Below are 121,896 nucleotides of genomic sequence, written 5' to 3'. Positions count from 1 at the left end.
AAAAGAAAAGGAAAGAAAGAAAGAGAAAGGAGGGAGGAAGGAAAGAAAGAGAGAGAGGAAGGAAGGAAAGAAAAGAAAAAGAGAGAAAAAAAGGCAAGGAAGCATCTTGTGGCTCATTTTTAATGTTGATAGTGCGGAGGGAGCCTGTTTTGACCCCTATTTCCATTCTTGGGCCACCAGCAGAGCAGAGCAAAGCTCTGAGGTCACATAGACCCAGCTCAGACCCTAGTCCTACTCCCCAGCCGCTTCAGGCCCGGGCAACCGTCTCTGTCTCCCCAGCAGTCTCCTCACAGGTAAAATAACGGCAGAGTTGATGCCGGAATCAAATCAATACAGTGAGGAGCCCAGCGCTGCAGGGCCCCGTGCTGGGGCCAAAATAATGCCCAGCATACCTCAGCTTCCTCTCGGATTTTTTGCCAAGGCCAAACTTCTTGTGTCCCCAAGAAAACCCTTGGCCACTTGACCTCTGCCCCGTCTCAGCCATGTGACTAGGATGACTGAGAAGTGAATCAAAGGAAAATCACTCAGTCTACTCTTCTCCACAGCAGGTGAGCAGAAGGAAGGAGGAGAAAGGGAGGAAGGGAAGAAGGGAGGGAGAGCTCAGTTCCCTTTCTTCGTCGTTCACGTGGTGGGCCTCCACACCAGGAGACCTAAGCGGTCTGACAAAGGCCAGTTACCATGGCAGGAACACTCCTCAGGGCCTGTTTCAGCACCCCATTTACGTGGCACACGAAAAATTCAGGATGACCGCCCTGGCTGAAAGCTCTTCCTGGGTTTGGGACATCAGATCTTCCGATGTCTCTGGAGTAGCTATGACCTGGGCATAAACCTGTTTTCTACACTGTAAAATGGGCATAACCACCATTCCCACCCCGCCTTCCTCGGGAGTCCTAATGGGAGCAGTGATGGAATGAAGGTGACCACAGTGGAACCCGAAGCGCTGTTCCCTGCGTGGCTTCACACTGATCTTCACACTAGAATGCAGTGTCTGCCGTTCAAGTTCAAACTACCGTGGTCGGGGAAGGGCCACAGAGGTCTTGCTTGGGACACATAGTGGTTTACGTTATCTCTTGGGTTCAGTTTCCTCATCTGTACATGGGGCTCGTATCTCCCTCATAAAGTGATTTTTGGGGATGATAAAGTTTGTAAAAGCGCTTTGCCCCAGGGTTTGGTACATAATACTCGCCACGTTAACAATGTCGCCTACACGCAGGAACCGGAGGAATCCCATTCCAGGCTCCTTCTGGAACCGAATTCACCTCTGAGGCTTTGGAGCTTCTTAGCCGGAGCCGCTGGGGCGAAGCGAGCAGAAGAGCGAGAGGCAAGCTTTCGGTAACCGGCTGGTCCGGCCCTGCCCTGAGCATTTCTACAGAGACCCCGGTCCCGCTTCTTCCAGCCTCGGGTAGATCTCTCTCTCTGACCCTGCTGGGACTTAGGCCTTTTGGCTCTGCGTTGCAATTGGCCGCGGTGAGGGTTCGGTTCCTGCGCTGGAGCCGGGGTGCTCTCTTGTGGAGGGAGCAAGTAGGCGGCTCCTGGGTGTGGGCCCCCTCAACATCGGGGAAGCACTTTCCTGTCGACCTGGGATCTTTCTCCGCTAAAGAGCCCGGGGCTCTAGGACTCGGGACTGGGCTATGGGGAGCAGGGTTTTCCACTCTGTGCGTCCTAATCTCCAATTCCAGGCTAATTCGTTAGGAAGAACCTTCCCGAGAGCGCTTTCTCCAACAGGACCTCCAAACCAGGCACGCTGGCCTTGCCCTCTCCTGGGGAATCTCCACCTGCCCTATAACTACCCTCTTCAGATATGGGGGAATGAAGGAGATATTCCCACCACCTACACTTTCTACGGCCCCTTCTGGTGAATGGTATTTTCCTTTGGGGTCCCTAGAAGTGCGAGGAGGAAGCCTGCAAATGAAAAGGTTAAGAAAGAAAAGACAAAAAAGAACCGGTGAATTGCCTCTGAGTCCAATAAACGATTCCTCTTTCCTTCTCCAGTCCTTCTCTCACTTCCAACAGAGCAGTTGAGAAATCATTTCAATAATCAGCAAATCTGCCGGGAAGTGGAGAACCAGAAGGCAACGTCCTATCCAACAGCTGGTTTTTCTTCTCTCAACAGAAGCCCAGTCTTTCCTTTAGATATGAATATAGCTACTGTGCATTTATGCATTAATAAATATAAATTTCCCAACTAGGTGGTGAGGGACATGAATTTTCACAGGAACATTGGGCCCTAGAGACACCAAGGAGCTTCAGGTCATAAGGGGGTCTATTCAGGCTATGTCCAAGCACAACCCAATTATGGCATCAAAAACAAGAGGTCTTGACTCAGATCTTTCACGTTTTAATAAGGGAGGGGGATGCTGCTGATACAGCAAAATGATTGAAAAATATTCATAAACATATACTTGTCACTGGACCTCCATTCGTGTTTGTGGGTGTGATAGACAGAATCAAGTATGTCAATTAGCTGTTTCTTGGTTTAAAAACAAAAAATATCCCCAGCCCCACCCCTGCTCTGGAGTCTCTGCTTCTCAACTATGAAGTGGAAAAAAAGAACTCAAGTCCCGTTTAGACTGTGGGAGCTCAACCCATGAAGGGACTTTGGGAATTGACATGGGAGAGTTTGGGGTGGAGGGTGGAAGGGTGGAGGAAATGAGATCGGCAGCAGACACTGAGTCAGAAGCCTGAGACTAAGGCCTGGCTCTGTGTCCTTGATGTCCCCAAGCCTCAGTGTTCACATCTATAAGATGAGGATAATATTGTTCTCACAGAACTGCCGTGAATAATCAACAATATAATAAACGTGACAGTGCTTTTTCATTATCAGCCTTTCCTTGGCCTGGACCAAATTGAAAGGACACAGTGGGCCAGGCGAGGCGGCTCGGATCACGCCTGTAATCCCAGCACTTTAGGAGGCCGAGGCAGGAAGATCTCTTGAGCCCAGGAGCTTGAGACCAGCCTCAGCAACATAGTGAGACTCTATATCTAACAATAACAACAACAAATTAGCCAGGCATGGTGGTGGAGGCCTGTAGTCCCAGCTCCTTAGGGGGAGAGTTGGAAGGATCGCTGAGCCAGGAGGGCAACACTGCAGTGAATCATGATCTAGCCACTGCACTCTAGCCGGGGTGACAAACCAAGACCTTGTAAAATAAAAAGAAAAGAAAAAAGGAAAAAGAAAGAAAAATGAAGGAAGAAAGGAAAAGAAAAGAGACCATGCAAGGAAGGCAAGGGTCCAGCTTGGGCCCCAGCCCAGGGATGGGTATGAGCATCCCCATGGCTACTTGATGCCCTGTCATGTGGGCTCAGCTGGCTTAGTCTTACCCTCTGTCAGATCCAGGGGAAAGTGAGAATCCATTACAGTAGGCCTGTCTCAGCTCCTGTTTGCTTTGGCCACAGTGTGATGGTGTCTTTCTGGCTTTGCCAACAGGATTTAGGTGTTTGCTCTCCCGCCTGGCATGGCTGCTGGGGCAGCTGGCATTCTGCTCCTGCTTATCATGCTGACTGAGACTTCCTGCTGCTGCTGCTTCCCCTTTCTCAGATGGATGGAATTCTATTTTATTATAATTGGCACAAGACTCCTATGCTTGAGAAAGCAGGGTTGTAGAAGGAGGCCACAGACTATCCCTTTCAAATGGCTCCGCAAGAAGTGCATACTCAAGGACTAAGCTGAATCAGGCAGTAGGCCAGGAAAAGAAATGAAACAGAGAGCCAGAAAAAACAGGCACAGGCACCAACCCTAGATCTTTAAAAGACTTGCTTTGCTTTCCACCATTCTTTCCTCATGTTTTCTGGGGACAGCAGTAGATAGCGGGGAGTAAAGGGGAAGGGAGCCCCTTGCTGAAGGTCACCCCAGACCAGCCAGAGCCCACGGCTGGAGAGTCTTGGAGGAAGCATGATTATCAGGTGCCTGATGGGAAGAACATGTGTTCAGAACAATCATGTCCCCCCCCCCATACCCAAAGCAATTCCCAGAGCCTTCAGCCACCTCCCCAGCACACAGTGCGCATTCAGGAGACATGAAATACCCTCCACATGACATGCTGCCTGCTTGGCTTTCCAGGCTGCTGGTGAATAGCTTAGAGTCACGGCTGGAGAGTGCAAAATAATTGAAAACAATGCTTAGTAAATTGCAGTTTCAAGGTCTTCATTGCCTTCCTAACAATTTGAAAAACTCATTTTATTGCTTTTCTAGATTCCGAGAGTTGAAAATACCACTGCGTGCTATAATTAAGCTAAGTGACATGCCAGCTGTAAAGACAAGGGTTGTGAATGATTACATTTAGTTCATGTAATCATCCAGGATGAGTGTGGGGAGGGAGCCTGCAACAGCTGCCACTCTGCCTTGCTTACACTCTCTGCCAGGGTGGAAGGAAAGCTGGAGTCTGAAATTACTTTTTTTTTTCTTCTTCTTAAGAAACAGGATCTCCCTCTGTCAGCCAGGCTGGAGTACAGTGGCACAATTATAGCTCACTGTAGCCTTGTCCTCCTTAGCTCAAGCAATCCTCCCACCTCAGTCTCCCGAGTAGCTGGGACTACAGGTGTGCCCCACCATGCCTGGCAAATTGTTGTTCTTGTTTGGTAGAGACAAGTTCTCTCCATGTTGCCCAGGCTAGTCTCAAACTCCTAGGTTCAAGTGATCCTCCCACCTCAGCCTCCCAAAGTGCTGGAATTACAGGTGTGAGCCACCACGCCCAGCCAAAACCTTCTTTATTGATTGTTTTCCCTCTGTCAGGCAGTTAGCTGCTAAGTCCCAGTTCTATGATACTTTTCTCAGTTGTCTCTCCTTTTTCTTCCAGCTTATTGAGGTATGTCTGCCTCCTTTCCTTTCCCCTAGCCAGCCATCCTGATAGACGCTGCAAGGGCTTGAATCCTGGACCACTGTATGAGACTCCCAAGCCCTCACTCACCTTTGGGTCCCTCCCCTTGCCAAGCCATTCTACCTTCTACTACCAGACTCATTTTCCTAATGCTAAATAAAATCCCCCACTCACAAACCTTCAGCAGTTTCCCACTGCCTGCTGAATTAGGTAAACACTACCCAGGATAACAGTATAGCCCCTCTGCAATATTTATTCGTTCAGCAAATATTTACTGAATTCCTATTATGTCCTAGGTACTAAACTAAAAGCAGAGAATATAGAGATGTAGAGACGCGGTACATTCCAGAGGACAGACAGCTGCACAAATTCATCACCATGAGGAGTGAGTCCAATAATGGCAATATAAACCAAGAATCCTTGGGTTTCCAATATGGTCTCTTAATCATCTCCCAATTTCCTTTCTGATCCAGCCAAACTAGACTAGACCTTATCTCTTTTTTTTTTTTTTTTTTTTCTCCAATATGGAGTTTAGCTCATGTTGCCCAGGCCGGAGTGCAGTGGCGTGATCTTGGCTCACTGCAACCTCTGCCTCCCAGGTTCAAGCAGTTATCCTGCCTCAGCCTCCTGAGAAGCTGGGATTACAGGTGCATGCCACCACAGCTAATTTTTGTATTTTTAGTAGAGACTGGGTTTTGCCGTGTTGGCCAAGCTGGTCTCAAACTCCTCACCTCAGGTGATCTGCCAGCCTCAGCCTCCCAAAGTGCTGGGATCACAGGCGTGAGCCACTGTGCCCGGCCTAGACCTTACCTCTTGATCACATTCAGGGTTTTAAGTTTCTTCCAGGGCTCCATACCTCACTCCACATATTATATCCACATTTTAAAATCTTATTTATCTTTTTCTACCACCTCAAATATTACCTCCTCCAGTGAAGTGGACTTGGTCCTCTTGGCCAGGTGTGAGGGTGTTTCCTTCTCATCTACTGACACTCTTTGTTAGTGGCCCTTAACTCAGGCTAATTATCTATGGACCTGCCTTCTTCCACTGCACACTCCTCAGAAGCAGGAACTGCCACAGCATTTTTCTGTCTCGCAGGAGCCACTCAGTAGACAGTTGTTCTGCACAGCCATATGAGTGAACAGGCAGGAGGTGGGTAGGGCCGGGAAGGCAGCCTAACATCGCGCCTTCTCATTGGACAACGCTGAGCTGTTAAAGCCTCTAGACAGGATGTGCTACATAATTTGGCAGGCCCAGTGCAAAATGAAAATGCAGAGTTCCTTGTTCAGAAATTATTCAGAATTTCAAGATAGTGCCAACAAGGCATTAAACCAGGGCCCCGTGTGACTGCGCAGATTGCATGCCCTGTCTCTAGGAGCAAAGATGCTGGCACCACAGTGTCCCATAGAAAGCCAAATAATTCTGGCATCATCTTATTAAGGGACTTCTTTTTTTTTTTAGACAGAGTCTTGCTTTGTCACCTAGGCTGGAGTGCAGTGGCACGATTTTGGCTCACTGCAACCTCTGCCTCCCAGGTTCAAGCGATTCTCCTGCCTCAGCCTCCTGAGTAGCTGGGATTACAGGCACACACCACCATGTCTGGCTAATTTTTGTTTCTTTAGTAGAGACAGGGTTTCACCATATTGGTCAGGCTGGTCTCAAACTCCTGACCTCATGATCTGCCAACCTCAGCCTCCCAAAGTGCTAGGATTGCAGGCATGAGCCACCATGACCAACGAGACTTCCTTTTCATCAGCTCAGGAACCTTGACTGGGTGAAACTGGTGACTAGGGAGAAAAGGGGAGAGATGTAGAGATTCCAGGATGCCCCTTTTCAGCAAGTCTTACATTTTTTGCTTGGGCCAGGCTATGATCTGTGGCAACCTGATGAGAACAATGGGAAAAGTGGCCACACATCAGTCTGTTTTGAGCCTTTTGAATGGCATCAGGAATGGGCTAGTGAAGTGGTGGTTGGGGTGACAATTATGCTTTTACTTGTCTGCTCAGATAACCAGGCCTTGGCTTCTTTTGCCATCCAGGTGGGCCTTGACTATTTACTAAAAAGAACGCTATACCAGGATCCTTGAAAACCAGGCCCACATGCAGATGACGTGTACATGTGTGTTTCAGAGCTGGACACAAATGACTTGAGTCTAACATCTCCAGCCTTAGATAATTTCGTTCTTTTGCCTGAAAGGTACTGTAGGCTTCAAGCATCCCAGCTTCCCCTGACATTCTTGAGGCCAGAAATTCATTCTATTGGAAATCCACAAGGCAAAGTCGGGTCAACACTGTGAAGCAAGTGCTTGTCTTCAGAACTTGCTTCTTCCACCCCTGCCCCATACACCTCCTTGAAAGGTCTCACCAAGGATCGGACTCAGGAAGAGCAAGTAAGGCAAAAATTGATGACATTACAGGCGCAAGCCACTATGCCCGGCTAATTTTTCATGCCCGTTCCTGGAAAGGGCAGAAAGTGAGCTGGCAGACAAGGAAAGATGTTATGCCTAGGGTATAGTCAGGCCCTGTGCTGGGCAGAGTTGGTGGAGTCAGGGTGCCCCTGAAGGGGCAACATCAGGCTCTGGGCTCCCAGCAAGGAGGGGAGGGCTTACTGTAGACCATTTGTCCAAAGAAAATCTTCAAAGCTTCCTGACATATATTCAATATATTTGGAGCTTTTTTTTTTTTTAGACGGAGTCTCACTCTGTCACCCAGGCTGAAGTGCAGTGGCATGACCTTGGCTCACTGCAACCTCCACCTCCTGGGTTCAAGCGATTCTCCTGCCTCAGCTTCCTGAGTAGCTGGGATTACAGGTACCTACCACCATGCCCAAGTAATTTTTATATTTTTAGTAGTGACGGGGTTTCACCATGTTTGCCAGGCTGGTCTTGAACTCCTGACCTCAGGTGGTCTGCCCGCCTCGGCCTCCCAAAGTGCTAGGATTACAGGTGTGAGCCACTGCACCTGGCCTGGAACCTTCTTAGTGAGATGTACTCAGGATAACTGTCTCCCTGCCACCTTCCCTTCCTATTATCCCTCCAGATCAGGCTCCTCCTCCTGGCAGTAAGCATGACAATTTTTTTTTATTAATGGATGCCTGAGGGGAAAGTGTATCATTTCTGCAGGTTGATGGAAGAAGCATCTTCAGGCTGGGTACTCTCACCTCACCTCTGTTTTCACTGATGAGATTAAGTTGGGCTGGTTAGGAAGGTCACCAGAAGATGCTCGGGCACTGAGGTGGCAAGTCTTTGGGCTGGGGATGGGGGGAGGTCAGGTCTTGACTTTGCAAAGTTGTAGCTGCCTCAATTCTCTCACTCAGGATTCAGTTATGGACCTTGCCCGTCTCTGACCTTGTCTTTTATCCTGGAGGTGAAGATCAACTGGCACAGTTCTACTGGTGGACTGAGGGCTTTTGACTCCTGGAAATCATGAGTCCTTCTGTGAAACACTACTCACCAAGTTGCTTTATCTGGGGGAGTGTTCCGGATGATGGTGCCATGTGAGGAACCCAGAGAAGTGTCACTGGTAGGGCAACTGAGGTGTGTCCTGGGGCAGCACCAATCAACCCCCAGGAATCATGGTCCTGTAGCACTGTAAGCTACCTGGGAGGGCACAAAGGCAGGGCTTCTGGCTGCTAATGGGAGCTAATGAAAGACCAGGACATCTAGATGAGGAAACAAAACTTCAGTTGATTCTCTGGACACTGGAGACACTGTGGGAAGAGACATACCATTTGCTGCAAGTTAAGAGGTAGGAAGGGGAAAACGGCAGAGATCCAGTCTGATTCTGGAGAAAAAAAAGAAAAGATTTTTAAAAAAAGATATTCCTTTAAAATGCCCTCCAGAATATTAAAGTCAATTAGCTCATCATCACCATTTCCATCTAGTGGATCAAGAGACACTTAAGTGACTCATATCCGTAGTCACTAGAAACTCATTCTACCTACACAGCATTCATCTTCTTGCAGGCTTCTTGTCTGAAATATTGGATATGGGTCATTTAAGAGCAGCCAAGATGGCTGGCTGGAGAGAATGTTCTGGTGGTTAAGAAGCTGTATGCCCTTGGACAATTACTTCACCTCTCTCAGCCTTGGTTTCCCGATTTGAAAAAGGACAGCAACGCCTTGAGGACTGAGATAATATATGCAAAGATTTTAGTACACCAATGGGAAGTGTGTCTTGGGCCAGTTCACACTGGGCTCATCACCATCTGCACAATATCATCAGCAGCAGCCACAGCATCACCATCACTGCAGGTACCATTGATTCAGTAAGTTGTCAGGCTTCCCACTCTGTCAAGCCATGAGTCATCCTTAAAATCCTACAAAATGAGGCCAGGCACAGTGGCTCATGCCTGTAATCCCAGCTCTTTGGGAGGCTGAGGCAGGTAGATCACTTGAGGTCAAGAATTTGAGACCAACCAGGCTAACATGGAGAAACCCCATCTCTACTAAAACTACATTCAAAAAGTAGCCAGGCATGGTAGCACACCTGTAGTCTTAACTACTCAGGAGGCTGAGGCAAGAGAATCACTTAAACCTGGGCAGTGGAGGTTGCAGTGAGCCAAGATTCCACCACTGTACTCCAGCCTGCGCAACAGAGTGAGCCTCTGTCTCAGGGGAAAAAAAAAAAAAAAGGCAGAAAGAAAAAGTTAGCCAGGCATGGTGACAAGCACCTGTTGTCCCAGCTACTTAGGAAGCAGAAGTGGGAAAATCACCTGAGCCTGGGAAGTTGAGGCTGCAGTGAGTCATGAGTGCCACTGCACTCCAGCCTCGATGACACAGTGAGACCCTGCCTCAAAAAAAATCCTACCAAATAAGTTGTTTATTCCCTAGAATTCAACTGTTATACAGAACTGCATCCTGGACTCAGTGACCAACCCATTGTGAGAGCAGGTCCGGAGGAAGAAGAATGAGATTACAGCCACTAAAGCAGAGAAATAGAGGAATCTGTCAGGGCTCCATTCCTCACATGGGTCAGGATGGGTGCCAAGTTCATGGCCAAGTGGTAAAGAGGAAGAAACATAGAGCTATTTGTTCAGAGTCCATCACTTGTGTGAGGTTGGGCAAGTCATTTAACATCCTCAACCTTGAGTTTCTTCACTTGCAAACTGGGCATAAGGTAATAATAACATCTGCCTTGCCAACCTCACATTGTCAGCATGAGGATTCCATGAGATATGATCGGTAAACCTGATGTGTGGAAGGTGTTATTATTATTATGCTTTCGAAGGAAACTCCTGATCCTCAATTGGAGCCTCTGCTTGCTCTTCCTTCTTTCCTTCAACCTTTATTTATTTATTTATTTAGAGACAGAGTCTTGCTCTGTCGCCTAGGCTGGAGTGCAGTGGTGCAATCTCTGCTCACTGCAACCTCTGCCTCCCTGGTTTAAGCGATTCTCCTGCCTCAGCCTCCTGAGTAGCTGAGACTACAGGTGTGTGCCACTACACCTGGCTAAGTTTTTGCATTTTTAGTAGAGACAAGGTTTCACCATTTTAGTCAGGATGGTCTCCAACTCCTGACCTCGTGATCCGCCCACCTTGATCTCCCAAAGTGCTGGGAATACAGGAATGAGCCACCGAGCCCGGCCTCAATTATTATTTATTATGCGGGAGCCCTCTTTTCACACCACATTCTGCTCCATCTGTAAATCAATGCATTAATAGATGGACATTCTGCTGTATATAATTAGTCTTTTGTGAGTTTGCTTTCTTATATGTAAGTCCTTTATGGTCTGATTAGTTTGGAGAGAACTTTTAGAAGCCATCATTTGACCTAAACGCAGAGGGCCAGCTCTGAGATCTGGTGACCCCATACAGTATTCTAGGAGGCTCTGCTTGGTCTTTGTCATCTCTACTTGCAGAAATGCCTCCACTGAAGAGCCACTTATTGTCACCTCAGCTCTAACTAAAGACTAATATGAAAAGTATCATTTGAAAGACAGACAGTATGGCTTCAAGAGCTTGGGGTTTGGGAATCAGAAGTATCTGGCTCAAATCCTTGCTGTGCCAATTAAAAACTGGGGGACCTTCTGAATGTTAGGCCTTATGCTCTTTGAACATCCGTTTTTTTTCTTTCTTTCTTTTCTAAAGTTCAAGGCTGAGTGCAGTGGCTCATGCCTGTAATAGCTTTGGGAGGCCAAAGCAAGAAAATTGGTTGAGGCCAGGAGTTCAAGACCAGCCTGGGCAACATGGGAGACCCTGTGTCTACAAAAATAATTTTTAAATTAGCTGGGCATCATGATGTGCACCTGTAGTCTTAGCTACACGGGAGGCTGAGGCAGGAGGATTGCTTGAACCCTGGAGTTTGAGATTATGGTGAGCCATGATCCTGTCACTGCACTCCAGCCTGGGCAGTGGAATGAGATTGCCTCCAAAGAAAATAAAAATAAAGTGGCTGAGTGTGGTGGCTCATGCCTATAATCCCAGCACTTTGGGAGACCGAGGTGGGTGGATCATGAGGTCAGGAGATTGAGACCATCCTGGCTAACATGGTGAAACCCTGTCTCTACTAAAATACAAAAATACAAAAAATTAGCCTGGCATGGTGGCATGTGCCTGTAGTCCCAGCTACTCAGGAGGCTGAGGCAGAAGAATTGCTTGAACCTGGGAAGCAGAGATTGCAGTGAGCCAAGATTGCAGCACTGCACTCCAGCCTGAATGATAGAGTGAGATTCTGTCTCAATTATTCATCTAGGAGAAACTTTGAAATCATATCTGCCTACAAAATACCAGAGCTTCTTAGGGTAGCTAAAGAAACCCACTTTGCTAAAAAGTGACATGAAGAATCAGCACCTGATGTCAGAGGTATTCTCCAAGGTTCACCTGATGGGGAAGCTCTCCTTGTTCCCAGCTCACTGCAACTCCAAGCAGACAAGAGCCGGTGTATACAGGGGTGTCCTGGAGCTTGGGGGTGGGAGAGAAACCAACAGAACTAGTGCCAATCTTTGAGGAGCTCCCAGTCTTGAGGGGGAAGAATAAAGTTCCTGTCCTCAGGGAGACCCCCATCTGATGGCAGAGATGTGGTCCATACCACTAGGGATTCTCTGGTATGATTGGACAAAAAAGGGACCAAAACAGAATGCTATGTCTGGCCTTTTCTGTTAAGAGGTTCAGAGAGCACTTTATTACACCCTCTTAGTATAATAATCTCTTCCCTTTCTTTGCGTGGCTTCTGATTATTATTATTTTATTTTAACAGTCCTATTGAATACAAGTTTTCACTGTAATCTGCTACATCAGCTTCGCTGAGGCGGGTGGATCACGAGGTCAAGAGATCGAGACCACCCTGGTCAACATGGTGAAACCCCGTCTCTACTAAAAATACAAAAAATTAGCTGGGCACGGTGGCGCATGCCTGTAATCCCAGCTACTCAGGAGGCTGAGGCAGGAGAATTGCCTGAACCCAGGAGGCGGAGGTTGCTGTGAGCCAACATCGCACCATTGCACGCCAGCCTGGGTAACAAGAGCAAAACTCAGTCTCAAAAAAAAAAAAAAGTAGAAACAGGCTGCGTGTGGTGGCTCACATCTGCAATTTCAGCACTTTGGGAAACTGAGGTTCATGAATAGCTTGAGGCCAGGAGTTCGAAACCAACCTGGCAAAACCCCGTATCTACTAAAAATACAGAAACTGGCCAGGCATGGAGATGCATGCCTCTAGTCCCAGCTACTCAAGAGACTGAGGCACGAGAATTGCTTGAACCCAGGAAGTGAAGGTTGCAGTGAGCTGAGATCCCGCCACTGCACTCGCCTAGGAGACAGAGTGAGACTCTGCCTCAAAAAATAAATAAATAGTAGGAACATAAATAGCAATATATAAGTAACTATCTTTATTTAAAATTCCAGTACCAGAAAATCATGAACCATATGCTGAAGATAGTGGGAGTGGGCTGGAGCTCCTTAAGGATCAGACAGTTTTGCTCCAATGACAGCCCACAGGTCAGGGTTGGCTGTAACAGGCTCCTCTGCCCAGGCCTGGATCTACATGTAAGACAAGTACTTATAGCCGGGCACGGTGGCTCACGCCCATAATCCCAGCACTTTGGGAGGCCAAGGTGGGTGGATAACAAGGTCAGGAGTTCCAGACCAGCCTGACCAACATGGTGAAACCCCATCTCTACTAAAAATACAAAAATTAGCTGGGCATGGTAGGAGGTGCCTGTAATCGCAGCTACTTGGGAGGCTGAGGTAGTAGAATCCCTTGAACTTGGGGGCAGAGGTTGCAGTGAGCTGAGATAGAACCACTGTACTCCAGCCTGGGCAACAAAGTGAGATGCCATCTCAAAAAATAAAAAAAGACAAGTACTTATTACTCATATTTAAAAGACTTGTTCAAAAGACAAATTCCCAGGGCCCCTTCCCAGCCTGCTTATGCCTGAATTCCCAGGGGGTCGGACCTGAGAAACTACAGGCTTAAACCAGGGCCCTCACATGATTGCCATCATCAGGGAAATGGGCAAACATCAGGTCCAGCTCTTCTCTGAGCATGGTGAAAGGGCTATCAGAATCAACTAGAGGAACTTCATAAAATGCAGATTCCTGAGCTCTCCACCCAGGACCCACTGAATCAGAATTTCTGGGAGGAGGCCCTCGAATATGCATTTTTTACAGGCACTCAAGGTGCCATCTATGGGTTGGATATTTCCTTGCAGACCCTCCTGCAGTGTGATCTACTGGTCACAAAGGGCCAGGTGAGAGTATCTGCTCACAGTAAGCTTTGAGCGGCAGGGTGGAGGGAGGTGATTCAAATCTCTAGCCTTCTTCTTTAGGCAGCCAAGCAGCACAGATCCCTTAATTCCACAGCTCTGTGTTGTAGAGTTCTCCCAAGTTTTTACATACGACCTTCCCTCAGAAGCACTGAAGTTCAGACAGAGGGCATCTTACCACCTCCTGGGCCTTTTGCACGGTAAAACCAAAGCCTCTCAAAGGAAGAAGTTTAGGTTCCACATCCCAGTCTCCACTGTCCTGTTGCTCTGTCCCCGCGGCACACTGCATCACAGGGCCAGCCTTTGGAGCAAGTAATCTAAGCCTAGACCAGGCTGCGCAGCTTGAAGGGTGTGAAAATCACGGCGGACAAGGTTCTTCTTCTGGGATCTGCATATACGACTGTCTCAATTTTAGCCATAAGTGGAAGACAAGGCAAAGCGCCTAGTGGGGGCAGATCAGTTCTATCAGAAATATATTAATACATAGCAAGGGGTCACTTTTTTTTTTAAGACAGGGTGTTGCTCTGTTACCCAGGCTGAAGTGCAGTGGTGACATCTTGGCTCCTGCAACCTTGTGTGTGGGCTCAATCAATCCTCCTACCTTGGCCTCCCAAGTAGCTGAGACCACAGTTGTGCTCCACCACACCCAGCTAATTTTTTAATTTTTTGTAAACATGGACTTGCTATGTTGCCCAGGCTGGTCTTGAAGCCCTTGCATCAAGTAATCCTCTCACCTCAGCCTCTCAAGTAGCTGGGACCACAGACGTGTGCCACCACCAAGCTAATTTTAAAATTTTTTATAGATATGGCGGTCTCCCTTATGTTGCCCAGGCTGGTCTCAAACTCCTGGGCTCAGGGATCCTCCTGCTTTGGCCTCCCAAAGTGTTGAAATTATAGGCATGAGCCACTACATCCACTCAGGATCACATTTTGATTGAGGTAAGTCTTCATTGTCTACTTACCTGTATGTCTTTATCAATCCATTCATCCTCCTACCTATCCAACATTCCAGAAAAATATAGAGCATCTGCCAATGCACCAAACACGTTAAGAGAATATGAGTAGGCTTACCTAGCTCCTCTCACATCCTTTTTGACGAGAGATCGGACAATGGCCAAATGCTTCTTGATCCTGTACACATGAGCCCTTCATAGCACTTGTGTGGCTTCTGCCAGGCCTCGGATCCAGTTGGGCGGGAGTGGTGATCACCAGCAGGTCCCTCAGAGTAATGTTATAGCTTTGAGGACTCTGCAGGAGGAGGGAGGGCGCATCCAGCTCCCTCTTCTCGCCAGAGCTGTCACGGCGGGAGTAGCACTCCCCAGGCAGGGAGGGGTTTCCTTGAAAGGCAAAGTCACAGGCATCAGTGATTTGTGCTGTTGGATTCAGGACAAATTCCTGCTGAGGGCCACCTCCCAGCAGGGTCCCATGGTCTGTAACTGGCTGAAGCTCTTTGAGCCAGAATCAGCTATCGCTCCTTTCCTCCAAATAGTTTTTCTTCCCCATTTTTTCATACTTAAAAATCAGTAACTGGTGCAGCCTCAGCTGAATGAGACTCATGTGAATAAGAGCCAGAAAATGCTGAAGAAGGGACTTGGACAGCATTCTGTTTTTATCTTTTTTGCCTTCCCAGTCAGACTAGAGACTTCTTAATGGCATGGACTGTGTCTCCACCATCAGACTGGAGTTTCCCTGAGGAGAGTGGCTGTCCCCCACCAAAAGACTGGGAGCTCCCCAGAGATTAGGACTAGTTCTATCGATCCCTCTCCCCGTTAAGCTCCTGGTATACCCCTGTCCACACTGGTACTCACGTGACAGGTTAGTCATCCCCAGCCGGGGGTTGTAGTGAACTGGGAAGAAGGAGAGCTTCTCCCTCATTTGAACCTTGGTGAGTAGCTCAGACATCAAATGCGGCTTCTTCATGTTACTCTTTAGCAAAGTCCAGCTTATGTTCCGACTGCCCAGAAAGCTCTGGGACTTTGTAGGCAGAAAAGGTTTTAACATTTTCTCCTGGATGAACTGTGGAGGGGTCTGCTGCTTCTTGCATTTAAAGGATGCCACCCTGTCCGTCTCTGGGCCACTGCACTCAGAGCTGGTGGTCATGTCCAGGGTTGGTGGAGACTCTGGGGAGATTGAGACTTTGGTGGTGGATTCTGGGGTAGTTTCTACTGAGGTTAGGTGCTGGAAGAAAAGACAGTTCAAAATGAGACTGTGGAAAGCAAAGGGTTCCTTCCTATGCTCTTTTTTGAGACAAGGTCTTGCTACGCTGCCCAGGCTGGTCCCAAACTGGGCTCAAGTGATCCTCCTGCCTCAGCCTCCTGAGTATTTGGGACTACATATATACGAGTGCCACCATGCTCAGCTCCCATGCTATTCTTGATTAAAATAAACAGATTAAGAGCTGGGTTCAGCATCAAGAAAGATTAGGTTAAAATAGTTTCCTCACCATGAATTGGTTAAACACTAAGGCAAGAAGATGGTAGACAACTCTACAGCCTCCTCTAAAAGTCTCTGAACATGAGAGAGATTGTAAACAATAAAGATTGGCAATCAGAACAATAGGTATTATTATTGTTATTGTTATTATTATTATTATTACTATTTGAGACAGGGTCTCACCCTGTCACCCTGGCTGGAGTGCAGTGGTGCAATCTCTACCTCCTGGACTCAAGCAATCCTTTCACCTCAGTCTCCCAAGTAGCTGGGACCACAGGCATTCACCACCGCATCCAGCTAATTTTTGTATTTTTTGTAGAGATGGGGTTTTGCCATATTGGTTGGTCTCAAACTCTTGGGTTCAAGTGATCTGCACACCTCAGCCTCCCAAAGTGCTGGGATTACAGGCATAAGCCACCACTCCTGGCCTAGGTATTATTTTACAGCCATCAGACTGGCAAAAATTAGAATGCTAGATAAAGCCTGTCCTGTTCCTGTGCAGAGGAGCAGGAACCCATGGCTGCTGACAATCTAGGCTGCTATAGCCATTCTGAACCATCTAGAAATACTTGGCAAAGTAAAATTACAAACACTCTTTGGCCTAGCAATTCTTCTGCTAGGTAGATATACTTAATACGTTATTAGACAGCTCTTCAAAAATACATACACTGTGGCTGGTCATGGTGGCTCATATGTGTAATCCCAGCACTTTGGGAGGCTGAGGCAGGTAGATCACTTGACCTTAGGAGTTTGAGACCAGCCTGGAAAACATGGTAAAACCCTGTCTCTACCAAAAATTAGCCAGGCATGGTGGTGTGCACCTGTGGTCCCAGCTACTTGGGAGGCTGAGGTGAGAGGATCGCTTGAGCCTGGGAGATGGAGGTTACAGTGAACCAAGATGGTGCCACTGCACTCCAACCTGGGTGACAGAGTGAGACTCTGTCTGAAAAAAGAAAAAAAAAATACACCAATCTTCACAGCAGCATTATTCACAATATCTAAAAAGTAGAAACTACTAAATGTTCACCAACAGATGAATGGATAAACAAAATGGTATAAACAACATATATATATGGTATAAACTATATATATGTATGTATATGTATATATGTATATATACATGTACATGGTATTATTTTACAGCCATCAGACTGGTATATATGTATATATTATATACATGTTGTGTATATATACATCTATAATTTATATATGTATATATACATGGGGTGTATATATACATAATATGAATATTCCATGGTGTGTGTATGTATATGTGTCTATATATATGTGTATGTATATGTGTCTATATATAGGTACATATATGTATATGTACATACATATAGACACATATATGTATATGTACATACATATAGACACATATACATATATACACACATATACATACACACACCATGGAATATTATTCAGTCTTCAAAAGGAAGAAGATTCTGACACATGCTGTAACATGAATGAACCTTGAAAACATTATGCTAAGTGAAACAAGCCAGACACAAAAGTAAAAATATTATATGATTCCACTTATATGAGATGCCTAGAGTAGTCAAATTAATAGAGGCAGAAAGTATAATAGGGGTTTCCAGGGGCTGAGGGAAGGGGAGAATGAAGAGTTATGTTTAATGGGCACAGATTTTCTGTTTAGGGTGATAGAAAAGTTCTGGAAATGGATCGTGGCTATAGCTGCATAAATGTGTATCCATCCTTAATAACAGTGAAATGTATACTTGAAAATAATTAAAATGGTAAGGTTTATGTTATGTATATTTTTTGATAATAAAAAACGTTTAGAGGGATGTTCTCTGCTGCATTATTTATAGTGTGGGAGAAGCAAAGGCAACCTGTATGTCCCAACTTTGGAGAACTGATAAGGTAAAATGGGTAGTTGAAACCCAGTCTTGAGGCCAGGCAAGGTGGTTCAGGCCTGTAATCCCAGGATTTTGGGAGGCTGAGGCAGGTGGATCCCTGAGGTCAGAAGTTCGAGACCAGCCTGGCCAACATGGTGAAACTCCATCTCTACTAAAAACACAAAAATTAGCCAGGCATAGTGGCAGATGCCTGTAATGCCAGCTACTTGGGAGGCTGAGGCAGGAGAATCACTTGAACCTGGGAGGCAGAGGTTGCAGTGAGTCGAAATCGCACCATTTGATCCGGGCGCGGTGGCTCACGCCTGTAATCCTAGCACTTTGGGAGGCTGAGGTGGGTGGATCACCTGAGGTCAGGAGTTCAAGACCAGCCTGTCCATTGTGGTGAAACCCCATCTTAAAAAAAAATAAAAATAAATAAATAAATAAATAAAAGAAATCGCACCATTGCACTCCACCCTGGACAACAAGAATAAAACTGTGTCTAAAAAACCAAAAAACAGCAACAACAAAAAACCCTAATCTTGGGGAAAAAAAAACTGCACTTGATGAGATCTGCAGCATTGCAGCTTTTTGTCCAAGGACACCCACAATCCACAAGGCATGAGCAACAGAAAGCCACAGCCTTACTGGCTAGAGGTAAAGTTTGAAGCAGTCAGAGAAACCAGAGAGACAGAGCGTAAATTGTGAAAGTGTGGAATCCTTTTATGTGCAGTTTGGCATGACAAATAAACATTCCTCTCTCAGCAATTGATAGTACTGGTACACAAAGAATTAACAAGGATATAGGAGAACTGAACACCATCAACCAAATGAATCTAATTGATCCTACCACCCAGCAATAGCAAGACACATTATTTTCCTTAAAAAAAAAAAAAAAAAAAAAAAAGCTTTTGCCCAGGTTTGGTGGCTCATGCCTATAATCCCAGACATTAAAATGAAAATAGGGACTTTTGTAAATAATTCTTCATGTATAAAGCCACCTTAGATGAAATGAACCAATATCTCAAAAACCATAAACTGTCAAAACTCACTCAAAATAAAACAGGAAATTTGGATAGTTTTATATCTGCTTTTTAAAAAATTGAACTTTTAGTTTAAAATACTCTAAAAAAGAAATCTCTAGGCCCAGATAATTTATCCCTTTCTATCCAAATATTTAGATAAGAAATAATGACAAATCACCAGGCACTGTGGCTCACACCTCTAATCCCAGCACTTTGGAAGGCTGAGGCGGGTGGATCACTTGAGGTCAGGAGTTCAAGACCAGCCTGGCCAATATGGTGAAACCCCATCTCTACTAAAAATACAAAAATTAGCCAGGTGTGGTAGTGGACATCTGTAATCCCAGCTACTTGGGAGTCTGGGGCAGGAGAAATGATTGAACTCAGGAGGCAGGTGTTGCAGTGAGCCAAGATTATGCCACTGCACTCTAACGTGGGCAACAGAGTAAGACTCCATCAAAAAAAAAAAAAAAAAAAAAAACAGAAAAGAAAAGAAATAATGACACAAACATAATCTCTTGCAGAAAACAAAAAAGAAAGGGATACTTCCCAACTCACTTTATGGGGCCAGAATTACCCTGATATCAAAGATATACAAAGAAAGTAGAAGGGAAAAAACTATAAACCAATACTTTTTATGAACTTAGACATAAAATTTTAGCAAATTAAATTCAGCAATGCATTAAAAAATATATACCATGACCAAGTGAGGTTTATCCTGGGATTGCAAGGTAGATATAATATTCAAAAATCGATCAATATAATCCACCATATTAGCAGTCTAAAGAAAAAAAATCCATATGATTATATCACTTCATGCCAATGAAGCTCCTGACAAGGTTAAACATCCATCCATTATTTTTAAAAACTCTCAGCAAACTAGGAATAGAAGTAACCTTTTTTAATCTGATAAAGGGCATCTATAAATAACTGACAGTTAATATCACACTTAATAGTAAAAGATTGAATGTTACCCTGATAAGATTGGAAACAAGACAAAGATGTTTGCTGTCTCCACCCCTATTCAACATTGTACTAGAAGTTCTAGCTACTGCAATAAAGCAAGAAAAATAAAAAGCCTAATGATTGGAAAGAAGTAAAACTGACTTTATTTGAAAATGACATGTGATGAAAATCCTAAAGAATCAACAAAAAAAGGCCAGGCGCGGTGGCTCACACCTGTAATCCCAGCGCTCTAGTAGGCCAAGGTGGGTGGATCACCTGAGGTTCGGAGTTTGAGACCAACCTGACCAATATGGTGAAACTCTGTCTCTAAAAAAAAAAAAAAAAAAAAAAAAAAAAGCAAGGAAGAGCCCCCCTCGAGAGCCCTGAGGTGGAGCATGGTGCTGCCAGCACCGTGGTTTCAGACTTCTAGCCTCAAGAACTGTGAGAGAATAAATGGTGTTGTTTTAAGCCACCCAGTTGGAAGTAATAAGCCACAGTAGCTCTAGGAACCCACTCCAGGGGAAAACCTGCCTCAGAAGAGGGGATGCACAAGAGCGCCTTCCTAAATGTCAGTCCAGACCCATCCTCCCAGCAGCTACACCATTCCACAGCGTGGGCTTCTCCAGAGGAGACACCGAGGCCCAGGGAGGCTCAGTGGCTTACTCAAAGGGTCACAGCAAGTTGTGGGTAAAGAAAGGGCCAGCAAGCAAGACTCCCACCACTCCCTCCCAGAGCTCAGCTCACTACTTACCGCAGTGCCAGCGAATATGTTCATTGCAGAGGCAGACTTGGCCTCCTTGATTCTGAAGTTGGGTTTACTGGGCTCCAGCCCAGAGCTTCTGAGATTGAGTTTTCTCAGGTCAGGTACAGAACTGAAGGGTCTTGCAGACATAGGCTTGGGGGAAATGGAGTCAGCCTCCTTTGTGGGGGCCTCCTGGTTGAAGCTGCTGTCTGTTTCATCTCTGACACTCAAGAGCAAGTCAGGTACACAGGACACTAATGTCAATGGTTGGATGTCCTGGGGAGGAGGAAATAAAACACACAGCCCATGGGAACCCAGGTCTAGCCACTTCCAGATTCATCTGCACCCAGAGGTAGGTGCAAAGGTGATGAGGAGAAGAAAAGCAGTCGATATTAACGTCTCTCTAACGTGGGGTCTCAACCTGGAATTCTCAGACCCTTAGAGGGCTCATGGATAGCTTCACAGGGTCTTTGAGCCACTTGAAATTGCAATTTAAAAACTGCATTGTGCCAACAGAAAGGACAACCACTAAAAAAAAAGAAAAAGAAAGAAGAAAGAAGGAAAGAAAGAAAGAAAGAAAGAAAGAAAGAAAGAAAGAAAGAAAGAAAGAAAGAAAGAAAGAAAGAAAGAAAGAAAGAAAGAAAGAAAGAAAGAAAACTGCATTGTGCACTTTATGGCAAGAGATTTTATGGCTTTTTATCAGATTCTTAAAGGGTCTGTGACCCTAACAAAGTTAAAGAATACAAAACAAAAACCCTTGCTCTAATCCAGGTGAGTCTTTGAGATAAAGGAGATGGACTGAAGAATCAGCTGAATCTTCCCACTGAGCTAGAAGACAGTGCTAAGCAGAGAAGGCAAAGACAGACCACAGGCCAACTGGACAGCTGATGCACAGCCAGGACTGCTCCACATTTTGCACAGAGGAGGAAGGACCCAGCCAGGATCAACATCCCATGTAATGCTTTGAGAGTCCTACTCCCAGAAGCTCTTCCCAGGGGCCTGCTCTCTCAACTGTGCCCTGGCCTGATGGAGGGAGCGTTCCAACCCAAGCTGCAATTGAGGACCATGAGTACAAGCAGTTCTGACATCCACTCCATAAATGAAGCTTGTGTGCAGCCTCCCAGCATGGCCTGGCTACTCTTACTCCTACTGGAGGAGGCGAGAAGGGCAGACCAGTGAGAGTCCTCTGCTGCCTGGATGGAGGGATCCTCCGAAAGATGCCGGGTCCTATGTGCCCTCAGGGCTCCCCACCCTGCCCCGCTGTTGCCCAGCCCTCTGCGCAGCCCTTCAGTGTGTCTGGGCTCTGAGCCCTCTATGGATTGGCCCCAGGCAGGGAAGGGTGCTGGCTACGTGTGCTCCCCCCACATCCAGGTTTACTTGTTTGGAGGCTCGGCTCTCGGACTTGTCTCTCTGCTGTTGTTTCTGTTGCCAGCCCCTCACGCCCTTCTTTCTCACTTGCTCGCCTGCCGACTCCCCCTGCAGTTCTACCTTCTTCTTCACTTGGAAGGGCTTTTTCTCCCCTTTTAGTCTCAGCTCCTGGATCAGTTGCCTGCCCATGAAGAAGAAGTGAGTGTCATGGGGGTTAGGGATGCGCCACGCAGGCAGGCGTTCTCCTTGGGGGATGGACATGACTTGGCAAAGAGGTAGCGAGTCCCACGTGCCCTCCTCCAACATATCTAGTCTGCACAAGTGATTGAAGATCAAGGAGCCGGCTGTGGAGAAAAGCATCCTTCCACCACCCATGCCATCCCCCATGTGGGAATAGCATCCAAGGAGAGATGTGCAGTAAGGGGGCTACACCCTAGTCCACCATACTGCTATCTGTCCCCACTTCCCAGCAGGCCAGTCCCCAACCATGGTAGGTGCTGGGGAGATGGTCTGGGTAGGAAGCTAAAGCCAGAGGCTCCCATATTGGGCCATGTCATGTGCTGGGCCTCTCTAGCTAATGGATCCTGAGAGTGGACAAAAGGTGATATCATATAGCAGAAATCACTCAGTCTCATGAGTCAGGACACAGGGGAGTTCTGGTCCCTCTTCTGTCATTGACTTTCTATGTGACCCCTTCTCTGCTCTGACCTCTCTCTCCATAAAATGAGCTGGTAGGAGAGGATTGGACTCAGTGGATGAGTGCCCCCAGCTCCTGGAGTTTATGCCTGTGTGAATCCATGAGGCAGCTTTGAGGGGTGGCCATCATCGGGAGTGAGTTTCTAGAAACAGCTACCCCTAGGCCAGGCGTGGTGGCTCATGCCTGTAATCCCAGCACTTTGGGAGGCCAAGGCAGGCGGATCACGAGGTCAAGAGATCTAGACCATCCTGGCCAACATGGTGAAACCTTGTCTCTACAAAAAATAAAAATTAAAAAAAAAATTTTTTTTAAGACATTAAAAAAAAAAAGAAACAACTACCCCTCTCCACTTCACATAGGGAATCTTCCAATTCCTTGTGAGACCAGGGCAGATGTTCATCTGGCGACTTTCTTTTTTTGCTTTTATTTGAGACAAGGTCTGACTCTGACGCCCAGGCTGCAGTGCAGTGGTGCAATCGCAGCTCACTGCAGCTTCCCCCGCCCCAGGCTCAGGTGATTCTCCTGACTCAGCCTCCAGAGTAGCTGGGAGTATAGGCACATGCAACCGTGTCTGGCTAATTTTCCTTCTTGTTGTTTTGTAGAGAAGGGGTTTCGCCACGTTGCCCAGGCTGGTCTTGAACTCCTGGGCTCATGCCATCCACCTGCCTTGGCCTCCTAACGTGCTGGGACTACAGGCATGAGCCACAGCACCTGGCTGCTCTGGCAACTTTCATGGCTGGGGACTCTCCCTGCCATTCCAGGCCACTCAGCCGACAGATCACACACAATCCCCAGAACCCCCCACCGACCTCACCCCGGAAGCCTTCCTACCGGGCATACACCTCCCGAGCCCTGGAAGCAACAGTGTTCTGGAAGAGGGAGTTGTTGTCCTGGAAAAACTTCTCATACTTCTCTGAATTCAGTCTGGGATAAATCAGCCGGAACCCTCCACAGTTATCCTTCTCATACTTTTCAGTTTTCTTCAACTGCACAGCCCGGAAACCCTTGGCTTCCTCAATCCTGTTGGGAAGCAGAACATGGCGCTGCTGTTAAGTTTTCTTGGGACAAAGCCTGCAAGGGACATGTCCAAGCTGGAGGTCATCTAGGGCCAGATGGAAGCCTTGCCTGTAATGGCAGTCAATCAGGATTTGCTAATAAATGCAGGACTGTTTTCCCTGAAAGGAGATTCTAGCCCTCCCGGGGCAGCCAGCGTCATAATACACTAAGAGCTGGCGAGCACAGTCTTTCTGAAAGCTCACCAAATTCTGTCCTGTTACAAGTAAAACCCATTTTCCCCTCGGCTTAGTTCTGACTAAGCAGACTGTTGCCACCTTCCCATTCCCTGCCCTGATTACCCTCCTCTAGAGAATGGCAGCTTGTACTTCTGCTGAATTTGAGGGCTTCCTGAATGAGCTTGATGACCCTTTATGAGCTGCAATGATCTCATTCTTCCTCACACCCCCCTAGGGAAGTGGAGGGTCAGGTAGGGAGAAATGATAAGCCCCCTTTTATAGCAGGGAAACCCAGAGCCACAGAATATCCAGGGCCAAGTAATGAGGAGACTGATTCAGAGAAGGCCCTTAACTTGACAGCTGCTCCTCAATAGGACGCTGCCTCCTTCTCGAGGAGTTTAGAGATGGCGGGGCATGGCGGAAGGCATCCTGGAATCCCAGGCTGCAGACCCACTGGGTTCTGGGTCCAGAGCTGTCATTTGTCAGCAGTAAATGACCTTCCCAGTCTGCCTAGTCAGAACTAGGCCGAGGGGAAAATGGGTTTTCCTTGGACCTTGCGCAAGTCAATTTCCCTCCTGGAGTCTTGGTTTCCTTGGCTTCCAGAACAAGGCCACACAGCATCCCACCCTACCTACCTGCCCACTCCTCACAGAGAAGACAGTGCAAGTGCCTGAGAAACATGGTGCCATCCAGACATAAATGCCATTTATGGCATCAGTTCTAGAAGCTCAAGCCCCAAGGATTAGACTAGCTCTGCTCATGAGGAGTGCAGCGGGCTGTAGCAGGCTCTGAAAAGCAACACGGGGTCCCCTGGACTAGGCTCAGAGTCTTCTGACACTAGAATTACTCTGCAGAATGGAAGCCCCAGTTACAAGGCAAGTGCTGCTGACAGGAAGCAAGGGGCATTAGCTCCTGGCAAAACATGGAGAAGGACAGACACATCTTTCTTTACAGTAAAAATAAATGAATCGTCTTATTTTTATATTGGTAATTCCTAAAGCTTCACATACTGTTAATTTCTGTCCATTATACACAGCTATATATCTGTAAATTAATCTCCTATTTCTAGGAACAAAGAAATATTCAGAGTAAAACTATTCGAACTGCTACATTCTGCCAATACAAACTCATTTTCCAAGTGGGATTATCATTTGTTACAATGACCCCCTCCAGCTCTAGGCCAGATTCTAATAGCCTTCAATATACATTACAGTGCCAGGCACTATGCTAAGCCTTTCGTGTGCATTATCTCATTTAATTCGCCCAACAACCTTATGTAGTACAGCTCCATTTCACAGAAAGATTACTGAGGCTCAGAGAAGTGACAGAAAGGCCACATAACCAGTAGGCTGACGAATCATGATTTGGACCAGGACAGACCATTCTTACTGGGAGTGGGGGAGTGGGAGAGAGCGGTGCCCACGGCCGGGGAGTGCTACTGCACCTCATCTCCCGAGAATAACACTGCTGCAGGAACTGCCCTCGTTGTCTCTCCGCCTCCAAGACTTTCTTCTTGTCACAGCTTTCCAGGTTGATCAGGACCAAGGTGTCATATAGCAGACCGTCTTTCACTTCTTTATCCAGCCGAGAGTCAGTGGAGAAGCTTGGAGAGTGGTTGACCTGTGAGAGCAAGATTGGCAGCTGGGGACAGGGCCGTCCAGAGTGAAGGCAGAGCGTGAGGCCGAGATGCCTCCTCCAGCGTGCCCACCACAGGGTCCTGACTACCAAGATGAGAGGAAGCGGGTGGGAGAGAGCATCTGGACTGGAGCCACAGTGAAAAAAGGAGGAAGTGGAACTCCCTCTAGTTAAACCAGCTTTTATCTCGGTCCTTTCTTCTTTGGGAGCATCAGGATTACCCCCTTTGGCATGTGTGTTCCACTCCATCTGGGGTGCATGTGTTCTCTCATGTGCACTGGGCAACCAGAGAGCAGGATGGAAGGGGTTCTGTTCAAAGGGACAGGCTCAGATGCAGGAGGTAGAGAGGAAAGCTATTCAGGAGCCCAGCCAGGGTGGAGGGGAGACAGGTGGGAGGAGGGAGAGGACTCATTCCTGTCCACTGAAAAGTCTGTATTGTTTGGAGGCACCATGTGACATCTGTAGATTTCTAGAAGTTTCTGAAGGACTTGCTCCTGGTGGCTCATTCTGCTCTTTGGGTAAGAGCTGCAAACAGGTACATCCCTCTTCCCACCATACCTGGAAACAAGGGCTGGGACTGGAAGAAGGGCAAAGCTGCGGAACCTAACCTGTCTTCTCGGGTTCTCCACCCTAAAGTCAGACTGTGTCACTGCACCTGGCACAACGCTCCCTGAAGGGCCATGTGAAAGGGTTCCTGGGGACGATTCAGTCAGGAAGAGAGGCAGCCACCAGGAAAGCTCCTCCCCTCCTCGCACCGCCCCATGGGTCTGGGGGGGACAGGAAAGTCACTGCATGCCCCCCATTTCTGTGGCAGGAGGCCCCAGGCCACTCTCTGCCGGTGCGTGTGAACTGAGGAGTCCGGGCCCCGAAGAGTGGGGCACGACTGCTCCTGTCTGATACTGAACGTTGCCAACCCAGCTTTGATGAAGAACACTCCCTCTCTGGGAGACAACTCTGTTACAAAAGGTCAAGAATCACTTTAGAATCACGTCTTTAGTATCACTGTGTGTCTAAGATCAACATTTCCAGGTCTGAGTGGACCTCAAGAAGGCACAAGGAATGCTCTAATTCCCAGCTGTCTACCCCCCTCTGGTGGCCACTTCTCACCTACGAGAGAAGTCCCAGGCAGCAGGCACCATGGGAGGAAGTGGCCGGGGAAGTTGAAACAATTCAGGTGAGCTGGGAGGGCAGATCCTTGAAGCTGGCTGGCCCCAAGAACAGGAGTCCATTTTCGCCCCTCGCCCAAACTTCCCTACCTCCAGCAGCCAGGGTTTGAGTTTGCGGTCCAGCAAAATGTCGAAGCCCAGAATCTCAAAGCAGGCGCTGTTGAGTGTGTGGTTGGGGAAGCAGGTGTGGTAGTTATGCCTGATGATGGGGTGGGCCGAGATGAGGGTCTTGATGATGATGTCCTCAATATCCCTCCATATCTGCTCCATATTGTAGCTGTGGTCCTCCATGTATGCATTGAAGGTGGAGAGCTTTCTGGAAGGAAACCACAGGCCAGGAGGCAGTGCAGTTGGCCTCTGGTCATCTGAGGCTATGGCACACTGGAAACCAGGAACTCCTGGCAGAGACAAGGCTCTAGAGCCAGCGGGGATGAACGCCCAGGAGCCAAGGTGACACCTGGGCTGTGTCATTGCCAGAGAAGAACCCCAGGAATCCCAGGGCCACACCCTGCAAGCCTCCAGAGCCCCAGGGTGGATGTAGATGCAGTCCCATAAGACATGGTCATTTTCACTGTGACCCAGAAAACGTTTGTCAGCAGGGGAAGAGATGAAGAAAGCAAACCCCCCGACACCATGGTTTTACTGTGACAGCAATGATTATTATTAGCAATGTTTATTAGAAGCATGTGGGGAGCCTTTCAAGAATGCTGATACCTGGGTCCCACTTCAGCTGAGGGGATTCTAGGGACACTAACTACACAGAAATCTTGTTTTAGGGCTGCCCACGAGGAAAAGGTATCCCAGGGCATGTCCACAGATAAGGTTACCAACTATGCCAGGCAAACTGGGCTGTCCCAATTTTAGCACTGATAGTCCTGAATTCCAGGAAACCCCTCAGTCGTGGGCAAACAGACACAGCTGGACACCTGATCACAGGGGAACTCAGAGATTTCTGCCTCATGTGGAACAGTTCGTGAGGAAATACCTGAGTGGGTGCTCAGCCAGCTCTGAACTGGGCATCACAGAGAGAGGACGGATCTCACAAATCCAAGAGGCAATGGTGGGGACAGACATTCCCAACTCACATCTACACACGTGCACAGAGAGCCAAAGTGGAAGTGGGATTGTGGAAGGAGGAGGTGCAGCGGAATGAAAAGAAGAAAGAATGAAGAAGACAAGAGACATGGCTCATCCAGGCAGTTCCAAAAGCCCGACTAGACCCCAGTCCAATGGGTCAAGAAGGAGGAAGCAAGGTCGGCCAGACTGAGCATTTGATACAGGCCTGCGGTGCACGCAAAGCTTCATACAAGAGGGGGACACTAGAAACCATCACTTCTGTCATGGAAAGCCTCAGGACCATTCAGGGAGTCAACAAACATGTGAAACAACCATGGATGCATTTATATAGAGACAGATAAGCAAAGGCTACTCAATACAGAGGACACCTCCTCCACCTGCCATTGTCAGAAAACAGTGTTACACATACATGGATTTTCCAGATCACTTTAAGCCAATGTTTTCAAGTGGAAAAAATGCACTTAATATGCCTAATTGGGAAATAAATTTTCCTGAAATAGATTATACACTTCCCTGACAACATATAACACAACGTTTTCTTGATGACTCAGGGCTCATCACAATGAATATACTTTATTGTGTAATTTCATAATGCCCAGTGGTGAGTCAATTCAATTTAATGCCAGCCATGTGCTGAGCACACTGAAAGATGAAAATGGCATGGTGTCTGCCCCAGAGTCCTGCCAGGTTTTCAGGTTTTCTGTCTTCTCCTTCACTGTGACCGCAGCACTGCTCCTTCTGAGTTTGTCCCCAAGTGGGGTATTGACAGGGAGTGCAGTTGACCTCAACTGCCAACTCTGGGGCAGATGAGACAGTCAGTATGAGAAGCAGATTGTTTCAAAAGATGGAGAGTAGGAAGAAAAAAGGAGAAAGAAAAAGGGAAGGAGAGGAGGAAAGAAGATCTCTGCCCAGCAATGTGGGAAGAACCCCAAAGGCCAGAGCACCATTGTAACGCTCAAGGAGCAAAGTACAACTAGGAACAAAAGACAAACGTGCGCTGGGCAAAGAACAGCCATGGGCAATGACTGGTGTTGACCGTATTGTAAAAATACAAAGATTAGCCAGGCATGGTGGCAGGCACCTGTAATTCCAGCTACTCAGGAGGCTGAAGCAGGAGAATCACTTGACCCGGGAGTGGGAGGTTGCAGTGAACTGAGATCGTGCCATTGCACCAGACTGGGTGTCAAGAGCAAGACTCCATCTCAAGAAAACAAAAGACAGTGTCCTGCCCATGAAGTGGATGACATGGGCAGCATGGCTTAGTGGGTAAGGGCACCAACTTAGGGGCCAGGCTGCCCTGGTTTCAATCCCAGCTTCCTAGCTGTGCCACCTATGGTAAGTAACAACTTTTTCACACCTCAGTTTCCTAATATGCAGAATAGAGATGATGATAATGCTGACTTCATAGTGTTGCTGTGAGGAGGATTAAGTGGTTTCAAGTATGTAAATTATCGCTAGGAAAAGAAATGTGCAAGCTCTCCAGCCCTGGAGATAAGAAGGTAGAGATGGAGAAGTTGGACAGGGAGACCAATTTGGAGTGCTGGGATGGAGGCAAGGAGAGAGAATACACCCTCACACACTGGGAAATGCTGAGTTGAAGATGTCCAGGTGGAAATGAGGAGAGATGGGCCCAGATCCCAAGGGAAAGAGGCTGACTGAACCCAGCGAGGGCAGGCAGAGGCCACAGGGGCAGAAGGTTGCTCGAGGAGAGAGTGGATGGAGAAGCACAGCGGGGTGAGACGGAGATGAACAGAGCAAGTGGGAAATGGAAGAGGCAGAACAACAGTTGAAGACTTTGCAACCTCCCTCACCTTAGTTCAGCTACCCCGAGACACCACTCCATCACTCCAAGGGCTCAGAGCCTGCTGGGTGTCAGTTCTCATCGGATGAGGGAGATGAGAACCCTTCCATTTTGTGCCCTTAGACTAAGGAAAAATGACGGTCACCGTGAACACTATCCGCACGGCCATCACAAGTCACTTGAGCCGCACAGAGACCCTGTCAAGTGGCAGGGCAGGGAGTCTCGTCACATTCATCCTCCAGACCAAGAAATGCAGGCTCAGAGAGATGAAGTAACTTGTCCAAGCTTAGTTGGCAAGTGTCGGAGCTGGGACTACAAGCTAGGCCTCCCAGAGTGCCGACGCTCAGAACGCAGCAATGCAAGAGGCTCAGCTGGTGCCCACAGTCCAGGTGGGGAGGAGAGGAGGAAGTGGCAGAGCTTCAGGCAGCACAGGTGGCTGACATCTTCCGAAAAGGTGGCGACTGCCTCTGACCAGCCTCACACATCCCCTTTAAGTGGGTTTAACTGAGTGATTTTCTGTGTGCTTTTTGGAATGCTGCCACTGAGGAGGTCATGAAATGTCGCATGCCTCTCTGATGGTCTAAAGCAAACTGATTGCCTGTTCAGCAGTCCTTTGAAGCCTGGTGCAGTAGGAAGAGAGTGAGCCCTGGGGTCAACAGACCTGGCTTCTCCACCCATCTAGCAGTCACAGCTGTGGGACCTGGGGCAACTCATGCAACCTTTGAGACTCAGTTTCCTCATCTGTAAGATGGAGATGGCACCTAACTCACAGTTCTCCACCAACAAAGGGTAGATAATAATACCTTTGCCATAGCGTTGCCGTGAAAAATTCAACAATAAAAAATGCACATTGCCGGGCGCGGTGGCTCACGCCTGTAATCCCAGCACTTTGGGAGGCCGAGGCAGGTGGATCACAAGGTCAAGAGATCGAGACCATCCTGGTCAACATGGCGAAACCCCGTCTCTACTAAAAATACAAAAATTAGCTGGGCATGGTGGCGCGTGCCTGTAGTCCCAGCCACTCGGGAGGCTGAGGCAGGAGAATTGCTTGAACCCAGGAGGCAGAGGTTGCGGTGAGCCAAGATCGCGCCATTGCACTCCAGCCTGGGTAACAAGAGCGAAACTCCGTCTCAAAAAAAAAAAAAAAAATGCACATAAAGCACCGAGCACAGGCCCACACACACCTGAAGCCCTCAGAAATACTTGCTCCTTTTCCCCCTCCCCTTTTGCCTGGTCAAGTTCACATTCCTCAGTCCCCCATTTTCTTAAAACTCAAATGAGACCCGATTAGACAATAAAAGGAATGGAAAAGCCTCTCGTGAAGATACTTTTATAAACTGCTCTCAATATCCCCCCTTCTGAGGAATCTTCAAGCCAGCTAGCCACATGTCAGGGCACTGTGACACATCATTTGAGAATCTCTAGTGGAGCAACATCTCGGGGAACACAAGCCAAGCCATGACTGCCTGGCAAGTCCTTCTCACCTGGCAGACTAGCAACCAATAAATAATCTGTTGATTTGGAAATATCAGAAGGGTCAACTATAATAAGGGTATGTTTTGGTGTGTGTATATATTCTGCTGGGGAAACAGTTCATGTTTATCTCTCCTCCTCCCAGCCTCCCAGGATTTACGACGGGGCCTTCTTTTAATGATTAACAGCCAAGAGGGCAGAGATGAAGGAATCTGTTCTGGGTTGCGAAGCAAAGAAGTACTTTCTGAGACCATGTGACCCAAGATGGAAACACTGATGGGGACTGACAGGGTTTGGGTGGAATCCCAGAAAGCAGCTCAGAGGGAAAGGAAAGGAAAGAAAAATGAAGCCACTTCCTTACCTCTTGCTGCCGGAGTGAGCATCTCGACTGAAGTTGGAACTGTGCTTATTAATGGAATAATTAGTCAGGTGCATGCAGATATTATCCTGGGAAAAGAGACAAACATTGGTGGGGTCAGCTTGGAAGGGCAGGCCCCCTGCTTCCTCTCTGTGCCCTCCTAAGACCCCTGGGGCTTAAAAGGATGGAAAGAAAGGGAAGTTTTAGGGCTTATTTAGTGTGGCAAAATAGAGGAAGTAAGAAGGGGTGTCCTGCTGCCTCCAGCCTAAGAAACTCCAATTTTTCCTGAGATTGAATGGTGCCCTGCTTGAGAAAAACTTCAGGAGTCCTGGGGGTCCAGGAAAGTGGGGGATGGCAGGGTAGCTTGCCCATGCCTTTTCTCTTTGAGTACCCCTGAACTGTGGTTCTGGCTTTGGAGTCAGGCAGACCTGGCCACAAGCCCCAGACTCACCTCTTCCTAGCTATGTAACCTTGGACAAGTCCCTTATGCTCCGGGTTTTAATCCCATCATCTGTAAAATGGGGATAAAAATCCCTCTCTGTGAGGGTTCCTGTGAGTGCAAAGTGAAACCGAGCACATAGCAAGTGCTCAACAAATGACACTCACAATGTCTTGAGAATGTGGATTTAACTAGAATTTTTTTTTAAATCATGCTATTGGGGTAGGGTGAGGCGGGCGAGGTGGGATGTCCCCTTAGCTCACCAAGTTGTCTGTGCAAGGGCGGGAATATGAGGTCGTCGCAAAGCGGGCCAGTCCTTCATTGTACACAAAAATCCTGAGAGGGTCACAGGATGTCACCAGTACATAAATCCGTAGGTCAAACTTAAACCCATCAATGATAAAGGGCTGGAAGGAGAGAACCGAAGTCAGACATGCATCAGAGGAGAAATTTACACTTGAAAATCACTAGCTCCCGCCTTCTTTCCATGGAGTTGGCTTCAACATTGCCTAATGTTGTAGAGGGCAGGCTTGGCCAGGATCAGGCAGGGGAACAAGGAGACTTGGGCTCTGTGTCCCAACATGTGACCCTGTGGAGGTCACTAAACCACACTGTGCCTTGGTTTCCTGATCTGTCAAGTGACACAAGTAACCATCTCTAAGAGGCATCTTGGCAACTAAACAAAGTGACATTAAAAACTTCTCTGAGGCCAGGTGCGGTGGCTCATGCCTGTAATCCTAGCACTTTGGGAGGCTGAGGTGGGTGGATCACCTGAGGTCAGGAGCTCGAGACCAGCCTGGCCAACATGGCAAAACTCTCTCTACTAAAAATACAAAATTATCCAGGCACGGTGGTGAGTACCTATAATCTCAGCTACTCAGGATCCTGAAATAGGAGACTCACTTGAACCCCATGGGGCGGAGGATGCAATGAGCTGCGATGGCACCATTTCACTCCAGCCTGGATGAAAAAGTGAAACTCCATCTCAAAAAAAAAAAAAGTCCTCTGATGGGCCAGGTGCAGTGGTTCGTGTCTGTAATCCCAACACTTTGGGAGGCCAAGGCGGGAGGACTGCAACATAGTGAGACCTTGTCTTTACTAAAATTCAAAAAAAATTATCCAAGTATGGTGGTGCATGCCTGTAGTCATAGCTACTTAGGAGGCTGAAGTGGAAGAATTGCTCGAGCCTGGGAGGTTGAGGCTGCAGTGAGCCCTGATCACATCACTGCACTCCAGCCTGGGTGACAAAGCAAGACCCTGTGTCAAAAATACATATATATTTGATAGGCCAGGCACAGTAGTTCACACTGGAAATCTCAGCACTTTGTGAGGCTGAGTCAAGAGGATCTCTGAGCCTAGGAGTTTAAGACCAGCCTTGGCAACATAGAGACCCTATCTCTACAAAGAAATTCTTTTTGGCCAGGCATGGTGGCTCAGACCTGTAATCCCAGCACTTTGGGAGGCCAAGGCAGGTGAATCACCTGAGGTCAGGAGTTTGATACCAGCCTGACCAATACGATGAAACCCCATCTTAAAAAAAAAAATATATATATATATATATATATATATAATAAACATTAAAAATTAAATAAAAAGAAATTTTTAAAATTAAAAATTAGTCTGGACACCATGGTTCACACCTGTAATCCCAGTACTTTGGGAGGCCAAGGCAGGCAGATAACTTGAGGTCAGGATTTTGAGACCAGCTTGGTCAACATGGTGAAACCCTGTCTCTACTAAAAACAAAAAAAATCAGCTGGGTGTGCTGGTGGGTGCCTGCAATCCCAGCTACTTGGGAGACTAAGGCAGGAGAATCACTTGAACCTGGGAGGCGGAGATTGCAGTGAGCCGAGATTGTACCACTGCACTCCAGCCTGGGCAACAGAGTAAGGCTCTGTCTCAAAAAAATTAAAGTTACAAATTAGCCAGATGTGGTGATGTGTGCCTGTAATCCTAGCTCTACTCAGGAGGCTGAGGTGGGAGGATTGCGTGAACTCAAGAATTTGAGGTTGCAATGAGCTATGATTGTGCCACTGCACTCTAGCCAGAATGACAGAGCAAGACCCTATCTCTAGAGAAATAAAAATAATCTCTGTGTCTTAAGTCAAAACAAACAAACAAAAAAATAAATAAAAATAAAATAAATTATTTTGATGAATGGACACATTGTCACCATTCAGGGCTACATATAGTTGCACTTCTTCTTTTTTTTTTTTTTTTTTTTTTTGAGACAGGGTCCAGGTTCTCACCCTGTTGCTGGAGTGCAGAGGCACAATCTTGGCTCATTGCAACCTCCGCATCCCAGGCTCAAGTGATTCTCCAGCCTCAGCCTCTAGAGTACCTGGGACTACAGGCATGTGCCACCACATCTGGCTAATTTTTGTATTTTTTGTAGAGAAAGGGTTTCGCCATGTTGCCCAGGCTGGTCTGAAACTTCTGTGGTCAAAGCAATCCACTTGCCTCAGCCTCCCAAAGTGCTGGGATTACAGGCGTGAGCCACTTTGCTCGGCCAATACATAGTTGCAGTTCTGTAAGAGTTCTCCCCGCAATGCTGTCTCTTGGCCATTTCTTCCCAGGGAGGTCAGTGTGTCCTGCTCTGTCCACACTCCTAGAGGGCTCCCTCCCCGCAATAGGCTGTGACCTACGACTTCCAGTCAAAGAGGAAAGCTGCTTGCTCTCCAGCACCATGCACCTCCCACATCAGGGCTTCCTCAAACCAAAGGTACTCTCCCAGCCCTAATGTGTTACAGGAAAAGGGTCAGCCTGGTAGGCCCAGACCAAGTGACAAGGGTAAAAGGATAAGGGACATTCTGGCCCGGGCACATGTCAGCACTCCTGATCAGAAGGTTTGGCCTGACAAAGTGCAAGGCAGAAGCCAGGTCAGCTCCACCTTCACCCTCCATCCCCTCATTTCACATTCTGTCCATGGAGCTTGAGCCCGCGGTTGCTGTGGGTGGAAAATAAATAATGGCAATGAGGAAGTACCTTTGAAATATAGAGCTGACAGATCATATCCTCCCCTGGTTTGATTTCTTTCACTGTCCGGGTGATGAATATGCCTTTCCCTTGGCAGCCCGAATCCGGCTTACAAATGTATGTCTTATTTTTTCTTGACCTGCTGTAGGTCTGCAAATCTCCCCAGCTACCAGAGCAGAGAGGGAACAAGATACATCTTTAGCTGCGGAGCAATGAAAAGGAAGGCTAGCTCTTTATGAAGAAAAGAAAGAAACAAAGCCCTGGCATTGACAGACGCCCAGAGGTCCAGCGATGGGAGACGGTAGAGCACACACAGTAGGCTTCAGAGGGAATTCAGGCTGAGGTTGAAGACCAAGCAACACCATCTACCAGCGGTGCAACCCTCTGCAAGGATTTGACCTCTCTAAACCTCAACTTCATCATCTAGACAGTGAGGATAATAATGACACCCGGCTCCTGTGCTTCTTCGTTGCATGGCAAAATGCAGGCAAAGTGCTGTATGCCCATCAAGGTGACCACGGCACAGGTAGTTTGGCTTTCTGGGTTTGCAGACAGGAGCTTTGGAGTTCTGAATCTGGCTCAAGCCCTGACAAGTGATGTGACTTTGGATCTGTCAGTCTCTTACCCGGCTCTGGGATTCAGTGTTTTGTCTGTGACACCTCCATTTCAGCCAGAGTGTGAGAGAGCAAATCATACATTTGAACATATTTTGAGGAAAGTATATTCAGAGAAAGAAAGAAACTAGGCCGGGCACAGTGGCTCATGCCTGTAATCCCAGCAATTTGGGAGGACAAGGCAGACAGATCAAGAGGTCAGGTGTTCAAGATCAGCCTCACCAACATGGTGAAACCCCATCTCTACTAAAAATACAAAAAGAAGGAAAGAAAGAAAGAAAGAGAGAGAGAAAGAAAGAAAGAAAGAAAATAAATTAATGGATTCTATCTCTCAGTCTTGCTATCCTTCTTATTTTGTGTTTTAACTCACAGGAACCTTGTAACCAATGGAAAGTCACCTAACTGCAATGTTCTTCAGTAACCATGAAATCTGGAGCTCCTGTTGACCTGATGGCAAATACATTTCCTTCTAATTTGCTGCTAAGCCTGAAAGTTGTTCCAGACAAGCCACGGAAAGTCTAAGAACCATGGAGCGCTTGGTTTTGGAAAGCACTGGGTGGAGAGCAGAGGGTGGAATTTCTCTGGTGCCCTTGCCTTGTGAGTATAATCTGGTAGTGACACTGCTCCACCCCACCTCTGCCGTGTCTCAACCACCAGATTGCACCCTGGGTCATGTATGTCATCTCACATTTCTCCTCTTACTCAGTGGTGTAGTTCAGTAGCATGTATTTTTACATACCAAGAACTGATGTCATTTTGAAGCAGATATAAAGAGAGCCGAGAGGGCTGGGCGTGGTGGCCCATGCCTGTAATCCCCGCACTTTGGGAGGCTGAGGCAGGTGGATCGCCTGAGGTTGGGGGTTCAAGACCAGCCTGACCAACATGGAGAAACCCTGTCTCTACTAAAAACACAAAATTAGCTGGGTGTGGTGGTGCATGCCTGTAATCCCAGCTACTCATGAGGCTGAGGCAGGAGAATCACTTGAACCCAGGAGGCGGAGGTGGCAGTGAGCCAAGATGGCACCATTGCACTCCAGCCTGGGCAACAAGAGCAAAACTCCATCTCAGAAAAAACAAATATAGCAATCATGTTCACTCTAAAAATAAAAATGAAATAAATAAAAATAAATAAAGAGAGCAAAGAAGGGGAGGTTCTGACTGCTATCCATAGCATTACATGGGACAGAGGTCAGGCATCCCTCCCTGCTCCTAACTTGGGTGCTAACCACTAGCACACTCTCTCCAGAGGTGCTCCTGGTCCTTAGAGATTCAGAAACTGCAGTTACATGGTTGGAATGAATTCAAAATCAACAGCTTTCAGGGTCAGAACAAACTCTCACCCCAACTGCAGGTACAGGCCCCAAGGCACCCAGCCCCTCAATGTCATCTAATTTTACAGGCAGAGCCTTGTGTTTTCTCAACCTTGGACACACCCTTTATCCCTTCTCTTCCTGAACAGTAGCCAGAGAGATGGGAGATCATATGGGCAGGGAAAGTGGCAACCATGGCATCAGGAGCAAGAGAAAACGTAAATGGGGAAGGGTGTGGTAGAGGAAGCACAGGGCAGGGGGCACTCACTCAGCAGGAAGACACCAGGTCCTAGGGAAAAAGTGGAAATCTTTAGGGAACATCTTTAACATGCGGCTCATATTCCTGGCCAGCAAGTCCTTCCGGCAGATTTCACTCATTCCGGGGAAGTGATTGATCTTCTGCAAGAGAAGCTGGAATTCATGAGCAATCCGGGGACAAGGGAGTACCACAAGATCTCCTCAGGAGACAGGTGTAAAAATGGGACCCCGCTGGGTAAGATGCCACATTTAAACCAAGGACCATCACTAGCCCAAATACCTGGTAACTTTTCATTTCCATCACCCGCTCCAGTGACACTGAGTAATCTGTCCAATAGAGGGTCCAGTCATCGTTTTCCCCTCCCTCTCTAAGGCCGTATTGTTGGGCGGCCCTGCGCACTATTGAAGAAAGAAAGGCCCGTTAGCCCGGGAAGTGGGGGAGGAGCATGGGGTGGGGAGGTTCCATTTCTAGGTGCTCCCAGACCAAGTACTGAGGCAAGAGAACTTGGCTCCTTGGAACTGGAAGCCATCTCACCCTGTCTGGATGCAAGAACAGAGAGTCAAACACTGCCACCACATCACTTAAGCCCAGCAGTTCAAGACCAGCTTGGCCGACATGGCAAAACCCTGTCTCTACTAGAAATACAAAAACATTAGCTGGGTGTGGTGGGAGCCGCCTGTAATCCCAGCTACTCAGGAGGCTGAGGTGGGAGAATAACCTGAGACCTGGAAGTCAAGGCTGCAGTGAGCCATGATCATGCCACTGCCCTTCAGCCTGGGCAACAGGAGATCCTGTCTGCAAAAAAAGAGAGAGAGAGAAGAAAAGAAAAAGAAAGAAGGAAAAGAAAGGAACATGGAGATTTAAAAGCTACTAAAGAATCCAGCCTTTGCTCAATGATCCCTGTAGAAGATTAACTGGGGTGAATGTTTTCCTGTCCTGGCTTCCTCTTGCCAGAAAGCAAGCTTCTTGCTTTCCTCCAGACACCAAGCTCTAAATGCTCAGGGAATATAAACTAATCCTTAACATCAGCCAGAGCCAAGCTTAATTAGTATATGGTATATTGAGCATTCATGTTTCTAAAAAGTATACACTGGATTTTAAAACCACATGTGTGCTGTCATATCCTTCTTCCTTTCCCTGTTAGGAGTAATAAGGTGGAGCTGACTCCAACGCAAACTCAAATGCCTTCAAGGGCCTAGAATGGGAGAAGTGCCTGCAGTAACTGGGACAGTACAAGACTACTCTAAAGCGTTCACATTTGAATCTAAAATACAGCAACAGGCTGGGCACAGTGGCTCACACCTATGATCCCAGCACTTTGGGATGCCAAGGCAGGTGGATCATCTGAGGTCAGGAGTTCAAGAACAGCCTGGCCAACATGGTAAAACCTTGTCTCTACTAAAAAATACAAAAATTATCTGGGCATGGTGGCATGCACCTGTAATCCCAACTACTTGGGAGGCTGAGGCAGGACAATTGCTTGAACCTAGGAAGCGGAGGTTGCAGTGAGACAAGATCATGCCACTGCACTCCAGCTTGGGTGACAGAGCAAGACTCCGTCTCAAAATAAATAAATAAATAAAATACAGCAAGAGCCAGGCACAATGGCTTACACCTGTAATCCCAGCACTTTGGGAGGCCAAGGCAGGTGGATCACTTGAGGTCAGGCATTTGAGATCAGCCTGGCCAATATGGCGAAACCCCATTCCTACTAAAAATACAAAAATTAGCTGGGCATAGTGGCAGGTGCCTGCAATCCCAGCTACTTGGGAGGCCGAGGCAGGAGAATCACTTGAACCCTGGAGGCAGAGGTTGCAGTGAACCGAGATCACGCCACTGCACTCCAGAGCAAGACTCCATCTCAAAAAAAAAGCAACAGCAACGCTGTGCTCTGAAGTACAAAATAGATTTGTAGATCAGGTTCAGTTCACCAACTGCCAGTTTCTAACTTGTGTTCTAAAACAGAGCCACGGACTACAGCGACAGCAGTCTCTTACAATTAGATCCCCAAATCTCTATAGGTAAGAATTACGGATAGCGGAAGTACACACCATTGTGGTGAAAATCCATGACTCTTGGAATAAGATTCCCAACTTCCGTAATTAAATAGTTCATTGAGCTAGGGAAACTGAAAGACAGGATTTAGAGACAACCCCTTTCGTTCTCACAAATACACAAGAATGACTCTTCCCAACCCTTTGGGAGAATCCAGTGGGTCCCCATTATAGATCCCTTGAACGTAGATGCTCACCACTCTCATACCGGCAGCTGGACAGATTGATCACCAATCATCTGGAAAAGAGAAAAAGGAAAGCAGCAAGACAGAGACACACTTGCCAGAACAAGTAGCTGTGCCCAGAAACATCCTGTCCCAGGTGGAGCTGCCTGAAATCTAGCCTGCCACACTAAACCTAGTTTGACCGCCCCTGTTGCTGAGACACGAGTCCAGAGGGGTGCAGCATGGTGGAAAACATGGAATCAGGGTACGATGACTCTTTCCAGAAGGCAGAATTTGTGTTGCAATTACAGTAATCTTGCTTGCAGCTTCTTACCAACATCACTGTTTCAAACTTTTTATTCCACTGGCCCATCAGGGACAGGAATTGAAAATCTTTTTGGCCAAAATACCTCTCTCCTTCCTCTTCCCCCCATTAAGTGAAGCTATGAATTAGAAAGTGGACAAGCTTTCCTTCATCAAACAGTCTGAATGGAGCAAGGCATGGTGAAATATTAAAAAAGAACTGGAATACACAAGCTGCAGCTGGATCCTGATAAGTCAATACGGTTCTATCATATTTAAGGTGTACTTAATTTCCAGGACAAATAAGCGCCTTCTTAAAACAAGGAAATCTTTTCTTTCAGCTATTTTTTAAGGGCATCCTAAACACAAATAGAATGAAAATTAGGACAAGGCGTGGTTTTTTAGATTATACACATGACTATTTGATTCTATAAAACAGATCACCAAAAGTTGATTCTTTTTATATGAACCAAAAGTGGTGAGATTTTGACACTCTCAGCACACAGTTTCTCCTTTACTCTGTTATCATCAGCTAAGACCCCCTTCTCTTCAGTTCCTTCCTGTTCTCACCAACATGGCTCCCCATTCCCCGTCTTTCAATCCTAACCTTTTTTTCTTCCTCTTCTTCTTGCCTTGATGCTGGGCATTCTCAAGTCCGTTTTGTGCCCCTGGGTTCTCTCTCACAAGGGCCAGCGCCTTGGTTTCTTTTGGATCTTCTATGGAACTGTCCCCCTTCTGTTCGGAGTTTGCCCCTTCCTGGCTTTCAAAAGTCAGGCACTGTGGCATCTCCCTGGCCTGGGAGGAGGCTCTGGGGAAATACCAGGCACCCCCCTGGAGAGAGGGCAGAGGAGTCGCAGTTACAGGGATCTACCTGCAGGGGGATCCCCTCCCTCACTCATGTGGGTGGTGACCCAGGGTTCTAATTGAAGGCAACAGGTTGCAGTTTATAAAATGCCACCCGGCCTCCAAGGTTTGGTGCAGGCTCAGGGAGAGAGCTGATTCCATCTTTTGTCATTGACTGTGACCTTGGAGACTCACTCAGCCAACCCTAGCCTTGGTTTTTCCCTCCTGGGGTTTTCAGGAGCAGCCTGAGATGCTATGCATGGCACCACTTGGTAAACAATCTTATTAAAGTGAGTGAGTATCTGGACACAGCCTCAGGAGGAAGCCCCAAGCCTTCCTAGCTGAGATAGTTTGTCCCAGTGGGTGCAAGTGGAGGTGCCTTGGGGCGGTCTGTTAACTGTTTCTGCACTGCGCTGAACCTCCCACAAAGCAATATGCTGGCCTGAAAATGAACGCAACTGCCACTCACGGAGTACAGGACTAGCTAATTGAACAGTAAGATTCAAGCCCAGGGCCAGATGCAGACCTTCAGAGACACCAACCACAGAGAAGGCTATGTCTCCCCCACCATCCATTCCAAAATAAAAACAAGATCAAATTATAAAATACATATAAGGAATTCCAGCAAAGATCTAGTTCTCCCTGGCTCCATGAGATTTCTTTAATATTTGCTCAAAAGGTCAAGTATCAGCAGGCGTGGTGGCTTACACCTGCAATCCCAGCACTTTGGGAGGACGACATGGGCAGATCACTTAAAGTCAGGAGTTTGAGACCAGCCTGGTTAAGATGGTGAAATCCCATCTCTACTAAAAACACCAAAAAAAAATTAGCAGGAAGTGGTGGCAGGCACCTGTAATCCCAGTTACTCAGGACACTGAGGCAGGAGAATCACTTGAACCTGGGAGGCAGAGGTTGCCGTGAGCTGAGATCATGCCACTGCACTCCAGCCTAGACCATAGAGCGAGACTCCATCTCAAAAAACAAAAAGAGAAATGTCAAATATCAACTATTTTTAATGGACTGCAATGCCCCTGCTTCATTCCTCCTTAAGAACGTGCTTAGTTTGCCTTTAGGTAACCCAGAACTGCCAGGCCCAATTAATGAATTCATATTCCCTCACACCTTCCTCTCCTCACCTCTGAAAACCCTGCAAACCTCCTCCCATTTCAACCCCTCTCCTCTGATGTCCACAGTCCCCTGGCTACTTCTTACCTGTTTTTCCCTCACAAATTCTTTGGATTTAAAAAGAGATAATAACATGTTTATTGCAATGTATTATTATGATAATAATATAACATTAAAGGAAACTTAGAAAATGAGGTAGGATGAGAAATCTCCTGTAGTTTTCCTACCCTGTCATAGCCACTTTAGACTCTCTGTGGATTCTTTTATTCTTAATTTCTTTTTTTTTTTTTAATTTAAGATGCGGTTTCACCATGTTGGCTAGGCTGGTCTCGAACTTCTGACTTCAAGTGATGCACCCGCCTCAGCCCCCAAAGTGCTGGGATTACAGGCATGAGCCACTACGCCCAGTTGTTATTCTTAATTTCTAAGCATAAGGCCAGGCACAGTGGCTCACATCTGTAATCCCAGCACTTTGGGAGACTGAGGTGGGAAGATCATTTGAGATCAGGAGTTGGAGACCAGCCTGGCCAACATGGAGAAACCCCGTCTCTACTAAAAATAGTAAAAATTAGCCGGGCATGGTGGTGCACATTCAAATCCCAGCTACTTGGGAGGTTGAGGCAGGAGAATTGCTTGAATCTGGGAGGCAGAGGTTGTAGTGAGCCAAGATGGCACCATTGCTCTCCAGCCTAGGTGACAAGAGCAAGACTCTGCCTCAAGAAAAAGAAATTAATTAATTTTAAAAAACAATAACAATTTCTAAGCATAATTATTCTTATATAATTGTAATCAATTTTGTATTTGCTTTTTGCCCACTTAGTAGATCATAAACAGCCTTTTCATTGTGGCCAGGTTTACATGTTTCTGGGTTTTTTGGTTTGTTTGTTTGTTTGTTTGTTTGTTTTGAGACATTATTGCTTTGTCACCCAGGCTGGAGTGTAGTGGTACAATCTTGGCTCACTGAAACCCTGGCCTCCAAGGTTCAAGCAGTTCTTGTACCTCAGCCTCCCAAGAAGCTGGGATTATAGGCATGCACCACTACACCTAGCTAACTCTTATATTTTTAGTAGAGATGGAGTTGGCCAAGCTGATCTTGAACTCCTGACTTAAAGCAACCTACCTGCCTCTCATAGTGTTGAGATTACAAGCATGAGCCATTGTGCCTGGCCATTTCTAGATTTTTTCTTTTTTTTTTTTGAAATGGAGTCTCACAATGTTGCCCACTCTGGAGAGCAGTGATTCAGTCTCAGCAACCTCAGCCTTTTGGGTTCAAGCAATTCTCCTGATTCAGCCTCCCAAGTAGCTGGGATTACAGGTGTCTGCCACCATGCCCAGCTAATGTTTTGTATTTTTAGTAGAGACGGGGTTTCACCATATTGGCCAGGCTGGTCTCAAACTCCTGATCTCGTGATTCACCCACCTCAGCCTCCCACAGTGCTGGGATGACAGGCATGAGCCACTGCACCCAGGCTTCTGGTTCTGTTCTGTTCTGTTCTGTTTTGTTTAAACAGAGTCTCACACCGTTGCCCAGGCTGGGGTGCAAGGGTGCAATCTCAATTCACTGCAACCCCTGTCTCCCAAGTTCACCTGATTCTCCTGCCTCAGCCTCCCAAGTAGCTGGGATTACAGGCACACACCACCACACCCAGCTAATGTTTTGTATTTTTAGTAAAGACAGGGTTTCACCATGTTGGCCATGCTGGTCTCTGACTCCTGACCTTGTGATTAGCCCGCCTTAGCCTCCCAAAGTGCTGGGATTACAGGCATGAGCCACCATGCCCAGCCTTCTAGTTTTTAATGGCTGTACGTATTTCTTTGAAAGAATGTCCCTGAATGTAACCAACCATTGTCCTATCTTTGGAAATGTAAATTGCTGCCAATTTTGATATTATATAAATAGCTCTAAAATACACTCTTGCATGTGCACATGTGCAGAAGGCCTTTCAATTACTTGGGGATATTTTCTTAATATCCTGATATTACAGGGTAATGAATATGCAAATTATATAGCTTCTCATATATATATATATATATATACACCATGTTGCTACCCAGAAGGATCGCAGTAATTTGGAATACTACCAGCAATATGTGACAAGAGCAGGCTCACCAGAGTCCCACATCTCTTGGGAATCATCTCTCGTCTCCACATAAATTTGCTAACTGTTTTTGCTTTTTTGTTTTTTTTTTTTTTTTTGAGATGGAGTCTCATTCTACCACCCAGGCTGGAGTGCAGTGGTGCCATCTCGGCTCACTGCAACCTATGTTTCCCAAGTTCAAGTGATTTCCCTGCCTCAGCCTCCCAAGTACCTGGGATTACAGGCATGCACAACCACACCAGGGTAATTTTTTGTATTTTTAGTAGAGACGAGGTTTCACCATGTTGGCCAGGCTGGTCTCAAACTCTGGACCTCAAGTGATTCACCTGCCTCAGCCTCCCAAAGTGCTGGGATTATAGGCGTGAACCACTGTGCCTGGTCCAAACTTGCTAATTCTAGACAACTTTTACACCCTACGGCCAATGTCTTCAATATGACTGCACCCTTCCACCTTTCTCTGTTCCTTTCTAAAACCAAATTTGGTGGTGTGGAGCCCTTTAACTATGGAGGCTACCCATAAATAATTTAATAATAGGCCTTTATGTGGGGATAGTTCTCTGGGCTTTTCAAAGAATTTTCAAATACATGCTCCCATTGAATGCTTACAAGAGAGAAGGCAGAATTACTAAGTCAGCCAAGGATTGCCACTTGGTTCTCTTTCTGAAGAGGGTTGCCACTTACACCTAAGACCCTTTGTGGTGATACCAGCGCAGGGGGAGGAAGAGATGCCCTCAGTGCAATTGACAAATAAAACCTGGGCCTTGTGAGTCAGTTGTTCCCAGTGAACAGGCGCATTCTTGGCAAAGTTCAGGGGAACTAAGGTACATGAAATCTTGACCTTGGGCTGCTCCCTTCCTTGCAGGTAAACGGCCAGCTCCACTCCCCTCGCCCTCCACAACGGCTCCTGTGTACCAAGCCCTCAAGGAGGCGTGACTGTATTTACCTAAAGGTTAATGTTAACTTGAGGAGAGAAAACTGACCCTGAATTTGACCTCTGGAAGTACAGATTCTCTTTGCCCATTTTTGAGTGTTGCCTGAGTGGTAAGAACAAGTCATGGCTCCTTCTATGTATCTGCCTCAAAAAGTAGGCCAGGTGCAGTGGCTCACACCTGTAATCCTGACATTTTGGGGGGCCAAGGTGGGAGGATTGCTTGAGCCCAGAAGTTCAAAACCAGCCTGGGCAACAAAGTGAGACCCCATCTCTATTGAAAAAAAATTAGCTGGGTGTGGTGCCACATGCCTGTAGTCTCAGCTACTCAGGAGGCTGAGATAGGAGGATTGCTTGAGCCCAGGAGTTTGAGGCAGAAGTGAGCCATGGTTGTACCACTGCACTCCAGCCTGGACGACAGAGACCTTGTGTCAAAAAAAGAAAAGAAAAGGAAAGGAAAAAAAAGAGCAAATTCTGTTTGCTCTTGCATGAAAGGGCCTCAGGCATGTAGAGTAAGGAACTGAGGCCATGAAATTTTTTTTTTTTTTTTTTTTTTTTTTGAGATGGAGTTTTCCTCTGTTGCCCAGGCTGCAGTACAGTGGCACAATCTCAGCTCACCACAACCTCCACCTCCCGGTTCAAGCGATTCTCCTGCCTCAGCCTCCCGAGTAGCTGGGACTACAGTCGTGGCTAATTTTTGTTTTTTTAGTAGAGACAGGGTTTCACTACGTTGACCAGGCTGGTCTCAAACTACTAACCTCATGATCTTCCTGCCTCAACCTCCCAAAGTGTTGGGATTCCGGGCATGAGCCACCATGCCTGGCCCTGAGCCCATGCACTTTTAGAGGAACTGGTTCACCATAGAATTCTTGCCTACATTCCCTCATATTCTAGGCTGCCTATGGTATAAGAGCTACCTTGGATGGTACCCAAGACAGGTGCAAGATGGCAAACAGTACTTGCCATATGACTATTTCTGCTTTGTCTTCGGCCTCCTTGCTTTCTTTCCCCCAATCTTCTCTCCCTGTTTAATCTCCAAGTCTGAATCCTGTCTCTCCAAAGATCCTGAAAGAGAATAACTCCTTCAAAGTTTGCCTACTGGGCACATGTATGCTGAATCTAGCTTGCAGAAATATCTACTTCTGGGCACAGTAGCTCATGCCTGTAATCCTAACACTTCGGGAGGCCCAGGTAAGGGCATCGCCTGAGCCCAGGAGATGGAGGCTGCAGTGAGCTGTGATCATGCCACTGTACTCTTAGCCTGGGTGACAGTGAGACCCTGTCTCAAAAAAAAAAACACCCTATGTGTGTGTGTATATAGTATATATAACTATATAGTATGTATGTATATTGCTGGTATGAAGGAATGGAGACTTCTCCAGAATAAATGGAAATCTGCATTTTTATGAGAAATCTATGAGAATTTGCATTTTCTAGTTGTTGGCAACTATATGTACATACACACACATACTATATATATATGCACATAGTATATACATATATATAGTATACACACACACATCGTTTCTTTTTTTTTGAAACAGGGTCTCACTGTCATCCAGGCTGGAATGTGTGTGTGTGGTATATACAGTATACTATATACATATATCTATACTATATATATACAGTATACTATATACATATATAATATACATACAATACACACACACACACACACACACTCCAACCTGGGTGACAGTGAGACCCTGTCTCAAAAAAAAAAATCCGGCAGTGGCACAAAATGACGGGTGTGGCAGCTGTGAATGTGACTTGAACTCGCTGCCATGTCCTCTGAAAAAGGAAAGCTTGTCGTAGAGGGGCTCAACTTTAACACCGATGAGCAGGCACTGGAAGACCACTTTAGCAGCTTCGGGCCTATCTCTGAGGCGGTTGTCAAGGACGGGAGACTCAGCGGTCCAGGGGTTTTGGTTTCATCACCTTCACCAACCCAGAGCATGCTTCAGTTGCCAAGAGAGCCATGAACGGAGAGTCCCTGGATGGTCGTCAGATCCTTGTGGATCACGCAGGCAAGTCTGCTCGGGGAACTAGAGGAGGTGCCTTTGGGGCCCATGGGCGTGGTTGCAGCTACTCTAGAGGTGGTGGGGACCAGGGCTATGGGAGTGGCAGGTATTACGACAGTCGACCTGGAGGGTATGGATATGGATATGGACGTTCCAGTTCCAGAGACTATAATGGCAGAACCAGGGTGGTTATGACCGCTACTCAGGAGGAAATTATAGAGACAATTATGACAACTGAAATGAGACATGCACATAATGTAGATACACAAGGAATAATTTTTGATCCAGGATCGTCCTTCCAAATGGCCGTATTTATAAAGGTTTTTGGAGCTACACTGAAACATCTTATTTTACAGTATATCAACCTGTTTTTAAATTGAGCTGCCAAGGTAGCCAAAGACCTTTTAGACACCTCTATCTTTAAAAAAAAAATTCTGCCTGTTTAAAGACAAATTACATTTGTAGAGCCTGAGTATTTTTGTTTTCACCAGTCTTTTAGTTTGAGCTCTCAGGATTATTGGATCTAGCAATAACTGGCAAGTTGGGCCAGATTGATTTCAGAAAATTAACATGTATCCAGGGACATGTTAAAAACCTGTACACAGTGTTTATTGTGGTTAGGAAGCAATTTCCAAATGCACCTATAAGAAATGTGCATCACCTGACCAACATGGTGAAACCCTGTTTCTACTAAAAATACAAAAACCAGCTGGGTGTGGTGGTGTGTGCCTGTAATCCCAGCTACTCAGGGGGCTGAGGCGGGAGAATCACTTGGACTCAGGTGGCAGAGGCTGCAGTGAGCCAAGATCGTGCCACTGCCCTCCAACCTGAAAGAGCGAGACTCCTCTCAAAAAAAAGAAAAAGAAAAGGAAAAGAAGTGTGCATCAAGAGCATGATTATCCAGGGGTGTTTTCTAATTCAGATCGCTGACCTGATTATATAGAAGAGTTGCTTTAAAATGTTTGCAGATGTCTTTTTTTTTTTTTTAATACTGGAAGAAAAAATATTCTGTTGTGTCTCATATAGTGTGTTTAGGATGTCCTTCACAGAGCTTATTAAAAAGATGAACCTGAAAAAAAAAAAAAATCCAAGTCACAGCACCAAAAAAAAATAAAAATAAAAAACTATGTGTGTGTGTGTGTGTGTGTGTGTAGTATATATGTATATAATATGTATTGTGTGTGTGTGTGTGTGTGTGTAGTTGCCAACAACTAGAAAATGAAGATTCTCATAGATTTCTCATAAAAATGCAGATTTCCATTGCTTTTGGAGAAGTAGGTCTCCATTCCTTCATGCCAGCAACCATCCAGAGCTCAGTAATGCCTCTTGTAGACATTTTCCAGTCTACCTCAATGCCTCACTCTTCTTTTTGTCTCCCTGACACAGGAGCCAAGTAACAGTTATCCTTGTGCCATTATTTTTCTTTTTTCTTTCTTTCTTTTCTTTTCTTTTTTTTTGGATGAAGCCTCACTGTCGCCCAGGCTGAAGCGCAGTGGCACGATCTCGGCTCACTGCAACCTCAGCCTCCCAAGTTCAAGCGAGCCAAGTTCAAGTGCCTGCCACCATGCCTGGATAATTTTTGTATTTTTGGTTGAGACCAGGTTTCACCATGTTGGCCAGGCTAGTCTTGAACTCCTGACCTCAGGTGATCCACCTGCCTTGGCCTCCCAAAGTTCTGGGATTACAGGCGTAAGCCACTGCACCCAGCCTATTTTTCTTATAGTAGCCTTGAGATATGTCTTTTTTAGAGACACGGTCTTGCTGTGTTGTCCAGGCTGGTCTCAAATGCCCGGCCTCAAGAGATCCCCATGCCTTAGCCTCCCAAGTAGCTGGGATTACAGCCATCAGCCACTGTTCCCAGCTCAAGAGAGGTGACATTTTCTTAAACCCAGCCCATTTCTTTAAACTACATGCCTGACCCTACAAATATCTGAATTTACACCAGTTCTGCTCAAGTATCTCTGGCCTACAGGTTCAAGTGAAAACAAAAGCCACTTCCCCCAAAGCTGAGCAGAAAGCTTTTTTTGAGACAGAGTCTCGCTCTGTTGCCCAGGCTGGAGTGCAGTGGCACAATCTTGGCTCACTGCAACCTCTGCCCCCTGGGTTCCAGCGATTCTCCTGCCTCAGCCTCCCAAATAGCTGGGATTACAGGCAACTGACACCACACCTGACTAATTACTTTTATATTTTTAGTAGAGGTGGGGTTTCACCATGTTGGCTAGGCTGGTCTCAAATTCCTGACCTCAGCTGATCTGCCCACCTCCCAAAGTGCTGGGATTACAGGAGTGAGCCACTGCACCCGGCCTTTTTCATTGCTGTTGTTGTTGTTTTGTTTTGTTTTTTGAGATGGAGTCTTGCTGTGATGCCCAGTCTGGAGTGCAATGGCGTGATCTCAGCTCAGTGCAACCTCCACTTCCTGGGTTCAAGCAATTCTCCTGCCTCAGCCACCCAAGTAGCTGGGATTACAAGTCTGCGCCACCACACCCAGCTAATTTTTGTATTTTTAGTAGAGATGGCATTTCACCATATTGGCCAGGCTGGTCTCAGACTCCTGACCTCAAGTGATCTGCCCACCTCAGCCTCCCAAAGTGTTGGAAGTACAGGCATGAGCCACCACGCCCAGCCAGAAATCATTTTAATACCCTGGTTTTTAGAACAAGAATTAAATCTGACCCAGGTGAAGCTGGGACCACCCACCACCACCACCCCACACCCCGCCCTCAGACATTTCACAGGTGGGCTTTATTTGGTTTACCAGACTTCTCTTACCAGTCTTAGCAACCACTCCCTGCTCACCTGGTAGTTCCCACCTACTGTCCTGCTTAACAATTTTGTTGGTGCAACACCAAAAGCAGTCTTGTAGCCTTGAGAAATAAAAGGAGGAAAGGCAAAAGACATGGCCTAAAAAAAAAAAAAAGAAAAGAAAAAAGACATGGCCTAAGAACACAAAGGAGTGAAGGGAGCTGCTGGTGGCATCCTGAAATATACACACATCATGGTGTAAGGGCCTCTGCTGTCAGCTGTAGTGACTAAGGCACTTATTAAAGAGGCAGTTGTAGTGTAGTAGCTAAGAACTCAGATTTCGAAGTCTATCTGCCTGGATTTAAATCCCAGCTCTGGCTGGGCACAGTGGCTCACACCTGTAATCGCAGCCCTTTTGAGAGGTCAAAGTGGCTGGTTCACCTGAGGCCAGGTGTTTGAGACCAGCCTGACCAACATGGAGAAACCCTGTCTCTACTAAAAATGCAAAATTAGCTGGGTGTGGTGGTGCATGCCTGTAATCCCAGCTACTAGGGAGGCCGAGGCAGGAGAATGGCTTGAACCCAGGAGGTGGAGGTCGTTGGTGAGCCAGCCTGGGCAACAAGAGCAAAACTGTCTCAAAAATAAATAAATAAATAAATCCCAGCTCTGCCACTTTCTAGTTGTCTGACCTCGGGCAGTTTATATAACCTCCTGCTTTAGTTTCCTCCTCTGTAAAGTGGTTTCTCCCAGTTATGGAGACTAAATGTAACACAAAGTTCCTTTTTTTTTTGAGACAGTTTCGCTCTTGTTACTCAGGCTGGAGTGCAATGGCGCGATCTCGGCTCACCGCAACCTCCGCCTCCTGGGTTCAGGCAATTCTCCTGCCTCAGCCTCCTGAGTAGCTGGGATTACAGGCACACACCACCATGCCCAGCTAATTTTTTGTATTTTTAGTAGAGACAGGGTTTCACCATGTTGACCAGGATGGTCTCGATCTCTTGACCTCGTGATCCATCCGCCTCGGCCTTCCAAAGTGCTGGGATTACAGGCTTGAGCCACCGCGCCCGGCCATGCACAAAGTTCTTAGAACTGTGCCTGGCACACAGTAGGTGCCCACAAAGTGCTCTCTATCATTATCAGCTGTGAAACCCTGGACTGTGAACTTCCTGATAGAAGAGGCTGTCTCTGTGCATTCTCAGCTCCTAGCAGTGTCTAGAAAAGATACTGAAAATGAGATGTTCATAGGCTCCTTGAATTAATGGGCTAGAAGAATGAATAAATGCATGAACTAATTAAGCTTCTCCAAGGTTCATTTTCCTTAGCTATATAATAGAAGTGTTGTTGTGAGCATTAGGTAAATAACATTTGTTATTTACATTGTTAAAACATCAACCTTGGGTCCTTCTCATATGTAGCTGACACTTAAAATGCTTGATTTTATTCACTTACAATAGACTATTGACAACCCACTTACCAAGTAGCAGGCATTACACTAACGCAATTATTTATACAATGTCTCATCCTCATAATATCCTATCATAGATACTCTTTCCTCTATTACAGATGAAAAGACTGAGACAGAGAGGTTAAGGTAAGAGGCACAACTGGGGTTGGAAGACATGTCCGTCTGACCCCATAGCCTGTCTCTCCATGCTCCCCTCACTGCCTTTTCCTCTTCACGGGCCAGCCGTAAATGATGTGACCATAAAGTAAAGTAACTGATCTCCTAACTCCCAAAAGCAATCTTAGTGACTTTAGTCCCTTAAGAATCACTTGGGGGCCAGGCACAGTGGCTCATGCCTGTAATCTTAGCACTTTGGGAGCCAAGATGGGCAGAGTGCTTGAGCCCAGGGGTTTGACACCAGCCTGGGCAACATGGTGAAACCCTATCTCTACCAATAAATAAACAAATAAATAAATACAAAAATTAGCCAGGTGTGGTGGTGTGTGCCTGTATCCCAGCTACTCAGCGAGTAGAGATCACACCACTGCACTCCAGCCTGGGAAACAGAACTAGACCCTGTCTTAAAAAGAAAAAAAGTTGGTCTCACATCATTTTCCTTAAAGCCAACTCCTACATTGCCATCTCCAACAAGGGCTTGGATCTCTCCAGATTTGCCATAACCTGGTAACAGCTGTATTGTTTCTATATGTATTTTTCACCAATGTTCACATTGTACCAGGGCTCCTATTAAGGGTGCAATTAGAATATTTTCTAAGCTCCTATGGAATTCCTGAATGTTAGAGCTGGGAGGAATTTTTTTTTTGAGACGGATTCTCACTCTGTTGCCCAGGCTGGAGTGTAGTGGCATGATCTCGGCTCACTGCAACCTTCGCCTCCCGAGTTCAAGAGATTCTTCCACTTCAACCTCCTGAGGAGCTGGAACTACAGGTGCATGCCACCACGCCCAGCTAATTTTTGTATTTTTAGTAGAGATGGGGTTTCACCATATTGGCCAGTGTTGAGATTACAGGCATGAGCCACTGCACTCGGCCTTAGGGAGGGATCTTTTTAGAAGAGGTATTGAACTCCCTGCCCTCCACCAGTCTGTGCTCGGGACGGGACTTACACATAACCAGAGAGCAAGTAATCAGAACCACCACCAAAACCCAAGCTTCCCAGTCCCCAAATTAACTTCCCATATGCCAGGTTGGTGGACAGGCAAAGTGGACTAAGTGCTTTGGAGAGTTTAAAAAAGACTAATGCCAGGTGCAGTGGCTCACATATGTAATTCCAGCACTTTGGGAGGCCAAGGCAGGCAGATCACTTGAGGTCAGGAATTTGAAATCAAGTTGGCCAACATGGTGAAACCCCGTCTCTACTAAAAATATAAAAATTAGCTGGGTGTGGTGGCAGGTGCCTGTACTCCCAGCTACTTGGTAGGTTAAGGCAGGAGAATCTGTTGATCATGGGAGGTGGAGGTCGCAGTGAGTCTAGATCGCACCATTGCACTCCAGCCTGGGCAACAGAGGGAAACACTATCGAAAGAAAAAGAAGGAGAAAGAAGGAGAAGGGGAAGGAGAAGGAGAAGGAGAAAGAAGAAGGAGGAGAAGGAGGAGGAGAAGGAGAAGGAGAAGGAGAAAGAAGAAGAAGGAGGAGGAGGAGGAGGAGGAAGAAGAAGAAGGAGAAGAAGAAGAAGGAGAAGAAGAAGAAGGAGAAGGAGAAGAGGAAAGCAGCAGCAGGGCAGCAGAGGAGGAGCAGAGGAGGAAAAGGAGAAGAAGGAAGAAGAGGAGGAGGATGAGAAGAAGAAGGAAGAGGAGGATGAGAAGAAGAAGGAGGAGAAGGAGGAGGAGGAGGTGAAGAAGAAGAAGAAGGAGGAGGAGGAGGAGGAGGAGGAGGAGGAGGAGGAGGAGGAGGAGGAGGAGGAGGAGGAGGAGGGTGGTACTACCAATGTAACAAACACAGTAAATAGCATCTTCCATTTTTCTTAATGACACAAGAAAGGGCATGTGTTATAAGGAAGGGTATCGGTTTACCTTTCCAAGTAGGATAGTTAAGACACTGAAAAAATTCTGTTTCCTTCCATTTTAGGATAGTTTGATCTTGAGATCTTCCAAGCCAGAGGCTGTCAACCAGATCCTGGTTAGAACATGAAAATGTCCCACATTGGCCACCAGGGGGAGGGACGGGTCTATGAAAACATTGCCCATTATTTGGAAAAAACTCAGAGGGTCCCTGACTCATCTCAACTTCTGAAGGACTATACTTGTTGACTACTCTCCTTTCCCTGGAGGCGTTGCAGAGGTAGAAAATGTTCAGTGCTTTCTTTTGCAAAACTGAATGAACACAGGCATCCTATAAATGATAGGCAACAATAATTTGGTGGTGATGAAGAGAACCAGGGGAGAACATATTTCAATTTGTAGCCAAGTTTTTTCATCACTAACCTTCACCACGTGGACTTTTTTTTCTAGTCTATAGGAATATATAGAGCACTGAAGGCCTCGTCTATTTTGTCTGTCTGTGACGTCCCTTGCCCCAGATAATAGGATTTCCTTCACGTACCTCCTTTTCATCTTTTGGTCCTCATTTCCCTACTGGAAGCATTTCCCTCTGAAGGCCTCCAATGGCTAGCTCTTGGAAAATGTAGATGGGGGAAGAAAAGATGTGGAAGTAAAACCTCTGGATCTTGCTTTCAGCTTTGCCCCTCCAACTCAGTCATTAAAAAAAAAAAGCAGCTGGGTGCAGTGGCTCACACCTGTAATCCTAGCACTTTGGGAGGCGGAGGTTGGTGGATCACCTGAGTTCAGGAGTTCAAGACCAGCCTGGCCATCATGGTGAAACCCCATCTTTATAAAAAAAAAAAGCAATTATTTCCTCTCCCACTCTCTATCTTCTCTATAATTACAGGACCACCAGTAGGATAAAAGCTTCACATCTAGAAAAGTTCTTAGAGCTTTGATTCAGACAGGATAAAATAAGATGCTTTTTATGATCTTTTGACTTTTCATCCTAGTCACCCTTTGAGTTTCAGCCCAAGACCTGACAGGGTCCTAAGCAAAATATGGACCAACAAGGGAGGGATGGGGCACCCAATTGCTCAAGGGCTTGGCCAATAAGAAGTGTTGAGAATGACAGGCCACATGTAGTGAGAACAATAAGAATCTTACTGACTTAGATGCTATTTTTTATTCTACTAGAAACTGAGAAATTCTGCAAGATCAGAAGACACAATATTCAAATCAGGTTCATGCCTAGTCATTTTCTTCACAATATTCAGGGTATTGCTAGCAAAGACAGCTGGATCTGGATCCAAATCTCAGCTCTACTAGTTTCTAGAATGGTGACCATGGGTGAGTAACTCAGCCTCTCTGTACCTCAGCTTCTATGTAAGTAAAATAGTGTTAATAATATTCACCTTGTGGAGTTCTTTTAAAGATTACACAAGTTAATATTTCTAATGCTCTTAAAGCAGTGCTTGGTTCAAAATAAAAGCTATATTGTAAAATGAAAATATAGGCCAGGAGGCCTGGCACAGTGGCTCACGCCTATAATCCCAGCACTTTGGGAGGCCAAGGCGGGTGGATCACGAGGTCGAGAGATCCAGACCATCCTGGTCAACATGGTGAAACCCCATCTCTACTAAAAATACAAAAATTAGCTGGGCATGGTGGCGTGCACCTGTAGTCCCAGCTACTTGGGAGGCTAAGGCAGGAGAATTGCTTGAACCCAGGAGGCGGAGGTTGAGGTGAGCTGAGATCACGCCATTGCACTTCAGCCTGGGTAACAAGAGAGAAACTCCGTCTCAAAAAAAAAAAAAAAAAAAAAAAAGGAAAATATAGGCCAGGAGTGGTGGCTCATGCCTGTAATTCCAGCACTTTGGAAAGCCAAGTTAGAAGGATCACTTGAGCTCAGGTGTTCGAGACCAGCTTGGGCAATAAAGTGAGACCCTTCCATCTCTCAAAATAAAAAAATCTATCTATCTATATATATATATAAAATAGGATTGGTGTAAATATTAAATAATTTTTTGGAGTGCCTCGCCCATACCGGTGCTTTAAAAACGTTAGCTCCCAGGCTGGGCGCCATAATCCCAGTACTTTGGGAGGCCAAGGCAGGCAGATCACAAGGTCAGGAGTTTGAGACCAGCCTGGCCAACATGGTGAAACCTTGTCTCTACTAAAAATACAAAAATTAGCTGCGTGGTGATGGGCGCCTTTAGTCCCAGCTACTCAGGAGGCTGAGGCAGGAGAATCACTTGAACCCAGGAGGCCGAGGTTGCTGTGAGCCGAGATCGCCTGGACAACAGAGCAAGACTCCGTCTCAAACAAATAAATAAAAATAAAAACGTTAGCTCTCTTCCCACTTCATGCCCAATGTGATAATTTTCCTAACGTTCAAATCCCAAAGAACTTTCTGAAAAGCTGGAAGAGTATTCTTCAGGAGGGGTGAGAAATAACTGGAAGTGAAAGAATACCAGGCTGGAAGGGGGTAGGGGCATCTGCAGAGGGCTTTGCTGGCCACGAAAAATGGGAAGTGTCTTTCTGGAAGGTTTCCCCAGACAAATGAAGAACAGTGATAAAGAAAAGGATCCAATGATGGGGACGAAGGACATGAAGAGGGTTGTGTGAGTACCAGGGATCGCTGATGTCTAAGGGACAGCTCCTTGGTAGAATCTGGTTTAGGAAATCGGGGAAGGGCAGGAAATGAACGTTAAAGGAGGGACTGAGAAGTGGGGAGCCCCGGAGCCGAGGGACAGTGAGGGTGAGTGGCTGACGCTGTGGAACGCCACCAGGGAGGACAGCAGGGTACCCAGGGGAGCTGGGTCCCGTGCGGGGATAAGAAGACGTGTCTAGCCAGGTTTTCAGGGGAGAGGCACCAGAAGACTGTGGTCTGATACCAACACCGGGCTTTGGGGCGCTCTTACCCGCTATTCCTATTCCCTCGTCTCGCCCCGCTGGGCTGCCAGTTCCGCTCGCAAACACACCTGCTGGCCCCCTTCTCGAAGGATGAAGTAGTAACGCTCCCATTGGCTGCCCAACAGCCCCAACCCCAACCCGCGCTCGCGCTAACTTTGGGTCTGCCCGGCCCTCATATTTGCATAAGGAGACTTCTAGGCCTTCGATTGGCCCCTGCAGTAGCTGCCATGCCCCGTCCCTCTTGAATGCAACCGCCTGGGCGCTAGGGGAGGGAAACGCCCACAGTTGTCCCTGGAAACTCAGAGGACGCGCGCACCGCGCACCCGGGCGCCAGGGGCTGGACCGCCGCTCGCCCCCGCAGCCCTACACGCGCCCAGCTAGCGGAGCCGCAGCCCCAGCCCACCCGCGCCAGTCCCTTCGGGGCGCAGTGGGCCAGCGCGACCAGAGCGTCCTGCTCCAGAGGTCCAGCTGCGCTGGGCTGCGGTGAGGGAGGAGGGCGCTTTGAATTTAGGCCCCCGGTAGAGGGCAAACCTGAAGCAGGAGGCACCGTGGGAAAATTTTGGTTGGAGACTCAGCATCTCAGGCATATTAGTGCCTGTGTAACCTTGGGCAGGCATCATTACCTCTGTAAGGCTTAGCTTCTTCAACAGGAAAATGGGCATTGCAAAACCGTAATGACCGCTCAGACTTACTGAATCCTGACCTTGCCTCCAGAGTGTAGGGTGTCATGGCCTCCAGTGAACTGATCAGTAAGAGAGAGCCGCCCAGACCCAACTGAAGAGTCAGTAAGACTCAAGGGGTCAGGGATATGGGCTTTTCACAGCCACCATTTGGTCTTCAGGTGGAGAATCTGTAGTAGTGACTGGATTCAAATCATTGTAGACGGCCGGGCACTGTGGCTCATGCCTGTAATCTCAGCACTTTGGGAGGCCTAGGTGGGTGGATCGCTTGAGCTCAGGAGTTCAAGACTAGCTGGGCAACATGGCGAAACCCCCTCTGTACTAAAAATATAAAAATTAACCGGGCGTGGTGCACATACCTGTGGCCCCAGCTATTCAGGAGGCTGAGGCAGGAGAATCGCTTGAACCCGGTGGCAAAGTTTGCATTAAGCTGAGATCTCGCCACTGCACAACAGCCTGGGCAACAGAGGGAAACCCTGTCTCAAACAAATAAAATAAACACTCATTTGGGCCTGAGTTGGTAACCTAAGTTCCTCCCAACACAGATCCTCTTCACCTGCTGATCTGCACAGGCAGAATATCAGAGGCAAAGGTGTAGCTTAGCCCCAAGCCGACCCTGGAAGCCTGCCACGTGGTGCTTACAGTCACCCCAGAGTGAACAGAGGGCCCAAGGTGAAACCAGTGGCCCATCTGCTGCTCTTCCAGAAACCTCCCTGCCATTCAATCAGTCCTCTTCTCTTTTCCCTGCAGGTAGCCCCGTGCTGTGATGCCCCTCCCTGTCTCCCAGGCCCTGAGGGGTAAGGTGACCATCATCAACTGGTCACCCAGCAGATGCTTCCCTAAGACCAACTGTCGCAGCTCTGTTCTCCTCCCCCATCCCACTGTTTTCTTTCCCCAGCGTCCTACCAATCTGCTCTGCCTGGCTCCTGTTTGGTCTCAGGTCCCTCAGGAGTGATATTGTGATGGAAATGAGGGAGAGGATGCAGGAGAGAGCAGCAAAGATTTACGGCTTTCAAAGGGTTTCCATTAAAATCACTGACAGCTGGTTATTTATGAGAGGCTGCAACCGGAGCTCATAGGCCAGAGCCTGGCACTAATGTCCTTTCGGAGCTGATGACAGGAGCAAACGCAGGGTGAATACAGCAAACAGTGGAGCTGCCCTCACTGTAGAGCAAAGCAAGCTTCAACCCGAATGACAGCCAGGAAAGCAGAGAGTAGCAGTGATCTGTGCCTGGCAAACCTGAAACAGACAAATCCACAAGGTAAACACTGAGGGACTTACTGGGCCTGGGCATGAAAAACTGAAGCAGAGTGATGGAGGGTCCTAGTTGTCAAAAAATTTGGACCATGTCCTATGAGTTCTAACTCAGAGGCTCAAGTATGTGGCAAAATCCAGGTCCAACCCTGTTGTTTTCATTGTTGTTTTGTTCCTAAGGCACCCACCTGACTAAATAAATAAATAGTAAAACAACAGTAAAGCCCCACAAGGTTGTTTGCTCTGCACTTGACACACAGCCTTTTCTCAACTTGGGGTTTTTCCTTTAAGTAATGAAACAAAGATCCTGCTTCTGCTCCCTGAACCAAGGTCCCTCCTAGAAGCCCTTTCTTCCTGTGCCAGTCAAAATAATTTTATTTTTTTCGAGATGGAATCTTGCTCTGTGGCCTGGGCTGGAGTAAAGTGGCATAACTCACAACTCACTGAAGCCTCAAACTCCTGGGCTCAAGCAGTCCTCCTGAGTAGCTAGGATTATAGGCTCTTACCGCCATGCCTGGCTACGTTTTTTTTTCTTTTCTTTAAACAAAAACAAAAACAAAATTTTGTAGAGACAGGATCTTAAAATGTTGGGATTACAGGTGTGAGTCACCGTGCCCAGCCAAAATAAAGTCTTGATATGTGTACCAGGGATGAGGTAAGGAGTGGGAAGGAGGCAAGGATGCTTAGGTGAAATTTTGCATACCCCCAATTTTTTTTTTTTTTTTTTTTTTTTGCTTTAAGTTTGCAATACATGAGAGAATATTTTAGAAGAGAGATTCTAAAGATAGATTCTGTATGTATAATCACAGAATCGGGCTTCTTTTAAATCAGAAGAGTTCTTAGAGACCCCATGACATTTGTCCTGTTTTTGAATGAGAAAACTGAGGTCCAGGAAAATGAGATGGCTTGCTTAAGGCCTTGCAGTGGGGTCATAGGGTCCACTACCTCTTCTTCCACACACTCTGTTATAAGTGAAATCGAAATATAAACTGCTCCCAAGCACCTCTTCTGAGTCCTCTCCATTTTGATGTGTAACCGTATCTGATGGGGCTGAAAGAGCCCCTGAATAGGGGACTGCCAATCCATGAGCAGTGGAGTTTCCAACTTTCTGGGTTTTTTTGGTTTGTGTTTTTGTTTTTCGAGATGGAGTCTCACTGTGTCACCCAGGCTGGAGTGCAGCGACATGATCTTGGCTCACTTCAACCTCCACCTCCTGGATTCAAGCAATTCTCCTGCCTCAGCCTCCTGAGTAGCTGGGATTACAGGTGCCCGCCACCTGCCTGGCTAATTTTTGTATTTTTAGTAGAAACGAGGTTTTAACATGTGGCTGAGCTGGTTTTGAACTCTTGACTTCAGGTGATCCACCCGCCTTGGCCTCCCAAAGTGCTGGGATTACAGGTGTGAACCACCATACCTAGTTAATTTTTTTGTGTTTTTGGTAGAGATGAAGTTTTGCCAGGCCAGGCTGGTCTCAAACTCCTGACCTCAGGCGATCCACCTGCCTCAGCCTCCCAAAGGTCTGGGATTTCAGGCAGGTTTCTGTTTTTATTTTGCCTTTCTTCTTCATCCTCTTTTTGCTCCACCTTCTGGGGAAACAACTTTCTCTGTTCATGAATGTTGTGGGTTTTTTTTTTTTTTTCCTTTTTGCCCTGTAAGGAAACAACATGGCTGTTTTTAAGGCATCCTCATCTTGGTATAGATGGCCCTCAGACAAGTTGCATAGAAAGTGCCCTCATTGGAAGGGTGTGGTAGCTCATGACTGTAATCCCAGCACTTTGGGAGGCTGAGGCGGGTGGATTACTTGATGTCAGAAATTCGAGACCAGCTTAGCCAATGTGGTAAAACCCTGTCTCTACTAAAAATTCAAAAATTAGCCTGGCATGGTGGCAGGTGCCTGTAATCCCAGCTACTCAGAAGGCTGAGGCAGGAGAATCGCTTGAACCCAGGAGGCAGAGGTTGGCAGTCAGCCAAGATCTTGCCACTGCACTCCAGGCTGAGTGACAGAGCAAGACTCTGTCTCAAATATATATATGTATATATTGTCTGGGTACTATGGCTCATGTATGTAATTCCAGCACTTTGGGAGGCCAAGGCGAGCAGATTGCTTGAGTCCAGGAGTTCGAGACCAGCCTGGGCAACATGGAGAAACCACCGTGCCCGGCCTTTTTTTTTTTTTTTTTTTGGTTTGCTTGTTTTTTAGATGGAGTGTTGCTCTTGTTGCCCAGGCTAGAGTGCAATGGCACGATCTTGGCTCTCCGCAACCTCCACCTCCTGGGTTCAAGTGATTCTCCTGCCTCAGTCTCCTGAGTAGCCGGGATTACAGACATGTGCCACCATATATTTTGTATTTTTAGTAGAGACAGGGTTTCTCCGTGTTGGTCAGACTGGTTTCGTCAAACTCCTGACTTCAGGTGATCCGCCTGTCTTGGCCTCCCAAAGTGCTGGGATTACAGCCATGAGCCACTGTGTCTGGCCTGGTCGGATATTTTTATGGTTCTTTCTTTCTTTTTTCTTCTTTTTTGAGATGTAGTCTCCCTCTGTCACCCAGGCTGGTGTGCAGTGGTGCAATATCAGCTCACTGCAATCTCCACCTCCCAGGTTCAAGCAATTCTTCTGCCTCAGCCTCCCAAGTAGCTGGGACTACAGGCACCTGCCACCAAGCCCAGTTAATTTTTTATATTTTTAGTAGAATTTAGGTTTCATTGTGTTAGCCAGGATGATCTCGATCTCCTGACCTTGTGATCCACTCACCTCGGCCTCCCAAAGTGCTGGGATTACAGGCATGAGCCACTGTGCCCGGTCAGTTATTTCTTGATTATATGCTAAACAAGGGAAAGGGGTGAGAAATTCCTGGAACTGAGAGTTTTTCTCCTTTTTAGACCATATAACTTAACATCATGACGTTGCCATGGCATTTGTAAGCTGTCATGCCGCTGTTAGGAGGGTCTTTTAGCATGCTAATGAACTATAATTAGAGTATAATGAGCAGTGAGGACGACCAGAGGTCACCTTCATCACCATCTTGGTTTTGGTGGGTTTTGGCTGGCTTCTTTTTTTTTTTTTTTTTTCTTGAGATGGAGTTTCGCTCTTGTTACCCAGGCTGGAGTGCAATGGCGCGATTTCGGCTCACCGCAACCTCCGCCTCCTGGGTTCACGCAATTCTCCTGCCTCAGCCTCCCGAGTAGCTGGGATTACAGGCACGCACCACCATGCCCAGCTAATTTTTTGTATTTTTAGTAGAGACGGGGTTTCACCATGTTCACCAGGATGGTCTCGATCTCTTGACCTTGTGATCACCCGCCTCGGCCTCCCAAAGTGCTGGGATTACAGGCGTGAGCCACTGCGCCCGGCTTGGCTGGCTTCTTTACTGCAAACTGTTTTATCAGCAAGGCCTTTATGACCTGTATCTTGTGCCAATCTCCTATCTCATCCTGTGACTAAGAATGCCTAACCTCCTGGGAATGCAGACCAATAGGTCTCAGCCTTATTTTAGCCAGCCCCTATTCAAGATGAAGTCACTCTGGTTCAAACGCCTCTGACACTGTCTCTTAAAAAAAAAAAGTGAAGTGGACAGTACTAGAGACAAAATGCTTTGTTTAAATCCTTCTGATGGCACTTATTAGCTGCTTGAGTGTGGGAAAATAATTGTATGTCTCTAAGCCTCACTTTTCTCCTCTATAAAATGCAAATAATAAAAGTGCTTCCCCGGGCCAGGCACGGTGGCTCACACCTGTAATCCCAGCAGTTTGGGAGGCTGACCAGGGCGGATCACAAGATCAAAACATCAAGACCATCCTGGCCAACATGGTGAAACCCTGTCTTTACTAAAATACAAATATTAGCCAGGCAGGGTGGTGTGCACCTGTAGTCCCAGCTACTCGGGAGGCTGAGGCAGGAGAATTGCTTGAACTGGGAGGTGGAGGTTGCAGTAAGCGGAGATCATGAGACTGCAGTCCAGCCTGGTGACAGAGCAAGACTCCATCTCTAAATTAATTAATTAATTAATTAAAATTAAAAATTGGCTCTGCCCAGTGTCTCATGCCTGTAATCCCAGCATTTTGGGAGGCTGAGGCCGGTGGATCACCAGGTCAGGAGTTCAAGACCAGTCTGACCAACTCGGTGAAACCCTGTCTCTACTAAAAATACAAAAATTAGCCAGGCATGATGGCACACACCTGTAATCCCAGCTACTCCGGAAGCTGAGTTTTTTGTTTGTTTGTTTATTTTTGAGATGCAGTCTCCCTCTGTCGCCCAGGCTGGAGGGCAGTGGCACAATATCAGCTCAATGCAATCTCTGTCTCCCGGGTTCAATCGATTCTTCTTCCTCAGCCTCCCAAGTAGCTGTGATTACAGGCACTCACCACCATGTCCAGCCTTGACCTTCATTTTTAATTTACTGAAATAGTTACCATTTAATATAGACAATAAGCTGTGTGGGTGCAAATGGTTTTTGTTCTCAGTGCTTTTAGAAAATCTAATAAGTAAAATTAAGGGAAATGTATCCAGGATCCTGAGGGCAATTGTCCCTGCAGATAGAGTTTAAATGGAAGATATTATTTTGGTAACTCAGAAGGTGATTTGAACTTAGACAGATGACCCACTTCCTGGTTTACTCATCATTCCCCACCATCCATTCATCTCAGTTGAATGCCACCAGTCTTGTGGGGAAGCAGATTAGGAATGCTCATTCCCTGCCTGAAATCTAGAGCTGCTTCACAGCTATAAATTTTCTGGTTAAATGGCACAGAAAAATTTCTTTCCACATTTAGACAGTGGAAGAAGGGGCACTTTTGAATTTAATCTTCCATAGATAGCATGTACAGTGTTTAACATATTCTGGATGTTAAAGAAAAAAATATTCTACCACTTGTTAAAATGGCAAGGAAGAATTTATTCAGGACCAAAAGGGGAGATTATGCTCCACTCTGAATACAATAAGGACAAGTGGGATTTATAGCCAACAAGCAGAGTGAGGGGTCACCGGATGGAAAATTACTAAAAGGAGATGGTTGTTAAACCGACGGTTTAACAAGATGGTTCTTGTTAAACTGACAGGACTCTTGTTGAAGGCAGGCCAGGGTAATTAGATAGTCAGGGTTCTAACTTAGCGGAATTCTTTTCTTACTGAGTTTACTCTTTTGTTTTGAGACAGGGTCTCACGCTGTCTCACAGGTTGGAGTGCAGTGGTGTGATTGTAGCCTCCACCTCCCAGGCTCAAGTGATCCTGCCACCTCAACCTCCTGACTGGCTGGGACTATAGGCGCACACCTCCACGCCCGGCTAATTTTTAAATTTTTTTGTAGAGATGGGGTCTCCCCATCTTGTCCATGCTGATCTGAAACTTCTGGGCTCAAGAGATCTTCCACCTCGGCCACCCAAAGTGTTGGGATTACAGGTGTGAGCCACCATGCCTGGCCATGAGTTTATTCTTTTTTTTTTTTTTTTTTAAGATGGAGTTTCACTCTTGTTGCCCAGTCTGGAGTGCAATGGCACGATCTTGGCTCACTACAACCTCCACCTCCCGGGTCCAAGCAATTCTTCTGCTTCAGCCTCTAAAGTAGCTGATATTACAAGCATGCTGCACCTGGCCTGGCTAATTTTGTATTTTTAGTAAAGACAGTGTTTATCCATGCTGGTCAGGCTGGTCTCGAACTCCTGACCTCAGGTGATCCACCAGCCTTGGCCTCCCCAAGCACTGGGATTACAGGGGTGAGCCACCATGTCCAGCAGAGTTTATTCTTAACTAAGAACACTACGCCAACAGAATTAACTCTAAAAAATCATTTCTGGCTGGCCGCAGTGGCTCAAGCCTGTAATCCCAGCACTTTGGGAGGCCGAGGGGGCGTGGATCACGAAGTCAAGAGATCAAGACCATCCTGACCAACGTGATGAAACCCTGTCTCTACTAAAAATACAAAAAAAAAATTAGCTAGGCATGGTGGCGTGTGCCTGTAGTCCCAGCTACTCGGGAGGCTGAGGCAGGAGAATTGCTTGAGCCCGGGAGGCAGAGGTTGCAGTGATTGTGCCACTGCACTCCAGCTTGGCACCTGTCGACAGAGTGAGACTCTGTCTCAAAAAAAAAAAAAAAAAAGATTTCTTAATAGAGAATGATAAAACCCACAAACCCGGTCTGACCAACATGGTGAAACCTTGTCTCTACTAAAAATACAAAAATTAGCTGGGCATGGTGGGGGATGCCTGTAATCCCAGCTACTCGGGAGGCTGAGGCAGGATAATCGCTTGAACCCGGGAGGCGGAGGTTACAGTGAGCCAAGATTGTGCCATTGCACTGCAGCCTGGGTAACAAATCAAGATTCCATCTCAAAAAAAAAAAAAAAAAAAAAACACAAACACAAACAAGGGGACCCAGGAAGATTGCTTTGTCTCCTTTAAGACAGGTGGGAGGCATGTCTAACAGCCAAAGAGGGTCTCATCTGTTTTTTTTTTTTTTTTTTTTGAGGGAAAAAGAGAAAAAGAAGGGGAAAAAAGAAAAAGAGGGAAAAAGGAATATTACTTCATTTCTAAAATGGGTTTCAATAATGGCTGATCAGTATTTTGAGTGTTTAAAGTGGTTAATGCATATTTTATGTGTTTAAAATGGAAACCTCTATTGTGTTTATTTGTTCTGGCTCTGAGTTCAAGTCCTGGATATCGTTATCAATTTGTTGTCTCGTTGAATCTAAATCTCATTATGTGTCTTATGTATCTGGGTGTTAAGATGTCTTATTGTTACATTAATCCTTTTACCCTTGCATCCTTGTAGATTTGAAATCTATTTTATTAAGTGTGAGAATTACAACTCCTGCTTTTTATTTATTTATTTTTGCTCTCCATTTGGTTGGTGAGTTTTTTTCCATCCCCTTGTTTTGAGTCTTTGTATATCTTTAGATATATCGTTAGATTTTGTGGATAATGTATATTTTGTATGTTTAAAATGGAGAGCTCTATTGAGTTTATTTGTTCTGGATCTTAGTTCCAGTCCCGGATATCATTATCAATTTTCTGTCTCGTTGAATCTAAATCTCATTATGGGTCTTATGTATCTGGGTGTTAAGATCTCTTATTATTACATTAATCCTTTTACCCTTATATCCTTGTAGCTTTGAAATCTATTTTGTCAAATGTGAAAATTGCAACTCCTGCTTCTTATTTATTTTTGCTCTCCATTTGGTTGGTATTTTTTTTTTCCAACCCTTTATTTTGAGTGTCTGTATCTTTTGATTGGGAGATTTGGTCGATTTAAATTTAGGGTTGCTGCCATTTGATATTAACTGGCTCTCTTGTCCTTTCGTTGATAAAAATTCTTCTTTATGTTAATGCTCTTTACTTTTTGGTGTATTTTTAGAAAGGGTCATACTGGTTGTTCCTTTCTGTGTATAATGCTTCTTTTAGAAGTTCTTGTAAAGCAGGCCTGGTGGTAATAAAATCTCTGAGTACTTGCTTGTTCCTAAAAGATTTTATTTTTCCTTCAAATGTAAAACTTAAATTGGCAGGATATGAAATTCTGTTGATTAAGTATATTGAATATTGGCCCCCACTCTCTTCTAGCTTGTAGGGTTTCCATTGAGAGATCTGCTGTAAGCCTAATAGGCTTACCTTTATGGGTAACTTGATCTTCCTCTCTGGCTGCCCTTAATATTTTCTCCTTCGTTTCGATCTTGGTGAATCTAACGATTATGTGCCTTGGGGTTGGTCTTCTTGAGGCATATCTTTGTGGTGTTCTCTGTATTGCCTGGGGTTGAACAGTGTCCTGCTTTGCTAAATTAGGAAAATTTTCCTGGATAATGTCCTGGAGAGTATTTTCCAGCTTGACTTCATTCTCTCCGTCACATTCAGGTACACCAATCAAGCGTATATTAGGTCTTTTCACATAGTCCCATATTGCTTGGAGACTTTGCTCATTCCTTTTTATCCTTTTTTCTCTATTCTTGTCTTGTCGTTTTGTTTCATTAAGTTGGTCTTCGACCTCTGATACCCTTTCTTCTGCTTGATCCATTCGGCTGTTTAAGCTTGTACATATTTCACTAAGTTCTCGTGTTGTATTTTTCAACTCCATAAGTTCATTTGTATTCCTCTCTATATTGTCTGTTCTTTTCAACATTTCATCTAACCTTTTTTCCAAGTTCTTAGTTTCTTTACATTGGGTTAGAACAAGTTCCTTTAACTCCCAGAAGTTTCTTATCATCCACCTTTTAAAGCCTACTTCAGATAATGGAACACAGTCCTTTTCCATCAGGGCTTGCTCCGTTACTGATGAGCCCTTTTCCATCAGGGCTTGTTCGGTTGCTGATGAGTCCTTTTCCAATAGGGCTTGTTCCGTTGCTGATGGGTTCTGATTTTGAGTATACTAGGCCTTCTTAGGCTGTTTTTTTCCCTTCATTGTAGATGAACCGCCTTTCTAATTAGGTTTCTGAGTCGACATCCGACTTATTGATTCCCAGTGCTGGGATGCGAGCAACCCACTGTGGCAGCCTAAATAGCAGCGATAAGACTGATGGTGCTCTTCTGCCTGGGAATCTCTGGTCTGGTTTCCCTCTTGAGTCCGCAACAAGCGGCTCTGACTTCCCGGAGCTCCAAACTCCAATCAGTAGGGGAAGCAGTCCCGTTGGCTCTGCGTGAAGAGCTGCTGCGCCCAGACGCCGGCAAAACCACTAGGCGGCCACAAGAGTCACGCTGGCGACCCGTGGGGCTCCTCCACTGGGAATCGGCTAATCGGTGAGTGACAAAAATTCGTCTAAAGATGTGGCGTCGTCTCGTTCTCTGAGCTTTCACTGAGAGCTACAATCCTGAGCTGTTAGTGGTAGGCCATCTTGAATTGATCTCCTTCGGGTCTCATCTGTTAATAAGACCCTTGGGCGGGGTGTGGTGGCCCATGCACGTAATCCCAGCACTTTGGGAGGCTGAGGCAGGTGGATGACCTGAGGTCAGGAGTTCAAGACCAGTTTGGCCAAAATGGTGAAACCCTGTCTCTACTAAAAATACAAAAATCAGCCGGGTGTGGTGGTGGGTGTCTGCAATCCCAGCTATTCTGGAGGCTGAGGCAGAAGAATCGCTTGAACCCAGGAGGTGGCAGTTGCCATCAGCTGAGATAGTATCACTGCACTCCAGCCTGGGCAACAGAGCGAGATTCCATCTCAAAAAAAAAAAAAAAAAAAGAAAGACCCTTGGCTTATACCTGTAATCCCAGCGCTTTGGGATGCCGAGGTGGGCGGATTGTTTGAGGTGAGGAGTTCAAGACCAGCCTGGCCAACATGGTGAAACTCTGTCTCTACTAAAAATACCAAAAAAAAAAAAAAAAGAGCCATGCGTGGTGGTAATGCACCTGTAATCCCAGATACTTGGGAACCTAAGGCATGAGAATAGCTTGAACTTGGGAGGCAAAGCGTGCAGTGAGCTGAGATCTCGAGGCTACCCTCCAGCCTGGGCGACAGAGTAAGACCCTGTCTCAAAAACATAAAAAAGACTCAGTGAAGTAGTGTTCAGTGAAGCCAGGAGAATAATGAAGATGACCTCTTATTTTTTTTTATTTTTATTTTTTTTCTGCTTCATCCTCCATTACCTGAAGCAGAAGATGACCTCTTAATGGCCCTTCAAATGTATAAAGCTTTCTCGTTCAGGGCGCAGTGACTCAGGTCTGTAATCCCAACAGTTTGGGAGGCAGAGGTGGGTGGATCTTTTGAGCCCAGGATTTCAAGACCAGATTGGGCAACATGGCAAAACCCTGTCTCTACTAAAAATACAAAAATTAGCCTGGCGTGGTGGCAAGCACCAAGTGACCACCATGGTTGTCCCAGCTACTCAAGAGACTGAAGTGGGAGGATCACCTGAGCCAGGGAGGTCCGGGCTGCATTGAGCCGAGTTTGCGCCACTGCACTCCAACCTGGACGACAGAAAAAGAAAAAAAAAAAGAGATCACGCCCAGCCTGGATTGCAGCGGCGCGATCTCGGCTCACTGTACCCTTTGCCAAGTTCAAGCTATTCTCACGCCTCAAAGTTTAAAAGAAAAAAAAAAGTGAACAGCTCCTTCCAGGGGATGAAATAGATTTCTTTGGGTGAGATCACTGCCCAGGACTTAGAAGAGCTGTCCAGGACTCAGGAGAGCCCTCAAGGGCAGCTGATCACGCCTGGGGCCGGGTCACCTGAGCACTACAAGTCCCAGCAAGCGTCGCGCGAGGGCGGGGCTTGCCGACCGTTTTGACGTTATGGGCGGGGCCTGGCGGGCTCTCACTCGTGCTTAGCCCCGCCCCCCGTCACGCTCCCTACTGTTGCTGTCGCGCCGCTGCTGGCTGCTGTCCCTGGTGAGTGCCTCAAGTGGAAAGGGGCAGTTAGGCCCTTGGGGTGTCCACATTCAGACTTGCAGTCCCGAGAAGGGGCCACGGGGGTAGAGGTGAGGCCGGTTTCGGTTCTCACCGCAATTCACCCTCTGGGGTGATAGTGGGAGTGGCGTCCTGAAGGCCCTGGAGCCCCGCGGCCGGGGAAGATTGCGGGGCAGTTTTGTCCTGCGGTGGGTAGCGCTGCTGTGCTGTGGCCCGGTGGGAGGCTCCTCCAGCAGAAGAGACACCCCTGGCGGCGATGAGGGTCTTGAGGCGGCAAGCCGCCCTACTCGTCGTGGCGTCCCGTCCCCTTCCGCTGGCCCAGGCTGTGGTGGTTCCGTAATCCCTCGCCTGGATGTCATCGCCGTTGGCTTCGAGGGGAGGTGGGGCCTTACTGCGTCACTCTGGGCAAGTTACTTTCTCTTTGGGCCTCAGAGTCCCCCTTTACGAGTAGGTTTGATCCCTGAAGCGCCTTGCCTTTTGCGTTCCGCAACTGTCAGAGAAGGCGTTCTAGGCAGCATATAAGGAGAGGCGGTGTCCTGACCTGCTTCTTTACAGTTGATCCATTGCCCCTCCACCTCTAGCTCAGCTTAGTTTGGGAGCTAATGTTCGCACTTGTGTATGATTTCAACCCCACTGGACATGTTAACTCTTTTCTATCACTTGGATTCGTGCTTCAGATACAAGCCAACAAGTGACCATGTTTGGAACTGAGTAGAATGTGGATAATGTAACTTATTTCTATTATTGGAAATATCATTGCAACCAAGGACTTTATGTAGTAGGTCTTTGTAGCTTTTGGAGAACATATGATTAAGGAATATCCAGCTGGCTCAGTTTCTCAGGTGTTTTCAAGGGACCTGGAAACTCTATCCTTCAGCAGGCGTGACAGCTGTGGAGTGGAAAGGGCCTTGAGAAAGGTAGTCAATAATCCTGAGTTACCTGGCGCTAACAGGTCATATTGTCTTTCAAGACAGATAGTACATCTGTGGCTCTTTAAAATTTTAATTTGACTGGCGGGTGCGGTGGCTCAACGCCTATAATCTCAGCACTTTTCGAGGCCCAGGTAGGCTGATCACCTGAGGTCAGGAGTTCAAGACCAGCCTAGCAAACGTAGCAAAACCCTGTCTCTACTAAAAACACAAAAATTAGCCAGGCGTGGTGGTGGGCACCTGTAATCCCAGCTGCTTGGGAGGCTGAGGCAGGAGAACCACTTGGACCGGGGCGGTGGAGGGTGCAGTGAGCTGAGATGGTGCCACTGCACTCCCATCTGAGCAATAGAGTGAGACTCCGTCTCAAAAACCGAAAACCAAACAAAAAATTAATTTGGCAGTATGTATTGACAGAATGTCATGTATCCGTTATTTTTTTAATTATTACTTTTGTGTGTGTGACAGAGTTTTGCTCTTGTTGCCCAGGCTGGAGTGCAATGGTGTGATCTCGGCTCACCGCCCTCCACCTCCCGGGTTCAAGCAGTTCTGCCTCAGCCTCCCAAGTAGCTGGGATTACAGGCATGCACCACCACGCCCAGCTAATTTTGTATTTTTAGTAGAGATGGGGTTTCTCCATGTTGGTCAGACTGATTTCAAACTCGCAACCTTAGGTCATCTGCCTGCCTCAGCCTCCCAAAGTGCTGGGATTACAGGTGTGAGCTACCGCACCCGGCCTGTAATTTTTTTTTGAAGATGAAAAGAGAGTTAAATGAGCTCCTTCACTTCTTTTTTCCCTTACTAAGGATCATCATTATAGCAGGCAAGTTTCTTAGAGATTTTCTACCCTGAGCCATGCATTTTACTGATGAGGAAACGGGCCAGAAAGGGGTAGTGTGACTTGGCCAAGGTCTCAGACTGACAGAACTAAGATAGGAGCCCAGCCCCCTTGGCTGTTAGCCTAGTCCCCTTTCTACCACACTTCAAACACTGCCACTGCCCATGCCACAGGGACATGGCACGTTAGAATCACCCCTGTCAAGGGAAAAGTGGATGGTCTCAGTAAAATGGAGATTAGTACACAGCTTTGAGCTTTTCAGAGTTTCCAGTTGCCCACACCTGATGTCCCAGAACCATTTTTTCCATCTTCCCCTAGAACTGGTGTTGGCACTATGGTGGTGTGGATGAGATGAGAGTCTGTTTAGAACAAGCTGGACAGCAAATTCAAACAGTTGTTAGTAAGTAGTAATAAAGGCCTCCTGGGGTGTAAAATTTTTGTTAGGCACCCTGAAACATTTTTGTATTTTAGGTAGGGGTCTAGAATGAACTTGGAAATTGTGGGTGGGAGCAAGTAGCTCAATAATTTGAAGACCAGTGATTGTGTCTTTGCTTTTGCATCCTGTTTCAGGGCCATCTACACACACATAGTATCCGCTGCCAGTATTCTTTAAGTCTGGTTACCTGTAAGCATCTCTGCCAGGGCCATTGAGAAATGGGATTCAAATCAGTTCATCCATTTTTGCTAATTGCTAATCATTTAGAAAGAAAACTAAGCAGAGGGCTGGGCGAGGTGGCTCAGGCCTGGAATCCCAGCGCTTTGGGAGGCCACAGTGGGTGGATCACAAAGTCAGGAGTTCGAAACCAGCCTGCAACATCATGAAACCCATCTCTACTAAAAATAAAAAAATTAGCCTATCATGGTGGCATGCGCCTGTAGTCCCAGCTACTTTGGAAGGCTGAGGCAGGAGAATCGCTTGAAGCAGAGGTTGTGGTAAGCCTAGATCACGCCACTGCACTCCAGCCTGAGCAACAGAGCAAGATTACATCTCAAAAAAAAAAAAAAAAAAATAGAAAAGTAAGCCGAAAGATAAAGGACCCCTTCAATTAAATTGAGTTTGACTTTTACTTATCTTTGTTTTTACTGTTCTCAAATGAAGAATTGATTTGCATTTCTTTCTTGGCTGTAGAAGCATTTGATTTCCTTCTGTGAACTAAGCTGTAGTCTTCATTTCTCTTGAAACATATGCCCACTGGTATAAAAGGCTCATGTAAAAATGTTGGTCATTTAAAAACTTTTCTGCTAGAAAGCCTATCAGTGTAGTTTGCAGATGCAGTTAGAAAGAGCAGAAGTAGGCTGGGCATGGTGGCTCACATCTATAATGCCAGCACTTTGGGAGGCCAGGGTGGATGGATCGCCTGAGCCCAGGAGTTCAAGACCAGCCTGGGCAACATGGCAAAACCCCGTCTCTACAAAAATACAAACATTAGCCAAGCATGTGCCCAGGGTCCCAGCTACTCCCACTCCCACTGAGGTTGATCTCTTGAGCCAGGGATGTCAAGGTTGCAGTGAGCCATGTTCATGCCACTGTGCTACTCCTGCCTGGATGACAAAGAGTGACCCTGTGTCAAAAAAAAAAAAAAAAAAGCAAGAGAACTGGCTTTTGTTCCTTTTCTTCAGGAAGACATAAGAGGATTTATGTCCTCATGGAACAGCCCTGGGAGTAGTATATTAGGCTTGAAAAGCTCATTAGATGAAAATGTGTCAGGTTTTCTTGGAAGCTAGGAGACAGTTCAGGGGACTCGTTTAAAAATACTTTTCTATTATTGCCTGCTCCTCTGAGGACCCTAATCCTTTTGGAAACTGAGCTGAAAAAAGGTAATGACTGTGTCAGAGGCCAAATAAAGTTGCTTCTGACAGTTAGAGGAATCTGTGCATTATTTTCCCCATGCTTGATTGTTTTGTTTTTGAAAATCCTTATTTGTCTTCTCTGTTTACTTCTTATGTGGCCAATCTTTGATTTGAGGGTAGGAATAAGGAATTGGGTAGAATACCACTTTATAATTTCTAGAGGACCTAACTCGTCCCACTAATTTTTCACAACTCAGTGGTTCTCTGGGCTTCTAAATTTAACTTTTGCTCTTCTTATATTTCTTCTCTTTTCCTTACCTCTATGAATTGCTGCCAAATTAAAAATGGATGATAGACAGGTTCTATAGTGGGAAAGACGGTTAAAGGAGGGGAAGTTGATGCTTAAGTCATTTTAATTTTCATGGGCCAGGTGTAGTGACTCATGCCTGTTATTACAGCGCTTTGGAGGCCAGGAATTTGAGACCAGCCTGGGTAACACAGAGAGACCCCATCTCTACAAAAATACAAAAATTAGCTGGGCATGGTGGTGCATACCTGTAGTTCCAGCTACTTGGGAGGTTGAAGTGGAGGATCACTTGAGCCTGGAAGGTTGGGGCTTCAGTGAGCCATGGCTGTGCCACTGTACTCCAGCCTGGGAGACAGAGTGAGACCCTACTTCCCCCAACAAAAATAATAATTTTCTTTACATACCTTCCCTTCCCTGTCCACATATACTCATTTCTAGACTACTTTCTCAGAAGGGTAATTTCCCAAGCCATTGTTGGACCCCATTTCTCCCAGGAATTTTATCACTAGGAGGAAGGGAAGACTAAAGACTACTGACCTTACAACTCAGTAGATTCCCTCCCTCCAGGAAAAGCTGGAGTACTTCCTCACTGACCAAGTTCGGGTTGGTATGGTTATCTTCTAGTTTACTCATGGCACTTTGTGTCCAAAGCTTGGTAAAAAGGAAAGAAGAGGGCTGGGCAAGGTGGCTCACACCTGTAATCCCAGCACTTTGGGAGGCTGAGACGGGCGGATCACCTGAGTTAAGGAGTTGAAGACCAGTCTGACCAACAGGGAGAAACCTCATCTCTAGTAAAAATACAAAATTAGCTGGGTATGGTGGCACATGCCTGTAATCCCACCTATTTGGGAGGCTGAGGCAGGAGAATCATTTGCACCCGGGAGGCGGAAGTTGTGGAGTGAGCCAAGATCCTGCCATTGCACTCCAGCCTAGGGAAGAAGAGCGAAACTCCGTCTCAAAAAAAAAAACCCCCAAAAAAAGAAAGGAGAAGGCATCTCTCCAGTCTGCTTGCCTCCTTAACCCCTTCCCCAGTCTTGGCAGAGGAGAATTTTAACCTTATTTCAAGAATGGTAGAGTTCTCAGTACCCCGAGTGCCACTGGATACCCTCTGAGTCCCTTCTGGGAAGGTGATGAGATCTCTGCAATGGGAAACTCCACGGGGTCTTTTGCATTTTTGATAAGCAAGGAACCAAAGCTGTTGACTTTTCCAGACAGATGATTAGGTTTTCAGATGAATGAAAAGAGCTAGGGTTTCTTTGACTATACACTCAAACCTCAGAACATGAGCTCTTTCGTGTTGAATATATATGTGCTGTCCTTCCTCAGTGTTCTGCTTATAAGCTAACTTAGATTGGTTGTTTTTCTTTTCTTTTTCTTTCTTTCTTTCTTTTTTTTTTTTTTTTTGAGATGGAGTTTTTGCTCTTGTTGCCCAGGCTGAAGTACAATGGTGTGATCTTTGCTCACTGCAACCTCCACCTCCCAAGTTCAAGTGATTCTCCTTACTCAGCCTCCCGAGTAGCTGGGATTACAGGCACCCGCCACCACAACTGGCTAATTTTTGCATTTTTAGTAGAGACAGGTTTTCACCATGTTGATCAGGCTGCTCTTGAACTCCTGACCTCAGGTGATCCACCCTCCTTGGCCTCCCAAAGTGTTGGGATTATAGGCATGAGCCACCGTGCCCTGCCAGATTGGTTGTTTTTCTAGTAATGAAAGAGAGGCTGTTCCGAGCCACGCATCCCCTTGGCTGGTCTTGCCTTTCAGAATAACATCCATTTTCACAACAGCTTGCCATAGTTTGAGTGTGTGGAAGCTAGGTAATGGAGTGTGAATTTGATGGGTTCTTAAGGAAATGGTACCATGCTACTTGAACCAGCCATACCAAGAAGTGACTTAGCACTCAGAGATTATCATCTACTCACTTTATTTTAGAAAATAGAAAGCTGAGAAACAGCAGGCTCTCCAAGGGTAACCACCAAATTAAGAGGACTTAAAGAAATAGGCTGGTCGCGGTGGCTCAAGTCTGTAATCCCAGCACTTTGGGAGGCCAAGACAGGACAATCACGAGGTCAAGAGATCAAGACCATCCTGGCCAACATGGTGAAACTCCATCTCTACTAAAAATACAAAAATTAGCTGGGCATAGTGGCATGCACCTGTAGTCCCAGCTACTCAAGAGGCTCAGGCAGGAGAATCACTTGAACTTGGAAGGCGGAGGTTGCAGTGAGCTGAGATTGTGCCACTGCACTCCAGTCTAAGTGACAGAACAAGCCACCATCTCAAAAAAATAAAATACATAGTCTCTTAGCCCCAAAGTCACCCTTACCATTGTTTACCTACTTTTTTACTTTTTGATGAATGATGTGCTTATCTTGTTAGTTCGTTTATCCAACAAATACTTAATCAGTGATTATTACACCTTAGGCATTGCATTATATATACCATGGTGATAGTGTTGTAAAGGAAAAGAAATGAGCGTAAGGTACTTAGGTTAACTGAGGGGCAGGCCCTTAGTCACTTTTTTTTTTGAGATGGAGTTTTGCTCTTGTTGCCCAAGCTGGAGTGCGGTGGCACGATCTTGGCTCATTGAAACCTTCGCCTCCTGGGTTCAAGCAATTCTCCTGCCTCAGCCTCCTGGCTAGCTGGGATTACAGGCACGTGCCACCAAGCCTGGCTAATTTTTCGTATTTTTAGTAGAAGCAGGGTTTCACCATAAAGCCAGGCTGGTCTCAAATTCCTAACTTCAGGTGATCTGCCCTGCCTTGGCCTCCCAAAGTGCTGGAATTGCAGGCATGAGCCACCACACCCAGCCAATTTCACTCTTATCTAAGTGTTCTTCCTGATCCTGGAAAGGACAAGTTAAGTGATTTTACATGCACAGATAAATTGGTGCTCCAGGCTTAGGACAGAGGGGACATGCTGGCTATTTTTGGTTATTGTACTTACATATTTTTAGAAATTATATGTGTGTCTGTATGTGTACACAATCTTCCAGCACATACCAATAGCTGAATTTGTAAAGTATCATGTAGTATTTGCATGTATATAGCTCTTTCTTCATCTGCTGTGTACAGCTGAAATTTTTTTCATGTCCTGGTAAAACCCTAAGTTGAGAATTATGGACTCGCTAAATGTTAGACAAGCTAGTTATTTAGAAAACAGTGCATGGGACTTGTTTAAGGGGCAGGAAGTATTCAGTGTCAACAATTCAAAACACTTTGTTTCTCTTTTTTTATTTTTTGTTTTATTTAAAAAGAATTTTTTTTAAGATGTGGTTTCCCCATGTTGGTCAGGCTGGTCTTGAACTCCTAACCTCAGGTGATCCATCCGCCTTGGCCTCCAAAGTGCTTGGATTACAGGTGTGAGCCACCACAGCTGACCAACACTTTGTTTCTTTTATGTACTGCTTTTGCCTCCAAAATGGTTTTCTATTCTTTTTTTTTTCCTTTTTTTTTTTAGACAGAGTCTTGCTCTGTTGCTCAGGCTGAGTGCAATGGTACACGATCTTGGCTGACTGCAACCTCTGCCTCCTGGGTTCAAGCGATTCTTCTGCCTCTTCAGTACCTGGGATTACAGGCAACTGCCATCACGCCCAGTTATTATTTTTTTTTCTTTAGTAGAGATGGGGTTTCACCATGTTGGCCAGGTTGGTCTTGATCTCCTGACCTTGTAATCTGCCAGCCTCAGCCTCCCAAAGTGCTGGGATTACAGGTGTGAGCCACTGGTCCAGCCACAACTTTCCTATTCTTGATCACATTTTATCTGCATTATAACCTAGAAAGTAAAACACATTTGGATCCCATTAATAGCTAGAGATCCAAACTTGCTTTCTGTCTTCCAAATGCAGGTTGCATTTTTCTGATTCTTTGTTGTTACTCATGCAGTTTCCTTCGCCTAAAATGCCCTCACTCAGAAACTCACTTGTCAAAATCCTAATCCTCTTTGAGGGCTAATAGAAGATTCTTTTCATTCCCTGAAGTTTTCTTTATTTTCCTAACCAGTTTCATCTCTCCCTCTTTTGAACCCCAGAGCATTTTGCCCTTCTTATTTGATTCATTTGGCAGTCGTTTGTATACTCATGGATTCCCTCTATTGGACTGGGACTCCTTTTAAAAAAAGATTGTACCAGGAAAAAAAAAAACCCACAACTACCACAGTAATAACTATATAACTAACGTCTCTTAAACCCTTTATGCAGACTCTGTGCTAAGTACTTTGTCATTCAACATGCATCTACTTTGTGTAAAGTGCCTACACACTACAGTGGCCGACACTGATTTAAGGGCTATACATTTTATATTATTTCACTTATGCCTCACAAAAAACTAAATGGGGTAGATGTTATTTTTACCCCCATTTTACAGATGAGGAAACAAGCACAGAGCCTAGTAGATTAAATAAATTGCCCAATGCCACAAATTTAAGAGGTGGCAAAGCTGGAATTTGAACTCCATTCTGATTTAGAACCCATGCTTGTCACCACTGCAGGTCAAAGAATTTTCTCTCATTCCTTTCTTTTCACTCCCATCACCAGGTCCTAGCAAAGTATCTAATATATGGAAGGTCCTGATAATTACAGGATAAATGGAATTGAATGTAGAAGATGAAATCCAGAGAGATGGACTTTCCTAAAGTTATAGGGCTTGTTGGGATGAAAAATCTAGAATTTAAGTTTAACAGTCCCCAGCTCAGGCTATTTTACCTAGGCCACCTTGCTTATTTAAGGCACTTAGAGAAAGAGAAACCAGAGTAGCTATGAGCTCTATTCATGTGAGGGTTGTGGTGCCTGTGGCAAAGAAGTTTAAGATATTGTCAGAAAATTCTCGTAGCATAGGAAGTTGTGACTGAGATGGCTCGAAGTGAAACAGAAAGCAAATTGTGTAATCGCAGTATTTGAAAGGATTTTGCTTTTACTGACTTGCTTTGCACAAAATGTTCCCTGGATGAAAGCCCAGAAATCGCCAACATTTCAGACAATGCTTTCTCAGCCTTACTGTATTCCATATTTCATAACAGGACCCCTACCATGGAGAAGACTGTTGAAGATCCCCCGACATCAGCTGTCTTGCTGGATCACTGTCATTTCTCTCAGGTCATCTTTAACAGTGTGGAGAAGTTCTACATCCCTGAAGTGGATGTCACATGTCATTACACCTTCACCCAGCCTTTCATCCCTCGTCGAAAGGATTGGATTGGCATCTTTAGAGTAAGTGGTTAACTTAGTACCAAGTGATCAGGAACTAGAGGTGAATCTTACTTACCTGAGTGTGTGAATCTCTGTGTATTATAAGCATTTTGTATATGTGCGGGCAATTTTTAAATCCTAGCCAAGCTCCACAGCACTTCTCTCTTCACACACTAATGTGTGCTCTAGGACTCAAATTTTCATTTCAGTGTCAAGCTAAAATAAGATGGCAAATCATATAATCCTCAAATTTTATTATACTTTCAAAGACCAAATATAAACGCTTTTTTGTTGTCGAGATAGAGTTTCACTCTCTCTCTCAGGCTGGAGTGCAATTCACTGCAGCGTCAACCTCCCAGGCTCAGTGATACTCTCACCTCAGCCTTCTGAGTAGCTGGGACTACAGGTGTGCAGAACAATGCCTAACTGATTTTTTTGTTTTTGTTTTTGAGACAGAGTCTCGCTTTATTGCCCAGGCTGGAATACAGTAGGGCAGTCTTGGCTCACTGCAACACCCACCTCCCAGGTTCAGGTGATTCTCCTGCCTCAGCCTCCCAAGTAGCTGGGATAATAGGCACATCTACTATACCTGGCTAATTTTTGTATTTTTAGTAGAGACCAGATTTCACCATGTTGGCTAGGTTGATCTCGAACTCCTGACCTCATGATCTGCCCACCTTGGCCTCCCAAATTAAATGCTATTTATTTATTTAGAGATGGAGTTTTCACTCTTATTGCCCAGGCTGGAGTGTAATGGCGTGATCTTGGCTTACCGAAACCTCCACCTCCCAGGTTCAAGTGATTTTCCTGCCTCAGCCTCCTGAGTAGCTGGGATTACAGGAATGCACCATTATGCCTGACTAACTTTTGTATTTTTAGTAGAGACAGGGTTTCTCCATGTTGGTCAGGCTGGTCTCGAACTCCCAATCTCAGGTGATTCACCCACCTTGGCATCCCAAAGTGCTGGGATTACAGGTGTGAGCCACCGTGCCTGGCCATTAAATGCTTTTTAAATGATCCTATTTTGAAATACCTATGTATGACTTGACTGAGATGGTTGACCTCATATGTCATTTCTGAGACTAAACATTACTTCCTTACTTGGTATGGTGTTTAGTTTGTTTTGATACAAATAACACAAATCTGGAAAGGATATTGAGGATATTGACATCCTGCATCCAAAAAGTTTATTTCTGAATAAGTGTGTCTATTTATGATAATTTCCAAGGACTGAAATTTTATGAGCTTCCTTCGTGACCTCTTCCAGTGTCTGATCACCCCATCAATTCAAGTACAGAATGGTTTTTTTTTTTTTTTTGAGATGGAGATTCATTCTTGTTACTCAGGCTGGAGTGCAACGGCGCGATCTCGGCTCACTGCAGCCTCTGCTTCCTGGGTTCAAGCAATTCTTCTGCCTCAGCCTCCCGAGTAGCTGGGACTACAGGTGCACACCACCATGCCCAGCTAATTTTTGTATTTTTAGTAGAGATGGGGTTTCACCATGTTGACCAGGATGGTCTCGATCTCTTGACCTTGTGATCCACCCGCCTCGGCCTCCCACAGTGCTGGGATTATAGGCGTGAGCCACTGCTCCCAGCCAGAAGGGTATTTTTAAATTTTAATTAACTTACTCTCTATGTTCCCTTCGCCCTCCCATCCATATCTCTCTCTCATACATCCCACACATACCATAATGACAAATCTTCCTGTTTCCAGAGACAGGAAATAAAGGTCAGATTTAAGTAATTTACACTGCCAGTTCCCAATGTCAGTGACCTTTGGTTTGACACCTCAGTCTGTCATGTGCCTATTTGCCAGTGCTGTTCAACCTGAAATCAGACACTGTTCTCAACTGCACTGTGAAGGAGGTGTTGCTTATTTATATCCTTCATTGAATTCCTTTTCCATAATTGTTTGGAACATCAAGTTTATCGATGAAGCTATGGAAGCTGGAGGTAACATGACTGGTGTTTGGAGATAGGGATAGTGGCCAACCAGCAGGACACTGGCAAGTATCATGACAGCTGTTGAGACTTCAGGGTATCGAATCATGACACTAAAAGGTGTGCCAACACACCGGAGTGTTTTCTATCTTATAAAGAAGATGGTAGTTGTTTTTCTTCTTCCCCATATATAGCAAAGCATATAGGTCACATTGCCCAGTTAGAGTTTTCCACAATGGAGCTGTAGCTTCACTGTCCAGTATAGTAACTACTAGCCACATGTGACTGTTAAGCACTTGAAATGTGGTTAGTGTGACTGAGTAACTGGATTTTATTTATTTATTTTTGAGACCGAATTTCACTCTTGTTGCCCAGGCTGGAGTGCAATGGCACAATCTCAGCTCACTGCAACCTCTACCTCCTGGGTTCAAGCAATTCTCCTGCCTCAGCCTCCAGAGTAGCTGGGATTACAGGAATGTACCACCACACCTGGCTAATTTTGTATTTTTAGTAGAGACAGTTTCTCCATGTTGGTTAGGCTAGTCTCAAACTTCTGACCTCAGGTGACCCGCCTGCCTCGGCCTCCCAAAGTGCTGGGATTACAGGTGTGAGCTACCGCGCCTGGCCCGAGTAACTGAATTTTAAATTTTACTTAATGTTAATTAATTATAAAATAAATAGCTTCATGTGGCTAGTGGATAACATTGGTTAATGCAGGTACAAATCATGAAAAAGAGAATGATTCAAAAATTACTTACTAGAATTTTTACCAATTTGTCTTGGAAACATTTAAATGCCCAAGTCAAGGAGAGTATGAAGCATAGGATTATACACTGAGGGAAAGAAAGCAGACTCCTTCCTGCTTTAGGCTCCATCATCCTAAATTTATAAACTACATTTATGTAGTTTTCCACAATGTAGTATTATGTAGTTTTGTAGTAGTACATTGTGTAGAATGTGTGCGTGCGTGCGTATTCTCTAATTAAATCCTCACAGTGCAGTAGCCCCCTGAGATGGGTAGTAGTATCTCTTGGGCATAAGTAAGTAAAATGAATATCCTTGAGAGATAGTGACTTTCCCAAGGCCTCACAGTGAATAAGCCATGAAGCTAGTTTGGTTTCCAAACCTCTGCTTTTTCTTCTCTACTCTGCTGAATTCCTTTGAGCAACAGATAGTAAATTAGAGAATGAAGAGTTAACTGTAAAGTTTCGTTCTTCACATCTTTCCTCTAATGCTCTCCCCAGTGTTCCTTCAGTGTAGCCTTAATCGGACTATTCAACTCCTCATTGCCCCAGACACTGGTAGTATCTGGCACCAGGGAGGCACTCAGTAAATGTTATTTTTTATTTATTTTTAAAATTTCTTTTATTTTGAGATAGAGTCTTGCTCTATCATCCAGGCTTGAGTGCAGAGGCACAATCTGGGCTCACTGCATCCTCTACCTCCACAAGTGATTCTTGTGCCTCAACCACCGAGTAGCTGGGATTACAAGTATGCACTACTGCGCCTGGCCAGTAAATGTTTTTAATACATACAACTACATTACATCTTCTCTATAGTGAAAGCTACCACCGATGATGGAGCCTAAAGCAGGAAGGAGTCTGCTTTCTTTCCCTCAGTGTATAATCCTATGCTTCATACTCTCTTTGACTTGGGCATTTAAATGTTTCCAAGACAAACTGGAACAAGGACTACTCAAATGGAGGAGCCAAGGGCAGAAATTGCAGGTGGCTAGAATTCGTTTCCCTGTTCCAAGGCAGCAATAATTCTTAGGCCTTCCCAACGATATTTTGGTCACAGCGCATTAAAAAACTCCAGGATGTGAATGAGGACTCCATAAAATTCCTGCTTCCTGTACCACCACAGGCTCCAGTGGCTCTAAGATGCTTACAGCAATGGGGTATGTATTAATGAGACTCTAAAACATGCCCTAGGATGTTCTGATGAGTTTTTGGTATAGCCTTTTCAACCCTGCTTTGATTCCTTAATATATAAAAATGAGATTTATTTTTAGTTCTCTTCTTACTGAGCTCAGGCAGGGCCAAATATGGCAATAAATGTAATTTCCTTCTCATTTGCTGAGTGTTGTCCCCTTGAAGACACAATAGCTTCCTTTCTATTCTCTGGTGTGCTTTTATCTTCCAGATAAGATTCGAGCAATCTTTTATCCCCTTCATATTTGTGAGAATATTTTCCACTTAGCCAGCTTTCTGCTCTGAGGCATGTTTTGCTGCATCCTTATGTCTTATGATTTATTGTATTCAATACCTAGAAGAGGCTTTACGACTACCAGATTGTGGTTAATATCTTTATTACCAAAAAGCCATCATTAAGCATGCATTATGAGAAACAGTAAAGAAAGAAAATTATATAGACCTGGAATCTCTTACCTGGTGCCTCAAAATCTAAGAACCCTGTTCTCCCTCTGCACCCAACACAGACATTATAAAAAAGAATGCAGTTTTTTTTTAATGCAGTGGTATATTCAGGTTGGTATATGACAAGGCTTAATTAGACACAGTAGAAGACAAACCAGTGGAGACGGCAGCTCAGAAGTGCATTCTGATTTAGAAGTCCAAAGAATGCCATTGTAAGAGGATCAGGGTTCATAATCCCAGAACTTTCCCCTCAAATCAATATCAGCTCTGTCTGACTTATAGATAGAATTTTTGGAACTCTTCTGGGTGGTGAGGAACTAGTTTGCAAATCCTTCCAAGACTTGTTTTATGAGCTGTGTATGTACACCCCAAATTTTGGTTGTATCAGACATTTTCCCATATGTAGTTGTCATAAACAAAAAATAAAATTAAAAATTAAAAACAAATTTGAGCCCTGATGTGAGAATCTTGTCATAATGAACTCATTCTATTATATTTTCATATATACAAATAAAAAGTGGTTTTAAGAAGACGTAGCCCAATCAGGATTTTCCCCAGACTCCTTTCAGGTACTAAATAAGAACTTCTTGTCATTGCAGGTGGGATGGAAGACAACCCATGAGTATTACACCTTCATGTGGGTTAATTTGCCCATCGACCTAAACAACGAATCAGCCAAACAGCAGGAAGTCCAATTCAAAGGTGAGAAGAATGCTGGATCAAAGGTGTTGAAGACAGTAGCCAAGACTAACTAATTCCCTTCAGCTTGAGCTTTCTGGGGCATATAAAAAGACCTCCAGAATGTTACTTTTCTGAATAGATCTGATTTTGGATTTAAAATTATGTTGTGTTTTCAGCTTACTACCTGCCCAAGGATGATGAGTATTACCAGTTCTGCTACGTGGATCAGGATGGTGTGGTCCGGGGAGCAAGTATTCCTTTTCAATTCCGTCCAGAAAATGAGGAAGACATCCTGGTTGTTACCACTCAGGTCTGTAAACTTCTCACCTCAATTCCTCACTGCCATTACAAGTAGCAGTATAAGATAGGATGAAAGGTGAGTCAATAAGGCTTTATTGAATATCTTACGGATATTGTTGGAAAAAATTTATATAGTACTCACACAGACTCAGGAATGTTAAGAATAATAATAAGTTATTTCTTCCTTCTTTAAAACTTCTTTAACTCAGCTGGCATTCAGTTATTCTTTTAACTTTTCCAGTTGCTTAATTTTTGTCATCTATACATCTTATCACCACAGTTAATGTATAAGCTCCTTTGAAGAGAGAAGCACCAAATATTCTCATCTCTTTCAGTTCTGGCCCAGAGCCTATCTGTCATACATGAGTATTAGATTCATTTTCTTCATCATTTAACAGGACACTTGCTCTTCATCCAGCACTATGGTAGGCACTGGGAACACTGGGAAGAATCAGTTAAAATACTGTCCCTGGCCTCAAGGAGCTAAGTCCCTTGGGAGAGACAAACAATACTACTAAGTGTCTGCAAGAAGAAGCTGCATTCTTGTACCATTGTCTCTTTTAACTTTTAATGGCTTTAATTTTTGCTTATCTTTCTTGGTAATGCTGCAATTATAGCGACACCTCTGTTATACCCTTACCTATGTGTCAAGGAGCAGCCCCCATTTGGGGTACACAGATGTCACTACAGTGAATGGGAATCAGCCAGACCCTCCCTCACCATCCTTACCTATGGGAATTTTCTGCTAGAGAGACTTGGAATATAGTTTATGGAATGTTCTTTTGTAGGGAGAGGTGGAAGAGATTCAACAGCACAACAAGGAGCTTTGCAAAGAAAACCAGGAGCTGAAGGACAGCTGTGTTAGCCTCCAGAAACAGAATTCAGACATGCAGGCTGAGCTCCAAAAGAAGCAGGTATAGCGGCTGGTTACAGGTGACCTTGGAGCATGGAGATCAGAATTAGATATGCATCTTATCTAGCACTATGTTCTGTTTTGCCTGTGATCTCTCCCTCTGATACCAATATCTTTGAACAGGCATCAGTTTTGTTTCTTTGTTTGGGATGGAGTCTCACTCTGTCATAGAGACTAGAGTACAAGGGTGTAATCTCAGCTCACTGCAACCCCTGCCTCCCAGGTTCAAGTGATTCTCCTGCCTCAGCCTCCTGAGTAGCTGGGATTACAGGTGATTGCCACCACACTCACCTAATTTTTGTATTTTTGTAGAGACAGAGTTTCACCATGTTGGCCAGGCCAGTGTTGAACTCCTGGCCTCAGGTGATCCACCCACCTCGGCCTCCCAAAGTCCTGGGATTACAGGCATGAGCCACTATGCCCAGCTGAGTATCTCTTTTTAATTGTTTATATGTTGAAATGATATTTTAGCTATATTGGGTCACATATACTATCATTTGGCCAGGTATGGTGGCTCATCCTCCTGGGTAGATGGGATTAATTTTTGTATTTTTAGTAGAGACAGAGTTTCACCATCTTGGCCAGGCTGGTCTTGAACTCCTGACCTCAGGTGATCCGCCCGACTTGGCCTCCAAAATAGATTACAGGCATGAGCCACCACGCCCGGCCTTTTTTTTTTTTTTTTAGATTTTAAAATTATATGTGGCTTTTACTTATTGAACAGCACTGTTCTTTGAAAAGGGCAGTTTTGTCTATTTTGTCCACTGCTGTGTCTGCAGTGCAAGAACAGTGTCCAGTGTGGAATAGGCTTGAGTAAGTATTTGTTTAATGAACAAATTATACGCTCCAGTGAAAAGAGAAATTAAGGTGACATATTTTTAATATAAAAAGAACATTTTGTGGCCAGGCATGGTGGCTCACACCTGTAATCCCAGCACTTTGGGAGTCTGAGATGGGTGGATCATGAGATCAGGAGTTCAAGACCAGCCTGGCCAAGATGGTGAAACTCTGTCTCTACTAAAAATACAAAAATTAATCCCATCTACCCAGGAGGATGAGGCAGAAGAATTGCTTGAACTCGGGTGGCAGAGGTTGCAGTGAGCCAGGCGATAGAGTGAGACTTCATCTCAAAAAAAAAAAGAACATTTTAATGTGGAAATCCTTTTATTTAAATATTTCATTCACTGCTGTGTCATGCTCTGCCTGACATATAGTAAGTGCTCAATAAATAGTTGTTGCCTGCCTCAGATATTCATGCAAAAGTATCATAGAAATAGTCTGTCTCTTTGTTGGTGTTGCAATATGTAGGAGGAGCTAGAAACCCTACGGAGCATCAATAAGAAGTTGGAACGGAAACTAAAAGAGCAGGACGACTATTGGGAGACAGAGCTGCTTCAGTGAGTGTGTCCCATAATTCTGGGAGGGGAAGAGCTGCTGTACCATCAATATATTAAGATTAGCGGGGCACAGTGACTCACGCCTGTGATCCCAGCACTTTGGGAGGCCAAGGCAGGAGGATCATGAGGTCAGGGGTTCAAGACCAGCCTGGCCAACATGGTGAAACCCCGTCTCTACTAAAAATACAAAAATTAGCCAGGGATGGTGGTGTGCACCTGTAGTTCCAGCTATTCAGGAGGCTGAAGCAGAAGAATTGCTTGAACCCAGGAGGCAGGGGTTTCAGTGAGCCAGTTGCACCACTGCACTCCAGCCTGGTTGACAGAGCGAAGACTCCGTCTAAAAAAAAAAAAGTACAGTCAGATTAGATTTCTGGAATTTGTGAGAAAACACTGTTATGACATTGATAGGTGTGATTCTCCCCCTTTGAATCATGAATTAGAAAGTCAGTATCAAAATAGTCAGGAGAAATGATCTGATTTCAAATACTGACTTTAGGGATGGAATACTTGCAGTTTTTGGAGTCAAGAAGCCAAAACAGGACGGCAGTGGAAACTAGTAGATTTTTAAATAACTCTGCAGGGCTTAGGGCCAAGCCAGCCTTAAATCATTTAAGGCCAGGGGTAGCTGGAATCAGTGAATTTTTCACATAGTTATTTCCACCTCTACAGACTGAAAGAACAAAACCAGAAGATGTCCTCAGAAAACAAGAAGATGGAAATCAGAGTGGATCAGCTTCAGGTAGGTAATGTCATACCTTTGTCAAAGGATATTTTCTTAGCCTTGCCACCACTCCAATTTGGTGGCCTAGAAAGATGTATTTTATTGCAGTGGGTGACTAATGGCATACTTTACAAAGTATCACACTAAAGTTTCAGGTTACGTGTTTTTTCCATTCTTGGATGAAGTAAGCCTTCACCTTATCCACACCCCCACTTTAAGAAAAAAAATCATGATTCACAGCTGGGCACAGTGGCTCATGTCTGTAATCCCAGCACTTTGGGAAGCCGAGGCAGGTGGATCACTGAGGTCAGGAGTTTGAGATCAGCCTGGCCAATATGGTGAAACCCCGTCTCCACTAAAAATACAAAAATTAGCTGGGCGTGGTGGGTGCGCCTGTAATCCCAGCTACTGTGGAGGCTGAGGCAGAAGAATCATTTGAATTCCAGAGGCAGAGGTTGCAGTGAGCAGAGATTGCACCACTATACTCCAGCCAGGACAACAGAGCAAGACTCGATCTAAAAAAAAAAAAAAAAAATCATGATTCACAAGGAACTTAGTGATTTGTTCATGTATTACTAAGCTAATTTAACATGAACTCTTAATATAGGTGACAGTTATCTATACCAATACTCAAGCTTTAATCTTTTCAAGCAAAATCGTACTCAAAAGCCTAGAATATGAAGCAGATAGCAGAACAGCTCTCATTTTCAGGAAGCTATGCCTTAAACCACTCTGCTTTACAGAGTGGTTTGTCTAATTTTACTCAGTTGACCCTTAGATTCTTAGGCTATAGAGTTGAGCTGAAAAGTAAAGGAGTTCTACAAGATATTTGGCAGTTGGGAGTTGCTAAGGAAATGCATTTCTTTGTTATTGTACATTAAAATGCATTGTTCCTGTTTTGTTTTCCTTCTTTTATATCTTGGTTATATTCACTATTTTTGCTTTAGGCCCAGCTGTCAACTCAAGAGAAAGAAATGGAGAAGCTTGTTCAGGGAGATCAAGAAAAGACAGAGCAGTTAGAGCATCTGAAAAAAGAAAATGACCACCTCTTTCTCAGTTTAACTGAACAGGTAGAGTTCATGGAAGAAAGCAACGCTTTTAGGCATTTGCAAGAAAATATATGTTGTCTTTTTTTATCATACACCTGGGTATCACTGGCTCTAGGAAAGATCTCAGAGGAAAGTCTAAAATGAGATAGCTCATGGCTTTCTTCAGAAACTGACAAGAGAAGACTTGCCTCTCTCTCTGCATCCTGCTTGCTTATTAGCTTAGGAGGCCCTTCCATGGCGTATATGTGCATGTGTGTGTTTTCCCAGCAATGGTACTGAAATCTGTTTTTGCAGAGGAAAGACCAGAAGAAGCTCGAGCAGACAGTGGAAGAAATGAAGCAAAATGAAACTACTGCAATGAAGAAGCAACAGGAATTAATGGCATGTCTGTCTTTGGATGGTTATGTGGGAGGGAGCCTATATGAAGGAAGGGATATGGGCCTATTTTTCAGGTGACGGACAGGATAAATAAGAGAGTGTTCACCTCTAGATCTTTTGCTTTCTAGCCAAAAGAACAGCGAATCTGCCATTTACAAAATGTTTAGAAGTGGGCATTTCTAATGTGTGATAAGTGATTAAGGAATATTGCCAGTTAAACTTCATGACAAGACCGGATGCAGTGGCTCACACCTATAATCCCAGCACTTTGGGAGGCCGAGGTGGGTGGATCACGAGGTCAAGAGATCGAGACCATCCTGGTCAACATGGTGAAACCCCGTCTCTACTAAAAATACAAAAAATTAGCTGGGCATGATGGTGGCGTGTGCGTGTAATCCCAGCTACTTGGGAGGCTGAGGCAGGAGAATTGCCTGAACCCAGGAGGCGGAGGTTGCGGTGAGCCGAGATCGCGCCATTGCGCTCCAGCCTGGGTAACAACAGCGAAACTCCATCTCAAAAAAAAAAATAGTTACCAACATTTAAAAATAGGAATATTTTCCACAAAAATTTGTATTTCCAGCTTCCTTTGGGAAATGAGAGGACCTAGCAACATTGAGCCCACATTCCTGTGCAGTGGCAATAGCTAGAGCCAAGTAGCTGCTGTGCCCTGGAGATGGGTCATGAGTTCTCCATCTAGCTGCAGTCTGCACTGTTTTGTTGCATTCAGTTCCTTCATTTGATTACATTTCTTGCCTGGTCTTTATAAGCACATTCCAATTTGTGACCTCTGATGTAGCAAAGAAATTACTGAGTTTTTTTGTTTTGTTTTGTTTTGTTTTGAGACAGAGTCTCGCTCTGTTGTCCAGGCTGGAGTGCGATAGCACCAACTCAACTCACTGCAACCTCCGTCTCTCAGATTCAAGCGATTCTCCTGCCCCAGCCTCCCAAGTAGCTGGGACTACAGGAGCATACCACCACAGTCAGCTAATTTTTTTTTTGTATTTTAGTAGAGACAGGGTTTCACTGTGTTGGCCAGGCTGGTCTTAAACTCCTGAGCTCAGGCAATCCGCCCACCTTGGCTTCCCAAAGTGCTGGGATTACAGATGTGAGTCACCGCACCTGGTCGAAATTCTTGTTTTAAATAATCTGTAGTCCCGGGCGGGTGCAGTGGCCATTGCACTCCAGCCTGGGCGACAAAGCGAGACTCTGTCTCAAAAAAAGAAAGAAAGAGAGAGGAAGGGGGAAGAGGGGAAGGGAGGGAGGGAGGGAAGGAAGGAATCAAGGAGGTAATCAAGGAAGGAATCTATAGTTGTTGAAAAGTTTGAACCTGGCTGGAGTACCTGACCTGATCTCAGCTCACTGCAGTCTCCTCCTGGGTTCAAGCTGTTCTCCTGCTTCAGCCTTCTGAGTAGCTGGGATTACAGTAGCCTGCCACCAAGCCTGGCTAATTTTTGTATTTTTAGAAAAGACAGGGTTTCACCGTGTTGGCCAGGCTTAAATTCCTGACCTCAGGTGATTCACCTGCCTCGGCCTCCCCAAGTGCTGGGATTACAGGCATGAGCCACCCCACCCAGCCAATTTCCTGGATTCTCATGGAATATTTTTCAAGACATAGGGGCTCCCCACCTGACTGATAGCAATCCTAATTCCTCATACATCCTAAAAGGCTGCTAACTATGAAGACTGTGTATCTTATGCTTCAGGAGCCTAGGAGCAAGAAAGCAGCACTAACTGTGGAGGAGCTGTTAGAGCAATCGCTGGAATGCCTAAAGGCAAACATAGAGGCCTGTTTGTCAGAGAAGTGTAAAGAGTGTCAAGGACTTCACAAACTGATCAGGCAACCCAGGGCAGCTGTACTGGTAGGTGACAGAGATAAGGGGCCCAGGAAAGCAAGGGGTGTGAAGGTCAGTGGTTCTTAGACCAAGCCCAGAAGATTGTACACCCTTGTTAAGGAGAGAAATTTATCTTTCCACTATAAACAGGGACTGTAGTGTGTGGCTAGAAACTACCATAGAGGTTCCTGGAAATACAGGCCCCAACTTAGCTACAGGTCTTAGGGAAGGTTTTTGGCAGGTTTCTGTGCAGACTCAGAGAGCCCTTTCTTATTTCTGCCTTTTGAGGAAGTGAAACAGGACCAGAAGAGCCAGCAGAAGCCAACGGGGATGGGAAGCAAGGAGTCTGCAGTCAGCACTGTCACCGGGTAGCCCCCTCTCGCATTACTACCTCAGGGTCGGCTAGACTGCACAGCAGTTTGGGCACCAGCATTCAAATAAAAAATCTTGCATCAAAAACCACAACTAGTAGCCTTAGCTTAAGTGTATTTGTGAGGTATGCACATGTGTATGTATGCAGGTAGAAGATGGGAAGAAGCACTGAAGCATGAAACCAGTTAGGTCAGCCCATCACACAGGATGCTCAAGACCCCAGTCTGGGCTGCTTGTATTTTTGAACAGATGCCTTCCTGTGTTCCCTCTTCCTTCATGTAACTTGAGCCCAGATGCCTATCCTCACACTGTAGGAAGGAATCACACCAACTCAAACCTAAGTGCTTCAGGCTTCATTGAGTGAGATGTTTATTGAAAACAAAGATGATTGTTTTCATGGTTGGGTGGGATTAAACAAGGCTTCATTTATCCCTAATTCTGATAAGTCAGTCTTGAGATTTTCCCCAAGCTTGCTTTTTCTCTCATTGGTCACTTATACCCTTAGCTAAATTAAAAAAAAAAAAAAAAGTAAACTGTCATCTTGATGCCAGCTCAGACCTTCAGGCGTTTTTTTAAGTCACTTTTCTTGATTTCAGCACCCTGCCCATAGTACCATTTCTTCCTCCCAGTTGCCTTCTCCAACTCAGTCTCCCCGCTTTGGAAGATCCTCTACAATTTCCCACCTTGTACTCAGACTGCAATATGTAATCCTAATCCTTTTTTTTTTTTTATTGTTGACAGGATGAAAACTTTGACCTGTTAAGAAGACTGAGTGAGAACAAAACGATATGTAATGTTCTGCAGAGAGAGAAAGAGAGATCGGAAGGAGAAAATGATGTAAGTATGTGAAAGAGGGTAGAAAATCCCAAGATTTTAAGGGGAAGGAGCAGGGTGGCCCAGAGATGTAGTGATAAAAATAAAAAGTTAAGTAAAGCACCCTTTCTGGGACAGTGGGTGAAACGGTTATTCCTAAACACAATAAATTTAATCTGATTTCCTAACCTATCACAAAACCCTGTCTTTATTCTGTAACTGAAACTTGTTTGGCATAGCAATAGTCACCTTGAAAGAAGCCACACGGACAAAGACCTAACTTATTTTTGCTTTTAACTTCACAGCTAATATTTGTTGCCTTGGGGGATAGAGGAATAGCATCCTACATAACTTTTATCCTATCGGGGAACTACTTTCCTTCAACACAACTTTTTCATTTTTCTCTGCTGCCGAACCAGGAGCAGAAGTGGTGGTCTGTACCAGTGCTGGACACATGGTAGGCCCCTAATAAATGCTGTGCATTCATTCATTCATTGGTTCATTCATTCATTCATCCAACCAATATTTATTATCTCCTGTGTGTTAAACGTTTATTATTGATTGACTGAAGATGATGTGGCAGCAAATAAAGTGGTTGTACTTGAAGTCAAGGTCATTCTCATGTTCTTTCTTCTCTTTTCTTTTCTTTGTTGGTGTTGTTGTTTTTGAGACAAGGTCTCACTCTGACACCCAGGCTTGGAGTGCAGTGGCACAATCTTGGCTCACTGCAGCCTTGATCTCCTGGGTTCAAGTGATCCTCCTGCCTTAGCCTCCCAAGTATCTGGGACTATAAGCATATGCCACCATGCCCAGCTAATTTTTTTTTCATTTTTCATAGAGACAAAGTCTTGCTATGTTCCCCAAGCTGGTCTCAAAGTCCTGGGCTCAAGCGATCCTCCTGCTTCAGCCTCCCAAAGTGCTGGGATTATAGACATAAGCCATTATGCCTGGCCCATTATCATGTTCTTGCTCAGTGTCAAAGAATAGGTGTCCGTGCATTCTGGCTGCTACTCTAAACTTCCATCAATTCTTAATCTTTGCCCTTTTTTTTTTAGAGATGAGGTTTCACCATGTTGGTCAGCCTGGTCTCGAACCCCTGACCTCATGATCTGCCTGCCTCAGCCTTCCAAAGTGCTGGGATTACAGGCGTGAGCCACCATGCGCCCAACTTTTTTTTTGCGATGGAGTCTCACCTGTTACCCAGGCTAGAGTGCAGTGGCATGATCTCAACTCACTACATCTTCCGCCTCCCCATCTTTACTCTCTATAATCTTTCTGGGTTGTGCCTCCTAGTGATCATTTTTACTGTTTGCTTTTTTTTTTTTTAATTGCAGTTAAAACACATAGAATTTACCATCTTAATAATGTTAAAGTGTACAGTCCAGTAGAGTTAAGTACATCACAGTGCTATGCAACAGATCTCCAGAACTTTTCCATCTCGAAACACTGAAATTCCTACCTACCAAACACTAATTCTCCCTCAATTTCTGCTTTTGATTATATCAGTTATGCCAATGTGTTTCATAATTGCAGAAGGCCTTTTGGGTTCTATTTCTATTTGTTGTTTCTAGTCTTGTTATTCCCATTCTCTGTTTTTTTATTTTTTAGACCGAGTCTCACTCTGTCATCCAGGCTGGAGTACAGTGGTGCGATCTTGGCTCACTGCAACCTCCGCCTCCCAGGTTCCAGTGATTCTCCTGCTTCAGCCTCCCAAGTAGCTAGGATTACAGGCGCACACCACCACACCCAGCTAATTTTTGTGTTTTTAGTACAGAGGGGGATTTCATCCTGTTGCCTAGGCTGGTCTCAGACTCCTAGGCTCAAGCAATCCACCCACCTCAGCCTCCCAAAGTGGTGGGATTACAGGCATAAGCCACGGTGTCTGACCTATTCCCATTCTCTTAATTTAGATAAGTATACCTTGAGTTTGAAATCCCTGTTTTCCTGGGTTGGTTTGATTGTGGGGGGACAGGTGGACACATAGTTTGTGAAACAAAGGGAAAGATCTGGTATTTGGAAGCTTTGTTTTTGTTTTGTTTTCTTTTCTTTTGTTTAAAAAAAAAATCTTAAATATAAAGACAGGGTTTCACCATGTTGGTCAGGCTGGTCTTGAACTCCCGACCTCAGGTGATCCGCCTGCCTTGGCCTCTAAAGTGCTTGAATTACAGGTGTGAGCCACCATGCCTGGCCGAAAGCTTTGTTAAGAACTGTAGTAAAGCCCTCTTAAGATGATAAGGGAGATTTATTTTCTTTTTCCTAAGGAAAAAGAAATGATGTCTGTGCCACTTTTAGTAATTTTTTTCTCTTTTTCATTACCTCCCTCCCACCCTGCCTTCTTACTCTCATTCTCTCTGTTGGTATATCCACTTGAATGGGATAAGACATGAAGAAGGAAAAATTATTTCAGACGAATATTTACATTGTATAAGAAATTATTCTAGGAAGGAAATTGAAGAAATATTCTGCTCTCAATAACATAACACCGGGAGACCAAGGCAGGAAGGTCACTTGAAGTCAGGATTTAGAAACAGCCTGGGCAACAAAGTGAGAGCCTATCATCTCTACAAAAAATTTAAAAATTAGCCAGGTGTGGCGTTGTGGGCCTGTAGTTCCAGCTACTAAGGAGGCTGAGGTGGGAGGGTTGCCCATGAGTTCAAGACTGCAATGAGCTATGATTTCACTCCACACTCCAGCCTGGGTAACAGAGCAAGACCCTATCTCTAAAAAAATAATTTTAGGCCAAGCACAGTGGCTCGCACCTGTAATCCCAGCACTTTGGGAGACTGAGGCAGGTGGATCACGAGGTCAGGAGATTAAGAACATCCTGGCCAACCTGGTGAAACCCCATCTCTACTAAAAATACAAAACTTAGCAGGGTGTGGTGGTATATGCCCAGCTACTTGGGAGGCTGAGGCAGGAGAATCACTTGAATCTCAGGAGACTGAGGTTGCAGTGAGCTATCGCGCCATTGCACTTCAGCCTGGTGACAGGGCGAGACTGTCTCAAAAATAAATGAATAAATAAATAAATTTAACAATAATAATATACAACAGTTTCAGTGTTAACATATCTATTAGAATAGTTTCAATGTTAATATGGTTCCTATCACTTTCATATATCCACACATTTGTTCCTCCCTTTAGTTGGCATGTATTTAGAGATTTAAAATTATTTTTTGTATTAATATAAATAAAATTTAGTTAAATATATCTAAATTCAGGTATAGGCTGGGCACAGTGGCTCACACCTATAATCCTGACACTTCAGGAGGCCGAGGCGGGCAGATCACTTGATGTCAGGAGTTCGAGACCAGCCTGGCCAACATGGCAACATGGTGAAACCCCGTCTCTACTAAAAAATACAGAAATTAGCCAGGTGTGGTGGTGGGTGCCTCGTGATCCCAGCTACATGGGAGGCTGAGGCATGAGAATCACTTGAACCTAGGAGACGGAGGTTTTAATGGGCTGAGATGGTGCCATTGCACTCTGGCCTGGGCAACAGAGGAGACTCTAACTCAAAATAAATAAGCAAACAGATAAATTGATAAATAAATAAATAAATTTAGGTATAAAGAACTTAGATCTTTGGAATATTGAAACTGTTGCTTTCCCTTCTGAAGAATTCTGGATTATCAATTATTGAATTTCTCTAGTGCCACATTGCTAGTTGAAAACTATCTGGGAGAGGCCAGTTCCTGGTGGCCGTTCTTGGTATTGTCTTTCAACATGTCTATAAATCCGCTATCCTTAGCTTCTGCAGAGGGAGAACAGCAGATTGCTCAGTTACATGGGTCTGGATTTTAATTCTTTGCAGTATCAAGTACCTACTTCAGATGAAGGAGGTGCAGGACAAAATCCAGGACTTGTCTATGGAAACCCATATTCTGGGAAGACAACTTTCCCATTCTAACTGGAAGGACCCTGCCTGCATCCCTTTCCCCTACTCAATTTTTGTCTCTGAAATGCTAATTAAGACCAGTCTCATTGTTAAGACTTGCTGGGCAGAAGCTGAGGACCCAATAGAAAGATTGCCAGGAGAGAAGTGTTAATTGAGAAATAAATCTGAATCTAGAAGACACAAATCAGATCATTCGCCTAGAGGCAGCAGACACAAATTGAGTCCCATGGCTATATTCCAAATGTGTAAATCAGGGAAATGTCTTTATGCAGAAGATATACACATACAAAGCTGAGGAAGCTAATTAAGGTTTTGAAATGGTAGCAAGAGAGGCAAGTTATACCGCCCAGGAACGGGTGGTTACAGCAGAGCCACTCTGATGGCCTGACCAAGGGCAGCAGAAACAGGCTCCACAGAGACTTCTCGGTGATAGGACAGGAAATGGGGGTGAAAAGGATTGGGGTAACATGTCCTTGCCAAATAGAGAGCTTTTCTCATTTGCTTCCAAAAGCTCTATGAGATCTCATTTGCTTTTTTGAGCAGTTTAAAGCAGCAGTATTATCTTTAGAGTCACAACCAGAAGTTTATACAGGCAATGAAAGAATATTTTTCTTTAAAAATATGTTTGTGGCTAGGTGGGATTACAGGCGCCTGCCACCACGCCCAGCTAATTTTTGTATTTTTAGTATCAACAAGGTTTTACCATGTTGGCCAAGCTGGTCTTAATCTCCTGACCTCGTGATCTGCCCACCTGGGCTTCCCAAAGTGCTGAGATTAATAGGCATGAGCCACCACACCCAGCCCAGTCTTGTTTTTATGTATAATTTTTTTTTAATTCGCTCTAGTTTTTTTGTTTTGTTTTTGAGACAAGGTCTCCCTTGGTTGTCCAGGCCGGAATGCAGTGATACTATCTTGGCTCACTGCAACATCCCGGGCTCAAGTGATTCTCTCACCTCAGCCTACCAAGTAGCAGAGACTACAGGCACCAGCCACCATGCCCAGCTAATTTTTGTGTTTTGTGTAGAGATGGGGTTTTACCATGCTGCCCAGGCTGGTTTCAAACTCCTGAGCTCAAGCAATCCACCCACCTTGGCCTCCCAAAATGCTGGGATTATAGGTGTGAGCCATTGCACCTGTCCGTGTATACAGTCTTAAAATCTATTCTAACACTGTCATTAAATTTTTACTAAAATTTTATTTTCCCTACTCTGAAGATAGCGTTTTTTTTAACCGTATAATATACATACACACACACACACACACACACACACACACACACACACAGCTAATGAAAATACAATTTCAGCCTGGGTATGGTGGCTCATTCCTGTAATCCCAGCACTTTGGGAGGCTGAGGCAGACGGATCACTTGAGGTCAGGAGTTCAAGACCAGCCTGGACAACATGGAGAAACCATGGCTCTATTAAAACTACAAAAATTTGGCCAGCCTTAGTGGCTCATGCCTGTAATCCCAGCACTTTGGGAGGCCAAGGTGGGTGAATCACCTGAGGTCAGGAGTTCGAAACCAGCCTGGCCAACATGGTGAAACCCCATCTCTACTAAAAATACAAAAATTAGCTGGGCACGGTGGTAGGCACATGTAATCCCAGCTGCGCAGGAGGCTGAGGCAGGAAATGGCTTCAACCTGGGAGGCAGAGGTTGCAATGAGCCGAGATCATGCCATTGCACTCTAGCCTAGGCAACAAAGCAAGACTCCATCTCAAAAAAAAAAATATGATTTCATTATTTATGTTTTCTTTTCACCCTATCATTGACCTAGATCCCCTCTATCAGAAGTAAGTGGTATACATATGAGAGAGAAAGAATCAGAGGCAGTGGGGAGAAAGGGAACAATAAAAACTGCAGGAAATATCTGCCAGAACACAGCTGGAGAATCTTGGGATGGTATTTTTTCATTGAATGAGATCTTTCTGATTCTTTTCAGGTATCCCAAGAAAGTTCTTCCCCAAGCCCGGTGAGTATTTGATTCATGAGAATATTCCCACCAAGCCCTTGAGAAAATTTCCCTTCCTGCTCCAGTTCATGAGAGAACCATAGGGGGACGGGTTCGTTTTGATAACTCCACAAGTCAGCTGGATCAGTTTGTTCTGGGCCCAAGGCTGAGCCAGCCTGTTGTGGAAGGGAAAAGAAAGCACAGTTCATCCATCAGCATTTTGCTTAGGATCTATACCTTTGAGTTGTTTGGTAGCATAAGTAGGGAGGAGATGTGAACCAGACAGCTAGCCAAACAAGTTATGTCCAGTGCCCCACAGGCTAGAAGCTATATTGGCTGCTTCAGCGATATTAGGCCCTTTCAATTCTGGGGTTAGAGGAAGCCCTGGTGAGTATCTCCAAATGTGCATTCTCTTCATTTATTCACTATTTATTGAACACCTAACCATGTGCCAGTCATTATGCTAGGCACTGAGGATACAGTGGAAGACAGGATGGCCACATCTGTGCCACATATAGCTTACATTTGTACTGACCTCTTTGCTCTTACTCCCAGCTCTCCATCAAGAAATGCCCCATCTGCAAAGCAGATGGTATTTGTGATCACATCTTGGAGCAACAGCAGATGCAGGCCCTTTGTCTGAATTGTCCAATTTGTGGCAAGACCTTCCCAACAAGAGAGAAGCAGATCTTTGAAGACCACGTGTTCTGTCACTCTCTATGAGCATCCAGCCTCTTGGATATATACAGAGATTATAATTTATAGAGTAGAACCTATAGTTTCTACCATGAGTTATATGAGTCAAGATCCTGTCTAACCTGAAATTACTAGAGATTTACTCAGCCCTGCTGCCACTAACAGTGGAATCATGTCTCTTACCTGAAGGACACTGTTAAGAGCTTCTGGTGCCATCCTGTGGGTTACTACCTTGAAGTCACATAACGTTAGCTGTATCATCCTCTCACCTATCATTCTTCCGGGGTCTTCGGTACAAGGTCCCTGTGATGGAGCCAACCTAGATATTCACAACAAGCCTGACTTGACACTAAATCATTAGTTTTTCAAGTTGTCCCACTGCCATTCAGGGTCAGGTCTTGAGTGTATTTGTTCTCAGTCTTAACCCTGGAGCTAGAGATTGGTCCGAGGTTGAGAATCCCTTTCTCCTCCTCCTCCTCCTCCTCCTCCTCCTCCTCAGTGTTGCTTTCTCCAACTGATTGCTTTAGACTAGCCAAAAATGGCACAGCAAAGAGCTCAGAAGTCCAATTTGGATACTAAAGGTTTCTCATGTAAATTTCTCAGCCCCAAAAGAAGCATCTTATTCCCGAACCTTAGACAGGAAGTATTATTTCAGTCACAGAAAGCTTTTCTGGGTACCTCTGCTTAGCACTTTCTACTCTCTGATCTTTCCTATGTACATAACTTTTATTGTTATAAATCCTTTCTTAATGGTTAAATAGGGATTGTTAGAAACTATGGGTTTGCAGTTTTCTGATTTCTGAGCAGGTGAGTTTTGAATATGGATAAGTCAGAATAATGAGACAACTATTGTTAATCACTTTCATACTAAAAATAAATTACTCTTCTGTTTCAGGGACTTGGATAATTTAAAATAAACCTTCAGTTTATGGCCTTTTATTTTGAAGCTTGTGGAAAACTTGTGATCAAAAGGACTGTGGGAAGGGCAGACCCCACCAGTGATTTCTCTTCACCTGTCTTAAATATTAAACAAAAAAGAGTATCCTGGCAGTTACCTTAAGGTGGGGAAGGAGGTGATGAAACATTAGTTTGTGAAATCTGAGGCCCTGGCTTTTTTTGGAGAGAGTCTCACTCTATTACCCAGGCTGGAATGCAGTGGCGCAATCTGGGTTCACTGCAGCCTCTGCCTCCCAGTTCAAATGATTTTTGTGCCTTCGCCTCCCGAGTAGCTGGAATTACAGGTGTGTGCCACCTTACCCAGCTAATTTTTGTATTTTTAATAGAGATGGGGTTTCACTGTGTTGGCCAGGCTGGTCTCAAACTCATGGCCTCATATGATCTGTCCACTTCAGCCTCCCAAAGTGCTGGGATTACAAGCGTGAGTCACATGCCCACTCATAACTTTCCACGCATTTTAAAAAATTTTCTTTTTGAGATGGGGGTCTCACTATGTTGCCCAGGATGGAGTGAAGTGGCTATTCACAGACATGATCCCACTACTGATTAGCACGGGAGTTTTGACCTGCTCCATTTCCAATCTGGGCTGGTTTGCCCCTCCTTAGGCAATCTGGTGGTCCCCCACTCCCAGGAGGTCACCATATTGATGCCGAACTTAGTGTGGACACTCAATCGGCATAGCTCACTAAATCCCAGAACCCCTGGGCTCAAGTGATCCTCCCACCTCAGCCTCCCAAGTAGCTGGAACTACAGACACATGCCACCGAGCCCGGCCCATGCATTTTTTTTTAAAAAAGGAGCAGTGTGGATTTTGGCACCCCTTGTGAACTAAGTTGAATGCCCTCTCTCCAAATTTGCCTAATTTAACTATAAGAAAGCAATAATTGGCTGGGCGTGGTGGCTCACGCCTGTAATCCCAGCACTTTGGGAGGCCGAGGCGGGTGGATCACTAGGTCAAGAGATAGAGACCATCCTGGTCAACATGGTGAAACCCCATCTCTACTAAAAATACAAAAAATTAGCTGGGCATGGTGGCGCGTGCCTGTAGTCCCAGCTACTCAGGAGGCTGAGGCAGGAGAATTGCCTGAACCCAGGAGGCGGAGGCTGCGGTGAGCCGAGATCGCGCCATTGCATTCCAGCCTGGGTAACGAGTGAAACTCTGTCTCAAAAAAAAAAAAAAAAAAAAAGCAATAATTCCATTTTCTCTCCCATCAGGGACTGAACAAATGAAAATGACTCCCAGGCAGTACAATTGGTCACGATAGAGACTTCTACAAAAACTTCTGAATGATGTGAAACGATGTCATGAATACAGGTTGAGCCAGCTATAGCTCTGTGTTCCTACTGGGCTTTCCCTAATGTGGTTGGGACTTATGCCCTAGACTATATATTGTCATAGTCATAGCCCCTTGCCTTGATTTCATCCTTGATAAAATGAAGATGAAACTTATACAACTTCTCCAAGCCTTTTGCCACCTTAATGAGATGTGACATTAACACTAACCCTAGAATAGATATATAATAGGGAGATGGCAATAAAAGAGTTTTTCTGGCATATGCCCTCCCTGCAGAATTTCTGTTGCTCCCCAGATAGTTCCAGTGAAGAATTGCAGTTTCATTTATTTTGTACTAGTCAGCTTTTAATTAAGCACATGAATGGAGAGGAGCAGTGGCGCACATAATCCAAATCAGTGAATACCATTTTCTGGTGAATTACCCACCCTTTTGCCCCTGCTACCCCGAGGATTACCATGATTATCAATAGCAGCAGGAGCCCTTCCACAGGACTTGGTTAAAAAAAAAAAAAACTAGTTTAGGTGTTAATGACCCTTTTTGCTGGGTGTAAAACAAAGCATCTTTAACCACTGTTCATTATCCCCAGCTGCTCTTACCAAGGCTTTGAAGGGGGAAATTATGCTCCAGGCAGCCACTAGTAGTAAACAATAGTTCTTGTATAACCCACTGCCCACCCTGGCCATCCACTTGCACCCACACATTATAAAGCTGTAAAATACCTGCAAAAAATAGGAAGTTATGGGAGTGAATAGTATATATCTGAGTTGGATTTTTGAATCTTTGTACTCATTATGGCAAGAGTTTTTCCTTCCTAATTTGTTTTCTCTTGGTCTAATATTAAAATGTTTTTGCATTACCTTAGCATGCTTACTGGATGGGCAGTAAAGGGAGAAAAAAGTCACCCTGGCACACGTGAGTGTGAAAGAAGCTAACTTAAAATCAAAAGGAGGCCAGGCATGGTGGCTCATGCCTGTAATCCCAGCATTTGGGAGGCTGAAGCGGGTGGATCACTAGGCCAGGAGTTCAAGACCAGCCTGGCCAAGGTGGTGAAACCCCATCTCTGCTAAAAATACAAAAAAGGAGCTGGTGTGGTGGTGGGCACCTGAATTCCCAGCTACTCAGGAGGCCGAGGCAGAGAATTGCTTGAACCCGGCATGGGGAGGTTGCAGTGAGCAGAGATCATGGCACTGCACTCCAGCCTGGGCGACAGTGAGACTCCCTCTCAAAAAAGAAAAAAAAAAAAAAAGGAGAGTTGGCAAGATATTTGGTAAACTTAGGCCCTTAACACCTATAGCATCAGCCCTTTTCCCTGGTCTTGCTAAAAATCGGGATGAAATGTGACTGCCTTGATGTTCAAATATAATTCTCCTATGATATGGTTTTCTGTGGTGGCAGTGGCTTACACTGAGCTAAGCATACTCTAACCTAGTCTCCTAGCAACAAATGTGGATGAAATATGGATGCAGTCCATTACAGAGGAGAAAAGCAAAATGGATTCTACATAGAGACAAGATCCAAGGAGATACTAACCTGATTGCCCTGAGTTAACCAACAATAGGCCATAAGCTCAGGGCAGTTACACTGACCTCAGTCCTCTCCTTAGTTGATCTCATATAAATATTAAAAAGTCTTTAGGGCCAGGCTCGGTGGCTCACATCTGTAATCCCATCATTTTGGGATGCCAAGGTGGGCAGATCATCTGAGGTCAGGAGCTCAAGACCAACCTGGCCAACATGGTGAAACCCTGTCTTTACTAAAAATACAAAAGTTAGCTGGGTATGGTAGGGCATGCCTGTAATCCCAGCTACTTGGGAGGCTGAGGTTGCAGTCAGCCAAATTGTGCCACTGCACTCCAGTCTGGGCAATAGAGTGAGACTCTGTTTCAAAAAAAAAAGAGTCGTTAGGCCAGTGCAATGGCTCACACCTGTAATAGCCCCATGCTGATATTATTTGAAGCCAGGAGCTGGAGACCAGCAGCCTAGTCAACATAGCAAAACCTCGTTTCTAAAAAAAAAAAAAAACAAGCTACTGTCTGGAGACAGCATCAGATTAAAACATTTTAAAAAACTAGGTATTGTGGCATGCCCCTGTAACCCCAGCTACAAGGGAGGCTGAGGCAAGAGGTTTGAGGCTGCAGTGAGCCATGATTGTACCACTGAACTCCAGCTTGGGCCACAGAGTTGAGACCCTATCTATAAAAAAAATTAATAAAATATCTTTACTTTTTTTTTCTTTTCTTTTTTTCCTGCTGTAATATCTTAACATTCTTACACTGCTTTATAGTTTATAATGCATTTCAGGCTGGGCGCAGTGGCTCAAGTCTGTAATCCCAGCACTTTGGGAGGCCGAGGCGGGTGGATCACGAGGTCAAGAGATTGAGACCATCCTGGTCAACATGGTGAAACCCCGTCTCCATTAAAAATACAAAAAATTAGCTGGGCATGGTGGTGCGTGCCTGTAATCCCAGCTACTCAGGAGGCTGAGGCAGGAGTACTGCCTGAACCCAGGAGGCGGAGGTTGCAGTGAGCCGAGATCGCGCCATTGCACTCCAGCCTGGGTAACAAGAGCGAAACTCCGTCTCAAAAAAAAAAAAAAATGCATTTTATATGTTCCCTGTGTACCTCTCATAATCCTACAAGACAAGGCAGCTGTTAACTCATTTTTATGGATGAATAAGTTGAAACATGCAGAAATAACTTGCTAAAAGTAGAAACAACCCAAATTTCTATCAGCTAATGAATGGATAAGTACAATATGGTATATCCATACAATGGAATATTATTCGTAAATAAATAAAAAGTAGTAGGGGGGCGGGGAGTTGGGGAGAGAGAGCATGGGGAGAAATGCCAGATATAGGTGAAGGGGAGGAAGGCAGCAAATCACACTGCCACGTGTGTACCTATGCAACTATCTTGCATGTTCTTTACATATACCCCAAAATGTAAAATGCAATTAAAAAAAAAAGTCTTAAGAATACAGACCCTTAAAAAAAAAAAGAAGTAGTAATATACATTGCAACATGGATGAGCCTTGAAATCATGCCAAGTGAATAAAGCCAGTCACAAAAGACCACATTATTGTATGATTCCATGTATATGAAATGTCCAGAATAGGCAAATTTGTAGTAACAAAATAGATTGATTTCCTAGGGCTGAGGGCTGGAGGGAAATAGAGAGTGACTGCTAATAGGTATAGAGTTTCTTTTGGGAGGATAAAGAAAATGTTCTAAACTTGTGGAGACGGTTGCACAACCAAATACACTAAAAACCATTTAATTATATAATATTTTTTTTGTTTTGGAGGCGAAGTCTCACCGTCACCCAGGCTGGAGTGCTGTTGTGTGATCTGGGCTCACTGCAACCTCCACCTCCTGGGTTCAAGCGATTCTTCTGCCTCAGTCTCCTGAGTAGCTGGGTTACAGGCGTGTGCCACCACACCCAGCTAGTTTTTATATTTTTAGTAGAGACAGGGCTTCACCACATTGGCCAGGCTGATCTCAATCTCCTGACCTCAAGTGATCTGCCCACCTTGGCCTCCCAAAGTGCTGGGATTACAGGTGAGAGCCACCACACCTGGTCGAGTTACATACTTTAAATGGATGCATTTTATGCATTGTGAATTAAATCTCAAATTATCATTTGAGACATGAAGGATGTCTCAAATACTAACACAGAGCAAGTTAAACACTTGAACTTCGATAGAGTATGCTTACCTCAGTACAACCACTGCCACAACTGTGCTATGTTCTCCCCTTCGTGGACTGGAGGCAGCAGCTTCAATGTGATAGAATCAAGATTAACAGGGTCAAGGGAATTAGTGATAGCCCACCATTTGGCCAACAGCATTAGTGGTCTCTGTTTGGTAATATCTATTCTGTGGAGATGGATGTACCCAATAAAGTTGGGGGACAGAGTCACTGGCCCACAAATCCCAGGTAATCACATTAAGAGATCCAGCCTGCTCTGCCTAATGTTATTACTTTCTCCCTGTGGAAAGGAGGAATATAACACTCCAGGGAACTACATTCATTGTTTACTCAGTCAATCAACATTTATTGAGAACCCATAGTGTGCAAAGCTAGTATCAGATCAGGATTTAAAAAGTAGAAGACAAGTTCTTCCCCTGAAGGATCTACAAGATTAATGGAGACTCTCTTTGCCCTCAGGGAGCTCTGAAACTGCTGGGGGAGAAAGTCTTGGGTTCCAGGGCTCTCCCCATCAGATGGGAAAAGGGGAAAACCACCCAGAAAAGCAATTTAAAGGTACTTCCAGCACCACACTCTGACTAGCTGAGCTAACCAGCAACCCTAAAGACACTTAAAGATAGGGAAGTCATCCTGCAGATTAAGGACTTGGCAGCTGTGGGACCTCAGTGTTAAGTAAAGGTGCTTTGAAAGCCCAAGTTAAGGATGTTGGAGAAGTGTGCTTTGGAAGAGGCAGAGGGCCAGAGATGGCAGACAGACATGGGGAATGTATTCTGAGGTTCTCTGCAAAGGCAGAGGGAGAGGCAGGCCCATAATGCAGAGGACTTTTAAGCAAAAAATACTAGAACCTAAAAAGAAATCAGTTTGTATTCTGAAAGAGACCACAACCTAGTTGAGCCACATTAACAAGCTTATTTGTGCTAACAAGGGGTAGGGTAAGGCTGGAGAAGGATTGTGTTATAAGGATATAGGAGTAGCTCAGAATCCCAGGATGCAAGGCTCCCAGCACTGCGCTTGGCTGTATTTCTTAAACCACATGTGAATCTATAATTATCTCAAAAGCTTAATTTTGTTTTTTAAAGGAACAGCTTCTTGGGAGGCAGAGGCAGACAGATCACGAGGTCAGGAGATTGAGACCATCCTGGCTAACACAGTGAAACCCCATCTCTACCAAAAATACAAAATATTAGCCAGGTGTGGTGGTGCACACCTGTAGTCCCAGCTACTACAGAGGCGGAGGCAGAAGAATTGCTGGAACCTGGGAGGCAGAAGTTACAGTGAGCCAAGATCATGCCATTGCCCTCCAGCCTGGGCGACAGAACCAGACTCCATCAGAAAAAAAAAAAAAAAAAGGAACAGCTTCAAAGAGCATGTTGAGATGAGGGAATTGCAACCATGTGTGAGGTGAGGGTATCGTGTTCTAGTGGGGCAGAGTGGGAGACAAAGCTCTATCCCAAGGCTGTAGGGGACAGTCCATCCTTTCAGTGGCTGTTGGTGTTCCTTGACTTGTGGCATCACTCCAAAACCTGCTTCCATGGCCACAGTGCCTCCTCCCTGTGTGTACCCTGTTATAAGGACATATGTCATTGGATTTAGGGCCCAGCTGGCTAATCCAGGATAAGTCTTTCCTTCAAGATCCTTAACTTAATCACATTTTGTCATAAGGCAATACTGGTTCCCTATATAAAGGGTATGACAAGTCTGTGCAATATGGCAAGACCCCTATCTACAACAAATAGAAAGCCAGGCTTGGTGGCATGTGTGGACATCTCTTTCTGGGTGGGAGGGCACCATTCAGAAAGGTAGGGGCAGACCACTACAACCTACAGAAAGGTAGGGGAAGACAGATAGATCATTACTAGGATTCGGACCCAGGCAACCAAGACAGAACACACAGAAGAAACAGCAGGTTCCGGAGATGGAAGTTCAAGTTTTAACTGAATTTGAGGGTCTGGTGGGGATATTCAGTAGGCAATGGGATAAATGCTTCAGCAAAGAGCTGGGTTGGAGCTGCAGATTATTCCTGACATGAATGGCAAAGCTGAAGCCAAGGGAGTGGGCAAGCTAACCTGGAGAGAAAAGATAGAGCAGGCTGAAGACAGACCCTGAATACCAGTAACTTCAGGACTCAGGCAGGGACCCGGAAGCCATCCATGAAGGGAAGAAAAACCAGGAGAAAACTGCCAGCCTGAAAGCCAAGAAAGAACATTTTCAGAAAATGAGTTCAACAGTGTCAAATGCTAGTAGCGTAGGACTGGGAAGAAACCCTTGATTGTAGGAACTTAACGTTGACAGGCAGATAAGCTTTTTTCTCTCTTTAAAAAATTTATTCTCATTAAAGAACATTTGAAAAGCATCAAGTACAAATTTTAAGTATACTTACACCAAACACAATTATTAGCATTTCCATCCACTTTTAAAAGCATTGTTTTGAGTTAGAGTCTTGCTCTGTCACCCAGGCTACAGTGAAGTGACGGGATATTTCACTGCAACCTTCGGCTCCTGGGCTCAAGCAGTCCTCCCACCTCAGCCTCCAGGCATATACCACCACGCCCCACTATATCCATTTGTTTCTATGTATAGATAAGCTTGTGAGTTTTGGTTTGTTTGTTTTCTTTTTCAGACAATGTCTCACTCTGTCTCACCCGGTCAGGAGTGGTGTGATCATAGGTCACTGCAGCCTCAACCTCCTGGGTTCAAGGAGTCCTCCTGTCTCAGCCTCCTGAGTAGCTGGGACTACAGGTACACACCACCACACCTGGCTAATTTTTTTTGTAGAGACAGGGTCTCAATATGTGGCCCAATCTGGGCTTGAACTGGCCTCAAGTGACCCTCCTGCCTTGGCTTTTTCATAGTGCTGGAATTGCAGGTATAAGCCATCATGCCTGACCTAGGTGAGCTTTCTTTTCCTCTGTTTTGTTTTTTTTTTTTTTTTAAACACAAACAGAACTAGATGAGCCTTCAAGTAAATTAAAAAGACTATGTGTGCATGTGTGTGCATGCCCATGAATGCCTGCCTTGATTTCCAACACAGGCATCCTCGTTTATATCCTCCCTGAGCTGGAGACTGACTTGTGGCCCCTGGGAGAGTATGTGGGAGTGTGGAGAGTGACCTCCGAACCTGGGCACTTTCCGGCCCCTTCTCCCATGGAAGCTGCAGCACCAGTTTGGCCTGGGCAAACACCAGGCACTTTTTGCTTGCTGGGTCAATATTTCACATCCGTTGTTAGGATCTAATCCATCTTCAACATCTGTTCCCTGGGATGATGTTCTCTGCCCTGCCACCTATGACCCCTCATGGTCTTTGTCCCCAGAAGTGGATCTCTACAAGCTCCCCAGGGCTTTCTCCAGCTTGAAGCTGCATGGTGCTTCTCTTTTTCTCCTGTTTAAACTCTCTCATCTTTGCCTGAGAAGCCCCCTCTGTCTGGAAGCCTTCCCTGGCTCCACAACACAGAGGGACACAGTAGCTGCTGAATTCAGCAAACCTTGCCTCCTAGTGGGCTCAGAACACATTCTGACCCAGTGTTCTGCTCGCCACCTCGTGTTTCCTGATTGCTACTTCCTGCTGTCAGCCTGCTGAAGCCCTGGAGACACACATTTATTTGAATAACATCTCAAAATAGACTGGAAAGACAAAATGAGCGCCGTGGCTCATGCCTGTAATCCACCACTTTGGGAGGCTGAAGCAGGCGGATTGCCCGAGCTTAGGAGTTCAAGACCAGCCTGGGCAACACGGTGAAACCCCATCTCAGGCCGGGCACGCCTGTAATCCAAGCACTTTGGAGGCCAAGGTGGGCGGATCACCTGAAGTTGGGAGTTCAAGACCACCCTGATCAACATGGTGAAACCCCGTCTTTAAAAAATAAATAATAATAATAATAAAAAGAAACCCCATCTCTACTAAAATACAAAAAATTAGCCGGGCGTGGTAACATGCACCTGTAGTCTCAGCTACTCAAGAGGCTGAGGCAGGAGAATTGCTTGAACCAGAAGGTGGAGGTTGCAGTAAGCCAAGATCATACCACTGCACTCCAGCCTGGACGACAGAGCAAGACTCCATCTCCAAAAAAAGAGAAAAAATAAATAAATAAACAAACAAACAAAAAATGTACTAAAAGTGGTAACTAGAAATTATTTTCAAGGTTGGCGCTTTTGCACCATTGGCTAGATGAGGCAACCAAGTGCATTTCTTTTGATGCATGCCCATCTTGATCCTCTGATCAGCTCCCAAGAACAGGGACAGACCCGGCATGGTGGCTCACGCCTGTAATCCCAGCATTTTGGGAGGCGGAAGCAGGCAGATCACCTGAGGTCAGGGGTTCAAGACCAGCCTGGCCAACATGTGAAATCTTATCTCTACTAAAAATACAAAAATTAGCCAGGCATGGTGGCGGGCCCTTGTAATCCCAGCTGCTTGGGAAGCGGAGGCACGAGGATCACTTGAACCCAGGAAGTGGAGGTTGCAGTGAACTGAGATTACACCACTGCACTCCAGCCTGGGTGACAGCAAGACTCGTCTCAAAAAAAAAAAAAAAAAAAAAAGGGACAGATTCTGTTCTCTATTCATCCCCTCAGTGCAAATCTCTGGCCCCAGGTTCCTCATCATCATTCAAACCCAACATATATTCGGCATTAACTATAAGCAAGTGCTGTTATTAAACCCATTTATAGATGAGGGCGCCAAGGCTTATCAAGGATAAAGACTTGAAGGCCACACAGCTGCAGGAGGCCAGGCCGGACCAGGGTTTATGTTGTTAACACTAAATTGTTTGGAGAAACAGCAAACCCAGCTGTGGGGGAATGGGAGGGGTGGGTGTGAAGCCTGAGGCTAACTTCCTCCCACCCAGCCGTTCTGTCCTCTCTGCAATAAAGTTCATAGTCCAGGAAATTCCTTGCAAGTGACAATATGACTCTTAAACTTTCCAGAAGATAAGAATTACTGGGCCAGAGCCTCCCTTACTGCTTGCCATCCCGTCAGCTGATGCTCAATAACTCTTTCTTTGCCAGTAGCCTGCCTGCCCTTCAGTTTACCGGAGAGGCCCTAGTGACAACCAGGCCCACCTCCCATCACCCGGAACCCATTCCTGCCACCTCACCCAACCCCACCCTTCCCTTTCCCCTTTCACTCTGGGAGTTTTTTGCAGTTCATCTGCTCAGCCAAAGAGAAGCAACTGCTAATGTTAAGCTGAGATTTGGGTTGGGCCAGGGGGCACCTTTAAAATAAAAATTTACTCAGGTCCAGGAAACAGCTACAAATGATCTTGGAAATGCAGGCACTCCGTCTCCTGGTTACATACCCCAGGCAATGCCCAGCGCAGCATCTGAAGGGGCCTTGTTTATCAACTGTCATGGACTCAGGCACCAAACAGACCTGCCTGCTACCAGGGTCTCCTGCAGCCCCTGCCTCCAGAAATGACCACCCCTGAGACGAAAGCTTCTCTTGGGAAGAAACTGAGGAGGAGATTTTACAGTTTGCTCAGGGCTTCCCACTCTTTGTTGCTGGGAAATTCTTCCTGTAGCCAGCTTCAGATCCTGTCAACACATACTGAACAACAGGATTATTTGTGTTGTGCTCGCATCTGCCGTATGTAATCTCCTTTTATTTTTTTCTGAGTTAACTTTGCTTTTTTTCTTTTTTTTCTTTTTTCTGCTGACTACCTACTCATCTGTTATAACTTTTTGATTGTGTAAGAACACAACATGAGAGCTACCTTCTTTTTTTTTTTTTAAGACGGGGTTTCACCATGTTGGTCGGACTGGTCTTGAACTCCCGACCTCAGGTGATCCGCCCGCCTTGGCCTCCAAAGTGCTTGGATTACAGGCATAAGCCACTACTTCCAGCCTGAGAGCTACCTTCTTAACAAAATGTTAAGTTTAACATCTCCTTTTAATTTAGATAAAATAGTAGGCATTGGGCTGGGCGCAGTGGCTCATGCCTGTAATCCCAGCACTTTGGGAGGCCAAGACCTGATGTCAAGAGTTCGAGACCAGTCTGGCCAACCTGGTGAAACCCCATCTCTACCAAAAATACAAAATTAACTGGGCGTGGGATTATAGGTGCTTGCCTATAATCCCAGCTACTTGGGAAGCTGAGGCAGGAGAATCACTGGAACCTGGGAGGCCGAGGTTACAGTGAGCCGAGATCGTGCCATTGCACTCCAGCCTGGGTGACAAGAGCAAAACTCCAACTCAAAAAAAAAAAAAAGTGGGCATTGAGTGCTTATATGTTAAGCACTTTGTATTTGATCATTTTAACCCCCACAACAAAACATTAATCATCAATATATATGATAAATAACAATTACAGGTATTAATAAACCCATTTCACAGATAGGACATGAAGAGAGAATGAGTGAATCATGCATGGTCATACAGTTACAGAATTGGGATTTTTTTTTTTCCAAGACAGGGTCCTGCTTTGTCTCCCAAGCTGGAGTGTAGTGGCATGATCACAGCTCACTGCAGCTTCTACTTTCTGGACTAAAGCCATCTTCTCACTTCAGCCTCCTGAGTAGCTGGGACTACAAGTGTGCACCACCATGGCCAGACAATTTTTGTAGGGGTGTTTGTTTGTCTGTTTGTTTTGAGACAGATTTGGGGTTTCACGTGTTGGCCAGACTGGTCTCAAACTCCTAACCTCAGGTGATCCACCCACCTCGACCTCCTAAAGTGCTGGGATTACAGGCATGAGCCATCATACACCGCCAGAATTTTTGTATTTTTTGTAAAGACAGTGTTTCACCATGTTGCCCAGGCTGTTCTCAAACTCCTGAGCTCAAGCAGTCTGCTGGCCTCAGCCTCCCAAAGGGCTGGGGTTACAGGCGTGAACTACAATGCCCTGCCTACAGAGTTGGGACTTAAATTCAGGCAGTCCAACTTCAGAACTCTTGCACTTCATTAGAGACACTCTGTGTCTTTTTCCAGTTCTCCTTTCTCCAAATGGTATTATTCTATCTCTGTAAACCTATCCTTATTTCCCTGTGAGTCAGGACTCATGCCTAGGACTGTTGCCAAAGACCCTGAATAGATTTATAGTAGGGACCAGAGGCATGGAACATTCCCTTTCCATCACTTAATTCAATCTCTGATGAAGTCTATACCAGTCATTCCCCTGGACAGACATCTTGCTCATATCATTCTCAACAAAGTGGCTTCTAACCCTATCTGGAGGACTGGATAGCCATTCTGGCAGACCAGTGGCCCTAGTCACAAGGGAAAAAGAAACGCTGTTTGCAAGCAGCTGTATTTGCTAAGTAAAACACATTGACAGGCTGAGTGCAGCCTGTAATCTCAGCACTTTGGGAGGCCAAGGTGGGCAGATCATTTAAGGTCAGGAGTTCAAGGCCAGCCTGGCTAACATGGTGAAACCCCAGCTCTACTAAAAATACAAAAATTAGCTGGGAGTGGTGGCAGGTGCTTGTAATCCCAGCTACTCAGGAAGCTGAGGCAGAAGAATTGCTTGAACCTGGGAGGCTGAGGTTGCAGTGAGCCAAGATCATGACACTGCACTCCAGCCTGGGCAATAGAGTGAGACCTCATTTCTTAAAAAAAGAAAAAATAGACACTGACAAAATGCCTTTTAAGGAAATGATATTTGGGGAGATATGCTGTCAGTAGTTTTGATAGGAACTCAGCATTGAGTTCTTACTGAGGAAAGAGCAGAGAACATCTGTGGACATCTGTGGTTGGGTTCTCCTCCACGTCCCACCTCTCTCACACACCTCACACACCCCTGCAGCCCTCCTGCCCATCCTCTATTCTACTTGTCCTGTAATTTTTAACCTGAGGTTTTTTGTTTTTTGGGGAGTTTTTTTTGAGACAGAGATTCACTCTTGTTGCCCAGGCTGGAGTGCAATGGCACAATCTCAGATCACTCCAACCTCCGCCTCCTGGGTTCAAGCGGTTCCCCTGCCTCAGCTTCCTGAGCAGCTGGGATTAGAGGCATGCACCACCATGCCTGGCTAATTTTGTCTTTTTAGTTGAGACAACGTTTCTCCATGTTGGTCAGGCTGGTCTCAAACACCTGACCTCAGGTGATCCGCCCACCTCGGCCTCCCAAAGTGTTGGGATTACAGGTGTGAGCCACTGCACCTGGCCGACCCTGAGTTTTGACAGCCCCAAACCTTGTCCCTTCATAGAGTAGACGGGCAGGTAGGTCATTGTGGTAAAGAGCCCAGACTCTGGAACCAGACTGTCTGGTGGCAATTTTAGACAAGTCACTCAACTGCTCTTGGCCTTGATTTCCTCATTTGTAAAATGGCATTGTCAATTATAGGACCTGCTTTAGCTAGATGAGTTAAAATGGGTAGAGCATTTAGAAGAGCACCTGACACACACTGATTGTAGGCGCTCAATAAGTGTTCTGCCCTGCCACTTGATTAATGGCTTTGTGAAATTGGGCAGGTCATTCTAAAAGAGGGCATGATTATGATGCAGTGATTAAGCGCACTAGGTTTGATGTCAGATGCCCTTGAATCTTGACTTTTTTGTCTTTTTTCTGGAGACAGGGTCTCATTCTGTCATCCAGGCTGGAGTACAGTGGTGCAATCTCAGCTCACTGCAGCCTCAATCTCCCAGGCTCAAATGATCCTCCCATGTCAGCCTTCTGAGTAGCCAGGACTACAGGCATTCGTGCACAACACTTGGTTCTGTTCTTGTCTCTTGTCCCTTCCACCCCCAAGTCGGCAGTCCCAGGAGACAGAGCCTCTTTCTATTCAGTATCTTCCCCATGTAGGAATGTAAGTAAACAAAATACTACCCCTCTCCACCACCCCTCTCCCATCTTACCTTGAGATTAGGAACGACTGTGGTTGGGGGCAGCCTGTGTTCCTGAACGTTACCTCTGTGGGCTTGGCTCCAGAGCCCTCAGCAGCAAGAGGGTATGGACCTGCAGCCTGAGACTCAGAGCCTGGGCTTATAATGAGCAGCGTCCTGAACCCTCTGCTGGGGAGTCTTGGGCTCCATTCTGCTTGCTCCTTGCAGGGCCTTTTCAGGAAATCAAAGGCCCTTGACACTTTACGGAGTGCCCACATCATGTCAAAAGTATTAAAATGCACTCACATCCCACACGAAACGTAGGCTTTTTGTGGTGGTTGTTGTTTTTGTTTCTGAGACGTAGTTTCACTCTTGTCACCCACGCTGGAGTGCAATGGTGCAATCTCGGCTCACTGCAACCTCCACCTCCCTCCCAGGTTCAAGCAATTCTCCTGCCTCAGCCTTCCGAGTAGCTGGGGTAATAGGCATGCGCCACCACGCCTGGCTAATTTTTGGGTTTTTTTTTGTTTTTTTGAGACGGAGTTTCGCTCTTGTTACCCAAGCTGGAGTGCAATGGCGCGATCTCGGCTCACCGCAACCTCCGCCTCCTGGGTTCAGGCAATTCTCCTGCCTCAGCCTCCTGAGTAGCTGGGATTACAGGCACGCGCCACCATGCCCAGCTAATTTCTTGCATTTTCAGTAGAGACGGGGTTTCACCGTGTTGACCAGGATGGTCTCCATCTCTTGACCTCGTGATCCACCTGCCTCGGCCTCCCAAAGTGCTGGGATTACAGGCTTGAGCCGCCACGCCCAGCCTGAAATGTAGTTTATACATAAACTATATATACAAACTGAGTTGAGTTGCAGTTGATTGGTTGAGATTTTGTTTTGTAGTCATTTATTTCAATATTTATCCAATGCCATTTTGCAACTACCATATTTATTTTGGAAACAACAACCTTTTTTTAAGTTTCAATCATAGGCCCTAGCCCCTAAGCCATTGTGTCTTAGGGATGGGCCAGCAGTGCCTCCAGTGCCTAGGTTGACTTAGTTAGATTCCCTGGTCCCAGAGCTTGTCAACTCCAGAGCCCATGTGGACCACGCTCACCCTGTCCATTCATCCATCATCCATCCATTTGTTTATTCATTCGTTCATCTGTCCATTCATCCATCCATCCATCCACCCACCCACCCACCCATATCTATCTGAGCTGCCTATGGTAGGAAAAAAGCAACTTGGGCAGAGGCTAGGGAAGACAAGCATGGTGTGAGACTGCCCTCTAGAGATTGCTCCAGGAAAGTGCAAGTGGGGAGCTCCCTCTTTTTTTTTTTTTTTTTTTTTTTTTTTTTTTTGAGACGGAGTTTCGCTCTTGTTCCCAGGCTGGAGTGCAATGGCGCGATCTCGACTCACCGCAACCTCCACCTCTTGGGTTCAGGCAATTCTCCTGCCTCAGCTTCCCGAGTAGCTGGGATTACAGGCACACGCCACCATGCCCAGCTAATTTTCTGTATTTTTAGTAGAGACGGGGTTTCACCATGTTGACCAGGATGGTCTCGATCTGTTGACCTCGTGATCCACCTGCCTCAGCCTCCCGGAGCTCCCTCTTTCAGGCTAAGATCCGCCCCACCACTCACATTTATTGAGCGAGTACCTACCAGTACCCGACATCACATACTTTTGTGCTCTGATAACAAAGGGCAAATACAAAGAGGAATAGAGCATGTCTCTGTTCTCCAGGAGGTCACCATGTTGTAGCAGCGACTGCAAACACATAAATGATTACTGTTCTGTGCACTGACTACTAGAGTGGATGTGCACCAAGTTCTATGGGAGCACTGAGGACAAGGAAATAAGTCTGGGGCAATAGGGGAAGTCATCATAGGAAAGGGGACATTCAAGATGGGCCTTGAAGGATGTATAGGAGTTTGCCATGCAGTGCTGGGGAGGAAAGGCATCCGGGACAGAAGAAATGGCAGTGTAAAAATGCAGGCTTGTTGGGGGCCACTGAGAGGTGTGGCAAAGCTGGAGCATGCATAGGACTGAACAGTCAAGACCCAGCTGGAGAGGCAGGTGGGGCCAGATAGTGAGGAAACTCCCACTTAAAAAACAGGAGGTGAGTCAGGTATCGTGTTCACCTATAGTCCAAGCTTCTCGGGAGGCTGAGACGGAAGGATTGCTTGAACCCAGAAGTTGGAGGCTGCAGTGAGCTATGATCACACCTGTGAATAGCCATTGAACTCCAACCTAAGCAACATAGTGAGACCCTGTCTCTTAAAAAAACAGAAAACAGGCTCTGCACAATGACTCATGCCTGTAATCCCAGCACTTTGGGAAGCTAAGTCAGGAGGATCACTTGAGGCTAGCAACTCCAGACCAGCCTGGGCAACATAAGATTTTTTTTTTTTTTTTTTTTTTTTTTTTTTTTGCAAAAAATACAAACATTAGTAGGGCATGGTGGCACAAGCCTGTAGTCCCAGCTACTTGGGAGGCTGAGGTGTGAAGACCACTTGAACCAAGGACATCAAGGCTGCAGTGAGCCATGATCACACCACTGCACTCCAGCCTGGGTGAGAGAGAGAGAGACTCCATCTCAAAAATAAAACAAGGCTGGGTGTACAGTGGCTGACACCTGTAATCCCAGCACTTTGGGAGGCCAAGACAGGAGGATCACTTGAGCCCAGGCGTTTGAGGCTGCAGTAAACTATGATTGTGCCATTACACTCCAGCCTGGGCAACAGAGACCCTGTCTTTAAAAAAAAAAGTAATGGTAGGCTCATCCTTAAGCTTTAGTAGGATACATGGTGGCCCAGCCAGAGACTGGATTTAATAGCCCTCCTTGCAGCTAGATGTGGCCCTGGGACTAAGTTCTGGCCAATGGGAGGCAAGCAGTAGGGACGTGTGACACTTCTAGACCCCACGCTTAGAAGAAGAAAGTTGCTTGCTCTTCACTTTTCTCTTTCTTGCTGATTGAGAAATGGTAACACCTGGAGCAGCTACCTTAGCCACAGAGATGGAAGCCACATGTTGAGGATGGCAGTCACTCTGAAAGCCCCAGGCTGCTCACCTCTTGCTGTTACATGAAAAACAAATGATCTTCTTTCGGATCTATCTTACCTAAGCCACTGGATTCTGGTGCCTCTTTGTTATAGCAGATTACCATATACCTTTAATTAATGCAGAATGTTTTTCTAAAATAATCCTTCCCTGTTAGAAAAGTGGGCAAAAGGCATGAGGTGATGGTTTACTCACACACAAAAAAGGCTACAAATGGCCTTTACATATGTGAAAATATGCTCAACTTCACTTAGAAGAGAATTGCAAATTGGTCAGGTACAGTGGCTCACGCCTGTAATCCCAGCACTTTGGAGGCTGAGGTGGGCAGATCACCTGAGGTCGGGGGTTCGAGACCAGCCTGACCAACATGGAGAATCCCTGTTTCTACTAAAAATACCAAAAAAATTAGCTGGGCATGGTGGTGCATGCCTGTAATCCCAGCTACTCAGGAGGGTGAGGCAGAAGAATCTCTTGACCCCGAGAGAGATGGAGGTTGCAGTGAGCCCAAGTCACGCCATTGCACTCCAGCCTGGGCAATAAGAGCGAAACTCCATCTCAAAAAAAAAAAGAAAAAAGAAATGCAAATTAAAACCACACTATGAAACTACTTCTCACTAATCAGATTGGCAGAAATTCAAAGGCTCGAACACACAGGCTGGGCAAGGCTGTGTGGGAAATAGGTATTCTCGTAGTTGGCTGGTGGGAATGCAAAATGGACCAGGTGCAGTGGATCATGCCTGTAGCCCAACACTTTGGGAGGCCAAAGTAGGAGGATCTCTTGAGGCCAGGAGTTCCAGGCTGCAGTGAGCTATGAATGCACCACTGCACTCTAGCCTGGGCAATAAAGCAAGACCCCAACTCTAAAAAAATAAAAAATAAAACACAGAAGAAAAGAAACGTATCAAAATTGGCACTATCTTCCCTCAAGAGGGCAAAAGCTTGTCCCCTTGCTCCATGAGGGGAGCACTTCATGTTCTGGAGCTCCCCATGGGCTCAGGCTGCATGTGATCGCCAAATGAGATCAGATCCTTGCATCCCCTTTCCCTGCTTCGCTTATATCCTGCTCCAGAGAACAGTCTGTCCATCAGTCACTTGCACAAGCATCCCTGACTCAGGCTGTGCTCTAGAGAACCCAACCTAAGACACATGACCCTTATTAAACCAGTCAACAGCAAGGAAATGGAATGGCCCGCACTCACTCAGGCTCTGTCCTTGTGTGAGTAGCCAGCACACAGAATATCGCAGAGGAGGAACACTAGGTCCAAATCGGTGAATGATTAAGAAGTGAGAGGAGGCTGGTTGTGGTGGCTCACACCTGTAATCCCAGCACTTTGGGAGAACAAGGCAGGTGAATCATGAGGTCAGGAGTTCAAGACCAGCCTGGACAATATGGTGAAACCCCGTCTCTACCAAAAATATAAAAAATAGCCGGGTGTGGTGGCATGTGCCTGTAATTCCAAGTATTCAGGAGGCTGAGGCAGAAGAATTGCTTAAACCCAGGAGGCAAAAGTTGCAGTGAGCCAAGAGTGCACCACTCCAGCTTGGGCAACAAAGCGAGACTGCATCTCAAAAAAAAAAAGAAAAGAAAAAAGAAGAAGTAAGAAGAAAAGATGGTTCTTGGTAAGACAATCAAACTAACAGACGTACTCTAGGAAGTCACACTACTGGGGAAAAAAAAGAAGTAACCCTTGACCAGGCACAGTGGCTCACGCCTGTAATCCCAGCACTTTGGGAGGCTGAGGTGGGTGGATCACCTGAGGTCCGGAGTCCAAGACCAGCCTGGCCAACATGGGGAAACACAGTCTGTACTAAAAATACAAAAATTAGCTGGGTGTGGCGGTGGGCACCTGTAATCTCAGCTACTTGGGAGACTGAGGCAGAAGAATCACTTGAACCCAGGAGGTGGAGGTTACGGTGAGCTGGGATCGTGCCATTGCACTGCAGCCTGGGCAACAAGAGCGAGACTTTGTCTCAAAAAAAAAAAAAAGAAAGAAAGAAAAGAAATCTGTAAGATCTTTTCTTTGCTTTTGTTTTCAGACAGGATCTCACTCAGACAGGGTCTCACTCAGTTGCCCAGGCTGGAGTGCAGTGGCACAATAAGAGCTCACTGCAGACTTGATCTCCTGGGCTCAAGCAATCCTCCCACCTCAGCCTCCTAAGGCCCGGTTTTTTTTTTAATTTAAGTATCGATAAGGTCTTGCTGTGTTTCCCAGACTGATCTCAAAATCCTGAGCTCAAGTGATCCTCCAGCTTTGACCTCCCAAAGTGATGGAATTACAGGCATGAACTACCGAATCTGGCCAGATCTCAGCTGTTAGAATAAGGGTATTGATTCATTAATTCAATAATTTACTAAGCAAGCACCTAATCCGTGCCAGGTACTATCCTAAGAACAGTGAACAAAACAGGCAAAGATCCCTGCCCTCAAGGAGCTTAAATTATGGAAAGAATTAAGATGAAAAATACAATAGTAAACATAACAAATTATATTTGTTGGTTACCATTACAATAGAATGGCATGTTAGGAGGTGCTAAGTACTCTGGAGGAAATAATAGACCAGGGTAAGAAGCTCAGGGAGACTAGGAAAGGGGTGATTGCAATCTTAAATAGGGAGGTCAGGCAGGTCTCACCAAAAGAACCTGCCTGGCATTCAAGTCACAGCCAAAAGGCCAGGGGCTACAGCAGAGGACCCTGGGGGAGAATTGAAGGAGAGGAGGTCAGGGAGGTCATGGGGCACCAAGGGCTGTCAGGTTTAAGAACTCTGACTTTGACTCAGAGAAATATGAGAAGACTGCAGGATTTTGAGCAGAGTGACACAGTGTGCTTATATCTTAAAAGGATCTCTCTGGCTGCTGGGTTGTGGGGAGATGAAAGCAGGGCAGGTGTGAAGAGGTCTCTGCAGTAATCCCAATGAGAAAATGAAGGGGACCCAGGCTAGAGCAGTAGCACTGGAGGTGCAGAGAGGTGGTCAGACAGCGGATGTAGCCTGAAGGCTGAACCAGCATGGTTTCCTGAGATGAAATGTTTGATGTAAGAGAAACGACCTGTTAAAAAAGAAAAACCCAGCTAGGCATGGTGTTGCCCCGCCTGGAATCCCAGCATTTTGGGAGGCCGAAGCAGGCGGATCACCTGAGGTCAGGATTTCGAGACCAGCCTGAAGAAACCCTGTCTCTACTAAAAATACAAAATTAGCTGGGCGTGGTAGTACGTGCCTGTAATCCCTGGAGGCACAGGTTTCGGTCAGCCGAGATAGTGCCATTGCACTCCAGCCTGGGCAACAAGAGTGAAACTCCGTCTCAAAAAAAAGAAAAAAGAAAAACCCAAACTTCAGGTCTCTCCAAAGTATCTCCCATTGAGCTCCCTCTGCTGGATAAATGTGAAATTGCTTAAAATCATCTACCGGTAGTTACGGAATGCAACAGGCATTATAAGGCTGACCTTCCAAAATGTGGTACTCTGGGAAGCTGAGGCGGGCAAATCACTTGGGGTTGGGAGTTCAAAACCAGTCTGATCAACATGGTGAAGCCCCTTCTCTACTAAAAATATAAAAACCTGTAATCCCAGCTACTCGGGAGGCTGAGGCCGGAGAATCACTTGAACCCAGGAGGCTCAGGTTGTAGTGAGCTGAGGGTGAGACACTCCTATCTCAAAACAAACAAACAAAAATGGATTAGAGGAGAAAGGCTCCCATGAGACACCTCCACCCCCATTATTCACCATCCATACTCTGGGGCTAAGGCCCTTAACTGGGGAAGAATTGGGATGGATGAAAGGACCCCCTGGGTTGGCCTCCGCCCTCCTGCCTGTAATCCAGCACTTCGGGAGGCCAAGGGGCTGGTGGATCACTAGAGGCCAGGAGTTTGAGACCAAAATGGCAAACCACCCCCACACCAAAGAAAGAAAGAACCCCCACTAAGGATGTCTTGCTCTGAATCCTTACCAGGACTGGAAATTCTCAAAGAAGACAAGCTTCCTGGTTTGAGATTTTTAGCAGTGACTCCCTCCCAAATGAAATACTCAAGCCACCAGATTTTTTAGGAATTGTAGTACCAGGAAAAAACAATACATAGTGCAGGCCAACCGAGGCATGATAGGTTTTTTTTTTTTAAATGGAGTTTCCCTCCTGTTGACTAGGCTGGAGTGCAATGTCGCGATCTCGACTCCATTTCAAAATAAAAGACTGTACTACTTAACTTTTTGTTTTGTTTTTGAGACAGAGTCTAGCACTGTCACCGGGGCTGGTGTGCAGTGGCAGTTTTGGCTTGCTGCAACCTCCGCCTTCCAGGTTCAAGCGATTCTCCTGCCTCAGCCTCCCACGTAGCTAGGATTACAGGTGCCAGCCACCATGCCCGGATAATTTTTTTTAATTTTTAGTAGAGACAGGGTTTCACTATGTTGGCTAGGCTGGGCTCAAACTCCTGACCTTGGGATCTGCCTACCTCAGCCTCCCAAGGTGCTGGGATTACAGGTGTGAGCCACGGTGCCCAGCTACATTGCTGTAATCCAACATTTTGGGAGGTCAAGACTGGTGGATCACAAGGTCAGGAGTTCGAGACTGACCTCAGGTGATCTGCCTGCCTCAGCCTCCCAAAGTGCAGGGATTACAAGCATGAGCCACCTTGCCTGGCCCATTTGATGTTTTTCTTGTGTTTTGTTTGTTTCTTTGAGATGGAGTCTCTCTCTGTCGCCCAGGCTGGAGTGCAGTGGTGCAGTTTCGGCTCGCTGCAACCTCCGCGTCCTGGGTTCCAGTGATTCTCCTGCCTCAGCTTCCTGGTAGCTGAGACTACAGGAACGTGCCACCATGCCCAGATAATTTTTTGTGTGTTTTGTTTTGTTTTTGAGACAGAGTCTTGCTTCTGTCATCCAGCCTGGAGTGCAATGGCACAATCTCAGCTCGCTGCAACCTCTGCCTCCCGGGTTCAAGCAATTCTCCTACCTCAGACTCCCAAGTACTGGGATTACAAGTGCCTGCCACCATGCCTGGCTAATTTTTTGTATTTTTGGTAGAGACGGGGTTTCACCACATTGGCCAGGTTGGTCTCAAACTCCTGACCTTGTGATCCAAGGGGATTACACGAGTGAGCCACCATGCTGGGCCTAATTTTGTATTTTTAGTAGAGATGGGATTTCACCATGTTGGCCAGGCTGGTCTCAAACTCCTGACCTCAGGTGATCCGCCCACCTTGGCCTCCCAAAGTTCTGGGAACTACAGGCATGAGCCACTGTGCCCGGCCCCATTTTACTTTTTTTTCTGAAGACAGGGTCTCACTATATTATCCAGGCTTCAGTGCAATGGCAAGATCATAGTTCACTGCACCCTTAAACTCTTGGGCTCAAGCAATCCTCCCATCTCAGCCTACCAAGTAGCTGGCACTGCAGGCATGTACCACCATGCCCAACTAATTTTTTCTTTCTTTATTTTTTTTTTGTAGAGATAGGGTCTCACTATGTTACCCAGGCTGGTCTCAAACTCCTAGCCTCAAGTGATCCTCCCACCTAGGCCTCCCAAAATGCTGGGACTACAAGTGTGAGCCTGAGGGAGATCTGTGGGGATCGCTCCCGTGTGAGGCCCCTGGGAAATGGGCCTTGCCATACGGTGAGCTTGAGCCCGGACACAGATCCCCGGTTGGGGGAGTCGAGCTGAGGGAAAGCAGGAACCGAGAGAGGGACTATGTTATTCAAAATAATTAACAGACATTACTTTATGGATATGAGGACTTGGGAGGCATTGTGTTCACTTTCGGTTCCTTATGGTTTATTGATTCATTGTGTTCATTTTGGATGCTTGCTACATTCATTGTAGAATATTAACTTCAGTATTTACAATCGTTACTGGGCGTAACTTACTTACTGGGTGTAACTTACTTACCTTGTGACTTAAGTATTTACACTTGTTAAGTATTTACTGGGCGTAACTTACTTACCTTGACTTACTGGGCATAACCTACTTACTGGGCGTAACCTACTTAGTGGACTTAACTTGCTTACCTTGTGACTTAACTTAAGTATTTTGATCTGATATAAACAACATTAAGCAGAAAACTATATAATGGAACCTATTGCAAGAATAAAATTGCTGCATGGGCATAGCTCATGTAGCCCTCCAGACCTTGCTCTTTTTCTTTCTCCTTTCTTTCCGCGCATGCTCTCTTCCAGGTTTGGGACCCTCTCGCTGGAGATTCCCAGGCTCGCATTCAGTTCACAACATGAGCCATTGTGCTGACCTGACATTTTTGTTTGTTTGTTTGTTTTTGTTTTATAGAGACGGGCTATACTGGCCAAGCTGGTCTCAAACTCCTGACCTCATGATCTGCCTGACTTGGCCTCTCAAAGTGCTGGGATTGCAGGCGTGATTCACCCTGCCCAGCCATAAATACATGGTTTTTAATGTTTTGATTGCCTATATAATTACGTTGTGGTTAGAGAATATGGTCTGTGTGATATTGATTATTTGGTATTTATTGAAGCTTGTTTTGTGGCTAAGTGGTCTATTTTGATAGGTGTCCCATGTGTGCTTGAAAAGAATACGTACTTTCTAATTGCTGGTAATTGCTGGGGGCATGGTTCTACATAAGTTCAATAGATATAGGTAGTTCATTGATTATATTGTTCAAATCTTCTATGTCTGGCCAGGTGCAGTGTCCACACCTGTAATCCCAGTGCCTCGGGAGACTGAGGCAGGAGGATTGCTCAAGGCCAAGCAAGACCACCCCGGGCAACATAGGGAGAGCCTGTCTCTACAAAAAAATTAAAAATTAGTGCTGATCATGTTGATTCATGCCTGTAACCCCCGCACTTTGGGAAGCCAAGGTGGGTGGATCTCCTGAGGTCAGGAGTTGGAGACCCAGCCTGGCAAATGGTGAGACTCTGTCTCTACTGAAAAATAAAAATAAAAAAATTAGCCAGTTGCAGTGGTGCACACCTGTAGGCCCAGCTACTCAGGAGGCTGAGGCAGGAGGATTGAGGCAGAGGTTAGAGTGAGCCAAGATCATGCCACTACACTCTAGCCTTGATAATACAGTAAGACTCCATCTCAAAAAAAAAAGTTGGGGCCAGGTACAGTGGCCCACGCCCATAATCCCAGAACTTTGAGAGGCTGAGGCAGGCAGATCACTTGAGGTCAAGAGTTTGAGAGCAGCCTAGCCAATATGGTGAAACCCCATCTCTATTAAAAATAGGAAAATTAATTGGGTGTCCTGTTGCATGCCTGTAGACCCAGCTACTCAGGACGCTGAGGCATGAGAATCACTTGAACCCAGGAGGCAGAGGTCGCAGTGAGCTGAGATCGCGCCACTGCACTCCAGCCTGAGTGGCCAAGCAAGACTCTGTCTCTAAATTAATTAATTAAAAAATTAGTCTGGCAGGCCGGGCGCAGTGGCTCACGCTTGTAATCCGAGGCCGAGGCGGGAGAATCATCTGAGGTCAGGAGTCCAAGAGCAGCCTGGCCAACATAGTGAACCGTCATCTCTACTAAAAATACAAAAATTAGCCGGGTGTGGTGGGATGTGCTTATAATCCCAGCTACTCTGGAGGCTGAGGCAGGAGAACTGCTTGAACCCAGGAGGCCTCAGGTTGCAGTGAGCAGAGGTCATGCCATTGCACTCCAGCTGGGCAACAAGAGCTAAACTCCATCTCAAAAAGAAAAAAATATATAGTCTGGCATAGTGGCACCTGCCTGTAGTCCCAGCTGCTTGGGAGGCTGAGGTGGGAGGATTACTTGAGCCCCAGGAGGTTAAGGCTATAGTGAGCTATGATGGCACCACTGCACTCCAGCCTGGGAGTGAGATTGAGACCCTGTCTCAAAAAAAAAAAAAGACCAGTGGTTTACACCTGTAATCCCAGCACTTTGGGAGGCTGAGGTGGGCAGACCACAAGGTCAGAAGTTTGAAACCAGCCTGGCCAAGATGGTGAAACACCATCTCTACTAAAAATATGAAAAATTACC

At 45.7% G+C, this 121,896-nt stretch overlaps 2 protein-coding genes and 1 pseudogene across 15 annotated transcripts; 2 read left to right on the top strand and 1 right to left on the bottom strand.

The window, feature by feature from the left end:
- Positions 1-2,315: 2,315 nt before the first annotated feature.
- Positions 2,316-55,698, bottom strand: TTLL6 (tubulin tyrosine ligase like 6). Of its 5 annotated transcripts, none has more exons than XM_035301324.3 (18): positions 55,572-55,698; positions 53,210-53,280; positions 49,258-49,362; positions 40,053-40,276; positions 39,176-39,216; positions 37,204-37,322; positions 36,934-37,064; positions 34,751-34,907; positions 32,029-32,172; positions 31,330-31,415; positions 26,708-26,933; positions 25,261-25,436; positions 23,416-23,604; positions 21,897-22,068; positions 20,529-20,795; positions 15,324-15,693; positions 14,587-14,852; positions 2,316-8,525 (listed from the first exon to the last, which is right to left on the bottom strand). In XM_035301324.3, exons 6-17 carry the CDS (start codon positions 37,222-37,224, stop codon positions 14,587-14,589), a joined length of 2,205 nt encoding a protein of 734 aa, XP_035157215.2. In that variant the 5' UTR covers positions 37,225-37,322; positions 39,176-39,216; positions 40,053-40,276; positions 49,258-49,362; positions 53,210-53,280; positions 55,572-55,698; the 3' UTR covers positions 2,316-8,525. The 5 variants fall into 5 exon arrangements, with proteins under 5 accessions (XP_035157215.2, XP_078230373.1, XP_054112275.1 ...); XM_078374247.1 differs by having other exon boundaries at positions 2,316-8,599; positions 39,176-39,214; positions 40,054-40,276; XM_054256300.2 differs by lacking the exons at positions 40,053-40,276; positions 49,258-49,362 and having other exon boundaries at positions 2,316-8,599; positions 39,176-39,214; positions 53,211-53,280.
- On the top strand, positions 46,214-46,831 carry LOC100399303 (RNA-binding protein 3 pseudogene; annotated as a pseudogene).
- Positions 55,699-55,864: 166 nt separating the features above from the next.
- On the top strand, positions 55,865-97,124 carry CALCOCO2 (calcium binding and coiled-coil domain 2). Of its 10 annotated transcripts, none has more exons than XM_078374248.1 (15): positions 55,865-56,046; positions 56,994-57,505; positions 76,693-76,882; positions 81,782-81,884; positions 82,040-82,173; positions 82,952-83,077; positions 84,385-84,473; positions 85,143-85,212; positions 86,142-86,264; positions 86,538-86,624; positions 88,325-88,480; positions 89,567-89,662; positions 89,944-90,095; positions 95,481-95,510; positions 96,045-97,124. In XM_078374248.1, exons 3-15 carry the CDS (start codon positions 76,703-76,705, stop codon positions 96,130-96,132), a joined length of 1,434 nt encoding a protein of 477 aa, XP_078230374.1. In that variant the 5' UTR covers positions 55,865-56,046; positions 56,994-57,505; positions 76,693-76,702; the 3' UTR covers positions 96,133-97,124. The 10 variants fall into 10 exon arrangements, 7 of the variants coding, with proteins under 7 accessions (XP_078230374.1, XP_008995667.3, XP_035157217.2 ...); XR_013535877.1 differs by lacking the exons at positions 55,865-56,046; positions 56,994-57,505 and adding exons at positions 67,725-67,796; positions 88,742-88,821 and having other exon boundaries at positions 90,058-90,095; XR_013535876.1 differs by lacking the exons at positions 55,865-56,046; positions 56,994-57,505 and adding exons at positions 67,725-67,796; positions 88,742-88,821.
- Positions 97,125-121,896: the final 24,772 nt, after the last annotated feature.

This window comes from Callithrix jacchus, chromosome 5 (assembly GCF_049354715.1).
Source record: "Callithrix jacchus isolate 240 chromosome 5, calJac240_pri, whole genome shotgun sequence".
NCBI classification, from domain to species: domain Eukaryota; kingdom Metazoa; phylum Chordata; class Mammalia; order Primates; family Cebidae; genus Callithrix; species Callithrix jacchus.
Note: the sequence above shows the minus strand (reverse complement) of the source record. Positions and strands in the feature narration are given on the sequence as shown.

Excerpts from the sequence above, each read along its gene's own strand:
- CALCOCO2 (XM_078374248.1), top strand. The coding sequence starts at position 76,703 with ATGGAGAAGACTGTTGAAGATCCCCCGACATCAGCTGTCTTGCTGGAT. Across the intron at positions 82,174-82,951 it reads TCCTGGTTGTTACCACTCAG|GGAGAGGTGGAAGAGATTCA; the intron begins GTCTGTAAACTT and ends GTTCTTTTGTAG. Across the intron at positions 86,265-86,537 it reads TTCTCAGTTTAACTGAACAG|AGGAAAGACCAGAAGAAGCT; the intron begins GTAGAGTTCATG and ends CTGTTTTTGCAG.
- TTLL6 (XM_078374247.1), bottom strand. The coding sequence starts at position 49,359 with ATGTCTTTTGCCTTTCCTCCTTTTATTTCTCAAGGCTACAAGACTGCT. Across the intron at positions 25,437-26,707 it reads TCAAACCCTGGCTGCTGGAG|GTCAACCACTCTCCAAGCTT; the intron begins GTAGGGAAGTTT and ends TTGCTCTCACAG. Across the intron at positions 23,605-25,260 it reads TGTTATTCTCGGGAGATGAG|GATTGAGGAAGCCAAGGGTT; the intron begins GTGCAGTAGCAC and ends GCTTCCCAACAG.